The 130,988-nt window shown below is 40.2% G+C and overlaps 8 protein-coding genes across 9 annotated transcripts; 4 read left to right on the top strand and 4 right to left on the bottom strand.

Moving 5' to 3' along the window:
* Window positions 1-10,581: 10,581 nt before the first annotated feature.
* On the bottom strand, window positions 10,582-20,369 carry tmem200b (transmembrane protein 200B). Its single transcript, XM_053490350.1, has 2 exons — window positions 20,119-20,369; window positions 10,582-13,102 (listed from the first exon to the last, which is right to left on the bottom strand). The coding sequence occupies exon 2, from the start codon at window positions 13,082-13,084 to the stop codon at window positions 12,017-12,019; it is 1,068 nt and encodes a 355-aa protein (XP_053346325.1). The 5' UTR covers window positions 13,085-13,102; window positions 20,119-20,369; the 3' UTR covers window positions 10,582-12,016.
* A 5,353-nt stretch (window positions 20,370-25,722) lies between these two features.
* On the bottom strand, window positions 25,723-36,359 carry sh3bgrl3 (SH3 domain binding glutamate-rich protein like 3). Its single transcript, XM_053490381.1, has 3 exons — window positions 36,203-36,359; window positions 28,766-28,933; window positions 25,723-26,537 (listed from the first exon to the last, which is right to left on the bottom strand). The coding sequence occupies exons 1-3, from the start codon at window positions 36,245-36,247 to the stop codon at window positions 26,472-26,474; spliced, it is 279 nt and encodes a 92-aa protein (XP_053346356.1). The 5' UTR covers window positions 36,248-36,359; the 3' UTR covers window positions 25,723-26,471.
* Window positions 36,360-42,098: 5,739 nt separating this feature from the next.
* Window positions 42,099-50,755, top strand: tmem222b (transmembrane protein 222b). Its single transcript, XM_053489579.1, has 6 exons — window positions 42,099-42,238; window positions 44,019-44,103; window positions 44,597-44,628; window positions 44,743-44,839; window positions 44,925-45,055; window positions 48,725-50,755. The coding sequence occupies exons 1-6, from the start codon at window positions 42,120-42,122 to the stop codon at window positions 48,810-48,812; spliced, it is 552 nt and encodes a 183-aa protein (XP_053345554.1). The 5' UTR covers window positions 42,099-42,119; the 3' UTR covers window positions 48,813-50,755.
* A 2,053-nt stretch (window positions 50,756-52,808) lies between these two features.
* On the top strand, window positions 52,809-55,571 carry tpbga (trophoblast glycoprotein a). The gene is made up of 2 exons (XM_053489782.1): window positions 52,809-53,329; window positions 53,430-55,571. The coding sequence occupies exons 1-2, from the start codon at window positions 53,043-53,045 to the stop codon at window positions 54,277-54,279; spliced, it is 1,137 nt and encodes a 378-aa protein (XP_053345757.1). The 5' UTR covers window positions 52,809-53,042; the 3' UTR covers window positions 54,280-55,571.
* Window positions 55,572-59,742: 4,171 nt separating this feature from the next.
* Window positions 59,743-65,027, top strand: kdf1b (keratinocyte differentiation factor 1b). 2 transcript variants are annotated; one of them, XM_053490139.1, is made up of 4 exons: window positions 59,743-59,983; window positions 62,519-63,465; window positions 63,608-63,676; window positions 64,192-65,027. In XM_053490139.1, the coding sequence occupies exons 2-4, from the start codon at window positions 62,538-62,540 to the stop codon at window positions 64,290-64,292; spliced, it is 1,098 nt and encodes a 365-aa protein (XP_053346114.1). In that variant the 5' UTR covers window positions 59,743-59,983; window positions 62,519-62,537; the 3' UTR covers window positions 64,293-65,027. The 2 variants fall into 2 exon arrangements, with proteins under 2 accessions (XP_053346114.1, XP_053346115.1); XM_053490140.1 differs by lacking the exon at window positions 59,743-59,983 and adding an exon at window positions 59,998-60,156.
* A 2,354-nt stretch (window positions 65,028-67,381) lies between these two features.
* Window positions 67,382-69,889, bottom strand: nr0b2b (nuclear receptor subfamily 0, group B, member 2b). The gene is made up of 2 exons (XM_053490341.1): window positions 69,174-69,889; window positions 67,382-67,758 (listed from the first exon to the last, which is right to left on the bottom strand). The coding sequence occupies exons 1-2, from the start codon at window positions 69,694-69,696 to the stop codon at window positions 67,508-67,510; spliced, it is 774 nt and encodes a 257-aa protein (XP_053346316.1). The 5' UTR covers window positions 69,697-69,889; the 3' UTR covers window positions 67,382-67,507.
* Window positions 69,890-73,238: 3,349 nt separating this feature from the next.
* nudc (nudC nuclear distribution protein) lies at window positions 73,239-80,984 on the top strand. The gene is made up of 9 exons (XM_053490522.1): window positions 73,239-73,427; window positions 73,574-73,651; window positions 73,773-73,988; window positions 76,200-76,268; window positions 77,093-77,215; window positions 77,644-77,838; window positions 77,927-78,010; window positions 78,120-78,238; window positions 80,766-80,984. Exons 1-9 carry the CDS (start codon window positions 73,353-73,355, stop codon window positions 80,815-80,817), a joined length of 1,011 nt encoding a protein of 336 aa, XP_053346497.1. The 5' UTR covers window positions 73,239-73,352; the 3' UTR covers window positions 80,818-80,984.
* Window positions 80,985-88,768: 7,784 nt separating this feature from the next.
* tbxta (T-box transcription factor Ta) lies at window positions 88,769-91,586 on the bottom strand. The gene is made up of 8 exons (XM_053490134.1): window positions 91,321-91,586; window positions 90,811-91,075; window positions 90,553-90,687; window positions 90,408-90,469; window positions 90,224-90,285; window positions 89,968-90,141; window positions 89,661-89,784; window positions 88,769-89,523 (listed from the first exon to the last, which is right to left on the bottom strand). The coding sequence occupies exons 1-8, from the start codon at window positions 91,503-91,505 to the stop codon at window positions 89,259-89,261; spliced, it is 1,272 nt and encodes a 423-aa protein (XP_053346109.1). The 5' UTR covers window positions 91,506-91,586; the 3' UTR covers window positions 88,769-89,258.
* Between the last annotated feature and the right edge of the window lie 39,402 nt (window positions 91,587-130,988).

The following is a 130,988-nucleotide window of genomic DNA, read 5'->3' as shown; positions in this document are numbered from 1 at the left end:
ACTTTAGATTTCCACTTAGAATATCAGCAACTGGGATTGATCCTTAAATAGCTTTAAATGGAAAGCTAGTGCACTATGTAGGGTGAACAGTCACTTGTTCCACACACCAAGTGTTACCAGTTAAAACACTTGTGAATCAGAGTGATGCATATAGTTAAACGTCCCAGTCATGGAATGCCTCTCACACAATCAGATGATTTGTTCAGCGTTAAAGCTTGTATAGTGTAAAATATTTAATCAACACATCTGAAAGAATGAAACCGAAGCATCATGGACGGTTGATATTAATAGGTTTCTGTACATCTACATAAAAGAGCTGCAGTGAGGTATATTTCTTCAGACCATACACGCTTCATAGTGTCTAGATGTCCTTTACTGCAGGTCCACAGGTATATAGTGCCAAGTGTTTATCTTCCTCCTGATTATTATTATTATTATTTTTTTTTGCATATTTGAGATCCTTAAACAAATTTTAACATTATACAAAGATACCTGAGTAAATACAAAATGCTTTTTTAAAATGATGATTTCATTTATTAAGGGGGAAAAACTGTCCAAACCTGCTTGACCCTGTGTATAAAAAATTAAAAAAACGGATAAATCACTGTGATTTTTAGAAAGCTGAGTTAAATTTAGCTTAACACACCCAGGCCTGATTACTACCAGACCTGTTGAATCAAGAGATCACTTAAATAGAACCTGTCTGACAAAGTGAAGCATGCTAAAAGATCTTACTTTTTTTTTTTTTAAAGGCAACAGGATCTAAATAAATTCAATAGCAGATGTTAAACAAAGTAATTGACATGTGTCAGTCTGTAGCAAACAACAGTGAGAGCCATAATGCACAAAATAAGAAAACCTGGAACAGGACTCAGGAGTGGCCGACCTACCAAAATTACTCCAAGAGCAAAACAATGACTCACTCAGGAGCTCATTAAGGAACACAGAACAACATCTAAAGAACTGCAGGCCTCAGTTAAGCTCAGTGATCAGGATTCAACAATAAGAAAGAGACTGGGGGCAAAAATTACAGTCATGGGAGAGTTCCAGGGCAAAAGCCACTGCTGACCAGAAATAACACAAAGGTTTGTCTCGCAATTACCAAAAAAACATCTTGATTGTCCCCAAGACTTTGGGGTAAATATTCTGTGGACTGGGGAGACAAAAGTTGAACCTTTTGGAAGGTGTTTGTCTCGTTACATCTGGTGTAAAAATAACACAGCGTTTCATAAGAAGTGCATCATACCAACAGTCAAGCGTGGTGGTGGAGTGATGGTCTGGGCTTTCTGTGCTCTACCAGAAAATCCTGAAGCAAAGTGTCTGGCCATCAGTTTGTGACCTCCTGCTCAAGCGCACTCTAAATGGCCCAAAAAAAACTAAATGAAGGTTTTGGAGTTGTTTAGTCAAAGTCCAGACTTGAGTGCGATTGGAATGACCTTAAACAGGCGTTTCATGCATGAAAACCCTCCGATGTGGCTGAATTAAAACATTTCTACATAGAAGTGTGGGCCAAAATTCCTTCACAGCGATGTCAAAGACTCATTCCCAGTTATCGCAAAAGCTTGATTACAGTTGTTGCTGCCAAGGGTGGCACAAACAGTTATTACTGTAGATTTACGGTGCTTTTTTTTTTTTACATAGACCTGAGTAGGTTTGGACAGCTTTTTCTTCTTAATAAATTAAATCATCATTTAAAGCTATTTTGTATTTATTCGGGTTATCTTTATGTAATAGTAAATTCAGTTTGATGATCTGAGTCATCATGTACATTATCATATCCTCTCCCCCATTTTAAAGGTAATCCCATGTGTTATCATTAATATTCCTAGGCATACTCGAGTATCTTTGTCCCTTGTTTCATTCTAAACGTAGCATTTTGATTTGTTTGGTTGTCTCCCATAATCACGTAGGAACTCCGTGAAATAGGAAGATCTGAAATGTTTCATATTGTGCATGGATTGATCAGGGACGTTGTGTAGATAATCAGTTTGTGGAATCAAAATCAAAGTGAACTTAATGGGTCCTGTGTGTGATGAAGACTTTTAATTTTCATTGGATACTGAAATAGTCTCCATTATGATAATGCAGTGTAAAAATACCGTCATTTATCCTAATCCGCAGGGCATCATTAGGCGCTTAATCTGTTAAAAAACCTTGTGTGCTTGGTGTATTACTTGAGGGCTGTAATTTTGTGCAGTGCAGCCATGCTGATGAAGCGCTTATTCCTAAAGCTGGAGCTTACAACATCATAATTAGGCTCCATGGCTCAAATCTAATTGAAAAACATCAGTCCACAAAGTCCTGAAGAAAATCACATCTGGGTCACAGAAATACAGAATTCAACCTGATTATATAAACACACCGATCAGCCATAACATTAAAACCATCAACTTTAAAACCACCTAGGTTTTAGGTTCCCCTTGTGCCACCAAAACGGCTCTGAGCCTTCGAGGCATGACTCCACAGGATCTCTAATGGTGTGCTGTGGTGTCTCACACCAGGATGTTGGCAGAAGTTCCTTTAATAAGTGCTGTAAGTTGCGAGGTGGGACCTCCATGTAAGGGATGAGTTCGTCTGGCGCGTTCCTTGGATGGTCGATTGTATTGGGATCTGGAGAATTTGGTGGCCAGATCAACAAGATAATGCCCCGATCCTTATGTGATGATTCCATGCATATTTTAATTGGCCAGAAACAATCAGTATTTAGCAACAACAATAAAAGAACATTGAGAAAAGAATTACCTACTCACTGTCTATAGCACTTATCCTGTACAGGGTCATGGGAGGCCTGGAGCCTGTCCCAGGGGGCACAAGGTTGGGTACACCTGTAAGGGGTGCCAAGCACACACACACACACACACTCTCTCACACTCACTTACTCTCACACTACAGGCAATTTGGAAATGCCAATTAGACTAATTTGCACGTTTGTGTGCTGTGGGAGGAGCTGAGCATGGAGGAAACACACCAAGCGCACGGATCCGAAGGCATAAATTGAACCCTTGACCCTGGAGGTGTGAGGACACAGTGCTAACCACTACGAAACTGTGCTGCCAGTAAACTTCATATCCATACAAAATATTTCAGTATAAACATAAAACAACACTGCAATGGCAGTAAAAATGGTGCAGTATAATATACACCAGCACTCCACAATCTCAATGGGGCTCACTTCCACATGAAGTGCTGTAGCCTGCGATCAGACATACTGGCCAATCAGATACAAATGTAGGTAGTGAGCTGTAAAAATATATTTCCTACACTCCTTCAGTTACTCTTACCCGTGCCCCAGTTGGCACTGATCACGGTGCGACTGCAGTGACGCCAGACATTAAACCTGACGAGTTATCTGGGAATTTGCACATCAGCTTCAGCTTTAAACTCGAAAAAAGCCATAGCCAACTACAGGGGACTTGAGGATCAACTCTGGAATCACTTTTAATTTTTTTGTCTGACAGCTTTGCGGGTTACACAACAATCATTCAAAGTAAATTCAACTAAGTGGTCGATAAACTTAAGCGAAAAAAAACAAAAAAAAGATACATCACTATTTCTGATATATGATGGGTAAATCGTTACTTTTAATAAATAGTGGTTAGCACTGTCACCTTGCACCTCCAGGGTCCGGGTTCGATTTGTGTGCATGGAGTTTGCATGTTCTCCAGTGGGTTTCCTCCGGGTTCTCCGGTTTCCTTCCACAGTCCAAAGACATGTAGATTAGGCTAATTGGCGTTCCCAAATTGCCCGTAGTGTGTGAGTGTGTGTGAGTGTGTGTGTGTGTGTGTGTGTGTGTGTGTGCCCTGCGATGAATTGGCACCCTGTCCAGGGTGTACCCTGCCTCGTGCCCTAAGTCTCCTGGGATAGGCTCCAGGTCCCCCCCGTATTGAGCACAATAGGAATTAAATCAAATATCAAGTACCTCAGATTCAAGTGATCAGTCCTTTGTATAAGTAACGAGCGGTGTTATCATACCATCAGTGTCCCTGAGATGACCAGCAGCCGATGCGCTTCCCTGTCTCACATGTTACTGACTGCAGTCTCTTACACACAGACCCTATACTGTTACATCATAGTAGAGACTGTGAGGTGACCAGAGTGCAGGGCACACACATCGCAGGGCACACACACACACACACCCCCGTACACACACTATGGGCAATTTGGAAACGCCAATTAGCCTAACCTGCATATCTTTGGACTGTGGGCGTAATCTCACCCATCACGGGGAGAACATGCAAACTCCATGCACACAGAGACGGGAATCGATCCCGGACCCTGGAGGTGCAAGACGACGGTGTTAACCACTACACTACACATGCCGCCCCAGACTATTTCACCCATTCGTATATGGTTCTTCTCTCAGGCTGGTCTCACAAAACCTGCAGCACACAATTATATAGCTCTGCTCTGCATTATGCTGTTGAATCATAGCCTTAAACAACTTCTAAATCTGGCTCATACCTGCTGCCAAGTCCCATACTCCCTACAATATGCAGTAAAGGTGCTCATTTGTCTTTTTCTAGGAACCTGAGCTGCCAAACTCTTTGCCCTCTGCCCCAGCAAAGCATTTCTACTTCTTTAGGGGACTCGGGAGAAGGAAAGTGATCGTTAGCAGATAATTATTCTCACAGGCTCCAAGCTTCACTACTGCTATTATGCTGAAGTTAGAGCAGTCTTCCATCGTACAAACTGGACAAACTGGCCTCTTTTCAAGGCTTAACAGAATAAACAGTTTGCCCTAAACATATACAAAGGAGCAAGTGGCTGATAAAGTGTTTATTATATATAGAAGATGAGTGGAGCAATAAATCCAACACTGATACGATCCATCGGCTGTCAACACATAGTGCCTTGGAGGTGCTGATGTACAGTTTCAGTGACCGTACACAGGCTACCTGCTTGTATGTGAGTTCATAAAGACTGACAGGAAGCCTCCATTAGTTCTAAAGGAAATGCATCCGAATGTTGTAGAAGTGCAGCAGGATGAAGCTAAAATAGAAATCACCTTCATTCTTAACTCATACAGACTGAGCTGAATACAGTCTCTGACTCCTTGTACCTCTGTACAAAGTCTTTAAACTGAACTAGACATCACGGCAAGGACACCGTCTGCACTCGTTGCACCTTGTAGCATTTTATTACCAAAGACCAACCCGAGTCTCTCAACAGTCCTGATCTTCCATTTCATTTAGAATTTAAAGATCGATCTGATACAGGTGGATTATTTCATCTGTTGACTGAATAATCACAGTACAACATACTCTATAGCCCAACCCCAATTCTACCCCTTACCCCTACACTTAGCCCTACCCCTCCTAACTCACACACAACCAGTGCCACGGCTAGAATGCCAACGGCTGGTGCGAAACCCTTTAATTAGCCATAACTTTTTGTGGTCAGGCAAGTGAAAGTGATGCTTCTCCCCAGCCCAGTTCATTAGATACAGTATTAATGGTCAGCTTATTTTTTTCCCTCAACTTGACAGTGTTTATGAAAGCACAGAGGGATCTCTTCTCTCAACCACTGGTGCCATATGAGAGTCCACTTAAAGGGCATACAAGGGGAGTTTGGGTCGGAAGGACTTTGATTGTGCAAAGTCATATAAGGAAAAACTCCCTTTATTTCTCTATATAATCCCCTGCTACACTAATGCACTTATCCTAGCATTTCACTGGTGCTTGGATACTATCAAGGTTCTCAGTACACCAGAGCCAAGATCATACCGCCTGCTTCACGTCTGGAACGTTAGCTGCCCAAGAACCCACATTTGTGGAAATGGCTTAGACAAGGTCAGGACTGTACAAGGGATGTAACCCTGTATGATGCTATGGTTTGGAAGGTCCCAGGTTCAAATCCCACAACCACCAAGTTACCACTCCTTGAGCAAAGCGTTAAAGAGGAAACAGTCTTTTAGGTTGCTGTGTGGTGTTATCATCTTAAATCTGCAGGGTTTCTACTTTTTTTTCTGGGTTCCTAAAACCTGCTGATGGGAGTATTACTCTAAATTACATGTGAATGTGAATCAGTGCCACTGGGATGGACTAACATCACATTCAGGGTGTGGTCTTCTGATCCACAGCCATTCTGCTCTAGATACAGCATTTACTGGAGAATGCACATGATTTCTTTCTCCTTTAATACAAACTTGTTTCCGGAAGTACATTCTGATCATCTTTTCACTATAAATGCTGAAGTTGAAGTTTTCCACTGTAAGCTGTTCTTCATTCTGCTCACTAATATTTCACTCACTTGTTCCTCAAGGCTCCAGGGTGAGTCGTGATTTTACACTGAGCTTCTGAAGCAGCCAGAGCAGGAAAACACACACACACACACACACACACACACACACACACACACACACACACACACACACACACACAAACATTACTGTTCAACCTTCAAGAACTCAAATTTCTATATAGTTGCAGGAGTCGACAGTGTGAGTTAAAGTGAAGCCGTGCTCTGCAGCCTTTCAGCTTGTTGCTGTGTCTTGTGTCTCCACCTGGATCCTATTGACTGCTAAATACAGGGGAATAAAACTGTGCCTCAGAGACCGGCAGCAGTAAAAACAAATTACAACCAGCTTTAGGCCACAAATCTCCTATTCACAGATGCACACACACACACACACACACACTGAGAGAAACCATGTGCACATCCTAACACCCAGTGCTCTGAGTTACATGTCACATAATCTAACAGTAATATGTATAATGGTAATAATCGCACTACCGCTACGAGTACCGCTGTCAAAAAGCTCCATGATATTCCAAAACAGTAACTAGTATATTGTAAGACGGAAATAAACATGTGGAAGTGCTCATTCACAAACACACAGAGTTCACTCCATCTGTCCAAAGACCAGTTTACCAGCCAGTTTCACCAGTTTGTAAGAGGCCATCTTATAAACGACGATTTAAGGAAAATCCTCCTAATTTTAAGATCCTAACAGGCGGCTTACATGCCTGGAAGAAACGATGAAGTCTAACCAGACGGGACGAGTTGGATAATTAGACTGGAGGAATTTCTACTTCTACCTCTTATACTTCACGTTTCTTTAAATTATACCTAAAGTAAAAAACAATGATTTGACAAACTGTTATAAAAGATGTTGTACAAATGGCTAATGTGCACCCCAGACCTTCACACTTATATCTGGTTCTTCTCCAACCTTTACACACTGTACCATTACACACTGAACCATTACACTGTACCATTACACACTGTACCATTACACACTGTACCATTACACACTGAACCATTACACTGTACCATTACACACTGAACCATTACACTGTACCATTACACACTGTACCATTACACACTGTACCATTACACACTGAACCATTACACTGTACCATTACACACTGTACCATTACACACTGAACCATTACACTGTACCATTACACTGTACCATTACACACTGTACCATTACACACTGAACCATTACACTGTACCATTACACACTGTACCATTACACTGTACCATTACACTGTACCATTACACACTGTACCATTACACTGTACCATTACACACTGTACCATTACACACTGAACCATTACACTGTACCATTACACACTGTACCATTACACTGTACCATTACACTGTACCATTACACACTGTACCATTACACACTGTACCTTTACACACTGTACCATTACACACTGAACCATTACACTGTACCATTACACTGTACCATTACACACTGTACCATTACACTGTACCATTACACACTGTACCATTACACACTGAACCATTACACTGTACCATTACACACTGTACCATTACACACTGAACCATTACACTGTACCATTACACACTGTACCATTACACTGTACCATTACACTGTACCATTACACACTGTACCATTACACTGTACCATTACACTGTACCATTACACACTGAACCATTACACTGTACCATTACACACTGTACCATTACACACTGAACCATTACACTGTACCATTACACACTGTACCATTACACACTGTACCATTACACACTGAACCATTACACTGTACCATTACACACTGTACCATTACACACTGAACCATTACACTGTACCATTACACACTGTACCATTACACACTGAACCATTACACTGTACCATTACACACTGTACCATTACACACTGAACCATTACACACTGTACCATTACACTGTACCATTACACACTGTACCATTACACTGTACCATTACACACTGTACCATTACACACTGAACCATTACACTGTACCATTACACACTGTACCATTACACACTGTACCATTACACACTGTACCATTACACTGTACCATTACACACTGTACCATTACACTGTACCATTACACACTGTACCATTACACTGTACCATTACACACTGTACCATTACACACTGTACCATTACACTGTACCATTACACACTGTACCATTACACTGAACCATTACACTGTACCATTACACACTGTACCATTACACACTGAACCATTACACTGTACCATTACACACTGTACCATTACACACTGTTACTGTATATAGAATGATTTAGTGTGCTGTTGCATTACAGATAAGTTCTCTCATGCAATATACAGTATATAATCTGCCTGTCCAAAAAAACAACAACAATATTTTAGAAGGGTTTAATTATTGCACTGGATCAAGCAAAAAAAAAAAAAAAACAACTAAGAGGATTTGAACTGAGTGGAACTGTGTTAAGATCCCTTCGACACATGATCAAAACCTGGAAGAATAAATACTGAACCGTCAACTCTGCGAAAGAAATATGGTCAGAAAAAAAATAAACAGAGAGTAAAAATCATAGATATATTGTTTGAACTGTTTAAATATATCTTTTCTGATGTTACAGTATATACATACAGTACAGTACCACCGCTCAAAAGTTTAGGAACACTTGCAAACTCTTGGTTTCTGTTTAGTAATTTTATTTTCTATATTGTAAAACAACAATAGGGATTTCAAAACTATGAAATATTACATATGGAATTAGGTAATTATGCAACAACAACAACAACAACAACAGTCAGTTGTTATTGTAAGACATGAAGGTCAGCCTTTCTGGAATTGTTCTCAAGAACAGTATTGTGTCGAGTGCGTTTGTTAAACCCATCGAGCTCCATGATGAATCTGTGTCTCATCACGACCTTCCCAGGGGAGCGAGACCAAAACTAAGCTCTGCTGCAGAGGAGAAGTTCAGAGTGACCAGCCTCAGAAATCACCACAACACCTCAGATTAGAGCCGTTACAGATCATGAGAAGCAGATACATCTCAATATCAACTGTTCAAAGAAAATTAGTGCATATTTTGCCCAAATATTCATTTTCACAAAGTCTGCTGCATCAGTGTTTTTATATGTTTTTGTCAGATCTTACTCTGGTATACTGGAGTATAACCTCAAACATTCCTGAAGTGTGCAGTGTTGACTCTGTCAAACACCTTCTGAGCCACATCCTGACTGATGGCAGCCCGTTCCTGCATAATCAGTGGAGTTTGAGGTTTTTTTTGGTCTCCCCACCTCCTGAGGATTGACCACAAGCTCTCAAAGGTCTGAAACGTTTCCTGGCCATAGACCCAAAATATTGATGTTTTTTCCTATAACCACTTAGTTATCACTTTTTCCTTATGGCGAGGAGCTCCATCATGCTGGGAAAGTCTTTGTTCATCACCAAACTGTTCTTGGATGGTTGGGAGAAGTTGCTCTCTGAGGATCTTGTTGGCTGGTCAGTCCTGTGTCATACCAACAGTAAAGCATCCTGAGACTATTCATGCTTCTCAGCCAAGAGAGTGGGTTCATATATAGATAACTCAACTTATTTAATCTGCACCTTTTAATTTGCATATATTTGCACTGATCTATATATACTACTATTTACACTTCTGGTAGATGCTAAACTGCTTTTCGTTTCCTAAGCACTTGTACAATAAAGTTGTATCTACCAACCTACTTGCCTAACTACCTATCTAATAGTGATATAAGATAAAAATAAGAGCATTTCAATACACACAATGTGATGATAACCCACATGGCTGAGACTAAACTGCTGGGTTACCATGAGAAAACCACTTGTTTTCTGATTAGTGAGACTAATCAGAAAAAAGGATTTAATTTGCCAGGGAGTAAATGGAAAAAGCGATGCACCCATCACACATAGAGTCCACTGGACAAGCCTCTGGAGACGTGTTCTGATCTGGGGTGGCTCCAGTTGCTCAGGTCTAGACTCAGTAATGTCATGTGGCAATAAGATGACCTGGATGTACTGAATGATCAGGTTATCACATCTGTGGAGTTTTTCTTCCCTAATTTTTATTAAAGAGGTTCTGAAAGCACAAGAATTAGACACGGCATTGTGTTCTGTAATCAAAGCTAAAGATGATTGAATGAAATCTTAGAGTGTGAGACTTATTTTTTGGCCGGCAGTGTGTAATTAACTTTTTAAAATTAGAAATTTATTTCTTCATGCTGTATTTGTTACAAAAATGACTGGACACATTCACCATGTGGATGCCTTGGCATTTTATTCAGGCAGAGCATGTCACACACCGCATCACCACATGTAGTGAAGATAGGGCATCTTCTTCTTTATCATCATCATCATCATCATGCCTGACTTTTAACACTCGTACCAAGTCACAATTATAAAAATATATACTGTATAAACACTAATCAGCCATAACAAATAACACCTTTTCAATTATTTTCTACTACACTGGTGACAGTATCACGGGCCCCCAAGGTTCACCCATGGCCAGCCCGTCTGGTCCGATCTCACAGAAAAGGCTGCAAATCTATGAAGAAGGTCAATGTTGGCGATGACAGAAACGCACCAGAACTGAAACACCCCCAGTGGGACCAGAGCTGCCCTGGTGGCACAATACTGGGCATCATGATTGCATTGTAATGTTATGGCTAACTGGTATATATAGAGAACATAAGTAAGAACTTCCCTCTGTTATTGCCTTTATTTGGGACACAGTTATAAATTCCAGTTAGTTATTAGTGTACAGGTTCCATCCATCAGAACACAGATGCTGATTTATTCACAACACACCCATGCAGCATACAGAACACACACACATAACAGACAGTGACATGAGGCGAGTTTAGTCAAGCTCCGCCTACTGCAGGAAAAATGTATTGATTACCCCTACAGTACATCACTGCATGCAATAACAGCAATCATCTTAAAGTAGCCCAAAAACTATTAACCTATTAAAAGTAATGTACATATAACATAATAAATGAATGTTTTTTTCTCTTTTTCTGCTGCCTTGTAGACTAGGGAGAGAGGTAGATATAGAAGGTTCAGGTCATGAATGCTGCAGTCACTGGAACCGTATGAGGTGGAGATGTTCTCGATAGACAACCTGACAGTGAACCAAAACATATCATTTTCCTCCTGGTCTTTGTTTAGATAAAGAGTCCTGTAGATATTTATAACACTGATGTCTGCACACACACACACACACACACACACACACACACACACACATTCATGGAAAGCCCTTTTTCATATCATATCAATAATCTTTAAACGGATAGATTTACATTTAGGACATTCAGCAGACCTTCTTATCCAGAGCGACTTACAGAAGTTTGTAGACATGAAAACATCCTCAGAATATTTCACTGGGTACTAGAGACTAAAAGTACCACCTGTTGGGGATGCAGTATAGACTGCGCTCTATGTGAATTAAAATGTCCTGGAAAGAAGCAAAGGTTTGGCTGCGATGACGAAGTGAGTCCCTGTCATGAACACAGAAACAGGGATTACTTGTCATGTCCTACAGTATTTGGCTACACAGTGCAGAATTTCCTTTTCAATACAATGGAATGTTAATTTATCCAACAGGTTCGTTTTTAGATACTGTAATAGATTACAATTCTGACAGTGCTGACCATAGCATATCATTTTTTACTCTGTTTTGGCTAAGATTGGGCACAAGATTATTCAGTCCCAAACTGAAAACCCTTTTTAGATGACTGGGTGGTTTGCGATGCATCCTAAATCCAAGATCTGGTCAAGGCCAACTGTGATGCTTCTGACACTGTATAGGTGTAAAGTCCAAGTACAGAGTATTTGTGCTCATCCTTGGCTGATTGACACATACCTCCGACACACATAACTGTTCAAGGCACCTTGTGTTCTGCCCTGCCCTTTCCTCCAAATGAACCAAGGGCTTGGGGAACAAGTGTGAATTAGTTCTATAACTCATACTACAGGAACGCCTCGGAGGGACAGTGCTTAACTCCCAGTCCTCTCCCTCTGGGATAGACATAAAAGATGAAGTCAGGTCACAGTGACTCTCTGGTTGGGTCTGGTGGCCAGAGACTTCTCCATTTTCTACGTCCAGGGAAATGCTGATTTCATCTTTGATGGCGTTGTAGGAATCTGATAAACGAATAGAGGAGACGAATAAAGACTGTTGATGATGGAGGACCTCAGTGTGCATCACCTCTCTCTGAAGTGAAACAGTCTCTTCTTTTGTGGTCCTGGCCTGAAGCAATGGATCAGACGAGGCCAGTCCTTTAAGGCACAAGAAGTTCAAGTGGGCTGCAGGCAGGCTGCCGAGCCACGGGTAGTGCCGGATGAGTGAGTTCACATGGGTGAAGTCTGCTGAGGGCACAGTAGACATGGTACGCATCACACTCTGCATCTCAGACAGCAGAATTTGAGTCTCTTTGTCTCGATTCTCGTATAGTACTGTGTTAGCGCAGATGAGAATAAATAGTCCCACTCCCATAATAACAGGACCTAGTAGTTTCATCCTGTCTGTGTGAATCAGACTCGCTGTTGAGAACAAACCTTTGGCTCCAAGGCCCCAGTTAGATCCTTGAGATAGGTTCTTACTCACTGAACCTCCTGCTGATCGTTGCACACGGTATGGCCAATACCCCACCACTGCCAGGGTTGTTCCAACAATCACTACTATCATTCCCAGCATGAGGAATGCCCCAGGCATGGAGCGGATGCGCACTTTACCCTGGACTACCCCTGCTTTTTTCTTCCTGGAGCTCAGATTGAAGCATGGCAAGCGCCGACAGCATGACGAGGCTGAAGCCTGGGTTTGGGCCTTGTGGGATCTCATACCTCCAACTCTCTGACTCTGCAATGGAAGTGAAGATCAAATGATAAAACAGAGCAGAAATGCATTCATTTTAACACACACACACAGTTGGGTATTCAAGTACATCATCTTGCTTAACTTAATTATGAAAACCAGGATCAATTGAGCATGTTCTCATGTGGGAAATAATGTAGGCTCTTTTTAGGCATCTGAAATCAGAAAGAAAGTATGTATGCATATTTATACTTTACTTGATTATTATCATTGAATACTTTTGCCTTTTGTCATTCATACCTTTAAAGTTCACATAAAAATGGCTCTTCATCTCTCATCTACCCAATAACTGAACATTATTTAGCAAACATATGCATTCAAACACGTCCATCACTGTAGAAATAACTATTAAGAATTATCCATAACCATCAAGGCAGGTTGTCACCTGCTATGAACGTTTTATGGTACGCAGCTATCACATGCAGTGGCAAATTAGAGGCTGTTGCCCGGTGAGCCTACATAAGTCAAACATGTTCAACATGCGGCAGTGTGCCTGAAAAGTACAACCTGCACCTTAATGGAATGTTAACCTGCATTACATTTACTTTATTAGAAACAGTTGTACAACTACACATTCATACGCATTTATCCAATCAGCCAATCACATGGCAGCAGCACTCAGACATCCCACCCTTGCACTCCGGGACCACTTTCCAGGATACTATACATGATTCGCAGGCATCAAGGAGCTGATATGACTTCTCGGGACGCCCCGGAGAGCTACAGTTAATGTTCACAACAAACAGAGTAAAGGAAATCTGATTTTCTGCTTTTAAACACATCAGTCTCTAGAGTTTACACAGAATGGTATAAAAAAAAAACACTGACTGAGTGACATTTCTGATGGTGAGAATGCCTCGGCGTGGAGAGAGATCTGAGGAAAAATTGGCCAGATTGGTTCAAATTGACAGAAAAATATAGTGAATATATGGCGAACATTTACACGCAAAATTTTGTAAACCATTCTGTTAAACCATGCTATCTTTTCACATCTTTAATGGGAAATGGATAAGTATACAAATAAAGTGAAAAGACAATTAGAAAGCTACACTCAACTTATTCAGCAATATTTTGATTACCATAATTTTCCCACATCTTATATATCTGGGCCGGGTTTTATTTAAAAACCGAATTGAGAAATCGATTCTGGAGCAACCGATATCAGCTAATTCAGTATATCTTATAAGATATACTGAATTAGCTGATATCTTATAAGATATACTGAATTAGCTGATATCGGTTGCTCCAGAATCGATTTCTCACTCCTTTTGCATGACAGCCTTTAGAAAGACGGCACTTTCTATGCAAATTAAACATTGCACTAATATCTTCCAATAACGTTTATTTCAACATGGGTTAACTTATCAATAGCAGGCCATAATAGACAAATATATAAATTAAATTACCAAACTGTTGCTAATATTTTCATGTAACCTGTGGCGGTGAAACGAACCGGGTTTACGATCATAGTTGATTGGCAAACAGCTAACAACACTCTTCACCAGCTTCAGAAACAATGTGAAGCAGTGGTTGGGGTTGTATAGCACACTTATGGAATAAATACGATGAGATGACAGAGGTTTAATACCCCTATCTCACCTACGCAGTTTTGCGCGGTGGCTGTAAGTACGGTTCATCCCGATTCAGCGTGAGTTTTGGTGCCGTTTCCATCTTACCGCGCAAAAAAATTAAACATGTGTAACATGCGGAAGCTTGAGGACCTTGCAGATCTCGAGGTGGCTCACGGTACGTAATACCCCTATCTCACCTATGCGATTTGACTTACGGTAAGATGCGGTGTTAGGCACTGTGAGCTTCCGCGATTGCCCGCAAAGGGTCCGCTAACCTTCCGCAAAGTCCTGCATGATCCGCAAGCTTCCGCGAGAACCAGCAAAAAAAATTTTACATATTTAAACATTTTTAATTTTTCACACGGAAAAATGGAATCGTATTCACAGTGCAAAAACTCGCGGTGAATCATGATGAACCCTACTTACGGCCACCGCGCGAGACCACATAGGTAAGATAGGGGTATAAAGCATTAAAATCACTCAGAAAAATTAAGTTTATTTTCTTATTTAACTAAATCAAATTTCATCATAAAATAAAATGTGTCAAAAGAAAAGTCCAACCTGTCATGAATGATCAATAAAACATATTTTAAACAAAAAGCAGCAAGCAGCTGGACATTGGGACGTAGAGCGTAAGTACGAAGCGTTGGCCTGGCAAGTGCAGGTCTGATACGGTCAAGAAGGTCCATAATCTGTTGCCTCGGAAAGCGAAACTTTTTTTTAAATAGCCACCTCAGGCAAAATATGAAAAGGGCTGAAGTTTTGCCTTAAGGAAAAATGTACATGAACCTCGTCTTCAGTTTAGCACAACAACACGCTGTATCGCTGCCAAATTGTTTGCTACCTGTTTAATATTAAAAGTGATTGGCAATTTTAATGCATTAGCCACATTCTGAAATAGGCTAATTAAAAGTCACTCTACTAGTTCTAATATCAAATAGAATAAAATTCCTAAACAGGCCTACAGTATATTCCATCATTAATACGACTTTGATAACGTGCCATAATGTGCTTCCATACGCCGCTGATTTATAAAGACTGCTGCTCAGTGGCGGCGACTAGCGTCTGGAGCTGAAACTACGCTACGGTTGAGTTAAGGTTGATCCTAAGAGATACAGTACTTAGAGTATGAACGTTAGGTTAAGGTACAACTTAAGAACTACTTAGCGATAAGAAGCTTTTAAAAAACCGGGCTCTGGTGGAAAGGGCAGAGGACTCATTGTTGAGTGGTTTCTTGTTAATAATAAACCCAAGTTTCACCTCTGTCCCTACACACACACACACACACATCCATAAATACATATACACATGAAGCAAAGGAAAGGTTGATGGAAAAGAGTAGATGTCCTGAGAAACACTGATGCTGACTGTTCGTGCCAGCGCCATTAAAGACCCAGAGCAGTCTCCCAGAACACAGTGTTAATGGAGAGAAGATGCAGCTGATAAACAAGCTTAAATGTTTAAAGGGTAAATTCCACCAAAGTCACTGTTTTTTTTAGGGTCACATTCCATGTCATGGAACTTTGGTGCTAAGTGTGAATGTGTGTATCTGAGTTTAAAAAAAACTGTTAAATAGGAACAGCAGGACAGGTCAAAATCCCTTGAGAAGAAGGTAAGAGTTAAAAGCTTGACATGATTCCTGATCTTTCAATGTAGCACTTTTCATGTTCCTCCTTAGCAGCTGTTAGTATTGGAGAGGGTTAGCACTCAGTAGAGGGGAGATGTTTATCTACAGTGTGTTGTAGTAGTAGCTCTGTGCAGTGTATCTCCCTTTGCTCTTTCCATCAACGGGACTACCATGATGCAGATACTGTTTGACTTTGGAGACACTCATATCAGGAGCACACACACAGCACGACAATGTTAGTGTCACCTTTAATGAGAATGATCCATCCTGTGGGCCTTATGGTGGTCCAATTGGGACATATTGTGCAGAGCAACGGCGGAGCTACACTCAGTAACTTTACATCTATACAATGTGTCCTATATGGAATGTATACAAAGCTAGGACAATAGCAAAAACATATTATTGTAAAGATAAAATATGTGCACCCCTAACCATCACAACCATATATAGTTATGCCCCTGTGAGATCCAGAAGGCTAGCTCAATGAAGAGATGGTGTGTTAAAGAGAGTGTTGGAGTGGTGTTGAAGATCTCAAGTGTCCTGCACAGAGCACTGGCTGAAATCAACCCCACTGAACCATCACCTTTGAGACTTATTGCCATAAACTGGATCCTAAAGTATAATAAAGACACTCTGTGTGTAGTGGATGCAGTAACATACATTCTGTATATGGGGAACATAGTAAACATTCTATCCTTGTAGCACACTGCAAAGTCATCAGCTTCTGTGAGAATCACAGAATTTCAGTGTAAAAGATACTTATGCTGTGGTTCCAATGCTCCTTAAATTTTAAGACATGGGTACAAATTTGCCCACTGTATCAAGGGGCAAAACCCATGCCTCCTAACACATCTGGGACAATGAGCCTTCCTGTGGAAAGATTGTTCCAACCACAAGTGAGGGTAAGAGTGGAAATCTGGGTATCATTTGTGTGGATAATTTCCTGTCTTTAAAGATTTAAGTACACCAGCAAGTGATGGAGCCACTCGTAGGGGCCTACCTAAACTGCTAAAGCTTAATAATGCCTAACACATGTTTGGGCAATGGGGTAGCTAGTATTTCCAATTACTCGCGCTTTCCCATAATGAATCATTTAGTTTGTCCTTTTTCATTATTGGACATTTCGGAGTGAGACTGAATGTGTGCGAAGATAGTTAGGGGGCATGATAGTACAATGACATATTGAACACTATTGCTAATTCTCATTAACACTAACAGTTTTTGAAATAAAAAGTGGGATTCAATGATTGATTCAAAGTAAAGAAAAAATTAATAAAGGATTGAAACAAATGAGATGGCATTTACTGTCCTCTCTGAAGGTTTTTGAGCAGCAGAGACATTTGGGTTTGAGATCAAAAGGTGATATATAAATATCAGATGAAAGATCAGAATTATACCTTTCATTTCCAAATCATTACATTTAGATGTGTTAGAACAACTTAGAACAAACCCACCCATTCTCCAGGAGATCAAAAACATTGGATTATTTAAATTCTTTAAAATGTAATTGTTGTTGCCAGTGTGAGCCTGGATAGACTGATGGTTTGAATAGGTAGAATATCTAAATGTCTACCCTTGGTTTGAGCTCTTGGTTTTACCAATGAATTCGGTTGCTAAAAAGGATAAACCAATAGGAAGGCAAGAGAAATGTACATGGGAGAAAAGCAGGGTTAGTTTGAAAAGAACAGAGACTTTGAACATGGACAATAAATTTAGAACGTCCAGAGGGAAAAAGAAAGCACTGGTGTACTAACAGGCAGACATGAACCAGGTCCCACAGATGTCACAGGTGATGGTCTCACAATACATTGTTTGAAGAAGTTGAGAAGGACTGGAATACGGATGCCAGAAAATACAAACCTCTAATCAGCAGTAAGATTCAGAATCCCAGACTGGGATTTCACTAAATAAATAAATAAATTCCAGAGACAAGGCACAGAAGTCCTGGAACTGAGGGGAACCTTTACCAAAGCGATGGAAAGACTAAAATGGAAAAACAGAGAGAGAGAGAGAGAGAGAGAGTCTACTCCTGATCCAGAATACGTATACGAGCTGATGGGTGAAGCATGGTGGTGATATTGTCCTGGCTTAAGCTTGCATGGCTACTTCTGGGACGTTCTGACTGACTTCTATTGATGATGGAACTCATGAGCTCTAAAGAGCCATTGACCACGACCCAAAACACACAGCAACACAAACCAAGGAGATGATAAGGCTGGGAAGTGGGGAGGTTTTGGCTGGACAAGTTCATCAGCAGACCTTAGCAGCGTTTCACCTCCTGAAGAGGAGACTGAAGATGGAAATCCCCCAAAAACACAAAACAACAGAAAATAGCTGTGATACAAGCCTGGAAAAAGCATCACAACAGAAGAATGCAGCAGTTTGGTGATGTCAGTTGGTCACCAGATTGATGTGGTTATTGCAAGCAAGAGGAAATGCGACCTAGATCAAAGACAGAAGAACTGACCCTGCTGTTAAGAGACTTTTACAGTATAGCGGAATGTAGGTTAACACTGTGTAAAAGATATGTGTACCATACACACGTTAATCACACACTCTCACAATAATGATATGGAAGTTAAGAGGAGAAGTGAGCAGAAACTGGAAATGAGCAGCAGGAAACTGAAACGCTTTTAGTCACATTACAACTCTTTTGGAGCATTACAACAGAACATCATCCTGAGCTCCTGAACTACACACTTTTGAGGAAAGTCGAGTGCAGCGTTCGATTTAAGGGGTAATTATGCATGTTAACGGTTCATCTGTCCATCTTTTATAAGCCTTTTATCCTGTGTTGGGTTCTGGGGGTTCTGCAGCCTGGTCACTGGGAACTGTGGGCACAAGGCGTGACACACCCAGAAGCGGGCACCAAAGCATTCAGTCCATGATTTTCTTTTAATAATGTCAAATAAACTTTCTTTCATCAATGATGCAAATAAAAGTTAGGATATACAAACAAAGTTTTCTCATGACGTCAATTTTTCCAACCAAAACCGCTTGAACACTCCACATCATAATTACCACATCTGAGCTTCCCAAAGGTAACTGAGTACTTACATTTACGCACATGGCACACAGAAAGCAATGAAATATGCTGTTTTTCGTAAACATAAAAAAAATAAAATTGAGCATTTTTTCCTTTGAGGGACCGGGTCTAAACCTGCTATTGGTTAATCCTGTTTCTCCTCAGCAGGTAACTGATGCGAGTCATCTGGGGGAGGTGAAGACGATCCGTCTGAACCCAACTGAGGCAGTTTTAATAGTTTTAAGGCTATGATCAAGGAATGATGAGGATGACAGTTGCTCCTTATCCGATGATGTAATGAAATATTGTTTAAACATTAAATTGTTAAAAAAAATAAAAGTTATGTAAATTACGTTAGGAAAAATTGTGCAGGTGAGGGATGATAGCAGGAACTCTGGACGTCTTTTTCCTTCTTCCGTGTCTGTGGTGATGTTGGTGAAGTTCCCACGCAAAACAAACTCAGATTGCCAAATATTGATTCAGCTTTCAGACTGAATGTGTGAAATGCGTTCAGGTGGAATCTGTTTTACTGCCTTTGAACTGCCAGGGGTTTGTGTGTGTGTGTGTGTGTGTGTGTGTGTGTGTGTGTGTGTGTGTGTGTGTGTGTTTGTACTTAAGCTTAATAGTGAACAAGCTGATGTAGTGGAGCTCCAGTCTGTATCTGTCGTTCCTGTACACTCAACATGCCTGCAATAACTGAGTATAATTACTGTAAGCAATTAAGAGATGTTCCTGTAAAGACGGTTCAGAACCAACAACTCACTGATTAAAGGCTTACCTTAATAAGCTTGCCTTGGTTAAGCTGTATTACATCTGTGCTTGCTGTGTCTAGGCATGATCACTGGTCCTTGGTCCACACACATGCTCTCGTCTCGTCTCATCTCATCTCATCTGGAAACAAGTTGCACGGCTGACAGTAAATTCCCCAAAAACCTACAAGATGAGCGTGCTGCATATTCATCCACTACCGGAGAAGTTCATGTAATAAAGCTAATGAAAAATAAAGGTAGAGTTAAAACATCTACGCACATTTAGCATTCCCGTCCAGTCCGGTGCCAGCCGAGGCAGTGAGCTCTTGGCAGCAGCACACATTATTAAGGGAGGCAGACAGCTCCTCCCCTGCAGGAGACCTCCTCTCCTTCCCACTCAGATCATCAGTGTAGACAGAAACCTGAAGAAGTGTGGATGGCACGGCACTTACACCTATAATACATGTGTTATAGGGAGCATCTCACACAGCTCACTACTAAAGGTCTGAGTTTTAATATCATTTAATCTTTCTTGCATGAAGTTCACAATAATCTACATGATTGCTTTAAATGAACCCAGGCTCATCAGCTGGGCGGATTAAAACCTTTAAGAATCCTCAACATTCACTGTTTTAACTTAAGGATTGGTTGCCTGTTTTCACTTCTGTCAGCTGGTTTCCTAATCTATTATTCTGTTTGTTTTTGGTGACATCTTATGGAGCGGTATTGAAACTACTTCCAACTTGCCCTGAGATTGACTGGATCCCATCAGCTCATGCCCAGTGATCCTGGGACTGGACCGAGTGTGTGCAGAGAAGAATATCAAATTTAGCATCATTTTCTTTGCTCACACTTTATTTTGCTTAGTACGAGGCACTTTCAGGTCAAACCAGGACTTGTGATGATATTTCTGGTAATTAAAGGTGTAAAACTGATTGACATTCACAGAAGACTTTAAGTACAGTACGGTGATGAGGGTCTTTGCCACAATAGAACATTTAAAGGGTGTAAACATTTAGACAGTACGTCCGTGAATGACGATCCTGGCTGAGGTGGCTCGGAGTCCACTACAGTCGAGACCGTGAACATTTAGCGAGTGTAATCCTTGAAAATCAATGGATAACTTGTTTACAGCTTCAAAAGAGACAGATCTGTGTGTAGGAACTGTACACATAACTATTCACCAACACCACTTGGGAATTCGGCTGGGAGTTACTGCCATATACCCTCCTGACCATTTCCACATCTTTGGGTTGTTAAATAAGGACAGGAGTTTCCTGGGAGGCCAGGGTTTCAGACGTGAAGCAGAAACTCTGACCATGGCTCTGGTGTAATGAGAAAACTTTCTACCTTGACGGTATCCAAGCACTAGTGCAACGCTGGGATAAGTGCATTACTGCAACAGGGGTATATTTTTCATGGAGAAATAAAGGAAGTTTTACCCAAATAGCTGAGTTCTGTTATTCCACACAATCAAATGTCCCACTCTGAATTGAACGTCATTCGTACATAATGTCTTAATAATTCCATAATTATCTTGCAAAATTAGTTTATGCTTTTCTTGCCTCTGGGTTAAATTGTTGTAATGCTTTACCCAGCAGGAGCCCTTACACTGGATGACAGTTATCATATAGTTATAATTAGGTCGTGATGATGTTTACCCAAACCGAAGGTCGGGACATTGCTGTTTTGGAAAGTTGGAAAGACTTTAATAAAATGACAGTGAGAGAAGATTAAGTGAATGGTTTCAACAAAATGTTGCATATACAGTATATCCTTTAAACTACTGAATTTCATTCTTTATTTATATAATGTATGCCGTTTAATGTCCATTTGCAGTAATTTATCCCTTAATTATTAAAACGAATCCGTCTATCTGTCTCGAGGTAATAACAGACATCGCAAATTCCAGAAGTCTCAGAGCGTGAGTATCTCATGGTGCACATTTATTATGTCATGTAACCTTATATATCTCAATGTTCTTTTTTAAGAATTACCAGTGAATGTTTCATACATCCCAAATAACTGCACTGTAATATGGTGTTCTCACAACATCCAAACTGCATAAGGTCTGGTTTCACAAAAAAATTAATAAAAAAATCTTGGACCCTTTTGGCTGCTCTCTGATTTACTGTTTTGGTAACTTGCACTTGTCCATTATGTTTTATTTAGAAGAAGCATTTTGTGGTGTTCATTGTTTAACAAAGCAAAATAAATGTTCATGAAGTAGTGTTATTGACTTGTAGAGCATTGCTAAACACTTAGTGCTTGTACTGTTGAGACCAGACTTAATGTCCTGGTCAGCACATCTGCTTGCTTACGTTCATTTAACATTATCCCGAGTCAATTTTGGTCTGACATCATTTCATCAAAGAAATTCAAATTTTCAATATCAACCCAATACCAGTGGTGTTCCAGTATCCATATTGTCTTTACTACAGTGTTTGGGAATAATGACAATGCTAGAAGCGTATCGAAAAACGAATCAATCCAAGATCAGGACAAATCCACAACAATCAAATCCAGCTAACTGAGTTAGCGACGTACAAAGAACGGACCCCTGGTATAAATAAGACCAAAAGGGGGGGCATATATTTCTCTTACGAAGCCCCACATTTACTGAATAGCTTTCCAATGACAGTCTAAGTCTTGTTTTTTTTTTTGTTGTTGTTGTTGGATAAATCTTTTCGTAGGTAATTTGGGGATTCATGGTCATAGATAGTGTTAAGGCCTAAAAGATTGCACTGAAAATCTTATAAAATGTATTTAAAATGATAAAAGACCGTGATGAGAAAAATCATATCAATAGACTCAGTACTGTTTGAATACTGTTTATCATCAGCGATCTAAATCTATATCCATACATCTGCAAAAATGTCTATTATTATCAGTCTCGGAGCTATAGTAATGGTATGTAAGGTTTTTACTCTAAGCACTATATCATGTCCGGGTGTTAAGCATACCTCTAACAGTTAGGAATTGTTTAAACACAACTGGCACTGTAGGTGATAAGTAATTAAAAGTGAACTAGAACGCGAACATTGAACATTAAATGTGCAAATGCTTCATTAGAACTGGCTTTTAGTTACTAATTAAAAAAAATCATGAATTTTAACTAACTAACTAAACACACAGTCAAATAAATTTTGTTACAGAACAAATTTCTATGGTCTTTTACTTTCACATTGCACAAATGTCATATTCCAAACATTAGGCTTCATGATAACTAAAACACGTTCCCATTTTGCAGTTATAGACAGAATCACACTATCCAGTTTTACCTAAATAAGGATGGGTTCTCACTTGAGTCAGGTACTTCTCAAGGTTTCTTCTTCGTGTCGTCTCAGAGACGTGTTGTTTCCTCGCCACGATTGAACCCTGGCTTTGTTCATTAGGGACAAACTAAAATCTTGAATTTTAATTTCTGTAAAACTGCTTTGTGACATTGATGTTGTTAAAAGAACTATAGAAATAAAATTAAAGACCTAAAGTCCTTTGTTATGTGATTCCTTTGATTGAATGACTGAAAAGGTTGAAAGGATGAGTCGGAGGTGACAGCAGCAAGTTATATGTTTTATTTCAGTTCAGGACCACAGATTACACAGATACCTTCATCACAAGAAGATATATATATACACTCACCTAAAGGATTATTAGGAACACCTGTTCAATTTCTCATTAATGCAATTATCTAATCAACCAATCACATGGCAGTTGCTTCAATGCATTTAGGGGTGTGGTCCTGGTCAAGACAATCTCCTGAACTCCAAACTGAAAGTCAGCATGGGAAAGAAAGGTGATTTAAGCAATTTTGAGCGTGGCATGGTTGTTGGTGCCAGACGGGCCGGTCTGAGTATTTCACAATCTATAAATAGGAAAAAGAGGCTACAATTTGCACGAGCTCACCAAAATTGGACAGTTGAAGACTGGAAAAATGTTGCCTGGTCTGATGAGTCTCGATTTCTGTTGAGACATTTAAATGGTAGAGTCAGAATTTGGTGTAAACAGAATGAGAACATGGATCCATCATGCCTTGTTACCACTGTGCAGGCTGGTGGTGGTGGTGTAATGGTGTGGGGGATGTTTTCTTGGCGCACTTTAGGTCCCTTTGTGCCAATTGGGCATGGTTTAAATGCCACGGGCTACCTGAGCATTGTTTCTGACCATGTCCATCCCTTTATGACCACCATGTACCCATCCTCTGATGGCTACTTCCAGCAGGATAATGCACCATGTCACAAAGCTTCATTTAATCTTCATTTAGTTCACTGGACTAAAATGACCCCCACAGTCACCAGATCTCAACCCAATAGAGCATCTTTGGGATGTGGTGGAATCAGGAGCTTCGTGCCCTGGATGTGCATCCCACAAATCTTCATCAACTGCAAGATGCTCTCCTATCAATATGGGCCAACATTTCTAAAGAATGCTTTCAGCACCTTGTTGAATCAATACCACGTAGAATTAAGGCAGTTCTGAAGGCAAAAGGGGGTCAAACACCGTATTAGTATGGTGTTCCTAATAATCCTTTAGGTGAGTGTAATATATAAACTCAGCAAAAGGGTTTAAACAATGTTTTCCATGCATGTTCAATTAACCATAATCAATTAATTAACATGCACCTGTGGAATGGTCGTTAAGACCTTAACAGCTTACAGAAAGTAGGCATTTAAGGTCACAGTTGTAAAAACGCAGGACACTAAAGAGACTTGTCTACCGACTGTGAAAAACACCCAAAGAAAGATGCCCAGGGTCCCTGCTCATCTGCGTGAACGTGCATTAGACATGCTGCAGGGAGGCATGAGGACCGCTGATGTGGCTAGGGCGATAAATCGCCATGTCCGCACCGTGAGACGCCTAAGACGGCGCTACAGGGAGACAGGAAGGACGGCTGATCATCCTCGCAGTGGAAGACCACGTGTAACAACACCCGCACAGGATGGGTACATCTGAATATCACACCTGCGTGACAGGTACAGGATGGCCACAACAACTGCCCGAGTCACACCAGGAACACACAATCCCTCCATCAGTGCTCAGACTGTCCGCAATAGGCAGTCCATGAGGAGGAGATGCACTGCAGTACTTCAAGCAGCTGGTGGCCACCAGATACTGACTGGTACTTTTGATTTTGAGCCTCCCTTTATTCAGGGACACATTGGGAAACATTTTTAGTTTATGTCTTATGGTGTTGACTCTTTTACTGTTCATACAAATATTTTATATAATAAATGATGGCATGTTCGAGATGAAGTCTGTTGTGGTGGCAGAGTACTGCTGTGTCTCAGCTCCACAGGCCACATATGTTATGTTTGTGTGGGTTTCTTCTCACAGGATCCAGCGTGACCTTTAGTAAGCATTATTAATGATAGACGAATGAATGTCTGGTCTGACCTGAATATGTTGAACAGCAGAACTGCAGGTTAGATCGTGTGCCCAAGAACTAAACCCTAGTCTAGTGCAGAGGAATGATTGTGGACATGCAGACATCAGAATTTTCTGGTACAGGACTACAGAGTCATAATTAAAATTATTAACCCAACCTCCCAACCTTTTCTTATATTTACTCGACTTTTGGAACAACCGCAGGAAAGTTCATGTTTCAGAAGAGAAGACTGCAGTAAATGTGAAGCTGTGTTTTCAGTAATTTATTGGCACAATTAATTACAATGGAATGCTTCAATTTATGAACCTTGGTTACATTCGTTATCTCGCCACACAAACAGATGCAGAAAACAGGGTCTTCAGGTTCTCCTGTGGTACCGAAGGTTATATTCACCTGGTCCGCGTCAGACTGCTGAAGCAGCCACTGGTTTTAAGGAAGGACAAACAGTTACGCTTAGCATGCTAATGACATCGTCTTGGGCTGATAACAAGCAACTACAAGGATCAACAGCTAGAAAATAAGACAGTTTGTTGAATTTTATATAAAACAGATTTTTTTGGGAGGGGGCGGGGGGGTGCTCAGGACGTTGATTTTTATCATGTTTAAGTGTAGATTGGTATAATTGTACTTAATCTAAAACTAATCAAAATTAGATTATCTATTTTCTCCATATTTCGGAGCTCTAATGATTCCAGCATTTTTCCTAATTACATTTAGAAACAGAAGAATCAATGAGAGTGCTGATTCACGCCTGAATGAATACTGAAAACATAAGCAACCAGACTGAGGGAGAGCGAGCGGAATCCAGTGGAGTACTCTGTGCTTTCAGGTCACTGCATGGCAGACAGGAATATGTGTTTGGCATTTTAAAATGGCATAGATGCAAAGAACGAGGGACATCGCCACAGGGCGGAGGACACGAGGCATGTCTTCCTTTAAGCGCTCAAGGTCCAGCAAAGCAGAAGAAAAAGCATTGGATGCTACCATGTAGAATTCTCATGCGATCTTGAGGAACTGCTCCACTGCGTTGGCCTCTACCGCCTCCCGAAATTTACTGTAGTCCTGTTAAGAGGAGAGAAGAAAAAAAGGTCCAAAGTGTGAGTTTCTGAGTAATCAGATCTTGAAGCTGTGTGTACACACAAGTTTCTGAAAGCTGAATTCCTGTGAATTAACATCTAAGTGTTTGATAAATGTCAATCACCTGGAACTTACCAAGAGAGTGCATGAGACAGGACATTATGTAATGTTCATACACACCACAAATCTGTTCGAATCCATGTCAAACAAAATAACACTCAGCAGACCAACAATTAAGATCAGAAAACCTCGCGCACGCACACACACACACACACACACATGTGCAGGCTTCAAGGAGAAGCTTGAAGGAGTTTAAAACACAATCAGGTTGAAACCACAAAGGCATTCCTTAATATTAAAACACAGACATCCTCATCCTCATCCAACTGTGAGAACTCGCAAACAGAACATGTTATTAACCCAGTAGATCAGCACCTGCTGCATGGTTTAGTGTTTAATCAAAGCGATGTTAGTGAGTGAATCCTCGTGTCTCGGCCGCTGTAAGAGTTCAGAGCAGCGTCACGGGGGTGGTACTTTACCTGTGGCTGGATCTCAAACTCGTTGCAAGTTATTTAACACATGAAATGTGCTGAACATGACATTGTACACAACCCCGTCTCACATCTTTAACAAAACATCTTCCAGCTGCTGTAAATGTGGTGGAGTTTGTAAATGAAGCAGTGGTTAAAGCAGAACAACAGGAAACCATGCAAGTAAACAGGCAGGCCATGAGCAGGAAGACCTTCTCACGGTTCATAAGTGGCGTGCAGAACGGTGTCTCACGTCGAACCACTTTATGCTGAATCGATACAACAAGTGTAGAGCTGTTCAGACGTCCATGATCGGGAGGCAACGTGAACGAGGTCTTCAGCTGCTCCAGGAGGAACAAACACGCACCACTGAAAAGCGTTTGGAAAATGAGAGGGACCTGTAGGAAATGATCCTGTAGTAATGATGTACAACTTAACACCCACACACACACCAATGGGCAACAATGTGTACATGGAATGGGTTTTGTTCCATAAAATGAAAAAAATAAAAATAAAACAATTATAACAACAAAGATGCACAAAATAAATCAATAAATAATGAAGTAATGCCATCTGACTTTGATGTCCCCAGTTCAGGCCACGCCCATAAATACTAAACTGAAAAGTTAAAAAGGAAAAGAAAGTGGGAGAAGGTAAATAAATGACCAGCAGGTGGCACCAGTGATCACAGAGGTGTAATGTCAGGAGTCGCTGAAGCCATTTCCTAAAGGGCAGCCAAATGGTTTAACTCAAGACATGGCAGCACAACCAGCACAGGCCTCGGTGTACTGGCTCTCACAATTAGTTTAATGATTTAATGCGAGTGTTTCGTCATAAAAGGCCCAATACTGATTACTGTTTAAGTGATGGAATAAATTCATGTCTAATGTTCCATAAAATACTTTACTTATTGTCCACTTTATTAGGAACACCTCTACACTCATGAGGATGTGCAAGAGTAGAGGAGTTCCTAATAAAGTGGTGTGAGCTTATGTAATGTCTTAGTTCTGTCCAGAGTCGCATAAATTTCTCTCGAAGATCTTGTATTGATGCTGTGAGAGTCAGACCGCTGCCTAAGGCCTTCTCCAGGACACATCACACAGATTCTCAATGGAGTGACAGTCTGGACTCCGTGGTGGCCAATCCATGTGCGACACTGATGTCTTGTGCTCCCTGAACCTCACTTTCACAATTTGAGTCCTGAAGTCCTCACAATTTTGATGAATCCTGGCATCATCATCATCATCTTTAAATATTAAATATATTGCTGAAGAAAAGAAAATATACTGACGTGAAAAATCTGGTCATTCAGTACATTTCGGTCATTAGCTGACTTAGTCTTTGGGCACATAAAGTTGCTAAACCTAAACCTGACGGAGTGAAGCAACCCCAGATCATAAGACTACACCACACAGGGTTGTACAGTAGTCATGATGGGTGTAATCGATTTATCTGCTTCTTTTCTTACCTACTTGAAATTTTTTTCCTTAAAGATGATGGTTGACCCAACCTAATTTTTGTTTAATAAATTTTAACAATCTCCTTTTCTTTGCTTGCTTCTGAAACAAGGTAACATCTTCACCATGACCATGCTTGCACCCATCAAGAGTATTTCCTGATTACAGTGTCACTGTGATAAACATGTAAAAGACCCTGGAGACTGAAAGAGCTTCTTCTCCTTACCCCGCAGTAATGATCCTCATTGAAAAGCTGGGGTGGGGCAGCCGTAGGGTTACCCGCTTTCGTCCTCATCTCGTTCCGGACGTCCCCGCACACGGAAATGTCAATCAGCTCATACGGAATGTTCTTACTGTCTAAAATGCGCTGCACTTCCGCCTGGTTTGATTTCACCTGGAAAACATGCAAGTGAGGCAGATCACACCATGAGCTCTGAGCGTTCAGAACGTTACACTCTTACAGCCTGCAGGATACTACTGCACACTCACACCACAGTGTATCTCTCTCTCTCTCTCACACACACACACACACACACACACACACACATAATTAATCCACATGTTAAATATCATTATATGAGTAAATTCTTTACAAAATTTATAGTGAATATTATCTAAACTTAGTTTGCTAAAAAGATGTTTCCCACATCACTTGATTGACCAAAGTCTCCTGTGATTAAATTTTTTTATGTTCAGTTATCTGGATCGAGCCATTCCAACCTCGTATCTAGATGAAGTAGGAGCCAATGTGTTTTGTTCAAATAATGGAAGCCAGGGCAAACCGCATTTCTCAGAGTCCAGGGTCTCTAATATAATATAGCTGGAAAAGTGTGGATCTATTATTCTCCAGGTGCCTACGGAGTGATGAGGGGTTCTACCAAGAACATGCAGATGTGATAGTAAAAAGAATTAAATGTGACAGGCTGCCAATCACAAAGTCATTGAAAATGTAGGTACGGTGAAACTTCGGATTGCAAGTTTCGCGGTTTACGAGTGTTCCGCGAGACGAGCAAAGATTTTTAATAAATTTTGATTTGAAAAACGAACAAGTCTTGGTTTACGAGTACCAAGTATCATGTATCACGCATGCGCTTCTTGTTGCGCTGTAATCGACTCCCCTGCTGGGTCTTAGTGCTCGTCTATTACTGATATAATCAACATCCGTGCACGCATGTACTGTTTACTACAACGCTTTGACCACGTGTGTGAGTGTAAAACATTTTATTTTGTTTTTGAAAGCGCGTGTGTACAGCAAAAGAACAGCGCGCATGTACCGTTTCTTATAACGTGTGTGAGTCTCATTAAAGATAAAAAATCCATCCAAATGTTTTCTGCATCAGCCTGTCATTATGTGTAATATGTACGCGTAATTTGACACCGTGCCGGTTCACACACACACTCTCTCCTGCCTTAAGTGTGTGTGTCTGCTTCACAAACACACACACACAGCTCTACACAGAAATACTGCCCTATCGCGATTCTTTTTAAAGGTAAAGTGCAGGTTTATTTGTTTGTTTTACTTTACAGTAGTAATTCCGTGAGTATGCGCTCACACGCGTGTCATTAGTGATGTTCCTTGCTTATTTTTCCGACAACAGTCTTTCCGTTAATGTGTGTTTATGTAAAATTCAAACAAGAGAGAAGACAGGTTTTCTGTAAAAGGTGAGAAGGGAGGGGGAGTCTAACTCTAGCCTCTCACACACACACACACACACACAAAGCTCCTGTGCGCACAAACAAACACTTATCTGTCAGGATTTATTTTTACTTTTTTTTTGTAAAGGTAAAGTGCAAGTTAATTTGTTTTATTTTTACTTTATATTCTGTATTAATTTATTTTTTGGGCTGTGGAACGAATAACTTGAGTTTCTATTATTTCTTATGGAAAAACTAAATTTGGTTTACGAGTGTTTTGGAATAGTCCACTTTGGTAAACTAATTATGCTCGTAAAACAAGGTTCCACTGTATATGGTATAAAAAATAATCATGAGTTGTAAAATAGTGTATTTATAGTATAATTTTCACATTTAAAACCCTAAAACTAAGAGTGAGCATGACTTTGTGTCCACAGAGGGATCATCGGGACAGACTAATGCAAATCTCCAGCAGATTTACTCTTTTTGCCTGACTGTGAGCGTCTAAAATGAGCACCCCAGTGAATTTCTAAAGCAAATGTACAGCTTTGCATTGTTCAGCCATCTTAAATGACCCGTGTCGTGGAGAATCGACCACGCCCAGTTCTCTGAACTTTGTTCGAATCGACAGGAAAATCTGTTATTTTAGTTATTATTTAACGGTCCTAACCTGCATTACTTTATAGTTCAGCCTTAAGAATTTGGAATTTAAATGCAGTTTCAATAAAATTTGGACGTACACAGACAGTGTTGGTATAAAAAAAACTTTCCTGCTTTAATGGATAAAATAAATAAATATGAAGAAACCGATGGGAAAAAGGTTTTTGTTCTTTTCAGTCTCTGCAACTGACATCCTTCTTCACAGTCAATACGAGCTTTTAAACGGAAATGTCACGTCAATTTTAAATAATTTAAAAAGGTCTACATTTAAAACATTTTATAAAAAATTTTTTTTTCATTTTTGTGCACATTAAAAGGTACAAAAATATGTCCTACAAATAAGTGTTATTTTATAAATTTAAAAATCTTAAATATCTGTATCATTCTTTTCAAGGAACGTCTTGCTATCGGCCATTTCCTCCTTTAACTCGCTTGTTGTTCTGTGGAGGGGTGTGGCTCAGACAGTTTGAGGTTTTCATCTGGAGCGCACACACACACACACACTTTGTGACCTAAAAAACAACCTATTTAATGTTCAAGACAACTTGTGCGGTTCTTGCTATAGAAAGTACTAATTACGCCTTTTAAACATCTTACACTTTCTGAACCTGATCCGTCACTTTAACTTATTTTCTTTACGCTTCTTTATTTACAGTGGAATGTTTTATGACTTCTTCATTTTATGACTTTATGTCAGTTCTCCCTCGTTGGCTCCTTGGCAAACTTCCTCTTTGATGATTACCACACCCACTTCTAAAATGTCACGACTTTTCCTCATATACCGTATATATATTTACGAGTAGGAAACGGAATCTAACCTATTCATGAACTTAATTCTATATTTGTTTATTAATGCATGTTTAATGAAAAATTGTTACCCACTACTTATTACTCCTTATTCAAGAGCCTCTAGCTTCAAATTATGGGTCTGGCAAAGGAGGTTTTAGCTGGATCATGCTAATGATTACCTTCTGCCACAGTCATCTGTACAGACAGTGTTTCTTTAGGTGGTTGTTACCAGTTGTAGGTGGGAAATTGCAAGTTGAACACAGCCAGCATCGGCCAGCTTTACATCCATCTCTAAGGTGAAAAATTCACGTCCCTAGTTGTTGGTCAATACTGGAGCCCTTGTGGCTACACTTAGTGTTGCTTTCCAAACCAACCTTGAGATTATACACTAATCAATCAGTCATGACACCACAATGCTAAACAATACTAGAACAGTACTAAGCAGGTTGTTCGTCAGGTACATCCCATGGATGTTTGATCGGATTGGGATCTGGAGAGTTTGGAGGCCAGATCACAGGGGCTCGGGTTCTTTGCCTGCTTGGTCTACAGTGCACTGGGTGTTCTGGTGCCTTTCTTGTGTGGCCAGCATTGAGTTTTTTCAGTGATTTGTGCTACATCGACTTTTCAGTGAGATCGAACCAGACAGGCTGGACGTTGGTCCCCGTGGACATGGGTGAGCCTTGGGTGCCTTGGTGATCCTGTCACTGGGGTGTAATTGCTAATTAATGTTAATGTGTAAAAGTTATGGCTGATCGGTGTATTTTACACGTGACATTCGCTTAACACTAGCTATACCAAAGACAATAAAAATGGAGGCATATCGTATAAAAATAAATAAATAATAATCCTTAGGGAAACTAGAGGGTCCTGCGCACCCTATAGTGCTTGGGCCCTAAATGGTAGGATTTCCACCATTTGGGGCTTCTGGGGGGTCCTGACATGCTCAAAAACTCATGGAAATTGGCAGACAGGTTGGAATCTGCTGCCATTAGGATGCCTAAGAATCTGGGCCCCGGGCGTGGCTCAGGGACCTCACATGAGATTTTGCTGCATAGCTCATACACACTTGCACGTATGCACGCAAAGCCCGGTACACATTTAGAGTTTATTGAGCTGAACAACTTTCATAATGTATGCCATGGGCTCAATTCAACAGGAAGTCAGTTATTTTGTGTCATTTGCAAAACACACCTGAAGGAATTTGATGCCTTAAACTTAGGCCAAAAGTGGTTCATACCTTTTTGTGGAACATCACGTTCAGTGACATCATAGTGTGATGCTTTTTTTTCCAGCATCTGGGGCTTTTTAGAGGTCTATACATGAAATTCCCATGTCATAATGTTATTGGGATATCCCATTTAAATGCATGTGCCCGCTGTCTTGTGGTGCGCCCAGTTGGCGATGGCGCAGGGTGCTTGGGCCCGCTCATCGTTGCTTGCAACTAAATTTTACATTTTATAACCAAGAGCATCACTTTGTGTTCACAGAGTGATCAGTGCCATTACAATGGACTAATGCAAATCTCCAGCAGATGTAAAGCCCGCATCTGCGGCACTTACCTTACTGCAAGCATCTGAACGCCACAGTTTTGGATTGTTCAGTCACTTTAAATCACCTGTGTCATTACAGAATAAACCACGCCCAGCTGTTTGGACTTTGTTTGAACTGACGGGATAAACTGCTATTTTTGTCATTATTAAACAGTCCCTAATTCAGCCTTAATAATTCAAAATGAACTTTAATGCAGTTTTAATAAAACGTGGATGTAGTGTTGGTATAAAACAAAAGAAAAAAAAACTTTACTGCTTTAATAAACGAAATTAATAAACATGAAGAAACAGAAAATGGGAAGATTTTGTCTCTGGAACTGACGTCCTTGTGTACAGTCAATACGAACCTTTCACACGGAAATGTCAAGTCAATTTAAAATCATTTAAAAGTAAAATTGTATTTAAAAGTGAAGTTTAAATGCATTTTTTCTGGCACATTAAAAGTACTGGTGCAAAATGGAGGAGACTGCTGACAAAAATCTTTTGTTAAAAAATTAAACACACCCCAGTGGAGAACCTTCCAGAAGAGTGGAGCTTTTTATAGGGTCAAATGGTAAATTAATCTGGAATGGGTATTTCAACACGGATATACAGTACGAGAGTGATGGTTGGGGATGCACATACTTTTGCCCAAAGAGTTTTTATGTTGTGTAGATGAGGGAAGTGTCCATGGGAATGAGGATAATAATGGATAAGAGCTTTAGTTGATTTATAAACTACAGAGCTGATTAAACAGTTAGTCTGAGTGTAAAAGCACAAGATCAGTTTATTCGCCATGAAAAAGCCGGGTTAATGTTTAACTATAAAATGTTATCTGACTGATGTGATCAAGGACATCCTGCAGCACTGAGAGAGTGAGAGAGAGAGTGTGCAGGTCATGTTACAGGGTGTGTTTGTAGAGAGAGAGAGAATGTGTGTGAGCATTAGGGCTGCCAACCGTCCCATAAAAAATACGTAATGTCCCGTAATTGGAAACTAAAAGACCTGAATCGATACAGGACGCTCTTTATTCTGTATTTTTTTGAGAATCAATTCAGTGAAATCTACGGGACAGAGATATTACAAGTTACACTACAAACACAGGATGATTTGAACGAGATAGGAGCATGCATGCAGTGGAGAGCAGGAAACCCTTCCTGTCCCTCAGCCTCTCCGTCATTATCTCTACAAAACCGTGACTTAATGACCCCCGCCTGAGGGGGGTCACTACAGTGTGGGTTAACCAACCTCATTATTGCCCTGATTCTAGTTTGTGTGTGAGGCAGTGGACTGAGTGGAAAGGTCTCTCAGAACTATGAGATCTCCTCAGACCTAATGGTGTATAAAAATGATATGATTAAAAACACTCATCGCTACAAAATTCCACCAAATAAACCACAGATCATTCATAAAACTGGGAACATACACTGTACTGTTTCACAGGCATGTTTAATTCTTCTGTTTTGTGCACAAAAACAAGACACATGTCTGGCAGACATCTCATCCAGGATGGCAGCTCATCAGCTGAAACTTAATCTCGGTAAAACCGAACTGCTGTTCATCCCGTGTGATTCAACCCCCTCATGATCTCCCTGGACAACACTCAGATCACTCCTTCAGTCACCGCCCGGAGCCTAGGCGTAACTCTTCATTAATCAACTGTCCTTTTTCCCACTAATCGCTTACTAATTTTTTTTTATTTCTTCTTTATAACATCAGAAGAATCCGCCCATTTCTCTCCAGAAAGACCACTGTTATACATGTACTGTACACGTACTGAGAGAATAAAACGCGAGGTGCGTTCAAGGCAAACCCTGGCTCATGGTGAAATTTCTTATGAATGACCGCGTCAAACTTACTCACGATCTATACCGCTATTCTAGAACCTATTCTGGGAGACTTAGGGCACGAAGAAAGGTACACCCTGGTGCCAATCCATTGCAGAGCACACAACACACCCAATCACACACGAAGGGCAATTTTGAAATGTTAAATAGCATAATCTGCGAGGGAGGAAACCGGAGTACCTGGAGGAAACCCAAGAAGGACGGTGAGAATGTGCAAACTCTATGCACACAGACCCAGAGGTGGGAATTGAACCTGGACCCTGAAGCCGAGAGTGCTGTTTAAAAAAATATATATAAAATAAATAATCCACCCCTCCCTTTTTTCTCTTCCTTATGGGTCTGACTGAGGAAGTCTCCTGTTCCTTATTTCAGTTTCAGGGAGTTGCCAACCCTATTTGTAGGCATGTAGATAGATAGATAGATAGATAGATAGATAGATAGATAGATAGATAGATAATTTAGCAATACAGTAACACTAAGACTGGTCTGTAGATGTGATTGCACACTTACATGCAGTCAGTAGACACGAGGTAATGTGAGAACTGACTAGAAGTTACTAATGTGATGCTAAAATCAAAAGACTCCAAGATATATAAGAAGCTTAAAGATCACAATTAAAACACTAATAAGCAAAATTAGTGTTAATTGCAGTTCAACCTTGATGTGACAACAGTGCAAATAGTATTACAAAGTGTGTGTGTGTGTGTGTGTGTGTGTGTGTTCATGCAGAGACAGCAGAAACTGCAGCACATCCTCTCTTCTCAGACTAACAGCTCGTGCATGCTGCACCTTTACTTCTGTGGGTTTTTACTAATAAAAACAGATGAATGAATGAACAGACAGATGATTCAGCACTATTTAAGCGCAGGGAACTTTCTGTCCAAATGGTCACCACTTCCGCTTACTGACCGCAGCACTTCCGCCTCTGCATGGGATGAGCTGATCAGTGCGAGGTTTTTTTTTTACATTATTTTGCGAGGTTTTAGTATAAAACTGATGTAAAAGTACAAAAGTAAACTTGGGGTAAAAACACATGGATTTAACTTGAGCTCCGAACCAAACGCGACACTCCTACCGCACTGGGCGGGTCTCACTTTATTGTAACATTAAATAAGCTACTTTTTCCAGCTTTGTGAACAAACCGTAAAGTGTCCAGTGCTGAATATTGCGACCATATGATTTCCGGCGTGTCGTGTCTCTTACCTCCCTGGAGGCGGTCACAGTGGTGTAGTACAACTTCACCCCCATCTCGTGCAGTGTAATCCTCTGTGCCGCGTGCGCGATTCTTATTACCAGGTACAGTTAGCGCGCGCGTGCACTCACCGTTATACACCGCGGGATTTAAAGCGACAGGACTGTGTTCCGCGTTCGCGAGCAAATGGGAACTGGGAAATGTGCTAGGATGAGTTGCTCGACTGGTAATTCCTACTGGGGAAGTCGGAGTTGCGCTTCCGTGACGTCGTTTCAACATGGCGGCGCTTATAGTGAAAACTAATGACAGTAACAGGAAGTTTTGTAGTTTTGTAAGCCGTATTTTAAGTTGTTTTCGTTTATGAAATCGCACAAAAAGTGTGATTGCCTGATGAAGCCTTGGTTCAGTTTCACCACAGGTTCATTTATGACGCCTCATTTAAAGGCTCATTGTACTGACATCTAGTGGACGAAGTGGGTGTAGACAATAGATCGTAACTTCGCCAGCACAAGTAATATTGACATGCAGCTGCGAGCAACGTTGACTGTCCTGTGTCAGTTGTGTTGATGTTTAAAAATCCACTGCTTAAAGGAAATGTTTATGCACGTAATCACCACCCCTGAATCTTTAAAAATACTTTCTTTCTGTTTTTCCCAAATAAACATGAACACGACTAATAAACCATTTTTTTGAAATATATAAAATTGCCAGTGAGTGTTAATGAGGCAAAACACATCAATAATTAAAACTTACAATGAAGAAAATTTATTGAAGAGGCAAAGAACAATAATAGACTGGGGTCAATGATAAAAAAAAACAAGTGTTTGTGTGCATTTTCCTTTTTTAATATATTAGATAATAAGTAAATGTAAAGTCCATTGTGAAATGCAAAATAAGAAGTAATTTTTTCCTTTATCTTGATTTCTGAATTAAAAACGTTATATCCAATATAATGATTCACAACAGTAAGACTCCATGCGCACGAGCGCTTACAAAAAGGGCCAAACGAGTCGGTCACGTGATTCAGGCACCCGCGAGGCGTCGTTTGTCGTTGGTCACGTGACTCTCGGGGAACGACACATCCCTTGCTTGACTTCATTTGGACACGCCCCTTCTGCTCGACCAGGAGCACTTTGGTGTCATACCTAACTAACATCACTAGCACAAGGTGATATGTTGACCAATGAAATTATAATTTCATAATATAAAATACAAGTAATAACTAACTTCAGCAAAGAACTTCATGTAACCCACATAAATAAAAGAAAGGTTTCGTCTCTACACTGGTCAGAAGTCGCTCTTTTAATGATAACTTTATGTTTATACAGTGGACGACCAGAAACCAGTCTCAGAAAAATTTTATCTCTATGACAGAATTTAATGAAACTTTGCCAATCCTTGGATATTTGCCTAAAGTTAAAAACCTGCACCATAAATGAAATCAAAATGTTGAAACTTAATCCTGAAGTGAAGTTATGAGCAGTTATGTGCCAGATTTAATAATCTACTTTAAAATAAGCTACTAATGCGCTGCTCAATGTAAACCAACAGCTGCACCATTTGATATTAATTAGAAAAGATAAAGTGAATATTTTTACTGGGATTAGTTCATATTTTTACCTCTGAAATAACAGCGTGAAGTGATATTTTAATGCGCCAGAGTAATTTTAAGACAAAACTTAATATTTATCTGATCTACTTTTTCAATTTCTCATCTGTGCGATTACTGAACAGGGAGTGTATTTGGATGACGACTAAAGAAGTACAAGGCGTAAACATGACCTTTTCTGTAAACTTTCCCACTGATTGTAATAAGATAATATGACAGTAGATTCAAATAATATTTCATCACCAATCCAGTGTAAACCAAAACCATATAAAGTCCCAACAAACAAAATAAAACTTGGTTGCAGACAGACGTGTGTGGGCTTCAACCTGAAATAATAATATTACTATTTAATTAAAGCTGATCAGATTATTTTTAGCTTTAAACTCTTACGCTATTAAAAAAATAAATACATGTATAAATAATTCTTCAAACCCATTTGTTTTGTTGACATCTTACAAGATTTTTTTTTTTTATTTTCAGCAAAGAAATTTAAGTTAAGGTGGCATGGTGGAGGTTCACTGTGGACAGTGGTTATCGCTGTCGTCGTGCACTTCCAGGCTCTGGGGTTATAATATCACCTCAGGTCTGTGTGCATGGAGTTTGTAGGTTCTCCACGTGCTTGGTGGGTTTCATCCCACAGTCCAAAGACATGCAGGTTAGGCTACTTAGCACTCCCAAATTGCCTGTGAATATATAAAAGAGTGTGTGTATGTGTGTGTGCTCTGTGATGGATTGGCACCCTTTCTAGGGTGTACCCCACCTCGTGCCCTTAATCTCCTGGGATAGGCTCCAGGTCCCCCACAACCTTGAATACAGGATAAAGTGTTATAGACGATACGTGGGTGAGTAAATTTACAATAGAACAATACATGGGTCAGTTGTTATTTGATGACACAAGTGGCAGTTCTTGCAAGACACAGAACAGTATTGTCAAGTTCATTTGCAAAACCCATCAAGCATCATGATGAAACTGTCTCTCATGAAGACCTTCCCAGGAAAACAAGACCAAAACTGAGCTCTGCTGCAGAGGAGAAAGTCATTTGAACTCACCAGCCTCAGAAATCACCAATTAACAACCAGCAGCTCAGATTAGAGCCGTTATGAAGCTTTACAGAGCAGAAGGAGCAGATAAACATCTCAATATCAACTGTTCAGAGGAGATCATTGTGTGTTTTGGATAAACACCTTCAGTATTGTTTAACAGTGTAGAAAGAAATAAACATCAGGAACGACCACAGACTTAAAAGATGTCTCCAAACTTTTGCCTGGTAGAGTATACACACACTTAACATTTTAATATAATATGTTTAAAATTTGATACTATTCAAAAGATGATTTGGCTTAGATTATTGTTTATGTTCATAATCATACAATTTATCTCCTTTAATCCTAAAGCAAACACTTAGTCACTTTAGACTTTCAACCTTGTTTATTGTCTTGTATAATTATATTATATGGTTATAAAGACTAATGTTTATTACGGTTGGAAGGTGGCTTGTTCGCTAACAAAAATTGCAATGATATTCTTTTCTTCTTTTTATTTGACAAGTATAAGAACAAACATAATGACAAAAGTAATAAGCAATCAATGAGAACAATATATATATATATATATATACAGCTGTCAGGGGTTTGTGATCAAATCAAATGCAAATACTCCATTTGGAGCACAAATTTAAAGTTTTAGCAGCTTTTCTGATACGGAGAAAAGAATAAAGTTTTAAAGTAAAACTCTATTTTGTATTTAAAGATGCAAAAAAGAGGGCTTGGATTTTAACGAACTACATTTGTGAATAAAAAACTTTACAAAGGAAACAAAATAATCAGGTTACACAAATGTTTAGTTCTAAATTTTACCGCAATTTTGAGAAGCCAAACACAACACAAAGTATGCAACTATATTAAATACTGTCCAACAGAACAATCTTCTTCTTCTTCTTTAACACCATGTTTTATTGAACAGCCACACACACCTGTTATAAGCTGCCATAAAATTCCAGACTGCCACCAGAGCGCGCACTTTACAAAAAAGACAAGCTTGTATTTAGAAAAATACTCTGTGACTGCAAGAAAGGTCGAGCTTTGTACAGAAGTGCATACGTGTAAAATGTAAAATAAGAAAAAGAATGTAAAATGAAGTATATAAGTGTGCATTTAGAGCAAAAATAAACAGTTTTCTGATTTTACCAAAAACCCTACTGTAGGCTCCTGGGTTTTGCATGAAAATAGAGAAGAGAGAGTGTGACAAAGTTATCAGATCTCATTCTCCAGTACACTCAGTAAAACCTACCAGATATTTTACTTGGGGAACACACAAAACATGCCATAATCAAAGGTGCCGTTAAATAAACTTTTATAAAAGGCACTAAAGCATAATAAAATAAATAAAGTCAATATTTGGGGTGAAATTTGCTTGTTTGAAAAAATCTGTAGATTTGTGCTGTTAATGACTGTTAGGGTTTAATGACAGTGAAGTTTGGAGTTTTATTTCCCACATTATGATATAAAGAAGATTTTATTCCTAAACAATGTTTGTTAGCCTGGTCACTGATCTACAACTATAGCTTCTTCATACACAAATGTATAATTTGGAATAATAAGAATGTTCATTTTTTGGATAGATAAATTTTCACCTGTCAGCTAATTAACCATAGAAGTCTCATTTTCAATTGCAAAGAAGTTATTTTACGTTACTCGATGCCTGTGAGTACGCTGTAATGTTTGATGTGATTCTGTCTATTTTAATTGTGTTAATGAATAAATGTACCTACTCTTATGCCATAAGCTCTTTAGATATTAGATATTGTTTTTCATCTTTAAGAATGTGAATTACAATGCCTGCTTGTTTTTTTTTCTTACGTATCTTGTAAAATAGAAACATTTATTAAACCTTATCCTTTTGTAAAACTCATTTAGGAAGTCCTTTTCAACACATTAACAAAAGCTGAAAGGATAGTCATCAACTTTGTTGTGTGACCCTATTCCAGAGTGATGGGCGTGTCAGGGTAAGAAGTGAAGCACATGAAGCGATGCTCCCATCATGCATAGTGTCCACTGTACAATCCTCTGGAGATTGTGTTATAATCTGGGGTTGATCAGTTGCTCAGGTCTAGACTCATGAGGAATCATTTTCACCCATGAACTGAACTAGACACCACATTGTGTGCTGTAATTAAAGATAAAGGTGATCTTGCCATGCAGTGTATATGCTTATTTATTTGAAATGGTGATGTCTGTTATACTTTTACTAAGGTAAAAATTGTTAAGAGTAGTGAGGAGGACTTTTAAGGGGCTTAAAAGTTTCTATAGCAGAGGACAAAATGGCAGAAGGAAGAAATATTTTCCAAATACTAAACGTAAAGATAAAAGTAAACACTGCTCTTCTGTTTAATTAGATTTTCTTATTATTTTACTTCCTTTCATCTCTCTTGGATTGTTGGCTACATACCATATAAAAGTGCAACTTAAATAGACTGTCCTGTAAACTGGTAAAAACTGAGCCCTTTTGTTGCCATCAATCTGAAATGGATTACAAGTAATAAGATCAGTACGGTAAATAATGTAAGAATTTAAATATAGTAACTACTGTGTGGAAATTGGTTGCTTTAAAAGCAGACACATTTTTAACATTTGGCTGTTTTAATTAACAACGATATTCTTCCTATAACAGAAACTTTGCATAGTAAAGTAGCCTGTAGTCATGATTATACAATTTCCTTATATACAAACATTATCATTTCACTGTCTCTTCTATTATCATATATTTTTACAAAGAGTGCATTTTAAGACCTTTAAGACCTACAGATTTTTTATTAATCAATCACGCTCCTTGAATTGCTGCGTCATCCCTAGCAACGGGGGTCGACCACACCTCCTCAGTAAGATAAAGGTTTTTGTACTTTCCTTCCTCAGAGTTGCTCTGAGAAGTTTCTGATAGTCTAGGACTTTTAGTCTCGGACTCCCAGCTAGGACTTTTTAGACTAAGATAGGAGCTCTCTGAGAGAATTCTAAGAAGTTTTGTGAATACAGGCCCTGATCTTTCCCTGTTTCCCCTGGTTACACTGAAGAAACCATTGTTCCATTTTGTTTATATTTTGTGCTTGTTGTTATTTATTCCTTAAATAAATAAATAAAAGCGAGTGTTCCTATTTCTATTAAATCAGTAATGATATTGAATATCAAATATTTTCCAAATGGCAGATTAATGTCGGTTCCTGAAACGAGAAATCCAGGACCGGAAGTGACGCCACTCCAGTAGCGCTCCGCTTCTGCCCAGCAGACCGGAAGTGACTGCGATGACTTCCGGTGTGTACGCGGTGATGGCGGATGTTGCTGAGATAGAGTCGGTGAAGAATTATCAGATCGCGAGTGAGAGGATCGACCTGAGCTCCAGCCGGTATCCGTACTGCATCGTGTGGACTCCCATCCCCGTGCTGTCGTGAGTTTATTCCCTTCACTCACTTTATTCACTTTATTCTCCTTCAGGAAGAGATCCAGAGCATCTCTGTTTACATTTTTATTAGTTATAAATCTCGATGGGATTATTTACTCCTCGCTGCTGTTAACTACAGAATAAACACTCATTCTTTATAAACTGCCCTCTGAGAATAAAACCCACGACTGCTGTGGCTTAATGTAGAGAGAATAACAGACTGACAGACTTGTTTATTATATTAATAAATCAGTTAGAGGAATCAGCAGGGGACTGACCCCATACCACTGTGTTATCACGACACCTCGGTGCTGATCTGTTATATCACACAGATTATTATTTATACATATAAATATGACTGGGTATTCACTTTATTTTAGATTTCATCACAATTCTAAACAAACCTTTCACTAAGAAAACCTGTTGGCTCTCTGCCCAGCTCTGCTCTTCTATAGAGGGGCGTGGCTTAGGAGTAACTCATTAGCATAAACCTGTTGGCTCTCTGCCCAGCTCTGCTGTTCTATAGATGGGCGTGGCTTAGGAGTAGCTCATTTGCATAAACCTGTTGGCTTTCTGCCCAGCTCTGCTGTTCTATAGAGGGGCGTGGCTTAGGAGTAGCTCATTAGCATAAACCTGTTGGCTCTCTGCCCAGCTCTGCTGTTCTATAGATGGGCGTGGCTTAGGAGTAGCTCATTTGCATAAACCTGTTGGCTTTCTGCCCAGCTCTGCTGTTCTATAGAGGGGCGTGGCTTAGGAGTAGCTCATTAGCATAAACCTGTTGGCTTTCTGCCCAGCTCTGCTCTTCTACAGAGGGGCGTGGCTTAGAAGTAGCTCATTAGCATACACGTGTTGGCTTTCTGCCCAGCTCTGCTGTTCTATAGAGGGGCGTGGCTCAGGAGTAGCTCATTTGCATAAGACACTGAAAGGTTGTGTTTGGAGGAGGAGTGAAACAGGGAGTTTTAGAGATTTTTATTTCTGAAATGAACGCTTAATTTATACTGTGTATATTTGTACGAATTTGAGGTGATAAAACTTTAAGGCGGGACATGTCAGAGATGCGTGCGTGACACGTTCGGTGGGTTGGTTATGTTGGTTTACTTCTGACACCTGGACATGTGACAGGTTCTGGTTCTGTACCGGAGATCAGTACAGGTAGTCCCCGATTTACAAACATTCGAGTTACGAATTTCTGTAGATGCGAACATGTATTTTACAAAAATAGACACTGCTGTGCACTAGATACCACTATTTACAATTATATACAATATCTTCAGCGTGTAAGTGAATGTATAAAATAGACAAGTCTGGTGAAAATAAGTCAACCTCACTGGTTTAAACGAATCATTCCGTGAGCACGATGATAAAAATGTCTGTCCTGTAAAGCTGTCCTGAGGGGGAATAATCCTAATTTCGGAAAATCCTCAACAAAACAGAGTTCAGCTCTGAGACAAAATGGCGCCCATGGATTCCCCTCGCGATTTAAAGACGCAGAGACAACGCTGTTACATTTTACATTTGATGTGCAAGATTTATTTCCTTAGGCGTGATTATGGTTTTTGTCCACAGGATGGCAGTGTGGCTAAAGGAGACAGAGCTTTAGTCAAGCAGATCGGTTTGCTTTACGTTGTATATTTGCGTCGAAGGCGTAAAAGGCTCCTGGAACAGATTTCGTTCGTAAGCTTGAAACAATCTGTGTTTAACCCAAACTGGAGAGAGAGAGACTCGTACTGGTCCTGACTGGTGCAGTATTTGAGACTAAACTGGTTTGTTATTGTTTTGGTTTCAGATGGCTCTTCCCGTTCATCGGACACATGGGGATCTGCACATCGGCAGGCGTGATCCGCGACTTCGCTGGGCCTTACTTCGTATCGGTGCGTTTGTGTTTTTATTATTATTATTAGCTATGGTAAGGCTTTAATCTTTTTGGCAAGAGTCTCTGGGTAGGAGGAGCATACCCCCCCCCTCTAACTCCCCCTTTGTCTTTCTCTTCATCTCATCCCTCCCTGTTTCCACCCATCTCTCTCCCCTTTCCCTTTTGCCCCCTCTCTCCCTTCTCTCCCTCTCTCTTCCCCTCCCCCTGTCTCTCACTCTCACCTTGTCTCCCCCACTCTCTCTCTTTCTGTCTCTCTGTCTCTGCTCCCCTCCCCGTATTTCCCGCACTCTCTCTCTATATCTGCCCCACCTCTCTTTCTCTCCTCCCCCTCTCAGGGGTCTGTGAGCTCATGCATGCAGAAGCGGGTGGATATTGCTTTTATCCGAGTGTGTTAAGCCGCTAATGCAGTATGAGCAGCCCCAGAATTTTGTTAAAAGAAAAGAAGGAATAAAGTGATAAAGTAATTAAAAAAAAACACTGTTGTGTTGCAGGAAGACAACATGGCGTTTGGACGACCGACAAAGTGAGTAACATAAACCTGAGGAGACATTAAAGGGGTAATTTATGAGTAAAATCTCTTATAAACACACACACACACACACACTCAGTAATGCAGAGATCTCTGCATGTCCTTCAGGTACTGGATGCTGGATGTGAGTAAAGTGTACGCCAGCGGCTCTAACGCCTGGGACACGGCGGTCCATGACGCTTCAGAGGAGTACAAGCACAGAATGGTACAACACACACACACACACACACACACAGCCTCCTGCTGCAGCTCGTACCTGAGTGCACACTTTGTTTGGTTCTTTTCTCCAGCACAACCTTTGCTGTGATAACTGTCACTCACATGTCGCCATGGCGCTGAACCTCATGCGCTACGACAACAGTACCTCGTGGAACATGGTCAACCTGTGTCTGCTCTCCCTCATTAATGCCAAACACGTCAGGTGAGTCTAGTGTGAGACAGTGAGAGAAAGTCTGTATTTTATATACATTTATTTGTTACTACTCTTTCTTTTCTTTTTCTTTTTTACACTCTCTGCTCCTGGTATTTTCTTGTGCCTTATCTCTAAGCTTTGGCAATACGAATGTAAATATTTGTCATTCCAATAAAGCACCTTTGAATCTTGAATGTTGAGAGAGAGAGAAACAATCTGTTGTTAGAATGTTAAACAGTTTAATCGTCCTGTTTGTCTGGAATACGTGCCGCGCCATCAGGGAGGAAAAACTCCATAGATGTGATACTCTGGTGATTCAGTACATTCAGGTGGTCAGCTGACTTCATTTTATTGCCCCATAACGTTACTGAGTCTAGACCTGAGTAAATGATCAACCCCAGATCATAACACTGTCTCCAGAGGCTTGTACAGTGGACACTATGCATGATGGGTGATCGCTTCATGCACTTCCCTTCTTATTGACAGAAGTTTATTCATCTCCCCTAGAATAGAGCATCAGGGGTCACTCAGTGGGACTATGGTTCAGAAGGTCTCAAGTTCACATCCCATGACTGTCCCTGTTGGGCCCTTAACCCTCAACTGCTCAGATGTGTAATGAAATACAAGTGAGTCTCCCTGGATAAGGGCGTCTGTCAAATGCCTAAATGTAGATGGCGATGTGCCACCAAAACAATATACATATACATTTTGTACACACTGTACGTTTATACACATTTATAGACTCGTGGTGACGATGTTACATGAAGGCAGGTGACATCACCATATTAAAAGGTTTTTTTTTTTGCTGTTACACATTTTGTTCAACCTCCGGGGTGGAAACTGTGGAGTGTGTAACAGAGCTGTTGATTGAGTTGGCGTGTTGATTTACCACGGTAAGTGTAATGTAAGTGTGTGTGCACCCCTTCGCTGTAGACGTTGTCTATATCGTTTACACAGATTCTCAACTCAGATTCCCAGGAACAAAGGTCGCTGCAGACTCCTAAAAAAGGAGATGATTTGCTGTAGTAATGCAGGAACAGTTTTTGGTGGATCTTCACAGTTGAATATTAACATTCAGCACAAGTAGGCATCAGGTGCGGTAAGATCGATCAGGGGGAATGGGACGGTACGGGGAGGAAATGTTCTGCCACCTTTATCTTCCGTACGAGCGGAAATAATACGCAACTATCCGTCGAGAGATACATTTCCAATTATAACTGCACATCATAACTGCTTTTTCACTGAAGCGAAGCATTGCATCGTCGACAAACGTACATGCACGTCTGAGATGCGCGAGTTTCAGTACTGTATATTTTGACGCATACCATGTTATGCATAAAAAAATTCCAGCAGAGTTTGTTTCAGCCTCCCTTTTCACTCGACGATTTTCGGCGACACCGGCGGCCTCGCGGTGAACCTGTCGCGCGAGCCTGACGGACATTGAAGCGGTTCTTGTGTCAACACTACACACGGTGTGTACATGTAAAAGTCCACAAGCTCACGGCAGCTGCTCAAGCCAGCTGCTGTCTACATCAACAAACTGCTGTAACACAAGCTGGAATGGGGGATTAATGGAGACAAAGAAAAGAAAGAATTGCCCATTAAGCTTTGCAGAGCAGTTTACAGATCCGGGGCTTTAGAGTTCTACGGTGAAATGCACGGGCTTTGTATGAGCTCACCTCAAGTATAAAGAGACGCAAACTCCACACTTTAATGGGTGTATAATATTATATAAGGGGCCTAAATAGAGAGCCGTGAATAGGATTGTTATTATCAGGTGTCCCGTGTTCTACAGTGCTGTGAAAAAGGTTTTTGGGAAAAAAAAAATCACTTTTCTGATTCTTTATCGCATTGGTTAATTCACACAGAGCCGACAAATTCAGTGTTAATCCACCTCAGTGTGTGTTTTTAATCTGCACAGTCAAAGGAGATGTGATGTTTAACACAACAGCGTGTGATGTATAACGTGTGACAGAAAGATCACGTCACTTCGACAACGTTAAGGGCATGTGAACTGAGTGCTGAGGTGTTTTTGCTAGTCGTGTTTTACACTTGTTAACTGTCCAGTTCACTGCCTCTGCTCCTGGGTTGAAGGCTCGAAAGCGATGACCCCTGATTCCACCTCAGTGCCTTTCACACAGAGCATGAGGTGTTCAGAAATGTGAATTTTGCATATTAACGTGTACTAGGAATGGAACAATGTGCGTTTGTCTTTATGCAATCGAAGCATAGTATAGTTTAATACAAACATAAAATCAATAAAGTTCTTTGAATAAATTTGATTACAGAATTTTGTGTAATGGCAGACGTTACAGGAAAGCAGGTGTTACCTGTCGCTGCTGCTATCTCTGAAACAGCGACGTCTATTCCTTATTTTGTCAGCAGAGGGTGCAATCACTTTTCTACCGGCACTTTGTACGCGCCACCTGCCGACAAAATACAGAAGAAGCAAAATCGCTGTCTAACAGCAAAAAAAAAAAAAACTGATGATGTAATGACACCACAATACATATCGCAAGATCCAGCAATATATATTTTTTCTTTTTTTTTTCTTTTTTTTTTATCTGGTGCTGGGTCATGTCGGAACTAGTCTGGGGTTGTTTTTCAGGAGTTGGGATTACAACTTTCCCTCTAGTGAGAGGAACTCTTAATGCCTTGGCATGCCAAAACATTTGGACAATTTCATGCTTATAACTTTGTGGGAACAATTTGGGGACGGCCCCTTCCCCTTGTGCCAACATGACTGCGTCCCAGTGCACAAAGCAAGGTCCATAAAGACACGTATCAGCAAGTTTGGTGTGGAAGAACTTGACTTGAGTCCTGGAAGAACATCAGTGGGATGAATTAGAGCGGAGACTGCGAGACAGGCCTTCTCATCCAACTTCAGGGTCTGACCTCACACATGCGCTTCTGGAAGAACGGTTAAAAATTCCCATACACACACTCCTAAACCTTGTGGAAAGCCTTCCCAGAAGACTTGAAGCTGTTATGGCTGCAAATATATATATATATATATATATATATATATATATATATATATATATATATATATATATATATATCATATTTCTGTAAATTTTCCCTTTTTTTCCTTTTCTTTACATTGATAACTGAAGTCAGTGAAAATGTTCCTCTTGTTCCACAGTGCTAAGAACATGCGTTTAATACAGCATGAGCTGAGACAGTCGGTGGGACAAAGCCGAGTGGTTCTGTAGAAGGTGTGTAAAGGGGTTAGCAGTGAAGTCTGAATCAGTGGGTATGAAGTAGGTCATGAAGTGCCTGCAGGATGCAAAGAGGGCACGAGGAACACACCGGAGATTACACTCATTTATCAGAGAAAACATGAGGACACCTCGTGCTGGCCCACAGAGCTGGACTGAGTTACTGAAAATCAACACGAGGAAAAAGATTCTTTTAGAGATTAAAATATTTGTGGACACGTTTACTGTATAAAAATAAAACGTACTCATCGGCCAGTTTAATAGAACACTTTGACCTAATAGGGTCATGTGACAGCGGTGTGAAGCAGAATATAATACAGAAGCATTTTAACATGAGAATGAAAAAAATCTCTGACTTTAACCGCATCACTGTATTTTTCACCGTGTATGATTTGTATAAATTGCCCTTTTTAACCTGTGTTTCTCTCTCTCTCTCCCTCTCTTTCTCGCCCTGTAGCTGTGCTGCCTTTCTAAAGACCTGGCTGCCTTTCCTCATATTGTGCAGCATCATCGCATTCTTGGCTCTGTACATGAACTTGCGGTGACCACACACACACACACACACGCACCCCAGGTATTAAAGTGAATGAAGGGGTGTAAAGACCTCTACATCCTGATGGAGATCCTGATCCTGACCATAAAGTTGGGACTCTAATGAGTGGACTACAGGGGGCGACAAACTGGTCTAAGTACAGATGAAGAGCTGGCATCTGAACTCTAACTCTAAGCCGGTCTCTCTCAGGACGGAGAGAGAGAAGCTGTAACGGGAATCCTATACTCTTTAATGCTTGTCTTCCGGGGATATGAAAGTAGTAGCGGTGCTGATTTATAGTTTATTACTCTGACCCACAATCATAACCTCAGTATAGACAATTTAATGCGACTAATTTTATATCTGGACAGAAACACTGTACCCTCTGAAACTGTGTCTTGATCTACTTGTCATCTCATGAACTTATCATTTGTGTGAATTATTACCTCTTGATTGTGCTGCAGAAAAGAGCAGAACAGCATGTTTAACAGCGTTAGCATTTACGTCGTTTTATAGACACATTTGCCCTTTGCACTCGTCTGTTATATTGCCATATGCAAACATACTGCATTTTTCAAGTACATTAAATGATTAATAGCGCGAGTCGAATTGCTGCATCACAGCTCCAGATCTCCTGGTTTCCGTCTGTACTTCCATGCATGTTTTCACCGCATTGTTCCCTTAAACCACAAGTCTGATTCGAGAGCTGTGCCTCAGGGCTAGACGGGTGAGTCGATCCGATTCTCAAGCTATCGCGATCTTCAATTCAGTTCGATTCAATTCAGTAGCACTAATGTTTAATGTCTGATTTGTCTGAATCGGATGTATTTCTTACAGGTTTAAAAAAAAAAAATTTGAAAGTATCTAATAAACACTGAAATGCTGTGTACCTTGGCATTGTTTAAATGTCATGTCACGTACAAGGCGATAATCTTTTTTTTGTTCATCTTGTGCTCCATACCGCTCAGAAACCTCCAAGAAGAAAAAGAAAAGCAGAAGTAGTTAAACGGTTTAGATTTTCTGCAAAAAGCTGCAGAATATTAATGAGTTTATTAATTTTAGACTGTTTAATGATTAAAAGTTTACTTAAATAATACTAATTAAGAGAATAAAAGGTGAATTTTGTTGTGTAATGGATTAAATCGTACAGCTCTATAGCTGAGTGGTACTTCACATCCAGGATATATATATTTTTTTATGTTAAACTAAAAGCTGTCAGATTGCACGCCGTTCAGCATTCATCAGTGAAAGCACAACTCCTTCCTCAAAGCTCTTTATGCATAAAATGTTTGAAACTTATTTTAATAAAAATGCACACAAGTAATATTTGCTTTGCTTATTCCTAACATTGCATGTGTTCCAAGAAATGGATTCAATTTTCAATTTGAGGACTTAACATCTAAATGATTTCATGTTTTCGAACCAATTACATAAGTTAAACACGTTCTTTGTACTATATGAGGATTATTCCGACTGTCCTGTCATGGCTTGTTTGTTTTCCTTCACTGTATATATTAACTTTGCATCTGGTTTCAAACCCCGGTGTAATCCTAAACCATGATCAGGACGCCGGGCTCCATTACTCCAGTCCCAGTGTCTGAATGAAATCCTTCCATTGTGTGGAATCAAACAGGAGAATTCCACGCTCCCTGCCTTCACTGATTATCCTCTCTTTCACACTCAGTCGTTCTTTGAAACAGCAGGTAGCCGAGGTCAATAAAGCTCTTCAGACATTCCTGTTGCAGGACTTCAATCTCCTTGAGTGTTTGAGGAGTATGCCCCCTGCTGGTTCCATCAAGAGCTCACAAGACACCGTATATCATATTGTACTGTATATATCATATGTAACCTATTTAAAGCAAACTAACACCATTTCTACCTGAGCTTTGGTTTAGAGTAAACAATAGGTTGTACATGGGTTTCTCAGATTCTTGGAATACAAAACTCATTATCATCGAGACCTGCTGCCCACAGTCTGACAGTCTGATCATTTTTATCCAAGCTTCAGACTCTCCAGTGTGATCCCTGTTCTTTAAGACTGAATCACATTGTGGATTTTTGCTGTTGTATCCCATTCACCTTAAGGTTCTTTATATTGTGATTTTTTACATGCTTTTCTGCTCACGATGGCTATAAAGAGTGATTATTAAATCCTAGCTACTGGTTGAAGCTGCCATGATCAGCTTGAACCAGATTTCTCCTCCTGAGTCAGATCCTCTGATTTTTCTGAATGAATCATCTTACTGAATAACTGCATAAATGTTGTTATTGAAGCTTTGGTGGGTCTGCGCAGCTGTGGATTCGGTCCTCAGAGCCTTGGCTAAGGATCTCCACACCGACCTCATTATTTTAGCTTCAATTATTTTCAAGAGGTTTCTAGAATATCTCCAGAGTCCATCTGTGGAAATAAGAATGAATAATGATTGAGATCAAGGTCCTAAAATTTACACAATGCAGATCAAACCAAGCCATGAAGTCTATGCAGAACTGATTAAACTGTAGTGAGTCCCAAGAGATCTGTTCCTAGGATCACAGTAAAATGGAAGAAATTTGGAACAACCAGGAGGCTTCCAAGAGTTGACCTGTACAACATCTGTACAGGGACCTGAAGACCTTTCTCCCAGATTTTAATCCAATAAATGATATATGGTTAGGTGATGATAAAAAATATCAGTGGCGCACAGTATTACAGTGGTTTGGAAACTGCAACACGGCTCACCCCCTGTGGGAACACCGTCTATGAAGTGGAGATGGTTTTCAACAACACAGGCCGGGAGAGGGGTTAGGTGAGATGTTGAAGGTGAGACGCATTTGTGTCAACTCAAGAAGAATAACACTTCCATTCTGACATAGGAGCTATTTAGCATAGCCAAATCACCTAGCTGTGTGTTTTTTTCTTACAGTCGGGAGAAACCCAGGGGGAAACCCGTGTAGACATGCAGACAAGACAAGAGGACAGTAACCCAAGCTCAGGATTGAATCCGAGACCATGGTTTCTTCAGTGCATTTGTGAATATCTTTCAGTCAGGGACCAGTGCTTATTATGCTCCAGAGATTCGCTTTAAAAAATGTGGTCCAGTCTAGGCTTCAGTAACAAGCTCATTAGTTCAGGAAACTATATGCAATTTTTATTTATATGGTATTTATGTGTGGGAAAAGTGACAACAGTGCAAACTTTAATAATATCTTACCATTACTCACATTACCTACTTTTTCACTTTCATGCTGTCCTTCGCAGAATCAATACTATTTGCACTGATGTCATGTGTAATGTGTAAAATTGCACATTAAGGGTGCACTGCAATGTACTTAATTTTGCATATTAGTTATACCTTTAATATAACATTTATTTTAAAAAAGCACTTGTGATTTATATGCATGATTTACATGCTTCTTATATATCTTGTATTCGTTTGTTCTTAGCATTGCACTAGTAACTTCTGATCAGATCTCACATTACCCTGTGTATACTGACTGTATGTAAGATATACAGTGTGTTTAATAAGTGAAAACAATGTCAATGTTTTTTGTTGTTTACACACAATTCAATACCCTTCATCTACTGGTACGAATTAAACCATGATCAGAAGTCAATATGTTGACATTTCCTTATAAAGAAATTAATATTTAATTGAGTGTCCTAATTTTTTTTCACTACAGTATATACACCATGCATGTAGTTGCTGTGATTTGTGGATGTTGGATTTCCTCTTACTCAGACATGAGTAGGTCACCCCCTCCCTTCACACACACCCCCTCCCTTCACACACACACACACACACACACACCCCTCCCCCCTCCTCCTCCTCCATACGTATTTTCAGCGCTGCTGCTTCTTTCATTTCATTGTTCCACAGAAGTTCTCAAATGCTTTTCTCTCTTTCTCATGCTAATCATCTTCTGCTCCACGTGGCTTCTCCAGCATGCAGAGGGAGCTGAGAGCACACACACTCTCTCTCTTTCTCTCTCTCTCTCTCACACACACACACACACACACACACACACAACTTTCAGGAGTTCGCCGCGAGAGCAGCGCGCGCTACACGCAGAGTCACGACGCGCGCGCGCCAGGAATCACAACTTCTCTCTCTTTCTTTCCGTTTTTTCCCCCCCAACTTATTTATTATTTTATATCTATTTATATATATTTTTGGGATGTTTATTCAGTTCTCCCCAGCAGCCGGACCCGGGGTGTAGAGTTTGGAGTTTGAAGGCATCTGTTCCCCCTGCTTGACTTTCCGACATGGTTTCCGCCGCGTTGCCGCGCGTCGCGTGCGTCACGCTGTGCGTGCTGCTGCGCGTGCTGCTGTGCGTCCGCTCCGCGCGCTCTGCGTCCTGTCCTGCGGGCTGCGAGTGTTCGGAAGCCGCGCAAACTGTGAAGTGCGTTTCCAAGGATCTTCGGGAGATTCCCAGCGGCATTCCTGCTTACACAAGGACTCTGTTCATCACAGGCAACCAGCTGGGACGCATCGGTCCGGAGTGTTTCTCAGGGCTGGACAACGTCACAACGTTATCCCTCAGCAACAACAGGTAAAAGTCATCGCAGCATGTGTCTGACTGTTGTAACTGGTCTGGTTTCGTAGTGTCTCTCAAAGCCAAGCGCTGCTCATTGTCCTCTCTTCCTGTGTAGAATATCCGAGGTGGACTCCCGTACCTTCTCCAGCCTGCGTAACCTCAGATCGCTGGACCTGAGCAGCAACCAGCTGGTGCTGATTCACCCGGAGGCCTTCGCCATGAACAACCACACGCTGCGAGAGCTGAACTTCAGCCGCGCGCTCTACAACCACTCGTCCGTCACTAACCTGGCCACGGCTCTCTGCCGGAGCAGCCTGGACGCTCTGCTCAGCCTGGACCTCTCGAGCAACGACCTGCTCTTCCTACCTCCTCACATCTTCTCTTATATGAGCAGCCTGCGCCGGCTTCAGCTGGCCAACAACTCCATAGTGTCTATAACCAACGAGACATTGCTGGGTTTGGGGCACTTAGAAGAGCTGGATCTCAGCCATAATGCTCTCCAGACCCTCAGCGAGGAAGGCTTGGTGGAGCTGGAGCGAGTCCCGAAAGCCAAGTTACACCTCGGACAGAACCCGTACAGATGTACCTGCGAGATTGAGCCGTTCATCTCCTTCCTGAACAGCTCTCATGAGCGTGTGGTGGACCTGGATCAGCTGGTGTGTGTGTGGCCTGTTGAACTGCGCAACAATTCTTTAATGCTCGCAAGGAACTTGGTGCTGGGGTGCCATCATGCTGAGGAGAGCACCAACCTGGCTCTGCAAACGTCCTACGTCTTCCTCTGCATAGTCCTGGGCTTTGTGGGACTAATGTTTCTGTTTGTGCTCTACCTGAACCGGAAAGGTATCAAGAAGCGCGTCTATGAAATGCGCGACACTTGCAGAGAGATGGGCGAGAGTTATCACTACCGATACGAGATCGACTCCGACCCCAGGTTGTCGCAGCTATCCACAAGTGCAGATTTGTAGTTTGGACTGCAGGGATTTCTTTTAACCTAGATGTCTTGATTTCTAACAAGCTTGTACCTAAAGACATACAGCAAACTGTAAATATGGACATTGATAAAAAAAAAAAAAAGGAAGCAAATTTTTTGGGTTTCCTCATGTTCTCATTTCCATTTAGCGCATGGATTACTAGTGATGCATTCCAGTGTCCATAACAGACACATTTGTCCCAATTACACCCAGAGTTCAGGGTCCAAGTGACTTGACAAGACATTTCTGCTATTCTATTTAAGCCTTTTATGCATTTACTGCCTTTTGTTTTGGGTGGGGGGACGAGGACATAATTTTCATCTTGCATGCTGTGGTTGTATATCCCCCCCCAAGGACATGGAGCCCACTCTGCCCCTTTACCCACGGGGAGCTTGTGAAGAATGTGGTCGCCTTTCTCTACAAAGCATTCCAGTGCGAGGATAACCTCCTCTAAGCTTACCACCGAGCCACACAATAACACTCTTCCTTTGTGCCAGATAAACAGCATGAAAGAAATGGAAAAGGTGGTGGTGGTGAGTGTGGGGGGAGATCTTTAGAAAAAGAAGAACAGCTGTGGAAATGTCTGGTCCTCTTCTTCTTCCTTCTCGGAAGAAACTTTTTACTGTGTTTTTATTCTTCTGTTTTTTTTTTACTGTCAGGATGATGAAAACCAGCCGTGTACACGAGAGAGAGGGTTGCTGAGGAAAGCGGCGGGCCTGCCGGCTGTGTGAAGGCACCGCCTGGCTCGGCTCCTAGGAACTTTTTTTTTTTTTTTTTTTTACAGTGATAGGATGCAGATGAGGCCTGGGATGGTTTAGGTTAAGATGTTTTTCGTATCAGAATGTAATGAGACAGAATTCTACAAACCCTAAGTTGTGTATTAGATGGATAACGTATGAGCTTGGATCTCATGGTTTTGTACTTATTTTATATACACATAAAAAAAATGAATGAATGAAAATATTACATTCAGAAGTATGATATGTTTATTTGTGCCTGAAGCTCCTCGTTGACATAAAAGCCTTTGTCACTGAAAGAGGTTTAATGCTCTGTTAATGGCGCCTTATTTACCCGAGCGCATGCCATGGTGTCAGATTGCAGTTCATTAACGATATGCTGTATAAAAGAGAGAGAAATCGTGGAAACTTGAAATGAATGTTAATGACGTCTCATGGTCTCTCTGTGTACATCGTGCATTAAACGAACTAAACGGATGGCTTCCACAAAAGCATCAGTTTAATCCCCATCTTAATAAAATTTTTAAATGTAAGTAATACGTGTACCTTTACTTGTTAATCAAGTGTCTTTTATGTTCAAATGTTTTCTCCCCTGTCTCTGCCTCGGGGGCGCTGTATCATTCCAAAGTCTGCACCCTGACCCCTGAATTGTTTCACTCTGCTGTACTGCCTGCTTCATTCCTGAGCCCTGTTGTGAGAGAAGACTTGCGTCTGTCTGGTGTCTGTTTGTCTGTCTGTCTGGTGTCTGGGACTAGCCACACCGAGGTTCTTAGAGTTGCAGGAGACCCAAGGGAGTTTGGAGCGCAGCTGCAGTCAGCAGTCCCAGTGTCCTGAGCAGGAGGCAGAGCCACAAATAGCAACCTGGCCGTGAATTCAGTGTGTGCACTCTCACTATCACAAACACGAACAGAACAAATTACCCAGAGGAGTTTTTAATCTGAATCACATCCTGATACGGCAGTAAGAAACTAAATGACAGCCATCAGCTTTTAACTGATGAGACCGAGACTAAAACCCACAACTGTGAGTCTGTTAACAGGCAGAGAGGAGGCTGGTAATCATCTCTCACTATCTCTTCCTGTCTCTCTCTGTCTCTGTCAATTCCTGTCTCTCTCAATGTTTCTCTCTTACTTTTTCATTCTGTCTTTTTTCTCTCTCATGCTTTCTTTATGTCTCTTTCTCCGACTGTCCCTATCTCTTTTGTTCTTCTTTCTCCAGCTCTCTTTGCTCTTAGTTTTCTCTTAGCTGAAGTTTTCTTTTGATCAATATCCATAAAAAATCTATCTATCTGTCTGTTTGTCTGTCTATCTCTTTTGCTCTCAGTCTCTGACTTTTTCTCTTAAGGTCAAATGAAGGATAAAACAATTAATATTTAAAGTTGGGATATAATATGATATGATGTAATTATATTAAAATTAATAAGTGTTGAAGTGTTGTCATTCGATTTATACCATCAAGGCAAGTTATATATTTAAATACAGTTGAGTCAGTATAGTACTAACACCACCTGTTCTACTTAACACTGCTGTTGATCATCACATTTAAAGACGTTATATTTTACCGCAATAAATCACAGTAAACGTATCATCATTTTAACGCCTGAATGTTAAACAGAGCAATATATTTTTGTCGTTAAAGCCTCCAACTGCACATAAAAAAACTGGAAGTGTTTTTAACTCGCAAATTTTCACAATGTAATTTTGGATTTTGGAGCGATGAAAAAGGTCATGTGGTCTGATGGGTCCAGATTGAACCTATTTTAAAGCAGAATCTTGAACTTCTCTAATATTTATTATGTAATGGAGATCCACATGCACATGAACAATCCTGTTACACTTGTAAATTATATAAAAAAAAATTCTCCAGTAGATGTATGGTTTACTTTCCTCTTCAACACTATTCACTGTTTTACATTAAAACTGTATTTATTATTTACTTAATTTAAAGATTACAAACCCCAACTCTTTTCTCATTTCCCTAATTCACTCTCATCTCATGAGCTTAATTTAACTATCACTTTATTTATAAAACTTTGCAACAAATTTAGACTGTTTAATAAATTTATTTCCTGCTACCTCCAAATCACATGTCATCTCAGTTTTCAGTTCTAATCCCATGTGATCTGACCCTGTTCATGTGTCCTTTATCCATTAAAGGAACAATATGCAACAAGTACCGTAATCTTCCTAAGCATCAGCACCTTCAGAAAGGTACAAACTCAAAAACATTGGACTCCTGGCTGATAAAATGAGAAGTCAGACAGAAGGTTGGGGTTCTGGGGTTATTATGCCTTTTGTCCAACGGATATGTGCTTTGGGACAGGCAAGGTGGCATAGGGGTCCCTTTATACAGTATATACACGTTTCAAGTTAAGAAACTTTAATTCTATCAAAAAAAAAACTCCAGTACAAGAAGGAACACAGAGTAGAAGTAACCAGAGGGAGAGTAAACAGTAAACAGCACAGTCTGGCCGAGACCGCACGCAGTCCAAGCACATTACTTCAAGAAACAAATCCTTCACACCTCCATAACCACTGTAATTCTTATTATGTTAAGTGTTTCTTCCAGCCAGATGAAATGCTTCAGTCTTTGCCTGTCTGGATCTTGTGCTATAGGGTATATATGCATTGTATTTGCTTTGCGAGCACTTTATACAGACTTGCTCACCCCTGTCTAAAAATGATTTTCTCACAAAAATAACTGCTGCCGATGTAACTTTATATATCAGGTCGATGTCAGCCAGACATATATGTGCTGTAAGGCTCATGGTGATATCGTCTAGTGGACCAGTCTCTGCTTAGACAGGGAGACAACCCATGTCGAGGTACAGTACCATGACAGATGAATAACTAGTCTAATAAAGGCATAGCTTTTTAAAGAGTCCTGTAAGGCATGTACAGGATACACGAGGTAACGGAAGGAACCCTTGATTCAGCCATACAGTAACTTCTAGAGTATGCAAGGTCAGTGTTTTGTCTTGTGGCATTGATCTTGCTGTACAAATACATACCATATGGTATACCATATTATTATTATTATTATTATTATTATTATTATTATTATATGTTCTGATTCGGTTGACTCCTGCTGGAGGTGTGGCTGTGTTACAGTGTTTATCTGACAGTACAGATGAGTTCTCCAGTCCTGTCTGTCCAGGCTAAAGGACAACTGCTTTACTTACATTGTAGTGTGAATTCAGATGTATTTGAACAGTGAATTCAGATGTATTTAATCTGAATTAATCTCCTAATGCTTGACATAAAGCAGACAGAAGTATGAAGTGCTTTAAAATCTCCTGGTAGACGGTTGTTGTCATTGGCCTTAATAAAACACAGTGAACCAGCATCAGCAAAGACATGGCACTCCAACTCATCATCAACTATGGAAACATCAAACGGACTTCAAGCAACTTGGATTCTGTGCCTCTCCTTTCTTCCTCCAGACTCTGGGACCTTGATTTCCAAATGAAATGCAAAATTATCCTAAAAGAGACTTTGGACCACTGAGCAACAGTCCCTTTCTTTTCCTCCTTAGCCCAAGTAAGACTTTTCTGATGTTGTCTCAGGTTCAGTGTGGCTGACACTAGAAATGCAACACATGTAGCATGTTTCCTGAAGATGTCAGTGCATTCCAGATCTTGATGCACTGACTCCACCCTCACTTTACTCCTTGTAAAGCTCTCCAGGTTCATGAATCAGCTTTTGCGTGACAATTTGTTTGAGCCTGCAGTCATCCCAGTTGCTTGTACACCTTTTCCTACTACATTTCCCTTTCAAGTCAACTTTTCATTAATATGCTTCTGTGGCTTATCCTCCTTATGGATGGTGTCGATGATCATTTTCTGGACAGGTCAGCAGTCTTCCCCGTGCATGTACTAAACAAGACTGAGAGATACACAGTATTTAAAATAATTTATATTTAAAATAATTTAAAAGTAATTTACAAGAACTTTTAACCATGCATTAGTGCATGTTTAATTGCGGAAATCACATCACATGTCCGGCCTACATTGTCACATACGTGCATCGCGAATGTCCAGAAAGCAAGTGTAAAAGCAGCGGCAATGAAGCAGCGGCAGGCAAAAAACGATGGAGACAAAAGTAAAAAATTATAGAGAAAATACAAAAAAACTGGACTTACAAATGACCTCTAGGGGTCAGGGGTGGCTCAGTAATTAAATCACTGGATTACTGATTGGAAGGTCACAGGTTCAAATCCCAGCACCACTAAGTTGCCACTCTTGGGTCCTTGCGCAAGGCCTATCAGATGTATAATGAGATAAAATAGATGTACGTCGTCCTGGATACGGGTGTCAGCCATGTGTCATAAATGTATGGTGGGGTTACTGTACAGAATAATATGTGGTGTAGGTACTCCGGTGTCCCCACAAAGACATGCAGGCTAGGCTAATGGGAAACTGATATAGAATAAAGTGGTGTAGACAACTGAGTGAATGAGTTAAAGCAGGAGCAACACCTCTGGCTCTGTAGTGCCACCTAGTGGACAATAAGAATGTATTTACTTTAAGTAAATAAAGAAAAAACATATATACATATTTAATGATTGTTATTTATTTTTCCAAATATAAAATATCCACAAAAAAAGACCTATTTTAACCCGACCAGTGCTTGTGCATTCCGGTGATAATCAAACAGATGAGGAACGTGCAGGACTGATGGTGTGACGTCAGCGGGCAGGAGTCTCGCGCGCGCTACCTGTTGCCTCAGGTAACTGAAAGAGCGCGTGAACCGGAAGTCATGGCGGATTAGAAGTCGGTCGCGGCGTCGCCCCGTGTCGCGCGCGCTCACACCCGGACCCGAGCCGTCGTACCGCGCTGTCGCGAGGACACGTCCGCGGATTAAACATTACACTCGAGGTCAAACGTCCGACGGGGAGAAAAACAAACAAACAAACAAACCGCTGCACTTCCGGACTGCGTCATTCCTGCGCGTGTCTATGCCGTGAGTACAGCGTGTTATTGACTTCATTTCGTGTTTATTGTTTATGAACTGATAAATACGCGCTGCGTGATATTAATGAAGACGTCCGGGGTTTGTCCTGACGTGTAGAGAGACGTGTAGAGAGACGGGTTCAGGTTCCTGTGTGAAGGAGAAGAAGAACTTCTTTCCCTCAGGTGTTGTTTAGTTAACCCTCCCCCCCCACCTCCCCCCAGTGCTCCCAGTCAGAGGAGCTTATTCAGCACCTTCTTACCTGGAGAGAAAGTTTTAACATGTGAGAGTGTGAGAGTGTGTGTGTGTGAGTGTGTATGCTTTGTCCTTCTCGACTAGGCCTTGTCTATCAAAACACCTGATAACAACCATAACACCATTTTTTTTTCGTCTCCAGCTGTGCGCCAGGAGTGTGTGCGTGTGTGCGCACCCAGAAGTGAAAGCATGCAAGATCTCTTTATGCACACAGTCATTTCATGCCTTTTTTTTTGTCGTACTACAGAACTGGTTGGATCAGATCAGACTAAATCAGACACTTGGCCTGGATAACCCATGACAGAAATAACACATCACGTTCCCGTTTTTTTTATTTCAACTGATAAAAAAACCCCACTCTGTCCGCTTTAGGAACAACTGTACGTTAACGTAGGCCTTCGGTTAAGGTTCACGTCAAACTTTAAGAGAAATGGTGCAACTTTAACCATGGCGTGGACGTTAGTGTCGGTTAAAGGTTAAAGAAGTCTTTCGTCTGTCCTTCAGCTGGGATGATTTGCCGCTTATCACGGCTGTACAGAGTGATCATTCGCGATCCTGGCGGCTCGAGTCAGTCTGCTCGTTCACCTCCGGTCAGCTTCTCAGGATGTTTTTTGTTTTCCGCACCATTCTGTTTCAGAGACTGTTGTGTCTGTGTGGGAATCAAAGTTTCTGCCCAGCCCGCCTGGCACCTGGGCAGACCTCAGGTTAAACAGTAAGACGTATGAGTCAAACATACTGGAAATCAATCTTAATAGGTGGCGCTCCATCTCAGAGTTATGTAAGATGTAATCTTCAGTTACAGCTTGGTCAGGTGTTTAAATTCAGCCAAACTACATTTGTTATAAAATACTGACATAACACCAAATGTGAGAGTAGTTTTTTTTTTTTTTTTGTTAAAAGCAGTACATTTCACAAGGAGCCTGGATGTGACCGGAGTGACATAGCTGTAGTTTGAGAAGCCAGGATTCACACACTAGATTTACACTCCTGATTAGCCCACATTTTTCCAGTTTCACCTGGACGGTATTTAAAGGTCAGCTGTAGTGACCTTTAATGATCGAATGCAACCGTTACATGAAAAACTTAATGACTCGGACAAGATCGGAACTAGTAATGTTCACGGGCCACTTTCAATACACGCGATCAAATTTTGAATATTAAAAGATAGAGACGCTGTGAAAAGGTAGGCTTGAATTTATTGGTATAATTATCGATTCTATTCGACTTAATATCACTACTATTAATAAAACTACTAAATGTATCAAAAAAATCCCTGAAATGTTGTTTTGCTGGTTGTTTAAATGGCATGTCTTGTACAATGAGATCATCTCCATGCTCCAGTCCAGTAGGTGGCAGTAATGCAGCGAAGTCAAAAGAGGAAGAAGCGATACTCTCACAAAACACCAGTATTCGTCGAAAATGAAAGCAGTTTATATTTTCTGTAAATGTTGTGCTATGTGTTTAAAGAATATGTCAATTTTAGAAAATATTTTTTTTTTCTTAAAAATGGTCACTCGATTCAGTTAATTAAATCCAAAAATCAATCAAATCACACAGGATGTAGAAGACGGAAATCTAGCACACAAAGCTGTAAAAGCTGCGAGTTGTTTTGTTAGTAGGGACTGAAATCAGCAGGGACCACTCGAGACGATATCATCACCATACATGGGAGCTAATTTGATTTGCATTGCAATTGTATACGTGTCACGATTTTATACATTTCTTAAATTGTTTTATTTCTAAACAAACATAATAAGTACAACACAGGATGCTGCGCTGCCTGCCACTGTGTAAACAGTTTACAGCACAGGTCCTGTTACTGCCTCAAATTCAAACATTTAAAATGATAATATTCAAAAAATTATTTAAATTTTCATTTTTAAAATTATAATTTTGGAAGATGCCACACAAAAGAATTTCTGAATCTGTTTTTTTTTCCCCCACATGTCTGTAGTTGCCAGACTGGATGGTTTCCGGTGCAGTTGAGAGATTTTTTTTTATAAATTATCTAGGGGTTGTGTCTACAGGACAAAGACATTGCTTTAATGGATTGCTATGTTTTATATCACAAGGTTTCACATCATTGTACTGAGCATAAATTAAAATTTTGTACCGAGAATAACACTGACATATTGTTACAGGAAGTAGATTCAATTTGACTTCAATGAAACGAGAGGTTTTTTCTCTGCTATTTAAATAATGCAAATGTACTAAAGATCGCAAGGTCTACTCAATAAAATTACGGTTTGCTCCGTAGGATCTTTTAGACGTTGTTACTTGTCTCTTCCACAGATCCTGACGGTACGCAGTGATGTCAGGCAGTGGCAAAAGCGCCTCTCAGAGGCGGGAGAGGGCAGGAAGTCCGGACCCGGTGTCTGTGCAGAGCGCTAGGACCAACGGCAGGCGGTACGAAGAGCGCTGCGTCGACCCAATCAGTCCTGAAACCCGGTACCCTGGAGCAGTCCACAAAGTCCATCAGAAAGATGCTAATGGCAACACTACCGAGCCTGAGAGCGTCAGCTTTCTGCCTGGAAAGAAGGAGTCACCGTCTGGATCCTGCACGTGTGGTCCATGCGTCTCGGTGAAGAGCTGTAGAACGTTCGCGTGTAGCGTGTTGACGTGTGGACTTTATCGCATGTGTAGGAGAATGCCGTGTCTGCTCCCCGGGGAAGCCCGTGCCGACCATTCAGAAGTGGTAAGAGCCGCGCCGTCGACGCCCAACGACGAGGATGACTTTTATTCTGATCTTCGCATCGCTGGCGTCAAAGTGGATCAATCCACTCTGATGGAAGAGCGTGAGTCGGTCTCGTTTAGCCTTCCGAAACCTGACGCGGACAGCCGAAGTGGCAGCAAGCGCTTTAGCGACCTACAAGACGAGGACTTTATCTACGAAGACACGGATGAGGACGTTGACTCGCTAATCACACGGAAGCTGCTCGAGGTCTTCTCCGAGTTCGAGATCAACGAGTTGGCCAAATGCACCTCGGACTCCATGTTCCTGAGGCGTTCGCAGGAGATCAGCCAGATCATCTCGGATATCGTCCACGAGCACAAGATCAAGGAGCAGGAAGCGGAGTGCCGGCTGGTGCGAGAGATCATCCGCATCAGCACACGGAAGAGCAAGAAGAAGACGGCGGCGCTCAGACAGCAGGAGCCCCAGAGGGACAGCGGCAACGACACCTGGAGGAGCAGCAAGAGGAGCAGCAAGAAGAACAGCTTCAACTCCATGAACGATGGCAGTAAGTGGCAGCGGCCGGGGGTTAGTCCTGTCCTGTCCTGTCCTGTCCTGCTGTAGTGTCTTCTCTCATTAAACTTTTCTACATCTTGAGCGTAGAAAGCGGAGGCCTTTTGTAAACAAATCAGTTTGTTTTGTGTTTTTAGGTCTGAAGATTTCGGAGGAGAGATCTGATGACATTGAAGCGAGAAATCTGCGGTACAGCAGTAAGCAGTGTAAGTTAAAGTTGTGCACAAGTATACAAATAAAAAAAACGTCATAAACAAATATATAATTATATTATTTTTGTGCTGCCCGTGGTTTAAAAACACCAATTTTACCGCTATTGTGACATCATATAAGAAGAGCCACTCCCCAGCAGGAGCTCGTTTAGACACTGAAATGGCATGTTTGGAGGAGGAGTGAAATAAAGGGAGTTTAAGGCATTAATGTACAAACATACACTGGCCTGCTTCTGGTTCGCATTAAAGTCCTATCTCAAAAATATTTGCTCAACCTGCTCGGTCTATATGGTACCCTAACCGAAGGGGGCGCCAGGGAGCATTAGGCTCAGTTCACGCCACATCCACATGACAGCAGTCCACAATAAACAGCAGAGCTGATGTATTCTGATGTTTTTACATGTCTGGTGTTTGTACAGTAATCATCCTTAAACTGTTTATATCCATCATCCTGCACATGTTCTCACGTTGACCTTTGACATCATCTCTCTCTCTCTCTCTCTCTGCAGCATACATGCCCAGCTTCCCTGCGTCTCACTTGCCGAGCTCCACAGACACCACACCCGTCACGTCCGACACTCCCTTGCTCTTTCATGGAGTCAGAGCCTAGACTCGTGTGTGTGTGTGTGTGTGTGTGTGTGTGTGTGTGAGATGTTTTGTTTTTCTCTCCCCTCGTCTGCTGTGTGGACCTCCGGGACTATAACAAAGAACATCTCTGATCGTCTTCACCCCTTTTACAACTTTGGACTCATCAAAGCTAGACGCATTAGACACTAATGATGGTTAAAATGCTAAAAAGTAACGAATAATGAATAATAATTGTGGGAATAAATATTAAGAGTTTTGTATAGCATTTAGTTTGAATTGAATTCATCAGAAGAACCACTGGTGCACTTTTTCTCCATAGTGACTGAAGCGTAGTAGCTTCTGCTTGTCCTCTAAGTTCTCTGTCAGCTGTCAGTGCCCATGTTCCTGACCCTGCTCCTGCACGTGGTAGTGTTCTCTCTCTCTGAGCTCTCAGCACACCTCATTTCACTAATCAGCTAATTAGCATGCTAAATTGAAGCAGGAGCGACGGAGCAGGGACACGCCAATGTGTACAGGACAGACGGGGAAAATGAGGGACAGAAAGACTGCGTATCATTCTCTTATTGTGTATTCATGAATAAAATTGTGTTTTTCTTATCTGTAATGTATGATTTAGTCATTAGTTAAAATAATTTTTTATTCTCGGAGAACAGTTAGTCTGTCTGGGAGTTCAAGTGAAATGTGAGTAATATGCAATAGATCCTTCTGTCTTAAGTGAGTTTTGTAAATAAACTGTGAATTAAATACTAAAGCTGAACTTCAGATTGAGTTGGAGTGTTACCTGCTACACCCGCGTTTCCTAACTTCCTCTCCCGGCCCTCATCAGCATCCCCTGGGGCCGAACGTTACGCAAACAGTTAAGGAATGCACAGAAACAAAATGTGAAAGGAAACGACAGGAATTTGAACCTGCCTTAACATCGTCATGGTTCTGTGTTCAGTGAGATTGTGGGGTTTAGCTGGAAAGGGCTGGGAACGTTTACAAACCCTGACACAAAATACAATAATTTACATCTTACAGGATAAAGCAGGAGTGAGTGGGTGAGGTGAACGAGTGAGGTGAGGTGGGTGGGTGAGTCTGTCTCAAGCACCCAAGGTAAAGGCTTTTTCCAGACTTTAGCAAAATTACTTAAGTGTTTCACTATCTGTTTCTTTCTCATTTGTTCTTCTCAGACTCCTGTGGGTCGACAGTAGTGGACTTGTTGCATTTCTTATTTGCAGTATACTGTTATTAAATACAGAACCTTAGGTGCCAGCTAAATGAACCTGATACTGGCAGGAGATACCCTGTTCATTTGTTGTCTTTTGTTTCTTTTTTTTATTCTTTTCACGCAGTGATTCTGCTCCAGTACCCCTGAGGCCGTATTGAGGTCCAGGATAAAACCACTGCGACCGACTGTTACTGTAATTACCGCCTGTAGAACACCTATGACGCAGGCTGATACTTGTTGTTAAACGTTGCAGTGTTTTTATCATCCTTTCTCATCACTGGTGGAACGCTTCTCATCCAATCAGATTACTCGGTTGGAGCTGATCTTTGTATAAATATCGTTAAATGTCTCTGTGCTTAAGTGTGTGAAAGAAAGTGGTGTTATAGAACACAGTTGATTTAACTCTAGTATTTCCAACCAAAAACAAATAAATAAATATTTAAAAAATCTTGTCTAGACCACACCCACTTTCCAGAAATGAAAGTGTATGCGGATGTTTTGAGCAGTGAAGTGGTACTGATAGAGATGCAGATGGTTTCAGTGTGATTAATAGATCTGGGAATGAAACGCAACTTAAACCAGTTTAATGACTGCACTGGCTGTTTAGAGGAAAGCTAACAGCGTGTGTTGATTGTGTGTGTGTGTGTGTGTGTGTGTGCACACGCGCGCACATGTATTTCCATTTGTAATGGTTTTGGTTTCGGCCTGACACAATGAAAATGTTTATACAAAAACACGAGTATTTACGCTTAACCTCAACTCCTCATCTAATGTCACCTCGATCCTATAATCACTGCCACGTCTTAGACTGGTTTTAAATCAGAAGCTGATAAATGTAAAACTGCATGTACACACTTTTGTATTGATTATATTATTCAAGACGATCCACGTGTTCCTGCTTTACACGTGCTTTCTTAGCCGCTGGCTCACATTTCTGCAAATGGTTAGGGATTAATCACATAATGTCTGCATCAGTGAGTTCTATTAACACGTGTTAATCGCCCGCTCTTGTCAGTTCCGTCCTGACATTTTAGACCCAAATCTGTCCAATCAACCCAAACACCACTAGTGCAGTCATCAGTGAGTAAAGGAAAGAAGAACGAGTTCGATCATGAAACTTAAGAAGAGACGTAAGAGTCTGTTCCTCCAAAACACAAATTCCATTCAGCTCTGCCCTTCCCTTCATCCGCCCATGTTTACACAGCGTGTCTGATGTTCACAGAGGCCTGGAACGAATTTCGGTTTGTATATCCGGGATGGTCCTGGAGAACAAGTTCTTATTTCTAAAAAATTAAATTTTATCTTAAAATTATCTCAAAATCCAGTCTCACTTTGAGAGACACCACAAGGGAGGGTTAAACTAAAGCCACGAGGTTCACTAAAACCCTGATATTCAGGAAGATAATATGCTTGAGTGCAGAGTTTCAAACAGCGAGATGTACTGTATATACAAACACTACTGGTCTGACAAGTTCGAGCCGCTATAAAAATAAACATATTTAACAACCAATACTCGAGGCTCTTTATTAGTCACTCTATAACAGTAAAAATCATTTCCGATCCACTTTTGTTTCATGCAAGGAGCACTCGTAGCTCATATGTGTTGAAATTTCTCCGGAGAACAATAGGCTTTATAGTTCTAATGTCCTAAAGGTGGAATGAAATAATGACAAATCACCACAAGGTGGCGATGAAGCAAAGAAAGCGTGAACATCATCATGAAAAAAAAAACATTCAGTTTATTGAAGTCATACAATATAAAACAGAAAGGAACAGTGGAGTAGAGGTTAGCACTGTGACCTTCAACCTCCGGGGTCGCCTGCGTTATAAAGCTTTACACAGGTTTGTGTGTTGTAAAGCTTTTATAAGAAATACAAAATGTATACAACGTTTTTGCCAACTTCAGTCTAAAAATGTAAACTGCTACAGTATAACAAAGCCAAAGGAAATGTAACTTGACTCTTTAGATTAAACAAAGTAAAGGAGGAAGTTCAAGTCAGAATCCAGATTAGAGTAACACCCAGTGGTTAAAAACATCCTGTGCTGAAAAGCATCTCAGTCAGAAGCTCTAAGAGGTCTGTCTGACCGATCACACGTCTAAAAAACAGGTCTGTCACAAAGTTTTGGCCCACTGTGTGGAGCGAGGAGGCCGCCAGCAGGACAGCCCTGAATCTCCTGGGGTCACGTGGGTGACGTTCATCAACGACTCCGTGCAGAAGACACTGAGCCTCCTTCTGAAGCTCCTCAATCAGCCTGGAGTTAATCAGCCCAGGGACGTCTGAGAAAAGAGAATGAAATGGAAAACACATAGAACAAGTTTAAATATTTTTCCTTAATGATAAATTTTGAAATTTTCCCCTTTTTTTGGAGATTCATCCACTGTTCATTCATTTAAAAACGGTTCTCAAACATGAAAAAAACCTTTAGATGTTCTTCACTGAATGTAAGCATACTTTTATGTTCAAAACATACTTAAATTGTTGTTAATTAAAAGAACAAAGGGCCTGAACAAAGACTAATAAAAGTTAAAAGTTGCTCATTTTAGTCATATGACCTAATCATCCATCCATCTAGGAAAATCCATCCCTCTGTAGTCCAGCTAGGGTTATGATATACATCACCACCCAAATGTTTGGGATTACGTTCTAACTGGTCGTTCCTGATTTCTCTTTCTTTCTAAAATGTAAAACACTGCTGAAGGCGTCCAAAATATGCGATAATCTCCTTTGAACAGTTGATATTGAGATTTATCTGCTACTTATGATCTGTAAAGTTTTCCTACCAGCTCTAATCTGAGGTGCTGTTTGGTGATTTCTGAGGCTGGTGACTCTAAACAAACTTCTCCTCTGCAGCAGAGCTCAGTTTTGGTCTTGATTTCCTGGGAAGGTCTTCATGAGAGACACTTTCACCCTGGTTCTGGATGGGGTTAACAAACACACTCGACACAATACTGTTCTTGCAGGAACTGTTCCAGAACAGCTGACCTTGTTGTTGTTGTTGTTACATAATGAACTAATTCCATATGTGTTATTTCACAGTTTTGAAATCCCCAGAATTGTCAGTATTGTTGTAGAATGTAGAAAATAAATCGCAAAACAAAGAAATTTTCAAGTGATCCCAAACTTGAGCAGTAGTGTATATATAGATAGCACTGTCCACTTCATTAGGTACACCTGTTTAATTCCTCGGTCATCATAATAAGAAAGAAAGGTTTTATTTCAGTGATTTTGAATGTCGATGTTGGTGCCAGACAGATGGGAAAAATGCTGCCTGGTCTGATGGGTCTCGATTTCACCTGCGATTTTTGTATAGTTATGAAAGTATGAATCCATCCCGTCTTGTATTACCGGTTCAGGCTGGTGTATTGGTGTGGGAGCTATTTTCTCGGCACACTTTAGACCCCTTGATCCCATTATTTAAATGCCACAGCCTATTTTCACTAAAATACTTTTAAATACTGTTGCCCTCCATGTCTATCTCTTTAGCTCATTTTAAGCTAAAGCTATAATTGTAAATAGGGAGCAGAATGTCTCAGGAAACAAGGTATACCTAATAAAATGGCCTATATATAATTGCTTTCATGCATGGAATTACCTGATTAAATGAATATTATATTTCTGTTTTAAATATGTACTAATGTTAAACAAAGCTACTGTATATTTAAACTATAATATAAAAGGTAAGAACTGTCACCTGGACTGAATAAGAATGAACCCTTGAGGTAGGCATATTCCTCAGCAGTCAGGTCGAGCCTCCAGAGTCTGTCCAAGCAGGATTTGAGATTATTTACAGCTGCCAAGTTCAGCGGGACGTCCTCTGTTTCTTGCTCTCTGTCTTTATTCTGGTCATGAGACAAGATCTTGTGAAGGAAGCTCGTCGTGGGGAAGTCGGTCACCTCAACAGTTATACGCTCCTGCGCAAGACCCAGGATAAAGAGTGGAACCCATTGGCTCCGCATGAGTAAACACTGATCCAACTCTGGTAGTTGGTGGAAAGAAGGAAGGCTTTTCATGAAACATATGGTTCTTAGCAGAACTTCAGCAGCAGCATGGCAGGTACTATCTGGGTTCCTTAAACGAACCAATCTTCGGTTCTCACAGTGACAGCTGTGCGTCATGGCTGTACGGTTCAGGATGTTGAAGAGGATGGTGTTGGAGCACCGCTCATCGAGTTTCATAGGGTAATAATCCTTCCTAGGCTCCTCAGGTGAATACATGCTTGACAAACAGAGAATCCGAGGTCTTTTAAAATATATCCTAGTGCCGAAGAGGGTTATTTATACTGACAGGCTTTGCTTACTTTAAGGCGGTGACTAGAAAGCAAAACAGACTGACCCTGGACCGCACACATCAGGTTACCTCTGTTCCACGTGGAGGCTATTAGTCTTATCCGGTTCAGCAGTGGCTAGACCGTGGAAAGCGGGGTAAATGACATTTATCATGTTTACCTTTCATTAACACTGCTTGTACCAGGACACCAAGGTCTGAGAGAATAATTACACTGATTACACGCCAACATTTTCTGTGCTACTGATTAACACAGTCTATGATCTAATCATAACAGCTATTATTGCTGAGAGATTGTGAAAGCTCATTTCCCATGGCCACTGTGAACAGATTATACAGTGCATTGAGTTTATGCATTTGTGCACATGTGGCATTAACGAATAGTTTGTTCCAGTAGTAATAGTGCATGTAAATGTACCTAATATGAAAATTATTAATGTTTTAGAATTGATAAGACTGACTGAGTAAGGCTGATCTAACTAACAATCAGATTTATTGTACATCACATTACAGGACACTGATAAGCTATGGATATAGGCTAAATTGTTTATCTAACACACACAGCGTTGAGTCTCAGTTCAGACGAGGTGTGATAAATAAAAGTCCTAGAGCTGATTTCATGCATGTTGTAAATATGCCTTTTCTTTCATTATAATACTTATTTCGTTGTTTAAATTAGTCTGTGCCCCAGATAGCCTCTGACTGATAGGAGAGGAACTTAATGTAGGATTTTCAGAGTGCAACTATATGGACCTTTATTTTTTTTTTAATAGGACAGTGAGTAAGCGTATAAAGTACACAATAATAATAATAATAATAATAATAATAATAATAATAATAATTGTATGATTTTATTTAAAAAAAGAAAGCTGTATTCTAGATTCATTACATGTAAAGTAAAATATTTTAAATATATATTTTTGTTTAAATTGTAATGACTTATTAATGATGATGATTATTATTATATTATAATAATTATAATATTATATTAAAATATGTCATTTCGAGTTTAAGTAAACCCCTATTCATACAGTACATTGGGAAAGACTGTTGACTCGAGGAGAGCTTCACAAGGGGCTGGAGACATCAAGTGTATCAAGAGCCACCATGCACAGACAATGAAATGGGCTACAATTGCTGTGTTCCTGGTATCAAACCACTCCTGAACCAGGGACAACAGCAGGAGTATCTTAAGTAGACTAAATAGAAAAATAACTTGACCACTGCTCAGTGCTCCAAAATCCTCTTTTCAGATGAGTAAGTAAATGTTGCATTTCATTTGGAAATCTAGGTCTCAGAGTCTGAAGGCAGAAGACTCTGTAGAGGCAGAAGTCTCTGAAGTTTCCAGTTGGTGATTTATGTGTGGTGTTGTGTTTTATCAAGTCCACAGTCACACTCAGAGGTCTACCAGGAGATGTTAGAGCACTTCATGCTTCCATCTGATGACAAGCCTCATGCAGATGCTGATTTCCTTTCCCAGCAGGACTCAACATCTGCCCACAGTGCCAAAACTACCACCGGCTTGATTAGCCAGGCGATATTAACATATTAACTTTTGATCATCATTTTTTTTTTCTTTTAAGCCTTAATTATCAAATTTACAACAAAAAAGGTTTGAAACATTTCAGTTTACATGTAATGAACCTAGAATTTATTAGAGTTTCACTTTTTGAATTAAATTATGAAAGAAAATTATTTTACAATATTCTAATTTTGAAACGTGCTTTAAATAAAGTAGGCAGCACTGAGGTTTAGTGGTTATCACTGTCGCTTTGTACCTCCAAGGTCTGGATTTAATTCCTGCCTCGGGTCTCTGTAAACAGAGTTTGCATGTTTTTTTCACTCCCTTTTTTGCATCACAAGTGCTGCAGGTTCCTCCCACAGTCCACAGACATGCAGATTAGGCTAATCGCTGTTCCCAAATTGCCAGGAGTGTTTGAATGAGTGTGTGTACCCTACCTTGTACCTGGGGTCAGGGGTAGCTCAGTGGTTAAGGCATTGGGCTACAGTTCCCCCACAACCACCAAGTCGCCACTGTTGGGCCCTTGAGCAAGGCCCTTAACCCTCAACTGCTCAGATGTGTAATGAGATAAAAATGTGTTCTGGATAAGGGCGTCTGCCAAATGCCTAAATGTAAATGTTGTGCGCTGAGTTTCCTGGGATAGGCTTCAGGCCCCCTGCGACCCAGTATACTGGATACAGCTGTGTAGACCACGAGTGAGTGAGTATATATGAAGTGCACACATACTGTATATTCATACTCTATAGTGCTGCTATAATGTGAAGGTTTTCCTGGTTTCTGTATTTCTAAGTCAATTTGACCTGAAATGAGATCAGATCTTAACTTTGGTACTGTATTTGCATAACATCCGCCTCACAATGGATATAAGAAGCTTTTGTAAGCATCTTTAGCCTTGTGAACATCAAAAGCTTTTTATTTAACATGTCAGGGATCTCCTTTGATTGAGACATGGATCACTTCCATAAACCTGTGTAAGGATGACCCAATTCTCGGGTGATGCTGAACCTTCTCGCACATGGGGGCCTACAGCGAGCTGATTGCCCATCAACAAAACACATCTTACCAAAATATTCTTTCATATTAAAGGGCATAATTCTCTTTTTTCTATCACAGTAACAAATCGTTTAAATACATTCATCATTTAAATAACTTTTACTGTCAACTATATTTTAATAAAAATGTTCCTTATTCATAAATATAAATTTTCTAAATCTCCTAAACTATTACATTTCCTTTGTGAAATCCAAAACCTTTTGAACTACAGAATTTAAATCTAACTTAAATTTTAAACAAATCATAAATCGTATCTGCTATTGTCTCGACATTCTGATTTAGTCAGAGGAACACTGGGATTTTTTCTGCTAGTTAATTAGTTTTTCTTCATTCTTTTTTTTTTTTTGGTTATTTATTTGTCTGTTAATTTGTTAGTTTACTCTAGTTTACTGTTATTATTTATAAGCATATTTTTGTTAGGTTTGCTTATATTGTGTATCTTTTATTTAACTGTGAATAGTTATGTATAGAATTTAATCTTTTACACCTGGATCTTGTACTTTTATACTTTTCAATTTTCTCATTTTTTGTCATTCTTTTTTTATCACGTCTATTTTTTGAATCTTTATTATTATTATTATTATTATTATTATTTGGGTAACGTTTATATAGTTTTAGAGCTGAGGTAACGTTTTGCCAAAAAAAAAAAAAGTCGGAGTCGTTTTTAATTGTGCTTTAACGATTTATGTTTGGCGCGTGACGCCGCCCTCAGTCCCTCACACAATCTGGACAGTTCTAGAGAATTCTACCGCCCCCCCCCCCTCCTCCCATCGCGAGCGCGTTGGCGAACCGCCCTGCACTTGTGACGTTAAATAACCTGATTGGCTCTCGGTTCTGTCACTCATCTTTTGGCTCTATGTTATTGGTTATTGTGTTTCCCGGGGGGCGGGATTACTTGGTAGCTAGGAAGTGAACACAAGCAGAAGGTTCACAGCGAGTGAATTATCATTTTCATACACGTGTGTGTTTATTGTTGTAGATTAGACTCGGTGTGGAGGATAAATCACTAACATGGGGAGTGATGAGGAGAAGTATGACGGGATGCTGCTTGTTATGGCACAGCAGCACGAAGGAGGAGTACAAGAGGTAAAATATCTGATAAGTCATCATGAACATGCTAGCTAGCTATTATTAGCATTATTAACCAGCTCTCATTCACCTCATCATTAACTATTACTCTACAGACCTCTGTTTGATGCATGTCCTCATGAGTCAAATGATTTCTTTTCCAGTTGGTGAACACATTCTTCAGCTTCCTCCGAAGAAAAACAGACTTTTTTACAGGAGGAGATCCTGGAGCTCCTGAGAAGGTGAGATGTAACCCTTTACACATTCATTGGTTGAAACAAGCTTTACTGCATGTTTTTGTGAAATATGTTTCATTGCACTGTTCTATGAGGTGTGGAATGTGATTTAATTTCTTTTGACCAGCTGGTGAAGGAGGCTTTCGCTCATCACAGTCAGCTGGCCCTCAACGAACGGAAGGAGAAGCAGTCCAGGCAGGAGAAGGAGAAGAAGGAGAAGGCGGAAAGAGCCGCCGCGCTCAAGGCCGAGGAGGAGAGGAAGAGGAAGGAGGCTGAGGGCGAGCCCAGGATCAGAGAGCTTACAGACGAGGAGGCTGAGAGGCTGCAGACAGAGATAGACCAGGTGAACACACACACACACACCATTTACTAGTGTTGTTATAGCTGAAGAAAAAGGACAAGAGTTTAGAAAAGTCTAACAGTATTTTATGAGAATGGGGGTCACTGATCAGTAGGGATGAGAACCACCTCCCAATACGATATTATCTCAGCGTTGATTGGATTTAAATTGCGATTTTATAAGTATTACAGTTTTATTAATATCGTGTATATACAGTGGGGCAAAAAAGTATTTAGTCAGCCACCAGTTGTGCAAGTTCTCCCACTTAAAAAGATGAGAGGGACCTGTAACGTTCATTATAGGTATACCTCAACTATGAGAGACAAAATAAGAAAAGAAAAAAAATCCAGAAAATCCCATTGTATGATTTTTAAAGAATTTATTTGCAAATTATGGTGGAAAATAAGTATTTTGTCAATAACAAAATTTCATCTCAATTCTTTGTTATATACCCTTTGTTGGCAATGAGGGAGATCAAATGTTTTCTGTAAGTCTTCACAAGGTTTTCACGCACTGTTGCTGGTATTTTGGCCCGTTCCTCCATGCAGATCTCCTCTAGAGCAGTGATGTTTTGGGGCTGTTGCTGGGCAACACAGACTTTCAACTCCCTCCAAAGATTTTCTATTGGGTTGAGATCTGGAGACTGACTAGGCCACTCCAGGACCTGGAAATGCTTCTTAAGAAGCCACTCCTCTGTTGCCCGGGAGGAGTGTTTGGGATCATTGTCAAGCTGAAAGACCCAGCCACGTTTCATCTTCATTGCCCTTGCTGATGGAAGGAGATTTTCACTTAAAATCTCACAATACATATCTCACCATTCATTCTTTCTCTTACAGGGATCAGTCGTCCTGGTCCCTTTGCAGAAAAACAGCCCCAAAGCATGATGTTTCCACTTCCATGCTTCATGGTAGGTATGGTGTTCTTTGAATGCAACTCAGCATTCTTTCTCCTCCAAACACAAAGTTCTATTTTGGTTTCATCTGATCATATGACATCATTCTCCCAATCTTCTTCTGGATCATCCAAATGCTCTCTAGCAAACTTCAGATGTACTGGCTTAAGCAGGGGGACACGTCTTGCACAGCAGGGTTTGAGTCCCTGGCGGTGCAGTGTGTTACTGATGGTAGCCTTTGTTACTTTGGTCCCAGCTCTCTGCAGGTCACTAGGTCCCCCCGTGTGGTTCTGGGATTTTTGCTCACAGTTCTTGTAATCTTTTTGCCCCCACAGGGTGAGATCTTGCATGGAGCCCCAGATTGAGGGAGATTATCAGCGGTCTTGTATGTCTTCCATTTTCTAATAACTGCTCCCACAGTTGATTTCTTCACACCAAGCTGCTTACCTACTGCAGATTCAGTCTCCCCAGAGGAGTTTGGAGTGTGACTGTCTGAGGTTGTGGACAGGTGTCTTTTATACTGATAACAGATGCCATTAATACAGGTAACGAGTGGAGGACAGAGGAGCCTCTTAAAGAAGTTACAGGTCTGTGAGAGACAGAAATTTTGCTTGTTTGTAGGTGACCCAATACTTATTTTACCGAGGCATTTACCAATAGTTTCTACAATGTGATTTTCTGGATTTTTTTTTCTTATTTTGTCTCTCATAGTTGAGGTATACCTATGATGAAAATTACAGGCCTCATCTTTTTAAGTGGGAGAACTTGCACAATCGGTGCCTGACTAAATACTTTTTTGCCCCACTGTATATTACAATTTAAAACCTTTAAAGAAACAGCGACATTTTACCACCTCGAACACCTCCAAATTCTCAAAACTCAACTTGACCGTGAAGTGAGTTCAGTGACTGCGACGTCACGTGCGCTTCTTATGGACGTGATTTTAACTAATTTGCACTCCGTGTGTTTTGATACTAGTACACGTGTGATGAGTGGGTTTGAGACTAATTCACTCACAGAGTTTGAAGAAAAATCCTTTCATACAACCCAAGTTTAAAAATCACATGATCGTAAAACTTGCTGTTCTGAGATGTTGCATCACCTCGTGTTTTTCAGTCGTCCTCCCAACAGCTATCGAATAAACTTGTTTCACTAAGAAATTACCTCACTTCCTGTTCTTTTATCATCACTCAAGTCACTCACACACACACACACACACACACACACATATGTCTAAGCTCCTAAGTCACTACAAGACAGATTCTCGAGTTATTGGTCACTGATGAATTAAACACCCAATTTTATTTCTCATTAATCTGCAGAAGAAAGACAAGGAGGAGGGGAAAGAGAACGTGTCTGAGAGCAGCACAGAAGATGCGGCGCGTAAGCCGGTGAGTGTGACGCATTCACGTCAATCTGTTCTAGTAAATATATATGATATGCATTTAAAGGGAAAAAATTTAATGTTAAATGTTTAGAGACAGATATCATTATGCTTTAAAGCAAAAAAGAAGAACCATTTCATTGAGACTTTAATTTAACCTTTTTTGCAAAATTAACTTTATAGTCACGTCTAGATGTCCAGCTTGGTCTCTAGTCTGTGTGAACACACCATTTTTAGTTTTTTTGTATTGGCTGGGTCTTAAGCCAATCAGAGCCAACCCATACGACCCCCCCTCCCCCATTGTGACCTCATATACTGAAAACCTCCTCAGGCCTCCAGTAAATTCGGCTATGCGAACAGATAGCGGGTAACCTAGCCTTGTTGATTTTTTTTGTTTACGTATTTTATATTTTTCCACTTACATTTGCTCGTCAGAAATACAGGAGAAAAAAAAACAGGTAGTTTCTTACACATGGACATTTATGGCATTTGGCAGAAGCCCTTATCCTGAGCAACTTACATTTTTGCTTATTACACATAGAGTGCTGTGAAAAAGTATTCCCCCCCCCCCCACCCCAAAATACTTCAGGATAAAGCATAAAGAAGGAGCGAATACTTTTTCACAGCTCTGTATGTGCAGGTTATGTACCTTGATAAGCAGCAAGCAGTTCTGGGTTTCAGTGTACACAATACGGTGGTGAATGCTGTTACCATAGAAACGGACATGAATAAGGCTGTTGTCACTGAAGTCTACAGCTTAATAATAATAATAACAACAATAATAATAATAATAACAATAATAATATCAGTAATACATGCTGTGCCTTGTAGTCTGACACGGAAGCAGATGAGGGAGAGGAGGACGAAAAGGATAAGGACAAGATGAAGCCTAACGCTGGGAACGGAGCGGACCTGCCCAACTACAGGTGGACGCAGACCCTGTGTGAGGTGGACGTAAGTGTTCTCCCGCGCCGTGTGCAGAGGGACTCGGAGGATTACGAGTCCTCCGATGAATGAAATGTAAAGATATCATTAAAAGAGCGAGTTCTGACCAGTGTACAAACCAAACCTTTTTTTTTATTTATGTATATTATTTATCTTTTTACTGAGGATTAGCTAATTTTGTGTGCCTGAAGTTTTTGCTTTATTTTTCCTGCAAGTGGATTAACAGAGATTTGCAGGTGTTGTTCTCCTTAGCGTATATCGCACAGATTACTGTAGATGGAATTTTAACAAAGCCTGCAGCCAATGCTTGTGTTTATAAAAAAATAGCCAGAGCCTCTACTATTAATCATTTCCAACTGAAACATTAGCGCAGGTGGAAGCGTGCGAGTCTTGTGCCAGCGGGTCTCGTTACTGTGTCGTTTCTCCTCCACCACCAGCTCATAGTGCCGTTCGACGTGAAGTTCCGTCTGAAGGGGAAGGACGTGCTGGTGGAAGTCCAAAGACGGCATCTAAAGCTGGGTTTAAAGGGCCACCCCGCTGTGATCGACGCCCCGCTGTTTAACGAGGTGAAGGTGGAGGAGAGCTCCTGGCTGATCGAAGACGGCAAAGTAGTGACGCTGCACCTGGAGAAGGTACGATGGAGAAAGTGCGGACGGAGATTATACAGATACGAGTCGCTAAATAAAACCGGATTTAAAGAATACCTGATACGATTTGCAGATTAATAAAATGGAGTGGTGGAACAAGTTGGTGACCACGGACCCCGAAATCAACACCAAGAAAATCTGCCCCGAGAACTCAAAGGTTTGCTTCTGATCTCACACACACACACACACACACACACACATTTCCACTTGTACTCACGGTATCAGGAGATATTAATAAACTTTTTTACCTTTGCTCTTCCGTACAGCTTTCTGATCTGGATGGTGAAACGCGCAGCATGGTGGAGAAGATGATGTACGACCAGAGACAGAAGTCCATGGGCCTCCCCACCTCTGAGGAGCAGAAGAAGCAGGACATCCTCAAGAAGTGAGTGACTTTCATTTCCATCTAAACGATTGATCTAAAACGGTGTTTATCACAATCCACTTTGTATGACTGAAAACTCAAGAGTTCAAAGGTCAGCGCTGTGGTATGTTCTAGTCGCCTGGTAGCTCCGTTTACTTGGATAATATGTAGTTATTACGTAGTGTATAGTTTGTATCAGCCAGCGCAGGAGTTTGCACCTCATTAACGCGTGTGTGTGCGGTAAATGTCAGCTGGAGGCAAACACCAGGACACACATTATCACTCAGTTTATCAGCCGTATGCTGTGGTTTATGGCATGCAAGTTAATCTTCACTTCAGCCTGAATAAACTGTCTCACAATATAAATATAATATCAGATATGACTTTTTTAAATCTTTACAGTTAAAGGTTAAAATGTCTAAACAGCGTTGTTTAAAGTGATGTCCAAACCACGCTGTAAAATTCATCAGAGACTTCTTTTAGGAAAAGTCCTGTGTACATGAGGAGGAGCTCTGTTTGATCTCCAGGTGTTGTGGGTTCCTCTTTATTTTCAGACCCACGTGTTGGCTTCAAAACTATCAAATGTCTTAAGAAAAGTGTGAGAATCCTTTTTTTTTTTTCTTTTTTTGTTTAAAGGTGGCTGGAATCCATTAAGTTGGTCTCATTCTGCCTCATTTTTCCAGCCTCTTGAAGCCAGTTTTCCAGTCCTTATAACGTCTTCCCTGATCTTTTCTTGACTTGCAGTGTAAAAATCCTGGCACAATAAAAGTCACAGATTTGACCTTTTTTAATTATTTCACTGCCATGAGTTTTCAAACGACCACTTGGGGTGTTTTCACATTCGGGCACCGGAGTCGTGTCAGCGAACACAATCCCAAAGTCTGGTTCATTTTAATCTGTGGGAACACATTTATTCCGTGCTCGAGAAACGTGCCCGAGTCCACTAAAAAAGGTGGTCTTAAGAGCAGTACAGCGTCCTCGGGCATGAATTCAAGGAGTTCATGGAAGCCAGTCGTACCTGAAAACAAAAGTAGATCAGTGTTCAGACGTGACATCATCAGTGTCATTTATCTCCTCCGTGATCTGTGCACCAGCATGCACCATTCATGTAACCTCTACAAATCAATGGTCCCTAATAGAAAGGTCTTGAAGAGCTGTGGAAGCCCCGCCCCCTTCTCCTAGCTTTATAACTAAAAGATTTGGCCAGCATGCTCGTCTCTGCTTTCCCACATGAAACAGGAGGCGCATTTTTTTTCATGAAGGTAGCTGTAAATTTTGAGTTTGTTAATGTGTGAAAGAAGTTTAGACACGCATGACGTTAACGCGGGTGAGACACTTCACACCTGACATTAACACGTGTCCAGGGTAATCAGAGTGTAAGAGCTCGGTGTTAAGTCCAGGTGTGAGAGTGTCTCGATCACTCGAACTAAATTCACAAGTTCAGGACGCCTATGAATGAGTCCATCACCCAGTGTGTCTCAGCGTGGTGGACCAGCTGATGGCTGCGTCATATAATCTACAGCACTGTCACTTATTTCCTCTTATTTTGTTTCCAAAGTGCCAGACTTTCTGGTATTTAAACTGTTGAGGAATTGTTATCCAGGCCTGATTTCCAGTCCGGTTCCTGTACCCGAGGAGTTTCAGAGAAATGTTTTTTGTTTGTTAAGCCACACAGTGACCCAATCATTAAGAAAAACATCTAACTTAAGGCAGGAACCAGTGAGAAACAGGTGCAGATGATGACAGATGATCAGGACAGTGATTAGTTTACTGCTGATGCTGAATGCTTAGGACAGACGAGAGGGAAAATAAGTTTGCAGTTGAGGCTGTTACATAAACAACAGGCTTTTAAATCATATCTTTAGGCGCTTTGCAGCCTGTCGCAGTAAAACATTTGTTCACATTTTTTTCATTTCTTCATCTTTTAATAAAAATAAATTGGGGGTCAAGACTTTTACACAGTACTACATCAGACAGGATCATGGGAGATTTCTGGACCCCCACGATAAAACAGATGCAGAAGATCAAATAGTGTTGGAATTCACAGAAGCAGTCATGTGATTTCAGCTAAAATGTCCATCTGATAGTGTGGGCTGCTGCCCCCTTGGTGCGCTGTTGAGGTACTGCAGGTGGACAAAGAGGTGATTAACAATAAATTATGAGTAAAATCTTTTTTCATTTTCAATTTTATAAGTTGAAGTTAAATATAATGGATTCACTTTTTAAAGAAAGCTTAACAGTACTACTAAAACAAAAAATAAATAAATTGGTTAAAATTGTGTTCTTTGGTAAAATCCCACAGGGAAAGGCTTCACCGTGGTCCAGTGTGTTGATCAGTGTGTTATGATTAAAGGTTTGGGTGGGCCGAAGATGAGTTTCAGATGCCGTTATGTTTATGATTTTGCATTAGACATGACACATTTTACTTTAATCACGTTAACATTTTGTGTAGAAGGTCAAAGGGCATCCAAAATTACAGGCAGCTTCTTTCTGCTCTATAAGCTTCCGAACTTGGTCATACTTTTGGTGTTTGTGTGTGTAATTGCAGGTTCATGGAGCAGCATCCTGAAATGGATTTCTCCAAAGCCAAGTTCAGCTGAGATCCCCAGCACTTCACCCAGAACGTTCTACACTTCTGTCCACCGATCCGCGTTCTGCTCCTTTACCACACAGCGAGAAACCTCCTCCTGAATGAGTTCCAAATATTTAAGCAGTGTTTACACTTTTTATAAATAAATAAATTCAAACCCCACGACTTGCAATCTGACTAGCGTCTCATTCAGGAGTGTCATCCCAAATGAACTGATTATTAATTTGAGAGGCAGTGTTGTTGCCATCTGAGGGAGTTTTTCCTCTTCATTGTCGCACTCGCTCGCTCATCAGGAACAAATCTGATCATTTCAATTCATACACACATCCTCACACATTTCAGACTCATTTCCCTAATGTCCCTTTATTCTTCTGATTCTGTAAAGCTGCTTTGCAACAATGACCATTGTTAAAATGCGGTATACAAATAAAATTTAAATGAATTGAAATTTTTTTTGTACGTTCTGCTACAAGACCTTAGTAGTGAGCTCGGACGCTCATTCAGGTGTCGGGATGTCGAGGAGGCTAATCGTGCGATCAGGACACTTGAGTTCTGCTCCAAAACATTAACAACACACTATTTCTTCATAAATAAATTCTAAAGCAGAAACAATAAACACATTCCTATTTTGTGGAAAAAGTCTGGAAAAGAACCAGATATGTTGCCCTGTCTGTGAAAACCTGTTAGTGATTCATATGTAGATGTCTGTAATAAATTTCTTTTTAAACAATGCAAAAATCATTCATTACAACAAATCAAACACAAAAGAGAAAGAATTATAAATATGGCAGACCAAAGTAAAGGTAAAAGACACGAGAAGATAGTCATGATGTATAAACGGTGAAAAAGATGTAGCAGGAGACATTACTTCAATTAAAAACAATGTCATAGTAATGTAGAAGTCTATTATTCTTATTAAATTGAATTAGTTTAAGAGAATTAAAATGTGATTTTTCTATTATGAAAAGGGGGAAATACAATTGTTCCTTTTTGATTTGATTTGGTTATGTATAAAGTATTTTGCATTTAAAACAAAATAATTAACTACAAATTCAGGAGGTCTTTTTTCCCGTATTCGCACAATAAAAAGTTATGTCTTTAATACTAAAGAGTAAACAGAGAAAATGAAAGAGAAAATAATTATTTAGTAACGTTTTCACACAAGGTGACATAGGCTGGGGTGCACAAACTTTTGGTTGAATTGCATATGTGTGATCTTATATTACATCTAAAGTGTTTGCTGTTATTGAAGGTCAAATTTTTTGTGAACATCACAGAATTAATCTTTAAACCTCAGCTTCCACAAGAGGGCGCTGTTGTACAGGGATGTGCTGGTGTAATCTGCCCACATCCACGTTGTTGGATTAAAGCTTCTTCCTTAAGGGTGTTGTGACAGGTGACTTTACTGTGCTGAGTAAAAAAGAAAGGGTGCACTAGCTAGGGGTGAACTATAATGTGTGCACTAAATGCCACTTTGCCTCTTAATCCAAGTGTTTCTAAAAAAGCATTATTGCGCTCAAATTGTCCGGGACAGTTCTGGGTTTTTATAAGAACGGGAAGTGTACCACAAGCACGTTAAGAGTTCTCCTACTACCGTAGTGTGAACACCGTTCAGTATTCCGTTCTCTTTGGGGAAAAACAGATAATTTTGTACTTGTGTTAGTACTAGTAGACTTGTTCGTTCCACTTTTCCTCTGCCTCATGGTCCGAGGCCCCCGTGATGAGCTGGCCCAGACCAGCACAAGGCCTGGTTTCCTCAGCTGAGAGCAATGTCTCACCCAGGTATGAGAATTTCTTCATTAAGGAAAGCACACAGACATCAGAGGGTGAGGTGGGACTGTGTGTGCGGACATGGGAGGAGCACGAACCATCTGCAAACACAGTGCTCCTCAGTGACCAGACCTGACGACCTGCTTCTGGCAACCGAGGTTCAATAAATCAAAGCTAAAACGGTGCAGATCATCAGACCGATCAAACATTCGTCATCGAGTCTAACTGGAATCACTTCTCTGCTACCGAAGAGGTTTTTATTAAAACCCTGAGCCAATGTGATTCAGAAACAACTCAGGAGCCAGGACTATCATTATCCTGACTTTATAACCTCACTCATCAAATCAGATCATCGCCAATTTGGGGAATTGACCTGCTCAAATAAATCCGCCCCACTGGGTTCTTATTCATTCTCTATACCGCTTGTCTTGTAAAAGTGGAGGAAATTCAGGAAACTCCAATTACCCTACTCTCTAAGACAGGACAGGAGCACCTGGAGGAAACCTACCAAGCATGGGGAGAACATGCAAACGCCCCACACACAGACCTGCGGAATCAATCTCCTGACCCTGGAGAGAGAGGCGCGGCCACAGTGGTAACCATGACCCCATGTGCAACCTGTCCAACTTTTTGGGTCGAAATCCAAAATCATGCATAAAGGTCAAGAGTTATTCAAAAGTATCTAAGAGATAGGATTACAACATGACTTCACAAATACAGGTTTACATCTTGCATAATGTTCACGTCAAACATTGGAACCAAGAAAAAGTCGTTTAATTATGTCAAGGTTGGATGATCCCACACACACGCTGCTGCTGGAAAAAAAGAAATAAAGAAATAAATCTTAGAGTCTCAGAACCCATAACGTCTTGGAGAGAATGGGACCTTTAAGGTGAGAACCAATGAAGAGCGCAAATGATTTAATTTATTTATTCTTGCTAATTAGTCCATTGTTTAAAATGATACCGTTGCTCGTAATAGTAATAAAGTTATTGATGTGCCTAGATTTTTTTCTTCACAATTACAGTCTGCCCTCTCTGACTGACCCGTCACAGATCTCAAACATTAAGTGGAAACAAAAAAGTCCAAGAAAACCTCTAAGCTGCCACAGGCCATGCACACACACACACACACACACACACCTTGCTGTAGCCTCCCACTATTTCACAGCCCCAGACTTTGCTCACTAGTTGTATTTTACATTGTTTTTGTTTAAAAAATCAAAATAATAATTTAATTAAATGATCAAAGCATTAGTTTTCTATATGTATGGATTCTGGTATCCACAGAAGGTCCTGGAACGAAGCCCATGTGGCATGACTTACTCACAGTTAATGACACCCCATTACATCAGTGCGAGCCTGAGGAGTTGTTGCATATGCTATTTTGTTGTGACCCCGCCCCCTGCCTTCTCTCTGTACCCTGCTAACGTTTCTGGTCTTCATGTTCAATGTTTTTGTTGATATATTCTGTCTAATTTAATGTTGTGTTGAAATGTCTAGTCATGATTCACCATGATGAAGCTAACAGTTAATCACTTGCAGCATTACAGCTACTCAGCTAGCATGTATCCATCCGTGTCCTTTTGGCCATGTGATATTGGAAGTCTTTTCAGTCCAATAGGACCTCGTTATGTATTGTCTTTCTTCTCTTTCCTTCATTAAACCCCATTCGAGGACTCCATCTTTGTGGTTATACAAATTATTTACCTTTTCAAATCCATTTCTTAGGCATTTGTGTCTTCACATGCAGGAAAAGCCCCAAGGGCATCAGGTTTGACTTTCAACATCCAGCTGGGAGTTATAAGTGCAGGTGTTTGAGCGAGAACTTCCTACCGGCTCTGTAGTTCTACAGAAGAACTTTAGTGTTCATGTTGGGAGTGATGGAGACGCTCTGAGACGTGTGATTGGGAATAACACTCTCTCAGATCCAAACCTAAGCTTTAAAAAGTGATTAATCTTATGTCCAATAATGAATACATTGTTCAAACACCATTTTGTCCATTATTGTAATTGACTCTAATGTCCCAGTCCTCAAAACATAGACGCAGCTGCAAAAGCTGTGACCAGAGATAGGGCTGATGGTGCCTGTCATGGTACTGCCGTTAATTAACAACACTAGGACGTGCTGCTGGGAAATAAAGATGTGGAAAGCTGAAGAAGGACGGCTCCATTGAGTTGTAGAGGAAAGTCTTCTGAGACAAAACAAGACAGGTCCTGGGTTCTCAACTTTTGTCATTATGCAACAGTGTTGCAAAAGCATCCAGTCTGAAGGGGTAGGGGTCACATTATACAGGTATATTGTTTATAGCTGATCTCATGGTACCGTCTCCGCACACACTGGACTATTTTTACTGCTGAATCCGAAGCAATTAAGATCAAAATCATCAATAGTTGGAGGCTCTGTTCAGGTTAGGGCAGCGACCTCGACTCTGGTGGTGATGGAAAAGTACCCTGGGATCTCAATTGTGAGTGATGGAAAAAGAGATTAACCAATGAATCGTATAATCCCCAGCTTAGTCTTCACGATGAAACAAAAGTTTTACAAATCGAGAGGCTGCAGTTGAGGTGGTTTGGGCATCTTGCATGGATACCTCTAGTCTGTTTAAACAAGATGTGCTTCAGGCATGTCTACTGGACGAAGACCCTACGGCCAATCTGCAGATCCCTCAGGAACAGCTGGAGAATAGAGAAGTCTAGACTGTCCTTCTGCACCTGCCCTCTGACCTTCACCAGGAAAAGTGCAAGGAAAATTAATGAATGAACAAATTACTACAAAATCAGCCCAGCATATTACTCAAGGCCTAGAGTCAAATTTACTTAACTGCTTCACTCATCGACTATACAGGGCCACGGGGGGCCTGGAGCCTATCCCCAGAGCACACACACACACACACACTCATTCACATTATGGGCACGGGTCACTGGGAATGCCAGTTAACCTAATCTGCATGTCTTTGAACTGTGGGAGGAAACTGAGGAAACACACCAATCACAGGGAGAACATGCTATCTCCATGCACACAAACCTGAGGTGGGAATTGAACTCAGACCTTGGAGTCATAAGGAGAGCGTGCTTACCACTACGCCAGTGTGCCACCCTTAATTGGGTAATCTTAAGTATACATCCAACCATTATCTACGTATATTGGATAATTATCTAATATTTCACTTTTCCACACACAGTTAGGCCTGCAAGCCACATGTGAAGTGGCCACAGAGTGAAGTGGTACAGCACTGTGGTTAGCACGGTGTACTTGCATCTCCAGGGTTGGGGTTCAAGCCCTGCCTTGGGGTTTGGATCGTTTTCTCTCAATGCTTGGTGGGTTTCCTCTGGGTGCTCCGGGTTCCAACGATGTCTTATATATAACAAGAAAGTGGAGAGGGAAGGTGACTGACACCAATGAGTGCCCATGGATAAAAAAACAACAACATTTCATCAGTAATGTCATAATTAGAATTATAAAAGCATGAAAATAAATAGACCTTTGGCAGGACAGGAAGGTCCTCTATGTTAGTCATCTTGTTCTGCAGCTTCGTTAGTGCGGGGCTTTAACTCTGTGCGCTTCATTTGCACCCGTGTGTGGACTCTCAGCCGCAGGGACAGAAGCACTGCCAGCTCCGGCCCACAGTGCCACTCCTGCAACACAGGACCTTATTAAAAACATTAAACCTGTGTGAGAAATACACACACACACACACACACACACTGCGCTGTAAAGAAGAGGATCAGTGCAGCTTATCTTTTGCCTTGCGTCTCAGATATTTCCTTATATTACTTACATGCCAACTCTGTGTCTGTGTGTGTGTGTGTGTGTGTGTGTGTGTGTGTGTGTGCGTGTGCGTGTGTGTGTGTGTTTATCATTAACATAATTTCTTAACATTCTAAAACATGAAACAACCACTTTGTTCAGTGCAGAGCAGCTTTGATGTTGTTTGGTTAAGAAAATTGCAAGATTTATGTCTAATTTTTTTTTCTTTTTCTTTTTTTTTGTCCAGTATAACACCGAGCTGTAAATTCTAACGAAACCGTGTGAAAGGTAGAAAAAGGCCGTCATGTGTAAGACCCGGAGCTGCAAGCCTGGTGCTGTGTCTGAACCTTCTGCACAACTTGTGCACAACTACAAAACCTAGATTTCACTTCACACACGTAGCTCTGATGTCTGAGGGATGATATTTTTTATTTTCCTGGAAACCCAGGTGTGTGTTTGTTTGCTGAGAAGTTTGGCAGAACGGCAGTGAAGTAATATAAATGTACAGCAGGAGGAAGGAGAACGTTCTGATGTATGCGCTGATGTCCTGTACGTCTACAGTACACTTTTATTTATTATATATATATATAAATAAAAAAAAACAAGAATATATCATAAAACAACTATGGGAAAAATATGAATATTAATACCTGAGAGATCATTTGTAAACAAGCCTTAAGATCTGACAAAAAAAACTCTTTAGAAAAAAATAAATTATATCTTCTATTAAAATAAATTCTGCTCCTCAAACCTCTGAAGCAACCAGTTAACCAAAGACCGAAACTGGCCACTTTAATAGGAACAACTTTCCACCTGTGCTCCTTCAATCCTGTATTCCTGAAACTGCTTTAAAATCAAAACATGAAACTTGTTCAGAGGGTCTACAGGCTGTGTTACTGTACATTGTGTTATTGAGGGAGATCAGATAAGAAGGACGGATTAAATCAATGTCCATCTGTATTTATATTTATTCATGAAGAACATCTGAATAATAATCAACTTATGGAGAGTTTAAAGATGTTGTAAGTTTTATTCCCCGCTCGAATATAGTCTCGTGTTCATGGCTGCCAGGAGAGAAACCTGACCTTCTCCTCTGCTCTTAAAGCTCATCCACCTCCAGGGCTGCTGTGTTTTCCTTGATGCTTTTCTCCTTACTGTGTTTATAAAGAGTGATTATCAGAATCAGAATCAGAACAGTTGTTAAATACATTAATATGCACAAGGAATTTACTCATTTAAAAAAAAAACATAAATAACAGTCATCAAAAACAATGGGGATATTGACAATATATTGATATTATACACATGAAATACACAACATTAGATAAATAAATATACCTATATACTGATGTACAATGTACATCGTGGTGTAAATATCAGTAATGTACTTCACGTGGGAAGAGAAGTTGTGCAGAACTGTTCATACAATACACAGTGTACAGTACAAGATGTACAGTATGTGTAGCACAAACAACAATAATGTTGTCACATATGGAAATAAGGAGAGTTGAGTGTTCATACAATATAGTACAGATTATAGAAGTTACTCTACTGTCGATTCCCAGTCAGCTCAGACCAGCCTGATCATTAGCATCTAACCTTTCTTTAAAAAAAATGTATTGCTTTATTTATTTTTTTATCATTTTGTGTAAGATTGATGCATATTTATTTATTGTTTTAAAAGACATTTCAGGAATACTCAAACCAGTTTTTCTGGCACTTACAAAAAAAAAAAACTTCCCCAGAATGAACGAGTTGCTTGTTTAAAGGTGTTCCTATTAAAGTGGCCATCAAGTGTATATTCAATAGTAAAAAAGTGAAACTGTTTCCAGAGAAGCATGATGTTTCGGACAAGCTCCTAGGTTAACTGGATGCTTCAGAGGCTCGAGGAGATGGATTTATTTTTGTTTCGTCGTCCATACCTCTGAATCCTGTATACAGGGTCGAGAGGGTCTGGAACCTAACTCAGGAGACTTAGGACACAAGGTGGGGTACACCCTGGACAGGGTGCCAGTAGGACACACACACACTCACACACTCGTGTACACACAAGCAATTTAGTAACGCGATTAGCCTAATCTGCATGTCCGTGGGAGGAAACCAGAGAACCGAACAAGCACGGGGAGAACCAACACACACAGAGGCAGGAATCAAAGCTCCTCCAGGGTCCGTGCAAAGCGACGGTGCTAGCCACTAAGCCACTGATATCATTTATACTTTGTAAAGTTTTTTCACTTTTTCAGTTTGTTTTTTCATATTTTTATGACACATTTTCAAGGCAGTTATATGGAGGTACAGTATGCATGTTCTCGCAGGTATTAATGTTCATACTTTACCTATCTACAGGGTCAAATACATTTTTACTGTAGAGTCGTGAAACAAAGGAAGTAGACATTTTGGAGAAGAAAAAATTAATTTAATTTTAAAAAGACATAAATAAAGCTTACAGCAAACCAGTAGAAATAGATAGGTATGTACAAGGCACTTGTGTCTGCAAGGTTCCAGGACTTCCCATTGCATATGATTTGTCTCTTACAAACACACATATGTTTCTGAATATTTAAAATTTATATTTTATATGACCAACCATGAAAATTAACTTAAAATTTATTTACAGACATTTACATTTATTCAGTCAACAATCTTTGGTCTTTTTTATCTTGTAGTTCCAGGAGCTCCAGCGTTGGTCCCAAAAAATGTCTAAAAAAATTACTGTCAAACATTTTTTTTAAAGCATCAGTAGCAACGCCTATGTCATGCATTTATTCTAGCTTTCTAACACGATGAAGAAATTCTCTTAAACTGCATGAAGGAATCTCGTCTGGATCTTCTCTTTTTCTTTTTCCTTTCTAACCACCACTCAGGGATCTTTATCCCAGATCTGGAGGATCTCTGTAACAGCCAGCAAGTCTCTTGAGCCTCAGTCCGTTCTCAGTAGCTCTGTGCTACAGGTGTCCAGGATGCTGTAAGTCTGGCAATGGAGGTCTCGAACTGGGCATCGGCTACTCCCGCATCAGTCAGTCCTGGATCGTACATGGACGACGGAGAAGAGACGGGTAGAGAGGAGGTCAGACCTGAGTAAGACACGGAGGAGCCTCGGAGGAACTGAGAGGTTAGACCCCCAGTAATGGAGCCTGAAGCAGAGCCAGATGGTGTGAGGGCCGTCCCAGCCACAGACCACAGGCTAGGGTACTGGCTGTGAACACACAATGAGGTTAAAGGTTAAAAAGCTGATCACTAAGTTAACTGCTCTATTAATTAGAACAAGATCAATGAAAATGACGAATTAAAATTGAATATCAGAAAAACTGAATGGTAGTTTATGTGACTGACCTGGTGTTGGAGGTGGAGTTGGTGCTATGACCGAGGGTGCCCATTCCACTAGAATTAGGGATTTGCAGGGTTGACCAGTTGTCGTGGGTTGGAATACTTCCTGATGAGCCATCCATGTAACTGTCTAAAAACACCATGATACAGAGTCAGCACCTTATCTGAGAAACTTACAGTCATGTCAGAACCTAAACCTTATTCCAAAGCTTATCTCAGGGAAGACTTAATATATGCAAGTTATGAATATATATATCGGAATACATCTGAATACAAGAACAAACTGAGAATAACAGGTAGTGAAGCGTCTTACTGTTGTTAGTGCTGCGGTGGGGGTAATGGCTGGGGTACGGAGATGCTCGGTGGCTCCGCAGGCTGGAATAGCGCTCACAGTAAGAACTAGAGGAGTGACCCGGAGACCCGCTGAACTGTGGTGGGCTGTTGCTGGGGCAAATGGGGCCGTTACTGGGCAAAAACCAGCCTCCAACTGCAAGAGAAGAAGGTTAAGTCATTACAGAGGAATCCTTCTACTGAGCATTTTTGTGTGTATAACTGATAAGAGAACTCACTCTGGGAGTAGCCAGACTGCTGAGGGTCACTGCTTTGATCCTGGGCCTCCCGATGGTCACTCCTGAGAAAATAAAGAACAAAAACTGTTAATTTCTTATTCTATAAAACCATCACGTAATGTTAGACCAGACTCTAAATCAGTGATGTTCTAATCTAAACCACAAGTTACTTAATTACACACACCTCTCTTTAGCATCCAAGAAGGCCTTAGCAAAAGGGTTGTGTTTAATCTTCAGCGCTGTAATCTACAGAAAGAGACAAAAAAATGTTTTAATCCATTGTGACAAAAGCATGACAGAATTTTCCTGACTAGTTTCGAGCTCCATACCTCTTCGTTTTGGTAGGCAGTAACCGCTATAAACTGAGTCTCTGGGAAAGACTGGCTGCTGATCATTTTCTGGATGCCGCCCACCTTGACGATGTGGATCCTCGGCTCGTACTTGTGCAGGGAGTTCAACATGATCTACAGGAAGAGCAGTAAACGTTATATTTATCGTATAAATAATGTAGCAATAGAGATGGCAATATGATCTACAAATAAACGTGCAGATGAGTACAAGGACAGGGGAGTGTCCTGAGGTCTGACCTGTCCTCCTCCGTTGAGTTTGTTGGACAGTTTGACTTTGCTGAAGGACACAGGCGCTTTCATCCAGTGGGCACCAAAGTTGGGCGAGTCGGGGTGGATGTACACGCAGCTGGGGCTCTGGGGCTCCGGTTTCCCTCCTGGGACCCACTCTCCGTTGACATACTTCCAGCGGTTGTTATCTGCAGCCACGAAGTCCAAAAGCACCGAGTACATGGCGTTGGGGTCCAGACCGCTCACACTGGCCTTTAGGACGGGGAACATGCGTCTGGAAACAACAAGGAACACCCACCATACTGAACACTGAGTCTGACCCATAGATAGATAGATAGATAGATAGATACTAGACTGATCCCGAAGGAAACTCCAAACAGCAGAAAATCCTACAGAGTATCTTACTAAGCAGAAGCATTACATTGCCTCAGGCTTTGTAATTCTTCAACGCAAAGATCTGCTTGAACCATGCAAGGCTACAAAAAGTTTAGTAAAGAACATAAGTTGTGCATGGCCTACCTGCCAGTCTTGGTGACAATCATCTCATTGGTCAGCTCTTTAAACTTGCTCCAGAGCTCAGCATCCTCCAGGCTGAGTGTGATGTCCCTCTCGGAGGTGTCTCCCTTCTCACTGCCCTGATGGAACTCGCTCTTCACCGCGCTCAGGAGATGCTCCAGCCTCTGGTCGGGAGTGGTACAGCTCATATCTCCAGGCTTATCGGGGGGAAGCAAGAAAACAAAACGAACCAAAAAACGAGCCGCAACAAAGTAATCACAGGGTGAAGATGATGATGATGGTGATGAAGATGATGATGATGGTGGTGGTGATAAGCGCCCAGACCGCGGGGTGAAGCTGCTCGAACTCCGGCGCCTTGACAGCGAACTTCGACTGGAGTTTCCGCGATGACGCGCGACTTAAAAAGCGCAAGGAGGCCCCCTGCTGATCCGGAGGGCGGGGCCTGATCAGACGAAGCCACGCCCATTGCTTCCTCGCGCTCCACCTGGAATACATAGAAACGCGCTACAAATGTCCTGAGGTGTTAGCATGTTTACTAGCCTGTGTACTTTTAAAGCACAGATTAAAAACTTTTTATTAAAAATAAACGTGGTTTGTTGCAGACAATTTATTTAGCACTCTGTGTGTGTGTGTGTGTGTGTGTGTGCGCGCTTTCTGTATTTTCTCTCAGCACAGGCCAACAACAGTTAGCACCAGTATGATTCCCTCAACATTACAAACTTCTATAAGTACAAAGTTCTATAAGTAAGAACTCGTTCGTATGTCCAATTTGTCCGTAAGTCCAACAAACATTGTCCAACTACTAGGATGCTAACACAATTGTCTATACACAGTATAAAACTATGTTCTCTGGCTGAACGATTCACGTTAAAAGTACGAGCAAGTCTGCCATCGTTTCACCTCCGCTTCATTCTCTCACTTATTTTTACTTTTGTCATTATTGCTCGGCGCTTCTTAGCACTACCAGCTTCATCGCCGCTTGCTTTCGGACATCCTGGGATGCACGTTGTACGCCAGACGTGATCTTTCGCGATTGGTCATGAGTGAATGCATGTTTGTTTCCCCTAAAGTTAGGCTTTTAAGCCTAAAAGTCTGGCATTGATGACTCAGTGGTTGGTTTCTTGCTGACAACAACAAGTGTAAGGCTAAAATTTTAAGACTATAAGTGTAAACTGTGAGGTGTAAACTAAAAACCATGCTGTCTATCAGACCCTAATACTCTCTCTGTAAATTTAGGACGTGTAAATTATTTTCGGTTTTACACGTCATGTTGTTTGTTTAGCATTTTTACACAGCTCTCACAGAGACAGACTTTTTAAATGATCTGACCCCCGGATCGTGACGTGTATATGCAGCATAAGTAACATCAATATTTACTCTTCTACACATGTGTTGTGTGCTGTAAGATTAATCCGTGTTTTTTTTTATATTTAGTAATAAATTCACTTTACCTTTCTTAATATTTTTATTCCAACTCAAAGGCTTGAAACCTTTAAAACCTAAATGACCGTGACAGCAACACAGCAAAGGTTAAATACAATATATATAGCTTATATGGCACCCTTGTTAATATGATTAAGTGTGCTATTTCTTCACACATTCTTTTAATTTTTGCTTTGTATAGTTGATTAAAAAGAAATAAAACACCGCTCATGTTGCCTAGATTGTGCTGAAAACAGGGCATGTCACTCTATACTGCACAATCCTGAGCCCTATACATGTTTGTATATGTTTATTTTAAAAAATACAGCTAAACAAAAAATGGCTAAAATGATCTGACCTTAAAGGGCTACAAAATAGAAAAAGGAAGTCAAGCCAATCTAAAGCCGTCTTATCTGTCAGTTGTATATTTGCAAGTGATGTTAATCTTTTGTTGTCCCAAATCCACATGTGTGAAATCCTTTGTGTTTGCCTGTGTGCCTCTGTACTTGCTGAAGTGTGGATTGCTCCGGGGTGAAACTCCTTTGCAGCCCCCAGCCGCAGCGCTTAACGCCGACAGGAGCTCTGATCTGAACTTACAAACTGTATTACACAGGATCAGGAGGTATATCTACAAAGCCTCTTCTGCCTTCATCCTAATATGTGATCCTGCGTACATGTGCATCCAGATTTGATTATTGTTTTTCTCAGCGTTGATTATTTAACTACTTCTGTAAGCAGCACAGCAGGGCATATGCTACACTACGATGCTATACTACACAACACTACACTCTTTAAAGTGCAGAAATGATTTTATGTTAGTTCAGAAGGTGCATTACATCGTTCCTCGCTCATGTCTGTGTAGTTCCTGAGTGGAAAGGTCTGAGAGCAGCTTTGTGGAGTGTGACTTCTTTACTGCGCCACTTCCTACTGCATTTCTCTCCTCAAAGGCCATAAAGTCGTAGAGCTTCCTCACACTTATCCACGCTAAGGTTTCAGTTCCATCTTTTTCTTTTTTTGTTTTGTTTTGGGAAACTTTTGTTTTTCCTTAACTTAGAAACTAACTAAGAAAAAATAAATGGTGTTACTTCCTGTATCTGCTAATATAGATGATATAAGTAACTACTACTAATAATAATAATAATAATAAGAATAATAATAGAGAAGGGCTGACTGTACTTTGTTTGAATTCTCAAAAGTCGAATTTTGCTCACACAAATATTTGATTATTATTCATAACAGCCTGATGATTACTCGATCCATGTTGCTGTACACAAATAGGTGTAACGTGACGTTAATCATGTATTATTACACTTCCTTCCACTGTTTTTAAAATCATGTGTGTCCCACACGTCGACGTGCTGTGCTTTGTGGGAAACAGAGATCTCGTCAGTGTCTCCAGGGTTAAGAGATGCTGCCTGGCCCTGGCACGAGCTCTCTCTCACCAGAGTGAGAAATATTACAGAGGACTGGTGATCCACAAAGAAACGCTTATAAGGGACGATGCATATTTTCCACCGTTCTCTCCTCACCAGCCTAAATAAGTAAACAGTGGAAGATGACTCAGGCCTGGGAAGAGGAGACACACATACACACACAAAGTGCAAGCATCTTTACTCAAAAGTGATCGATATCCTGTATTCAGTTCACAACTGAGTGTATTTAGATTCAACAGAGGGAGTTAACTTTGCAATGCAAAAAAATATATATCTTAGCAAGTAGAAGATCTTGAATATAGTTAAATTTATCTACACTTTCTTAAGATAAAAACAAATCAAAAGAGGGAAAGAGTTTTAAGCTTACTTCTAATCAAAGTTTTAAATGATTTTAATAATCTTGTATTAGGTTTGTTGTTAACTTATTTGATAAATTAAACAAATATGTTATAAAAGTGCAGATGAATGTACTTAGATTTAAGATATTGTCATTTACAATTTACCTAACATTTGACTAATAAAGACTAAATAATATTTAATTTGGTCTGTGTTAATATTATTTTTTAACATGTAGATAAATTTTACTGGATTTAAGACATTTTACTCTTACAGTGTTACTAACATTTGACAAGAAATATGCGTAATAATCTGGCATTGGGTTTATTGTAAAATGATATAAGTAACTATTACTACTACTACTACTAATAAAAATAATAATAACAATAATAATAGAGAAGGGCTGATAGTTCTTTGTTTGAATTCTTGAAAGTTAAAAATTTTCTTCACTTTTTTTAATTTTAGTAACATTTGATTAGAGATTAAGCTTAATAACCTTTACTTTGGTTGGTTTTCGTCTTATTTTATCAAAGTGAAGATAAATGTATCTATGTTCACGATAATTTCACTTACAATGTTAGTAACATTAGACCAAAAATAAACTTGTATGAATCTTGTATTTGGTTTGTTGTAATCTTATTTCACGAACATGTGGGTTGTGTTTTGTCTTTTTTTTCTTCTTTTTTTTTCACGTTATCGTCCTGTGTGTTTGTGTGTTTATTTTGAACTGTTTTAAGAAAGTTAATGCTTTAGGACAGGTATCAGTCCTTCACTTCCCCCTACATACACACACACACACATACAGGCTTCCCCTACTCTTCACCAGATGTGGATTGAGCCCTGAGATGCGTCTGTCACTGCTGCATTTCCACTTCAAGTTCAGGAAATCTAAACTTTCCTCTCCTAATCACCCTGGCTTTGAAAAGGATAAAAAGACTTTGCAGGCTCTGTAATTGTTCCCTGCTCCCTCCCATCTCAGCCTCTGTCCTCGACAATAGGCCCGGGACCTTTGGGATGCTAATGAAACAGAGCTGGAGCCTATGATAGACTTTATCTTGTACAGTGAGAGAGAAGAGCCACAAGCTTGTGACTGATTGTTTTAAAAATCATTTAAATTTGTATAAAATATACTGTTAATCAAATAAAAATAATCATCTTACATAACATATAATATATATAACATCATTCCGCCTTGTGCATGTGATCATATGTGATAATCATGGTGATAAAGAGATGTTTGAATTTGAAAATTCATGAATGACTTTTAGTAGCATTTGAGTAGAAGTAAGCTTAATAATCTTAGATTTGGTTTGTTATGATCAGATTTTAAGAACATGTAGAAAACATTTACCTAAATTTAAGATTTAAGTGGAAGTATGCTTATATGATAAAGAATCTTATAATATGAATATAATAATGTACCTAAATACAATAAAGAGCCAATGTAAAGCGATAAGATATAATACCAGTTTTACCGGTTCTGCCTTGTGCATTTAGTCATATGTACTAATGAAAAAGTAAAAAAGACATATTTCATGAACAACTGTTTAATCTGTAATGCCTGTTTAATGCTGCTGTAAAGATATCAGCAGAGCTTGAACTGTATCTTAGTGAGCTGTGTGTGTGTGTGTGTGTGTGTGTGTCCATCTGTAGGCTTCATGTTTTCTGGTGCAAATATGTACAGCTGAGGTCAGCAGACACCAGTGTGTGAGAAAACACACAATTAAACCCCGAGTTTGTAGTGAGCAGCTGTACCTTAGCTGCATGACAGAGTGAATCCAAATACATATTTCAGCTCAAATACAATTATATTTAGGCCTTAGGCAGACACTTTGATCCAGAGTGACTTACAAAAAGTGCTTTAAAGTTTACAGCTGATATATTGGAAATCTGCACATAATGTGTGTGTGTGCGTGTGTGTGTGTGTGTATGCGGCTGAATTTGTTGTCTACCCCTGGGGCATTAATCACACAGAGTTACAGCCGCTATGCGAATGTGAAAACCCATGATATTTAATACTTTTATAATAAAACTGCAATTGGATCAAAATCATTTCCTCTTCTTCCCCCCTTGAGGTTGATCCTAAAGATCACATCCCCTTCACTCCGAGGTGTTTAACGTAGAACTCAAGACCGCAGTGTTTCTTGCCGTCTGGCCATCACATTGGAGATCTACAGGCTTATGATCCCACTGAAGCTCCATGACCATAAACACCACAGACCATAAAAACAGGACAAACAAAAGCCCTAGGGCTCTAACCAGGGCTTCTTTTACTGCATTCCCACGCCAGGGACCGTTACTGTTACCTGCATGACGCTGGATCTAACTCATATGTCTTCACTTCATCTCCTTTCAATCTTCAATCAACAGACACACACACACACACACACACACACACACACACTCACACAAACACACCCCAATTCCCCAGCAGCACCCTGGCTTTTTTTCCCCCTGCCACCCAAAGCCCTGCTGTAGTCCAGGTGTACAAACACTAAATGCTGAGCGCAGATCAAAGCCACTCATTAAAGGACAATAGAAACGGCCCACTCCTGGATCTTTTACCACAGCTGTAGCTCCGTCCACCCCACCTCCGCCCCTGATCCGTTCCACTGCCATCTACAGGAGGGTTTCATCATTACATCTGCTTAGAGAACAGCAGAGTCTGAACGTCCTGATTGTAATCTACAGAGGGGTCAGAAAGTGTATACCCACGTCAAGGTGAAATATATATATCCTTTCGTCTGATGGTCACTGATCGCACCAACGATGGTTCTTGGGAACATAATTCTACATATTGCTTTGGATAACAACTAATAAAGCATGTGTCATATTATTGGGCCCCTCTGTGACACAGCACGTCCAGGGAACGTCGAAAAGCTGTAGAGAACGTACAAAGCATCACCGGGAATACTTTTGCATGTATGAGCAAACCGAGTGTTCATTTTTCATATCACGCTGAGGCGATTTTGGGTTTCAAACATTTGGTTGCTAGGCAACCTGGGCTAGCTAGCTACCTTTCGCCCATGATTAATGTACATATATTATATTCCCATGTCTGACATTTGTTGTGGTAACCAAATCCAGCTGCAGTTTACATTTCACACTGCGGTGTCTAATGAGCGAACGCACTCAGGGCCGAGCAGCTGAAGCGAGCAGATGGAAATGATATACTCGATAACGACTGGAGAGTGCGCATGAGTCAGAGCGTCTGATTTATACAGGAGCTTCATCACACAGAAGTGTGAGTTCGTCTCTCTCTCTCTCTCATTCTTAGAGACGTTTCACAGTTTGGAAAAGAATTGGTTTCTTCAGAATACAGCAGATTTTCACTCACTCGCTGGCTTTGTGATTTTGTTTCACTTTTTCACAACAAGCACCTTGATGATGATGATGACCATGTGACTCTTGTCTGATTCAAGATGCAAGATTTAAAGAACTTTATTAAACTGTCCTCCTGTAAGAAGTGTAACTCTGAAAGCCTTGAAACAGATGAGCTGAGAACGACGTGCTCCCTGACTCTCCTGGGAAAGCGCCGCAGTGGTCAGGCCTGGCAGTGCGACTGGTGCTCGTGCTGGTCTTTGATGGAACCTAGCTCTTTGTAGTCATCGTGAAGATGGCTTGTTAGTCAGTAAAAGTGAGGGCTAAATGGCTCGGTGGCAGGAAGCTGTTTACATGGTGACGCTCAACCTGCCTGTAGCCCCCCATTGTCTGCGGCCCTATCGCCTACTTCATTAGCATTTCCATAAGAAAGGAGAAGTAATTGCACCTTTTCTTCTGATCTCCCTTCATCTCCAGAACCCTTAAATGTTCCTCTGAACTCTCCCTTGTTCTCGGCTGATCCCACACACGGAAAACCTGGAAACGCTGCTTTTTTTCATAGGTGTTGCCCAGTTTAAATGTGTCCAGGGGGACGTGTGTGATCCGGGTAATCAGTTACACACGGGTGGTTTAGCTAACGTTTCTCATTATGACATCGTTAAACCAGATTCTAAACTTTTATTTTTATTTTAAGGTTAAAAAAGGTATTGCCAGAATATTCACATACATCATGATAATTCAGATAGATAAATAATAGAATAAACAAGAAGGCAGTTAATATATATCTAACTTTTAACTGAATATTGTCAATATATTTTTACTTCCCAAGAGTGTAATATTGAGCTTATTTTCATTTTAAGCAAACCCAACTTCTAACACACCACTACTACCACTCGTGTACTTTAAACAGCCGTCTAATGGTTCCGTCTTCACATTCTGATGTCTACAGTCAGATCTCAGAGCAGCTTATTCACACGGACAGTTCAAAGATGGTCAGTTTCTCGTAACGTCACACAGCAGAAGATCTCCACCATAACCTGTAGCCCTTAAAACTCAGAACATTAAACTGAATTTTTTAAATAAGAAATTGACTGTTTTTTAAAATAAACATATAGGGAGGAGGATTGTGCAGTATAGGGTGACATATCTCATAATTTAGCACTAAATAGGCAATATGTTAAACTAATTTGAGTTCATTTTAATAGACACAAACATGACTGAGGATAAAAAAATGGGTCACATAGGGAAGGAAATGGCACAGATACACACGTTCACGTCTTTTTTTTTGTTGTTTTTTTTTTTATTTCTTTTTATGGCCAAAAATTATAATATTATAAAATTATAAGAATAATATGCTATAAATCTTCCCTCTAGATTCTTTCCTCTTTTTAAGGGGTTAAAAAGATTGGATGTAAACTAACACACACACACACACACACACACACGACACATGGGAGTTGTTTACAACATTTACACGCTCAGCTCTAAAACACATTAGAGAAATAAATTTTAATAAAAACACTAAGTTAAGATGTTCCAGCTGAGCTAAGGCTAAGATTTTGACCTTTGTTTCTTATAGAAGGAGGTGTGACACTGATCCACCTTTCCAAACAAATCCTTTAGCCCTGTGTGTGCGCACGTGTGAGGAGCCGTGAGTGAGCACAGAGAACTTGCCACTTGCGGCCAGTCATTAGGAAACGAGGCAAGGATACAAGGACGATGAGCGGTCTAACACCGTGTGGAGGAGCGTAGGAAGAGAGGGATCCGATCCCTCCCCACCCCGTCTGCCTCTCTTTGAACTGCAAGCGTGAGAGTGGAAGGCTCAGGAGGCTGTGGCCCTCTGCGGAGAAAACAATCGACAGCCTCCTAATTCCATCAAGCTCACAGCATGCATGCATGCGTACACACCGCAGCGAGTGTGTTTCCTCACCCTCACACTGGGATACCTGCCACCCAACCAGGTGGGCAAACACTCCCGAGTCCATCGAACTGTCAGGATGTGTTGAATACTGATCTGTAGTAGTGTCAAGAAGATCAAGTTCTGGGTCACGCTGAAGGCTTTGGTTCCACCAACCAGTCTAATTTCACATCACGTTTTACAGGCTGTCATAAAAACTGATGACGTGTAAAAAAAAAATTCAGACCACCATGTTAGAGCCAGTATAACCAGTTCACTGTAGGAAATGGGAATATTGTGGATGGTCAGTCTGGTAAATCTGCGTAAACTGTGAAGGCAGCTCATCTTAATTACTTCCTGTTTGTTTATGTTGCGTTCCTAGCTTCCACACTATCAGCATCTTGAGTGTAGGGTGTGTATGTGTGTGTGTGTATGTGTGTGTGTGTGTGTGTGTGTGTGTGTGTGTGTAAGTGTGTGCATGTACCCCCCAGAGTGAGTTTAGCTGCCTTACCTATTACCCCTGGCCCCATGTGGATGAGGACAAAAGCAGTAGGATGTACCTTGCGTCTGGTCCATTGTTCGAGGGAGAGCCAGCGAGGCTGTGTCTGCGCGCGGTCTCACCCCAGTAGCATGTCAGGCAGCTCATCGCCTTCCATCATGCCAAGCTGTTTGCTTTAACTAATAGTGCAAAGGCAAGGAAGATGGCATATTATATAATCCACAATGTTTCATACCCCATGTTGTTCTCACACATTAACCCTTACTTTACTAACATGTACAGTAACGTATAAAACTTTACCCAGTCGTGTTCCAAGCGGACCCTGGTACGGTACCACTACTATACTTTAGAATTTAAGTAAACCGTTTGAAACGTAAACAATTTGTTCATATTTATTTAATTACAGAAATTACTACTTAAAACACAAGGTTGTTGTGTTTACATTTAGAATTTATTTTAGTATAAAGTGTGCACTGTAATTAGATTCCATGTAATTACAAAGAATGTAAGAAATTGCCAACAAATAATCCTTTAATGTTTCATTTATTACAGAAACTAACAAATAAAACATTTTTCCTTACAGTAATAAGTAAGTACAATTTATTTATTTGGAACTGTACTTCAAATCAAGTGTTTTATAATGTTTCACAAAGTTCCATAATTGTTCATAAGGTCCCACAAACGTCCATACTGTTTTATAAAGTATTTCACAATGTTCCACAATGTTCCACAAAAGTTCCATAATGTTTCCAGAGGTTCCAAAAAGTCCTACAAAGTTTTATAATTTTTCAAAAAGTTTTACAAAGGTTCATATTTTTTGACAAAAGTTCCATAATGTTTCCCAAGGTTCCAAAAAGTCCTACAAAGTTCCATAATGTTCCAGAATGCCATGGTTAATGCTCAGATTATATCTCAAAATCAGGAATTTTATCTCACAAACAGAATAGTTATTTAGTTAATTTGGACCCTGACTGTTTTTTGGGAAAATAAAACTTAAATAAAACCAAAAGTAATAAATATCCTGCAGTTCTGAGGTTTATAAAACACACAACACCTGCTCTTACCCATGAGCCATTTCCCTGTAAAACACGGACTGACCCACACATCTGCATGACCTTCATCATGATCTTTAATCTCAATCAAATCTGCAGCGTTTCAGTCAGAAATCAGACCTCAGCGGTGGGAGGAAGACGACTAACAGGAGTTACCGAGTGATTGTCAGGGGTGTTACAGCCAGGCTTTTGCAGGTGCGTAAGAAACTCTGTCCCCCCCAATGCTGCAGTGGTGGTGAGCTTGATTTGCTGTCACTGTTTATAAAAAGTCTTGAAATGTTACAATCACTGTTTATATGTATGAAGTAATTTTCTGCATGGGAGCATGATCATAAGCCAGCGACTGGGATCAGCACCTATTTAACTGGGGTGTGTGAGTAAATGATGGCATGAGGTGCATTCAGGTCTGTATTGTAGATGCTGCTTTCTGAGTGCTTTTCAGTGTTTGGTGACATCTCCATTGATCCGCCTTCCTCTCTGTTCAAACAGCCAGGGTTAATAACAGAATAAAAGCCTGTCAAACACATCTGGACAAGTGAGGACTTTCCTGAAGCTGAAAAGTCCACAGTGAGGCCACACTGACAACCTGGAACTGGTTCGTTTTCAATTAAAACTGGAAAGAATTGTTGAATATTAGCTCAGCATATCACCCCCATGACCCTGTACATATCACCCCGATAACCCTGTACATATCACGTCAATAGCCCTGTAAATAGCCCCCAAATGCCTCTGTACATATTACCACAATTCCCCCTTTACATATCACCCCACGGCCCTCTACACATATCACACCACTGTATATATAAAACCTTATACCCCTATACATACAGTTGCAAGAAAAAGTTTTTGAACAAATTTTGTCGTTCATCTGCATTAAAATAAAATAAAGTGTGATTTGATCCAGGCGGCATGGTGGTGTAATGATTAGCACTGTCGCCTTGCACCTCCAGGGTCTGGGTTTGATTCCCAGCCATGTTCGATTCCCGTCTCTGTGTGCATGGAGTTTGCATCTTCTTCTGATGCTTGGTGGGTTTTCTCTGGGTACTCCGGTTTCCTCCCACTGTCCAACGATATGTAGATTAGGCTTCTTGGCGTTCCTAAAATTTCCCATAGTGTGTGAATGAGTGTGTGAGTGTGTATGTGTGTGTGCCCTAAGCCTCCTGGCTTAAGGTCTCCGCGACCCTGAATACAGGATAAAGCAGTATAGAAGATGAGTGAGTGAGAATGATCTGATCCTCATCTAAGTCAAGGATATTGGCAAATATAATGTGCCTAAAATAATTATATTTAATGTCTTATTGACACTCATTCAACACTCAAAATGGTAGTAGAAAAAGTGAGTGAACCCTTAGAATAAATAACTGCTTTTCCATTTGGCAGCAATAACCTCAATCAGGCACTTCCTGTAGCTGTGAATCAGACCTGCTCATCGTTCAGATGAGTCAAAGTAGTGCCAGTGCCCAAACTCCAGCCCCTGTATATATAACCCCCAAACCCCTGTATATATAACCCCATACCCCTGTATATATAACCCCCATACCCCTGTATATATAACCCCTATACCCCTGTATATATAACCCCATACCCCTGTATATATAACCCCCATACCCCTGTATATATAACCCCCATACCCCTGTATATATAACCCCCAAACCCCTGTATATATAATCCCCATACCCCTGTATATATAACCCCCAAACCCCTGTATATATAACCCCCATACCCCTGTATATATAACCCCCAAACCCCTGTATATATAACCCTCATACCCCTGTATATATAACCCCCATACCCCTGTATATATAACCCCCAAACCCCTGTATATATAACCCCCAAACCCCTGTATATATAACCCCTATACCCCTGTATATATAACCCCCATACCCCTGTATATATAACCCCCAAACCCCTGTATATATAACCCCTATACCCCTGTATATATAACCCCCATACCCCTGTATATATAACCCCCAAACCCCTGTATATATAACCCTCATACCCCTGTATATATAACCCCCATACCCCTGTATATATAACCCCCAAACCCCTGTATATATAACCCCCAAACCCCTGTATATATAACCCCCAAACCCCTGTATATATAACCCCCAAACCCCTGTATATATAACCCCATACCCCTGTATATATAACCCCATACCCCTGTATATATAACCCCCATACCCCTGTATATATAACCCCCAAACCCCTGTATATATAACCCCCATACCCCTGTATATATAACCCCTATACCCATGTATATATAACCCCATACCCCTGTATATATAACCCATACCCCTGTATATATAACCCCTATACCCATGTATATATAACCCCCATACCCCTGTATATATAACCCCCATACCCCTGTATATATAACCCCCATACCCCTGTATATATAATCCCCATACCCCTGTATATATAACCCCCATACCCCTGTATATATAACCCCCATACCCCTGTATATATAACCCCCATACCCCTGTATATATAACCCCCATACCCCTGTATATATAACCCCCATACCCCTGTATATATAACCCCCATACCCCTGTATATATAATCCCCATACCCCTGTATATATAACCCCCATACCCCTGTATATATAACCCCAAACCCCTGTATATATAACCCCCATACCCCTGTATATATAACCCCCAAACCCCTGTATATATAACCCCCATACCCCTGTATATATAACCCCCATACCCCTGTATATATAACCCCCAAACCCCTGTATATATAACCCCCATACCCCTGTATATATAACCCCCAAACCCCTGTATATATAACCCCCATACCCCTGTATATATAACCCCCATACCCATGTATATATAACCCCCATACCCCTGTATATATAACCCCCATACCCCTGTATATATAACCCCTATACCCATGTATATATAACCGCCATACCCCTGTATATATAACCCCAAACCCCTGTATATATAACCCCCATACCCCTGTATATATAACCCCTATACCCATGTATATATAACCCCCATACCCCTGTATATATAACCCCCATACCCATGTATATATAACCCCCATACCCCTGTATATATAACCCCCATACCCCTGTATATATAACTCCTATACCCATGTATATATAACCCCAAACCCCTGTATATATAACCCCCATACCCCTGTATATATAACCCCCAAACCCCTGTATATATAACCCCCATACCCCTGTATATATAACCCCCAAACCCCTGTATATATAACCCCCATACCCCTGTATATATAACCCCTATACCCATGTATATATAACCCCCATACCCATGTATATATAACCCCCATACCCCTGTATATATAACCCCCATACCCCTGTATATATAACCCCTATACCCATGTATATATAACCGCCATACCCCTGTATATATAACCCCAAACCCCTGTATATATAACCCCCATACCCCTGTATATATAACCCCCATACCCCTGTATATATAATCCCCATACCCCTGTATATATAACCCCCATACCCCTGTATATATAACCCCAAACCCCTGTATATATAACCCCCATACCCCTGTATATATAACCCCCAAACCCCTGTATATATAACCCCCATACCCCTGTATATATAACCCCCAAACCCCTGTATATATAACCCCCATACCCCTGTATATATAACCCCCATACCCATGTATATATAACCCCCATACCCCTGTATATATAACCCCCATACCCATGTATATATAACCCCCATACCCCTGTATATATAACCCCCATACCCCTGTATATATAACCCCTATACCCATGTATATATAACCGCCATACCCCTGTATATATAACCCCAAACCCCTGTATATATAACCCCCATACCCCTGTATATATAACCCCTATACCCATGTATATATAACCCCTATACCCATGTATATATAACCCCTATACCCCTGTATATATAACCCCCATACCCCTGTATATATAACCCCCATACCCCTGTATATATAACCCCATACCCCTGTATATATAACCCCCATACCCCTGTATATATAACCCCTATACCCCTGTATATATAACCCCATACCCCTGTATATATAACCCCCATACCCCTGTATATATAACCCCCATACCCCTGTATATATAACCCCCAAACCCCTGTATATATAATCCCCATACCCCTGTATATATAACCCCCAAACCCCTGTATATATAACCCCCATACCCCTGTATATATAACCCCCAAACCCCTGTATATATAACCCTCATACCCCTGTATATATAACCCCCATACCCCTGTATATATAACCCCCAAACCCCTGTATATATAACCCCCAAACCCCTGTATATATAACCCCTATACCCCTGTATATATAACCCCCATACCCCTGTATATATAACCCCCAAACCCCTGTATATATAACCCCTATACCCCTGTATATATAACCCCCATACCCCTGTATATATAACCCCCAAACCCCTGTATATATAACCCTCATACCCCTGTATATATAACCCCCATACCCCTGTATATATAACCCCCAAACCCCTGTATATATAACCCCCAAACCCCTGTATATATAACCCCCAAACCCCTGTATATATAACCCCCAAACCCCTGTATATATAACCCCATACCCCTGTATATATAACCCCATACCCCTGTATATATAACCCCCATACCCCTGTATATATAACCCCCAAACCCCTGTATATATAACCCCCATACCCCTGTATATATAACCCCTATACCCATGTATATATAACCCCATACCCCTGTATATATAACCCATACCCCTGTATATATAACCCCTATACCCATGTATATATAACCCCCATACCCCTGTATATATAACCCCCATACCCCTGTATATATAACCCCCATACCCCTGTATATATAATCCCCATACCCCTGTATATATAACCCCCATACCCCTGTATATATAACCCCCATACCCCTGTATATATAACCCCCATACCCCTGTATATATAACCCCCATACCCCTGTATATATAACCCCCATACCCCTGTATATATAACCCCCATACCCCTGTATATATAACCCCCATACCCCTGTATATATAATCCCCATACCCCTGTATATATAACCCCCATACCCCTGTATATATAACCCCAAACCCCTGTATATATAACCCCCATACCCCTGTATATATAACCCCCAAACCCCAGTATATATAACCCCCATACCCCTGTATATATAACCCCCATACCCCTGTATATATAACCCCCAAACCCCTGTATATATAACCCCCATACCCCTGTATATATAACCCCCAAACCCCTGTATATATAACCCCCATACCCCTGTATATATAACCCCCATACCCATGTATATATAACCCCCATACCCCTGTATATATAACCCCCATACCCCTGTATATATAACCCCTATACCCATGTATATATAACCGCCATACCCCTGTATATATAACCCCAAACCCCTGTATATATAACCCCCAAACCCCTGTATATATAACCCCCATACCCCTGTATATATAACCCCCATACCCCTGTATATATAACCCCCATACCCCTGTATATATAATCCCCAAACCCCTGTATATATAACCCCCATACCCCTGTATATATAACCCCCAAACCCCTGTATATATAACCCCCATACCCCTGTATATATAACCCCCATACCCCTGTATATATAACCCCTATACCCCTGTATATATAACCCCCATACCCCTGTATATATAATCCCCATACCCCTGTATATATAACCCCCATACCCCTGTATATATAACCCCCATACCCCTGTATATATAACCCCTATAACCCTCATGCCTGAAGTTTGCAAAACTTTGGTTTTAGTGACTAGGTGTCTGAGGCTTGACATGAGAAGTTAAACACGAGGTAAATGAGACCAGTAGTGCATGTCTGCCCTCTGCTGGCCAGGGTGTCTCAGTTAGTAATGTTTCTCTGGTCTTTGAAATCGTACCCACTGGTTCCTGATTCTAAACCAACACACTTCAGAATGAAGACGTTTAATAATGATGAGGATAAATTTTTAATAATAATAATAATTTTCAATAATACATACACACACCGCATTTTGTGGCTCAGGCCCCTTGATCCATTCTTTCACAATTTGAATCTAATGAATCCTGGCATCGTCTTCCTGAAGTATCAGGAAAGAAAATATAAGTTGATGGAAAATTATGGTCACTCAGTACATTTAGCTCATCAGCTGACCTCATTTTTTGCTCACTAAAGTCAATAAAGTTGCTGAGTCAAGACGCTTCGGCGCTTTGCCAGAGACTTGTACAGTAGCCAAGAAACATGACGAGTGCATCACTTCATCCATCCGGCTCACGTGGGACCCTGATGCACCTATCACACTGGAACAGGGTAATTCTGGACTCATCAGACCAGACCTTTTTCCAGTGCTGCAGTCGATTCTTTACGCTCCCTAGCAAATAGAAGATGTTTCCCCGATGAGCTTCACTGATTCACTGGTTGTTGTTTTTTGTAAGGCTACACAGTTGTTTAGTTCTAATCCCCTTTGCATTGTGTATATGTAACTGTTTACTTTAACTTTTAAATAAAGCAATGAGTTCTACTTTTTTATGATTTAATTTTACTTTAAGCATTTAAATCATCTCATTCAGGTTGTTTTTCTGACCACATGTATTCCTCGAAGATGATGGTTAACCACTATCCTTCCATTTTTTAATAATGCATTTTTCAGTTCTTAACCCAATTTCAGTAGTTTCAACAATCTCTTAACTGCTTTCTTTTCTTGATACAGGCCAATAATTTGATGGTCTTCTGACATACAGTACATATAACACTAAGAACGCTCACTCACTCTCTCACTCGATCCCTATAACGCTTATCCTAGAAAATTCCCATCATGCTCAGTATAGCTTTACTTTTACATGGATAACATTACATCTTCTTAAGGCGCACTCTGCATGAAATTTGCAATGTGATTACAGGACCATTCCGTGACGTCATCTGAGAAATCGTAGAGAAAATGCTGCCACTCCTGCTGCTGGTAATCCAGGGTTACACACAACGAGTCAGTGGATTATTCAGTGACGTTTGGCTGCAGCTGGACTTTCTGGACAAGTGAGGAGGCTATCATGAGCCAGTGTAAACTTTATGTCATTGTCAACATTGTCTGAGTTTTAAATCTTTGTTTCTGATAGACACAGACTATTGTACAAAATCAAACTCTCTTATTTATTAAACAGAAATAAATTATGTAAGAAATTTATATGTGCAACACTAGTTTTTTTTTTTTATCCAAATGCATATTTGTTGAATTAAGATTCTCTAGAGATAACTCTAAAACACTGGGACAGCTTTATAATCACACTGCTTGTGTTTTAAATGGATTTTAAATTAGATCTTTTTTAGCAAAAAAAAAAAAAAAAATCATTAAAGTGTGATTACAGAACAGAGCGAGAAGCAGAAGATCTTCTCGCTGAGCTCCTTTCCTCACATCACCCACTGTCAGATATATCAGCCACTAGCACTAGTCATCTGGTTTATTGTTTTTTCACTATATCGTGCTCTATATACAGTATATGCAGGTATGCATGTATATATAGTGTTTATAATGCGGCCTCCAGAGGCTTGTGGGCACTATGCCCTTTCCCGACCTCCCATCTCCCATCACACTCAGGTTTATTTTCTGATCACGTGCCTTCAGTGAAGTTGAGGGTTCAGCACTAAACTCTCAGCGTGTAATAATGTGTTGGACAGCTCTTATCCCAATTCCAGTTTTTTCAGCCTTATCTTCTTAGTTGTTTTCTTAACTTAATGCAGGCCCTTTTGAAATAGGGAAATTTTTTTGCCCAGGGTTATTTCTACTGCTGTGGTAACAGAAACACAGCAGTACATTTCAGGAAGGCCAAATGAGAGACACTAAGACATAAAACACTGGATGCTGATTATCTTTATCCTAATAAATTCAAGCAAGACAGAAGTGGTTCAATGCCTGCTTCACTTCTGAAACGCTGGTTTTCCACGAACTCCTTTAGGACAGGACTGTGCAGGAGACGTGACATTAACTACCAGCCGAGTTCCTGAAATGTGCAAGTGGTGTTGGATTTACCAGGCATTTAATCCCATGGCCAGGTTTGTCTTGAGCGCCTCTTGTATTAGGAAGTTTCCTATTGAAAGCGAACAATCATACATTGCTCATTTTATTGAGTCTTAGTCCCCCTTTGAAGCTTATTTAGATAATATTACTAAAATAGCCTTTTAAAATTTCTGAGATATTATTAGGATTAAAAAATTATAACAAGTCCGACTAAAATCAGAAAGTTTTGAGCACATCACCCCTATCTTAGCACATCACATCATAACATGCACAATCTGTTCACACTACCCCAAATCTTAAAACAGGGTGGTTTTATTTTTGTTGCCACTGAATCGCTCATTTAAACCCATATCCGTATCTCTGTAAAGCTGCTTTGTGACTGCGTCTGTTGTTAAAATCGTAATATAAATAGGATGTAATTAAATTGGGTTGGCTCTTCCCTTAGGGTGAGACTCCAAGCTGCCAATTGGACACTAATTGGTTTAAATAACATCTATGATCATCGAAGGTATTATGGGCATTATGTTTTAATGGGCTCATCGACAACACTTACATTTGGCTCTTGTTTTCATTGACAGCTGAAAGGTTTATGAGACTTAGAGCATGATTAAATTAATACAGTCAGATAATAAAGTACATTATAAGCAGCAAGTGATGCAATGTTTGGTTTTGACTAGTTGAGTCAGTCATAAGTCAGACATTAATTCTGGTAGTTTTAAATTTCAAATAATTGAATCCGTTTTTCTTAATAATGGAAGAATGGGGTTTACATTTATTGTTTGCTCTCCATATTATGTTTATATATATATATACAATCATTTACAGATTCCCTCTATTAGCTGACCAATTAAGCACAATAATATCATGGCCAGCAAACCAGTTAGTTGTAGTTTTGGCATTGTGGGCTGGTGCAGCTGGAACATAAAATCAGCAACCGCATAAAGCTTGTCAGTAGAGGAAAGCATGAAGTGCTCTAGAATCTCCTGGTAGACTTTGGACTTGATAAGCAATGACCAACACCAGCCGATGACATGACAACCCAAATCATCACCGTCTGTGAAAACAGACAAGGATTTCTTTTATGTTGTTGGGGAGAAGGAAAGTGGTATCATATGTTCCTTGTCACTTTTGACACATTTTATATCATTATAAATCCACAATAATTCACATATTATCACCTAATGTTGTATTAGATTGTTGTATTAGAACTTCAGCTCTTGTGAACATTACAAGTTTTGAGCGTATATTTGCTGTGTCTGTGCTGCAGGCCTCATTTACCTGAGCTTATACCACTTGTTTTAGGAAAAAACATTATATAAATATTATTTTGTCTATAACAAATACTATGATAAAACTTCCTGTACTATTTATCACAGAGTACTTCAATGAAATGTTTACCACTTATCACTTTTTGGAACAAGTTAAATCTTTTAAACTGTCGCACAAAATAACAACTTTGTGTTCCCGGTCAAAACTGACTGGTATGATTCAGGTATTGACAACAAAAGGCCAGATGTACACAGGAAAGACTACAGTATATTAAAAATATAATGCTTGACCCATACGCTGTATGAACATATTTACAATTTTATATCCCTGCTGTCATTTCTAGGAAAAAAGAAAAAAAATCCCCTGATTTTTCTAAGAAACACCGTCAGCTGGTTTAATGGAATTACTTGAGTCACAGACAAGACTCATATCTTCATCTTCATCTAAGGTGTGGTTGGTTTGTTAAGTCGATGAAAATTCTCACTAGACCAGGAGAAGTTATCTGGAAGTTAAATCATGTCAACAGGCTTCTTCTTGTTGGTTTGAAACGTTTCGAAACTTATCTAAGTAGCTTCTTTAGATCTCAGATTTGGATGAGTAGAGAAACGTTTCAAACCAACATGTCCACTTGACCAGAATCCACTTCTAGATCAGATTTGCCCGTCCTACCTGATCCATGGCGTGTTACAACTTCACGGTCACTAGATGGAACTGTTGAGTAGCACTTGTCACTGTGTTTTTATTGACAGCACTCTGAAAGAGCTTTCTGTTGTCTTGAATATTTATATTTTCGATTTATATTTTTGATTATAGATTTCCACTCTGCATTCAAAACATTTATAAACTATGGAGGTGCTGGGTATGTCATGTACGATGCCTTGAGATGACTAAAGCAGAACTGTAATTTATTATAATCCAAATGAACCAGGGTTCTAGGACAAGACACAAAACTAAAAACCCATTCATCTGATATAATTAGGTGCATTTCTGCATAAACCTTTTGAACATGGTTGGAGGATGAAGTTACTGCATTACTAAGTTTCATTGTCCTGTCACTCTCACTCTGTTACAGTATATATGAATTAATTTTTTGCCTGTATGGTACTCCACTAAATATCTAAATATTGCCTCAGCTACGTAATTCTGCCATGCTAAATACTCTCTCCAAGTGTATTTTTGTGGCTTTACTACCTATCCACAGCAAAGCTCATGTGGTGGAAAACACTGGATGGCTGCACCCGTCTTTGTACAACATATCTCAACAAAGCTTCGACATTGTTAACCCACTGACCTCTTCTATTCGAAGGGTATACAAGTATTTTATTGAAAAAATGCTTTAAGCTCTTCTCTTTACTTAGCAACCACAATGCTACAAGTCACATAGGCGGTGCTGCATGTCCAAGAAGGACCATTGAAGAGCACAGCAAAGAATGAAAAGCATCAGTCTGACACTAAATTCCAGGGGTCTGATTAATTAATGGTGCATTATCAAGCCATGGGTCAGGATGTTAGATAATTTGGTTCTGTTGAATGCCATTTTTCTTCCAAACCCAATCAGAGTCCATAAACTGGGACTTGGCGCAAGTGTAGGACTCTCAGCCCCAATTGTTAAGATGTCACAAGGAACAAGGTTTTACATTTATCGATGTATCTATACAGATGGGAGGAAACTCGATTCAGTTATGTATCATGATTCTTTTGTGTGGCACTTCACCACACAATCTCCAATTTTTTTTAATTAGTTTTTGATTTATATACATTTGCATTTTGATGTAGTAAAATGTTGCAGTTTGTCTATGATCCTGAAGGTGCACTTTAAACTTCACACATTAGCAGGCAGAAAGTTTGTTTAGAATTGTAACAAAATTTTAAATAATAATAATTTTATGTTTATGAAATATTTTTATTTTAACAGAAATGCAAAAATCAGGGTGGGCCCTGGTAATTCCTATCCCTAATTTTTCACTAAATCTCCTATTTTTCAACAGTATTATTTGGCCTAATATACACTATATGGGAAACGTATGTGCGCCCTGACCATCACACCATTAGATATGTAGTTTTTCCCAAAACCTTTACCACAAAATAGGAAGTATACAGTTGTATAGGATGTTCCTGTGTCCTGTAGTGTTACAGATTCCCTTCACAGGAGCTAAAGTCTTTATCCAGAAGGCACAGAGCCCCAACTGAACTCAACCCCACTGAACACCTTTGGGATGAACTGGAACTGGAGACTCCTTTACCCCTTTTCCACCAAAGTCAACAAGGTGCTAGTTCTTGTCTGGTGCTAGTGTTTTTTCATGACCTGGAAAGTCACGTCATTTCTGTCAAAAAACAAAGAATTGATTTAAAACTGGGCACAGGTTCTGAATTAGCTGACTAAAAAGAGAAGGGTAGTTAAGATCCCAACGCCAGCACCTAAGCTCATCAATGTTCTTGTAGAATTCATGAATGAACACTAATCCCCACAGACACGCTCCAACATCTTCTGAAAAGCCTAAATTAGCGTAATCTGGATGTCTTTGGACTGTGAAAGGAAACCGGAGTACCCGGAGGAAACCCACCAAGCTCGGGGAGAACATGCAAACTTCAGTCGGAAATCGCACCCAGACCCTGGAGGTGCAAGGTGACGGTGGTAAACACTACGCCCCGTGCCTCCTACAATTCATACACCTTTCCATGTGTCTTCCATGTGTCTTCCAAGCTTCTTTGCAGTAATGCCTATTATATAAGTAAAATATATCAATACAATTAAATTGACTTACTTTATAAATCAATTAAAACCTAATGAATGTGCTGATGCACTGCTTGTACAGTATTCATTATAAGGAAACCCTGAGCCATGCATGTTTACTGACATGTAAACTGTTTTCTAACTGCTTATCTAACAATTAACAAATGTTGTGCTTTTTCATTTTAGTGATTGTGCACTGCTGTGAGGTTTGTAGTTAACTGAATGTCATGGTAACTGTGTGTCCAGCCTGTGAAAGCAGAGCAGGATGTGAGGCTCAGGCTCGAGTCCTGAAGTTAAGGCGGGAGTTTACAGGAACAGCAGGCAGGCGGGCCGCATCACGCGCGCAACAACACAGGAATGCATTGTACGGGTGAGAGAGACGGAGCGGACGCGACAAGTAGTCCCTGCGTTCATCCGTTATTTACTCCCTCAGTGTGTGAAGGACCAATCGTTAATCACCGAGACATGGTGTACTTTACTGAGGCATGCCTAAAAATATACCGTGTGTGTACTGACTGACACACACACACACACACACACACACAGAGTGAAGCGCGAAGGAACACTGCAGGCTGCCGGGCGGTGATCCGCCCCTGAGCGCGCGCACACAATAAACTGAAGCAAGAATCCGATGGAAAACCCGGACTGGATTCTGGCGTTAGAGAGCAAAACACACATCGTGTACCATAAACACACACACACACACGCACGAGAATGTTGTAGGTTACAATCAGGTCCGATAGCTAGTCGAGCAGGAGTGAAGAAATGGCGTGGTTTAGGTTTTCATTTGACTGAAGTCATTTTTATTGTGAGATCAACCAGGATCGGGATTCTCTTCTCAGCCCTACAGAGCTAACACACTCTCTCTCTCACACACACACACACACACACACACAGAGAAACACTAGCTCATCTTACTGTATTTCTGTTCTGTACGTTTAGCAGGAAAACATACAGTTTTACTGACTTTCAATATAAACTAAATTATTATTGCTCATTGTCTTCACCGCTGTATCCTGTGTATGGGGTCGCTGGGGGCCTGGAGCTCATCCCAGGAGACTCAGGGTCCGAGGCGGAGTCCACCCTGCCAATCCATTGCAGGGCACACACACACACATGCACTCATTCACACACTACAGGCAATTTGTGAACACCAATTAGCCTAATTTGCATGTCTTTGGTCTGTGGGAGGAAACCGGAGTACCCAGAGGAAACCCACCAAACACGGGGAGAACATGCAAACTCCAAGCTCACAGACCCCGATGCAGGACTCGAACCCGGACTCTGGAGCCACTGTGCCACCCTGTCAATAAATATTACTTTTGTGTCACATCATCAAACTGAATTTTTAGAAGATGATCTCCATTACACTACTGCTAAGCAAAGCTGGAGGTGGCAGAGCTGAAGATGCTGCTATTTGCTTTGGGAATGATAAGAATGGACAGGATTAGGAATAAGTATATTAGATGGACAGTGCACGTAGGACGGTTTGAGGACAAAGTTAGAGAGCCCAGGCCTCTGAATGGCGCAGTGGTAAAGTGCTCGCCCTATTATCCGGAGATCGCTGGTTCGATCCCCGGGTGATGCTGTTACCTCTCACAGCCGGAGGTCTAGAGGGAGCTGATTGACCGAGCTCTTTCAGAGGGGAGGTATGAGAGGTACTTTGTGCTCCCACATTAATCACGGCTCTACAGCCAATCAGGGGCGTCTGTGAGCTCACGCACACGGAAGGAGCGGCTAGCGCTTTCCTCTGAGTGTGTTACTCCGCCCCGGTCGGCTGGCATCACAGCTGGCGTCACGCGGTTCAAAGAAAACACGTGATAGTCTTCGGCCGTCCCGGCTGAATGGTAGTAGCCTTAATGTGGGAGCCCCCTAGTGACGGGGAGGAATTGGCCACGACTAAATTGAGAAAATTGGGAAAAAATCCAAAAAGAAGTTAGAGATGGGCATGTGGAGAGGAAGGATGAGGGGTGTATCAATTCAATTCAATTTTATTTGTATAGCACTTTTAACAATTGTCATAGTCACAAAGCAGCTTTACACAATTAAAATAATTATTTAAGTTTGTATGTGAAAAAATGGCGTGGTTTAGGTTTTCATTTGGCTGAAGTCATTTTCATTGTGAGATAAACCAGGACCGGGATTCTCTTCTCAGCCCTACAGAGCTAACATACACACAGAACCGTCTCCAGTCACCACACGCATCCCAGGCAGACCACACAGGGCATTCACGCGACAAGATCTTCAACCAGAAGCAGGATACCAGGACCCAGACAAGTCAGAAAGGTCCAGAGGGCAGAGGGGGTCTGGATCACGTTCAGCTCAGGAGCGACATGTACAGTATAGCTCGACAAAGAGACAGGGAAAGGAAAAGAGAGGGGGGGGGCGGGGAGAGAAAAGAGGAAAGAGCAGGAGAGAAGGAGAGATGGCAGTTAGATGGCGAGGGAGGACATGCAGAAGGTTGGAGTGACAAAGGAAGATGTTAGAATATAGTCTATAATATATATAATGGACTGCTGTGGCGGCCCCTAACGGGAACAGAAGAAGAAGAAGACAATACTCAAAAGCAAAAATCATGAAATATCAATCAATGTTAGAAACAACACAGACACTTCTTTAACTCTTCAAGCCTGTACATAAAAATAATTTTTATACAATTAGGGGTGTTATGGCTTACTCATTAGCTCTGTCATCACATACGTGCAGGGTTAGGGGTTCAAATCTTGCCTGCAGTCTGTGTGTGCTTGGTGGGTTTTGTCAGGGTATTCTGGTTACTTCACACAGTCCAAAGACATGTACTGTAGGCTGATTGGTGTTAACAAATTCCCTGTAGAGTATGGTGGTAGAAGAGTTGGGAAGAACCAAGTTCACTGGGATCGGCTCCAGGGTCACTGTACGGGATAAGTGGTATGAAAAATGAATAATGGTATGAACTTAATAAATGTGGCACTGTCGCTGTGAACCTCCAGGTTTGTTTACTGCCTTGGGATCTATGTACGTGGAGTTTGCATGTTCTCCCTGTGCTTGCTGGGTCTCCTCTGGGTTCTCTGAATCCCTCCCACAGTCCAAAGACATGCAGATTTGGTTAATTGGTTTTCCCAAATTGTCCCATGGTGTATGTGTATATGTGTGTGCACCATGCAATGGATTGGCACACTGTCCAAGATATACCCCACCTCGTGCCCTTTTAGTCTTCTAGAATAGGTTGCAGGCTTCCCATAATCCTTTACCAGGATTAATCATGTATAAAAGTGTAGACGATAAGTGAGTGGGTGAGTAAGTGAGTGAACTTAATTAAATGAAACACTCATTATGACCATCAACTGTCTGCTGTGAATGTTTTTGCTACCTGAGTGCACAACAAATCTCAGAATTTTTTGTCTTCCAATTTTTTTTGTTGAACAATTTTCATACACATACATATAAAAAAAATTTAATTAATTGTATTATTATTACTCTTATAAATCAAATGAAAAAATGAAAAACCCGCCCCGAACATACACAAAACCTACACACACACACACACGCACCCCTGCATGCTTCAGCACAAACGAATTTGTGTGAATTAGATTGGTCATACATACACTCCGATGCATGACCCAGTTTAAATAATCATTCAGGCAGTATCTGTAAATTTGCAAAATAAGCAATAAATAGTTGCCCAACGATAGTCGCAAAATCGTTCCCCTCAAAAGATTTGTGAAAGAAAATATTAATAGAACTTATTAATAGAATAATAATGGACTCGGTGCAAAACCTTGAACTGAATAAGACGGACGCAGAAGAGCTGGAGCGTATTCTGTCTATGGCTTTCTCCCAACCTTCTTCACTTAACTGCAATCCAAGTTTATTTTCCCAAGCATATCTGGTTTTAGTAATTTTACAATCACCAAATGATAAAATAAAATAATATTTTCTTGAAATCACACCTCGCTGATACAGATTAAATGTGATGAGACCTTTCCCCAAAACATTTGGATACAAAGTTACGAACTTTGCAGGCAGCTCATACTGCGAGGACGGACTAGCAAAACTTTTAAATCCTCCATCTTCATACAAATTATAAAAATCTTTGATGCCTTTCTCGTTCTCTGAATCTAGAAGTGACGAATGATTTTTATGCAATGGACCCATTGATGACGCAGATCCAAATTTAAAGTGCCGTCTAAACTGATACCAAATCATAAGTGTATTAAGTACCACTGGGTTATCAGTGTATTGAGCGGGTTTGTTTGGAAATGAAGTGCAAAGTAGAGCTAATATACAGGATGGTCTACAAGACAGTAACTCGAATTTGCACCATGGGAATTCAGATGAGTTTATCCCAAAAAATTATTTCTAAATATGTGCAGCCCAGTAGTACATTTGAAAATTAGGCAGAGCTAGTCCACCACTAAGTCTTTATCTCTGTAGTAAGGTCTTACGGATTCTAGAAGGTTTTCCAGCCCAAAGAAAAGAGATAATGATTTTATCTAAGGAATCAAAAAAGTATGAATTTCTATATTTCTCTAAGGCTGTTTATGGTTGGTGCTACTCAAAAAAACATGTCTGTTCACACCATCACCAGTAAAAAGAAATAATTTTAAATGACCGTCCCATAATATTATGTCATATATGTACACACATACACTCCATATGCTATCTATATATATTTATACATACAAAAAGTGCTCATTTGAAAAGTACTGGGAGAAAATGAAGAGAAGGAAATCAAATACAGGGGAATGTTTTATTTATTTTACAACTGCAACAAAATATTTCATTTCACTATGCTGTAAATCCAATTCAACATATTTTGACCTACGAATTTGTCCTGTCCATTTCTGCTTTTTTTACTTTACCTAAAACCTGACAGATTTTGCTTTAGTGAAAGAAAGAATGAAATTGGAAAACTAGATAAAAAAACTAGAGAAAACAATACAGAACTAAACAGAAATCCAACAGTGACATAAACATCAAAATAACACAGTATAGAAAACTAAAGAGATAATGTCTAGTCGTGAAATAATACAGATTCAATAACATAAAGACAAGCTAAAGTCACACATAGAAAAACCCTTATACACAAACCAACCTCCTCCCCCACCCCCTAACCCCACACACACACGCACACAACCACCCCCCAGGGCACTACACCAAAGCAGTCCTGGAGGACCACCTGCCCTGCACAATTTAGTGTTTTTCCCTGCTCTACCACACCCATTTCAATTCATAAAAGGATGCTAATTAACTGGTTAGTGACATCAGGCCTGGTGGGAGCTGAGAAACACTAAAATGTACGAGGCAGGTGGTCATCTGGGACCAGAGTTAAGAAGCAATGGTTCTTAGTGTTTCTGGGGCGCCTAACATTGTTCCAGCACATCACCCCAAAATCCCTGGTTGGTTTCTTTAATGTCAAGGGCTGGGTGGGAGCTTGACATGCGGGCTGTGCCAGGCGTAAACACAGGGCTGGAACTGATTGTGGGCACATGGCGTGAAACAATGCTTCTTAGGCTTCTAATGCTTCTGATATTCAGGTAAGTAATCATGAACCACTAGGGGGACAACTAATAATAGGACATAGATGAAGACCAAAAATTAACCAAACAATGGTGTAGTGGGTACAACTGCGGCTTTGCACCTTCAGGGTCGAAGGTTCCTCCGAGTACTTAAGATTATTGCCACTTAAGGACATATTGCTACAGAACAAAGACTTGGAGTGTATGCCAATTGGCATTTCCAATTTCCCGCAGTGTGCAGTTTATTGGCGCCCCATCCAGGGTGTACCCTGCCTCATGTCCCAAGTCTCCTGAGTTAGGCTCCAGGAATCCCATGACCCTTTACAGGATAAGCGCTATAGAGAATAGTGAGTGAATGCACACTAGGAACCCAACCTTCACTCACCAGCATGTATCATCAGGTCTTATATATATAAAACTTTGTAGATGTATTATTTAAAGCCCCATATGTAGCAGGACCAGACCAAATGACAGTAGCATTAGTCTCAATTAGTTAGCTCTAATCTCAATTAATGCACAGCAACCAAAGCCTTCCCCCACCCACCCTCTGTCTCTTCCTATATGGCTGATACACATTACTGCCATGATGACAGGGTTTCCTCCTCCCCTGTCTGCTGATCTATCATGGCTTATATAATAGTGAGGCCTTTGTTGGGCTTTGTGCTCCTGTCACTGGCTACAACTGAGGGTGAGACTAGGTCGTGTCTGCAAAGATGCTTTGAATGGGGTTTGTATCTGATCCTAATCTGTGCAAAACATGGTGAAAATCACATGCAGGTACTCTGCTGAAAGTTAGAAAAGTAAATAACTAGCTTTTTTTGTGTGTGTGTGTGATTTTACACCATGACAGTTTGGCTTGTTTCTGAGTTGCACTGGTTAAATAAAAAGCCTGCAAACACTTTGTTAGACTGCTTTCATCCATGGTTGATATTATCATGATATGCAATTTTGCTATTGGGATTTGTTATGTCATTTCACCTAGTTGTCGGATCTTTATCAGAATTTCTTGTGTCCTGATAATGGAGCTGTAAATAATTGTAAATTGTACTTTAAGTAAGGACTTAATTTTACAGAGAAATGCACAATGTTTTTCAAATACTTTAATAGTCTATCATTCAAGTCTTTGCAGAGAAAATCTAAGCAAATTTCACCATAAGAGCTAAAAGGTAAAGTTTTGTCTTTGGTCACAGCAACACTGTAATACTTCTTACTTGCAAATCTTATATTGCATGAGATTTGAAAACTTGAAAAAGATCAAGAATCCATGTCTATTAGAAACATAAGACATTTATGTACATGTGGTTCTACTGAACTTCCCATAATAACAGAATTATTGAGGTAGGGAATATAAAATGACTTATGGGGATGGGGCCACTGTCAGTTTATAACTCATGGTTGTGATCTCACTTGCGTGTGGGTTGTTAATTAAATTTGCCCTGAGAATGGAAATGTATAAGACAATACCAGGACAATCAGTGTGTTATCTTTTAGAGTTAGCTGCACATTGGAGGATGTTTCTTTCCTACTCCACCTATCTATATGACCTTGTCCTTAGTTGCTTTTCCTTAAAGAGTTGGTGGTTAAGGTGTTGGCCTGTTGAAGGGAGGGTCCTCAGTTCAAGCCACAGCATCGCTAAGCTGTCAACGTTGGGTCCTTGAGCAAGGCCCTTCACCCGCAGCTGCTTAGATGCAATCAGGTGTCAAGTGGGGACCCGTCCCGTAAGAAACTGCCAGAGAACCAACCAATACCTATTCAGGAACACAGAGTATTCATTCCCCAGGCATGTGGATTAAAAAATAAATGAGTATTAAAGCAAACAATTTGGATCTTAAGTGCAACAACACCTACACAGAGGTATACCCTCAATCTGATTTCCATTTGGACCAATTTTTGTCCCACTTATCTCTCTAATAAATTTGCCACATATTTTCTGAAGTTACTGATAATAAATAACTCTTTAATGGTCCAAACGGTGTGGAAATGGCTTAGACCGAGGTCAGGACTACAGTATACAAGTGATGTGGAAATAACTCCCAGCAAAGTTTTTCTACAAGTTGGCGATAAGTTAGTCCTCTATATTTTCGGAAGGCTATTACATAAGCACACAAAAAAAGCTGTGATCCTATTGTTGTCTTCATTACAATAGATACCAACAAATAGCCAGCACCTCTTGATCAAAGTAGATGTGGAAGATCATAATATGCTAGCAGTCCATTGAGGTACTGTGGCACAAGACCATTCAAAGCTTTATAGGTTAATAATAGTATTTTAAATGAATGCAAAATTTTAATTAGGAGTCTGTGAACTGCAGTTTGGACTAGCTGGAGCTTGTTTCTGCACCTAGTAGACCATTCAGTTAGTAAAGCTTTACAATAATCCAACCTAGAGGAAACAAAAGCACAAACTAGTTTCCCTGCATCCTGTAGTGACATTATATTTCTTATCTTGGCAATATTTCTAATCTAAAAAAAAAAGGCTATTCTAGTAATATTTTCTACATGGGCTTAAATAATCCTGCACAAAATAAAACAGAAAGGCCATCCACATGCTTACTTCTTACCTCCTAGTACCAGTACTTCTGTCGTGTCAGAATTAAGTAAAAAGAAATGAATAAGCATCGAGTGTCTAATGTCCTTCTAGCATCGTCTGTTCTAATGTAGATAGTCAGCAAGAGGTTTGATTTCTTTTGGTATTGTGTTTTACCAGAGGTGGGTAGTAACGAATTACATTTACTTAAGTAACTTTAAAAAAAAAAAATTACTTCTATGAGTAGTTTTGCTGCACCATATTTTTGACTTACGTAGCTTTGTAAAGAAGAAACGCTACTCTTATTCTGCTACATTCGGCTACACTCGACTTGTTACTTTTCTTACCATTTATTGTACACATAAATTATGGTTATTTTTTTTAATTATCTGGCTTTAAATTAATAGGCCCAATTTATTGCCTCATATTTTCAATTTAGCATTAAAAACAATAAAGTCACTGCTACTACTGATGGTGTGTCAATGGTGTGTTTATAATCATTGTTTACACAGTGTAAAATAAGAATTTAGGAATATTATCCTCTGATCTTCTTCTATCTTCTATCAGAGTGGAAAGATCATGTTCATAGATCTGGCAGCCTTAAGATCTTTTCTATAACTCAGGATGTTCTCCTTCCAGACTGTCTGGAATAGCACCAATGCTGACACCTTTTTTTCCTTAAAAATGAGAACATAAAAAGGGTCATAAATTGGTGTTATAAAGCACTGATGACCTGCCTCCAATTTATGAGTGCCTAAATAAGAGAAAATGAGAAATTTACACCATAATAGAGTTATGGCATCATTAGAACCCTTAACAAAAATCACACTGTTAAAAAATAGGCACACAAGACAATTCAGGAAACCTTAACAACCATGCAGCACCAACGTGGAAATCGACATAGGCCCACTGGGTGATCCAGGTAAGCATGTCATGCACGTCATGCATTTGCTGGAGCACCTGGGCTTCAATGGAACAATCCTGCAGTAGGTCAGCCACACAACACCATCAACTATCAACCATAGGCATGCCAGTGGTGGTAGGTATCATGGTACTGGATCAAATCTGCATGCAAATACTCTTCTGACAGAAGGAGCAGTCATGAAACAAAACTGTAGTCAAATGTTGCCAAATTTTACTCTCCTATCTCTATTTATATATCATTAATGCAATTTTACAGCATACCGAGTGGTGCAGGACACTTAAATACAGAAGAGGTACTCTAGATATCAGTCCAAAGGAGAGGCCATTGCGACAATGACATTTGTTAAAAGCGCTATACAAATAAAACTAAATTGAATTAAATTAAATGCCGAGAAATGCTTTCCCATGTTTCTCTTCATAATTATATGGTGAGCCAATTTATGTTATTAGCCTAGCACTTGTGGTGATTTATGCAAATGTTGTATGGCAAGTCATAAATGTTAGCTGGTGAGTTCTCTGGCCAATTGAAACGCACAATCATTACCATCAAAAGAATTGGTGTGGAACACACTGGGCAATTACAACAGAATGCATGAGGGTGTCTCTTTGTGTTAGTTTTAGTGAATTATTCACAGACCCATGAGCTCTATGAGCTGAACATGCTCATAACTGTGGATATGACAGTGGACTTTTCATGGAGTCCTTTAAGCCTCTGTGGCCTACCATTTCCCAACACCTGAAGTGGCAAACCAACATCAGTACCATCATCAAAAAGGTCCAATGTACTTTCTGTTCACCCAGAGGAGCTGCGGATCTAGTTTTAGACAGGAATAATCAAATTTGTCCTGAAGACAAATGCATAAAAAAAAGAAAAAGAAAGAAAGTGCAACTCCAAGCATGGCACAATTTCTTAATTTCCTTCCAATTCTAATTATGTTGATAATGAGATTCCCTACTTGAACTTGCTCTGGGTGTAAAAGAGTGTCTTAAGGCATGTGCTTTGCATTGAATTTGTATTCCTGGTTTACAAGAAAGTGTTAGGCTCCATTACCACTGGGACTACAAAGGCATTGGGTGCCTATGGAAATCAACTTTATTAGTGAAATGAGAAACTTACGGTACTGTATAGCTGAATGGTAAGGCCTTGTCCCTAACCTCATCCAGCCTACACCCCAACCTTCACCCAAACCTCCCACCTCAACCTTTTTAAAAAGTTAAAAGTATTATATTCATACATGTAACATACTATTTACATTCTGTATTTAGCATTAATATACCTCCACACACTGTTTACACATCTTTTTGTGTTTCTATGATTATTTATTTATTGCTCTGCAATTTAAAAGTGCAATATTTTTGTTTTTATTTTACTAGTATTTATAAATCATAATTATAATTAATTGTTTAAACCACAGAATAATGAAAATGTACATTCCAGAGACTTGTTTTAAATGACTTGTTTTGTTTGGATAAACTTCCTGTCAGTCAAATTATAGACACCCCTGCTCTACCAGATGAACATCCAAAAAGCAAAAAAATGGTAAAGCAGTTCCTTTTATTGTTATATTACTGTTCCAGGGATTAGCTGGCTGGCTGGCTATTATAAGAATTATGCAATACCTATATTTTTAAAGATCACCAGCCTACTAATTGCTATCTTTTAAAAAAGCAGCGATAGAGCTGATCAAGTGGACAGAGGTGTCCAAGAGGCTTTTTGACAGGTAAGAAGCAGGTTTGTGTGAAGGTCCTTTGTGCACTATTCTAAAATTTTTCCCTTTTGTTTTAGAAAATGATGTATTTTGGCAGATGGCTGGGGCAAAAGGAATATATGGCTCATACTGTCATACTACCTTATCCTATTGGTGTTCCTTCTCTCCATACAAAAAATGCCAACATGCAGATCATTCATAGTTAGCTTCATGTGTTTAGTGTTCGAGATAATGCCCAGAACAGGTGTGTCTACAGTGTATGTCCTCTCCTGCCAGGGAGGAAGTCAACTGCAGGCCAGGGAAGAGGCATAGCTTTCTGGCCTAAGTTGGGCAGTGGGGGTATGTGTATATGTTGGATAAAGACTTGTTACAGCAGTCTTGTTTGATGGAGCAGAATGAGAACTTTTATCGAAATTAAATGGTGAAAATGAGAAAAACAGACAGAGAACTTCATAGAAATTTTGTGGTTTACATTTGGATATGAATCACAAATGGCGACCATCGCTTGGGCAAAAATCTAAAAGGCATGCAGTGATCTTCAATCCCGTGATAAATTCTCTCCTCTCCTGCATCTGTGCACGGGACTAACAAGCAGTGCGTTTAATAACGGGAGCACTCGAGAACATAAGATCCTTCATCATCAGTTCATCTCTACTCTCGTACCCTGTGCACAGTAAATATACTTGCATGCACACACTCACAAGCAAAAGAGGTTTAATATTTAATTAGGAAGTATTTTTTAAATGGTGCGAAATTTATTAATTACAATAAAAAAAAATTTTAAAAAATATATATATATATATATATATATATATATATATATATATATTTATTTTTTTTTTTTTTTTTTAAACCTCAACAGTTTTTGAAACTTAAAAGTGCCCAGTGCCATGCTAATCATTGCACGTGATGCACCTTAGCTGGCTAGATAACCAAAGTTAGCTTACATTAGTCAATTGTAGCATTCTATTCCATAATGTATTTTAACCAGTTTCCCTGTTCCCTGTTGAGGGACCGAAGGTACAGAGAACTTGCCCCTACAAAATTCCTTCATTCAGAACACCATGCAATGTCCCTCTCTCCTTTGTTTTGGGGATTTTGCCTTTTAGATTCTGTTTGGATTACTTTGCATCCTTTCATATTTTTATTTACCTGTACTTGCATCCTTCTCATGCTCACTTCACACACGACAACATTTTACCCTATAAAATATAAATTATTCTTCAAATCAGCATTAACATCAAAGGTAGCACAGGTAGCAGATCATCCTTGGTGCCAGAGCACACATCTGGGCTTTGCTTGGATGGTGCATGGCCTCGCTGGGACTTGGCAGAATAAAGCTTACACAGAACTAGGTAGAGCATGGCATGGTTCAGACATTACATACAGTAGCATGGAAGAGGACATGATTCAGGAATGTCTTTGCATAATTTAGGGGCTCTGAGGTGTCGCCCTCCATTTCTTGGGTGCAATTCCAAAAAAATTTGACAGGGTGGACTTCAGTGTTGGTGACAAACAAAATGTTAATTATTATTATTATTATAATTCTTCTTCTTCTTCTTCTTATTATTATTATTATTTTAACTTTGTGTTATATAACTATTTATTGCACTCAGTGAGGTTTAGCAGAGCAACATGTTGAACATGACAAAATCACACACTGTCTTACAAGAGACTTACAGTTATACTGATGTGTGCCTGAATGTTTGGTTATTTATATGAAATTCCTAGAATTTCATGATAACTGGGTGATTTGATCAGGAAACCAAAAGCACTTTATAATGATATTAACCCATAAAAAAGAACCTGTAAGGAAACAGGAATGAGGTGCCATGTATATGTCCTTATCATTATCTTTATCATCGTCTTCTCTTCGTACTGTACAATATGTGTGAGCTGGTGTGTGTGTGTGTGTGAGGTGTCTGTCCTGAATATCCATTTAATAATGAACTAAGGTGCCAATTTCCTACTCAAACTTCATACAGCAGATTTAGAGCTGCCCGGCAACCCCGCTGCTTGAAGACTCCTGGCTGTGTGCTGAGAGTGCACATGTGCCTGGAAGTTCTCAGAGGGGTGTGTGCTTTCTCAGCCTCACAAGCTTGATAAGGTATTAAAACCTGAGTCCATTCTTGTTAGGAAACGCCACTCCACTCCAGGTTACTGGATTACAGTTGCATGGGTCAGATCCCAGACTGACCAATGTACGGACAAAACCTTTGTTTTATTATTATAGATATAGACTGCCTCACACTACCATTAAGCTCTCATACAGGATAGTAAAGCGAACATTGTTTTTTTCTTTTGTTTCTTTTGTTTTATGGGCGTGTGTGTCATTGTATATGCATTTTGAATGGCTGCAATAAAAGTGCATGATAATGGCAGTGCTGAGATTTATTTCCTTTTTTCAGTAGTACCTCCTGTAATATATTTATATAGCACTTTGAATTAATATCAGGAATCTTAGTGACAGTTTTTCTTCTTACAACCAGTTTATGTTTTTCTAAATCATCACCATGCTTTCTTATAATAACTTTACAACAACAACAGGTAAAAACCTGTTACACCTTGATGCATAAAGGTTATTTTAGGCCCGGCATCTCCAGTATTGCGTCCAAATGTTAACGTGACAACCAGGGAGACCCTGAAGTGCCAGGCTGCGGATGATCATCATGAACAGACACATGGAGAGGTATTGTAGAAACCATCGTAATAAATTATACCATTGCTGCAGATGGGGTTAGTCACTAAAGCCACACAGTAAATTCAGCAATTACAGGAAGAACATGCAAACTCTACACATGCAGACATGGAAGTGCAAGGCCACAGTGCTAACCACTACGTCACCGTGCTGCCACTAGATAGCATAAAATTAGCATAAAGGTGGGTCATCTAATGCTTCACCACCTTACATGGCTCTGTGAGTAATATAATATATTATTATATTTTTACACTCAAATTTTTTTTTAAAGATTTTTACTGATAAAGTGTATGTATCCAACCAGGAGCAATGTCACTAATTCTACATCCAGCTTCATCCCCTGCACAAGTGGTAGTAGTACAGTTCACCCATTATCACCCATCTTGGAAAATAACAGCATTTACTCCTGTATGTTTACATCTTTAACTAAAAGGAAAATATTAATAATATATAATTAAAAAAAATAATAATGAAAAGAAATGTTTAAAACAGAAACTTTATTTAACTAATTACTATTTATTTATTACAAGTGGTGTCAAAAGTATTCACATTCATTACTTGGGTAGAAGTATAGATACTAGAGTTTAAAAAGACTCCTTTAGAAGTTGAAGTATCAAACTTCAGAGGCATGTCATCGGTAACCTTTATTGGAATGTAAATGTACATTTAGATTTACATTTAGTCATTTTGGCAGACGCTCTTATCCAGAGCGACTTACATTTTTTTTTTTTTTATCTCATTACACATCTGAGCAGTTGAGGGTTAAGGGCCGCGCTCAAGGGCCCAACAGTGGCAACTTGGTGGTTGTGGGGTTTGAACCTGGGATCTTCCGAACCGTAGTCCAATGCCTTAACCACTGACCTACCCCTGGCCCAAATGTACATCTAAGCTTAGCTGCAGAAAATTAGTGTACCCAGGGCAGGCTCAGTAACAATTACCCTTGTATGGTCGTCTACAATAAACATTAGTGCTGTCAGAATAAATGATTAATCCAAGTGATTAATCAAAAAAATTATATATTTACATTTACATTTACATTTAGGCATTTGGCAGACGCTCTTATCCAGAGCGACTTACAAAAAGTGCTTTAATGTTTACTATATTACTAATGTATATATTACTAATGTAATATATACATTACATTAAAAAATTATATATATATATATATAAATATACTGTATATTTATACTGTATATATCATTCCTGTTACCTTCCTCGCTGGATCGCGTCCCAACCAATCGGGTGTCGGAATGGTATGTTTATTTCTTCACATCCAACCACAATCAAATTCGCTCCATCCGAATGGTGCGATTTATCCAGATTTTTTTTTTTGTTGTTGTTTTTTAAATGACAAGCTGAAATAAAATAGGATTAACGAGGCTATTTTTAAATGTAAGGAGTAAAAAGTACAGATAATTGCGTGAAAATGCAAGGAGTAGAAGTAAAAAGTCGGCTAAAAAATTATTACTCCAGTAAAGTATAGATACCCAAAAAGTACAGTAAGTATGGTAAGTACTATAGTAAATAGTAATAATCAGAGGTGTCAAGTAACGAAGTACAAATACTTCATTACTTGACACCTCTAATTATTACTACCTTTACTTTATTTATGAATGACCCAGTGTATTTGTTTAATTCTATAACGATATGGAACACCAGGACTTAAGGATGCTCTCTGGTTTCTTGTTTACAGCATTTTTGGTTTTTGTCTTATTAACACCAATAACATAATCAATAACAGAAGCAAACATCCATGAACACTAAATAAATATCTTCCAACAGCAAAGTTTACCATGTAAATGATCACAGCTGTGTTTATAAGTTTATTATTGTGAACATGAATGTCAGTGGCGATATTGAGTTTTCAATTATTTCTTTAAACGGGTCTTTTTCTGGGATAGAATGATTCTATAATATAGCACATTAATTTTATAATTTCAACCACTGTCAGGTTTGTGTTGCCATAGAAAATGAATCAACAACTTCTGATTAGAGAATTTAATCCATCTCTGGTGTCTCTGTGCCGCATTTATCAATCTTTAAAAAGAGTTAATGGATTTACGGAGGTTTAAAAATTTCCTTTGTAGTCGTCTGTATATTTTGATCATGTGTAATGTGCAAAATGTATTCCTGACTCAGCTCATCTACATGAACTGCAAATCTACATAAAAGAAGCCTGAAATTAGAGGAAAGAGGTCTCCCTGGACCTCATCCTGAGGGCATTACCACCCAAAGAGCAAATAAGCAGTGGAAATAAAGGTCCTAACCTCAAACAAAGAAATAATAGAAGCTCTGGAGTTTTATGTAGCCATTTTTGTTATTCTTCTTCTCTGTTATTTTTCTAAAACGCATTGCCATCCAGGCCACAGATTGTAAAGTATCATCTCTCTAGGACACCCCTCAGCCCTGCCACTGGGTGTTCAGCCAGCTTGGAGCCTCTTGGTCTTCTATGTCTTCAGGGATGTCTAGAATATTCCTTCACCAAGGTCCGGTTCAGAGACCATGAGGGTGGATGGTTAGATGATTTAGATTCAGGAACTAGTGAGTAGATCAAAAACAATTTGTTTGTGTAGAAGGACATAAATTTGCAGTAAATGTGTACCCCAGGGTTCTAGTTTGGGCCTTATTTTGTTTTCTTTTTTTCATAAATGATTGGGGTAAGGATGTTCACGAATTCTGCGCTTTACCAGAGCATCCTGAAAGAGAGTGTCCGGCCATCAGTTTGTGACCTCAAGCTCAAGTGCACTTGGGTTATGCTGCTGGACAATGATCCAAAACACACCAGCAAGTGCACCTCTGAATGGCTCAAAAAAAAAAAAAAAAAAAACTAACCAGGTTTTGGAGTGGCCTAGTCAAAGTCCTGACTTAAATCTTGTAGAGATGCTGTGGGATGACTTTAAACAGGCCATTCACGGACAAAAACCCTCCAGTGTGACTGAAGCAATTCTGCAAGGAAGAGCTCAAGAGTTTAAGAGCCAAAATTCCTCCCCAGCATTCCTTTCAGATGAGGAAGGTTTGAACAGCTTTTTTAACTTAATAAATGAAATAATCGTTTAAAAACTGCATTTTGTATTTAATTAGGATACCTTTGTATAATAATAACATTTGTTTCAAGATTTAAATCAATTAAGCGTGACAAATATGCAAAAAAATAAAATAAAATATTATTTTTCACGGCACTGTAGGTTGTTTTTAATGCTGTGAATTAGTATGACTGATATCTTGGCCAGGTCTACCTTGGCCCCTGCTTTCTTGGCCCTTGTTAAAGAGATTCTTGATCTCAATGGGGAACCCAGACTGTAGAGGAGGAGTGCTACACCCTGGCATCCTCGATGAGCCCACCAGCCCCCTGGTCCAGCCCACCATTACAGTACCCACTGCACATCTCACATTCCCTCCCCACATCCTTTTTTTAAATAAATACTAAAACAAGCACAACATTTTCAAATATCCTTGCCTTAGTCTGTGTTCTGTTTTCCTGCTCAGTTCTTATGTGCTACAATGTGGTTTTTCTTACAACTTAAACATTTCATGAGTGCATGATTTCCTGAGGCGAATGATTCACGCATAAATTCAGCTCTCATTTGGGTGTGATGTCATAACGCATACCACTGGTTAAAATCCCAGCACCCCTCATTTCTCCACTACCTTACCATGTACAACATCCTCCTGTGTGCCTGTTTATACATATTTTTTTTGCTTCTTCTTGAACAAGCTGAGAGTGAAGGGGCGTTGAGGGGGGGTGTGTCTATACACACTGACAAGAGGCAAGAGGCACATGTCAATACAAACAAGCAGCATGGCTCAGAGCACTGTGCTCTTCTTCGCATATTGTGTTTGCACTCAGGCCATGAGTCCAGGATGTGTGAGTTAATTTATTCTCGAAGAATAAAAAGTAAAATAAAATGTAAAATAAAAAAATTGAGTGTTGTATCTTTAACTGGTTCTGTGCATTGAACACGGCTGTGTTTGTGTGTGTGTGTGTGTGTGTGTGAGAGAGAGAAAGAGCTCTGAGCTTCACTCCCTTCCCCCACACTGCCATAGCAGAGAGAGAGAGAGAGAGAGAGAGAGTGACGCATGGGAGGCTCGAGCTCACTAACACACCTGAAATGAAAATGGTGCACTTTGAGCTTTGCACATATTTGATTTATTAGATTTTTCAAAAAATATATTTATATAACTGAGAACCTTTTCTATGCTACATGTTTTCCAGTCTCCTCTCCCCACAGCATTTCACTCTCTCTCTCTCTCTCTCTCTCTTTTTTTTCCATTTTCACTTCCTGCTCTCACCCCCCCCCCCTCCCTCCCTCCCTCCCTCATCACTCTT

The sequence above is a fragment of the Clarias gariepinus genome, chromosome 28 (genome assembly GCF_024256425.1).
Source record: "Clarias gariepinus isolate MV-2021 ecotype Netherlands chromosome 28, CGAR_prim_01v2, whole genome shotgun sequence".
Lineage (NCBI taxonomy): Eukaryota > Metazoa > Chordata > Actinopteri > Siluriformes > Clariidae > Clarias > Clarias gariepinus.
Note: the sequence above shows the minus strand (reverse complement) of the source record. Positions and strands in the feature narration are given on the sequence as shown.

Bases quoted from the DNA above. Each gene is read 5' to 3' on its own strand.
- tmem200b (XM_053490350.1), bottom strand. From the start codon at position 13,084: ATGAGATCCCACAAGGCCCAAACCCAGGCTTCAGCCTCGTCATGCTGT.
- sh3bgrl3 (XM_053490381.1), bottom strand. From the start codon at position 36,247: ATGGGGGTGAAGTTGTACTACACCACTGTGACCGCCTCCAGGGAG. The intron at 28,934-36,202 runs GTAAGAGACACG...CATGTTTTCCAG, and splicing joins CTGTGACCGCCTCCAGGGAG to GTGAAATCAAACCAGGCGGA. The intron at 26,538-28,765 runs GTAAGGAGAAGA...TCCTCTTAACAG, and splicing joins ATGAGGATCATTACTGCGGG to GACTACAGTAAATTTCGGGA.
- tmem222b (XM_053489579.1), top strand. From the start codon at position 42,120: ATGGCGGATGTTGCTGAGATAGAGTCGGTGAAGAATTATCAGATCGCG. The intron at 44,629-44,742 runs GTGAGTAACATA...CATGTCCTTCAG, and splicing joins GCGTTTGGACGACCGACAAA to GTACTGGATGCTGGATGTGA. The intron at 44,840-44,924 runs GTACAACACACA...TCTTTTCTCCAG, and splicing joins AGGAGTACAAGCACAGAATG to CACAACCTTTGCTGTGATAA.
- tpbga (XM_053489782.1), top strand. From the start codon at position 53,043: ATGGTTTCCGCCGCGTTGCCGCGCGTCGCGTGCGTCACGCTGTGCGTG. The intron at 53,330-53,429 runs GTAAAAGTCATC...CTTCCTGTGTAG, and splicing joins TTATCCCTCAGCAACAACAG to AATATCCGAGGTGGACTCCC.
- kdf1b (XM_053490139.1), top strand. From the start codon at position 62,538: ATGTCAGGCAGTGGCAAAAGCGCCTCTCAGAGGCGGGAGAGGGCAGGA. The intron at 63,466-63,607 runs GTAAGTGGCAGC...TTGTGTTTTTAG, and splicing joins CAACTCCATGAACGATGGCA to GTCTGAAGATTTCGGAGGAG. The intron at 63,677-64,191 runs GTAAGTTAAAGT...CTCTCTCTGCAG, and splicing joins GCGGTACAGCAGTAAGCAGT to CATACATGCCCAGCTTCCCT.
- nr0b2b (XM_053490341.1), bottom strand. From the start codon at position 69,696: ATGTATTCACCTGAGGAGCCTAGGAAGGATTATTACCCTATGAAACTC. The intron at 67,759-69,173 runs GTGACAGTTCTT...CTCTTTTCTCAG, and splicing joins TTCATTCTTATTCAGTCCAG to ACGTCCCTGGGCTGATTAAC.
- nudc (XM_053490522.1), top strand. From the start codon at position 73,353: ATGGGGAGTGATGAGGAGAAGTATGACGGGATGCTGCTTGTTATGGCA. The intron at 73,652-73,772 runs GTGAGATGTAAC...TCTTTTGACCAG, and splicing joins ATCCTGGAGCTCCTGAGAAG to CTGGTGAAGGAGGCTTTCGC. The intron at 73,989-76,199 runs GTGAACACACAC...ATTAATCTGCAG, and splicing joins TGCAGACAGAGATAGACCAG to AAGAAAGACAAGGAGGAGGG.
- tbxta (XM_053490134.1), bottom strand. From the start codon at position 91,505: ATGAGCTGTACCACTCCCGACCAGAGGCTGGAGCATCTCCTGAGCGCG. The intron at 91,076-91,320 runs GTAGGCCATGCA...TGTTGTTTCCAG, and splicing joins ATTGTCACCAAGACTGGCAG to ACGCATGTTCCCCGTCCTAA. The intron at 90,286-90,407 runs GTGTGTGTAATT...TTATTTTCTCAG, and splicing joins TTCTTGGATGCTAAAGAGAG to GAGTGACCATCGGGAGGCCC.